Below are 121,044 nucleotides of genomic sequence, written 5' to 3' on the forward strand. Positions count from 1 at the left end.
TATTTTGGCTACCCAAACACTGTGTCGCCGGGGATTGTATTATAGTTTTTTTAATGCACCGAATTGCCGCGGCTACTTTTTTATTATATTACTTAATTAAAACTTCGTTAACGAGGTTAGGCTGGTGAGCGTTAGTCAAGATATCTTTCTAGCGCCCTCAAATGAGTGTCCGTGCTTTCATACTATTTCTATTCAGGAATGGGATCAAACTATCGGAACGTTCTTACTTTCCATGGAAATACCAGATCAGGATACTGTAGCTGAAATAAATTACTGTTGTGCATAGCTGCCAGCTTCATTGACTGATTTTTGGTGATTATTGTAATTTTAGTTCCAAACTAAAGTTTTGTCGTTTTTTTCTATACAGTGAGAAACTTGATTTTAGTCGTTACTACACTTTTATGAACAACATGAGTAAATTTAGATAAATGAAAAATCCCATTTGGTCCCAAAGTATCGCTGATAATGTAAGACTTCATGTAAAAACTGAAAAATTAGTTTTACACTCCAAGCCATTTTGGTATTTGTTTCTTTTAAACCTTTTTGTTAAAATTTGGCAGTTATTTCGGGTCTTCAGTGGAAAGGGCATTGTGGAAATAGCGCTTATAATTTATCATTGCCTAATGTATTCTACGTCAATAGACTATTTCGTGAAGGACTTGTCATTATCAATACAGCTTGCAGCGTTTCAACTTTTTTATTTAAGATCAGAGTAGCAAAGGGTCTTGTTATATTTCCATTATTTCGACTCAAGCTTAAAGCTCCATAAGCTGTATCTTTTGGCTATTTTTTCAGAACTTTTGTTTCGTGGTTTCCCTACACTTTCTGCATTGAATCCCTAAACTGTAATTTAATGCCAAGTATGTAGCATATCACCACAACCTATATGAGTATAATCTCCATTGTTATTGTTGAAAATTGTATTCAAGTCCGGACTAGAATTCATTTGTAAACGATAAACAATGATCACTACACACATACAAGCTGTGTTGACCTAAAGAATACTCGAAGTTTCAGCATGACAAACGGATTAAACGGGTCAGTCACGATAGTTGATATACAGAAGCAGAATACTGAAAAAAATTGCCACAAGTTACAGCTTATGTCCATTTAAAACAACCATACGATCAGTTTACCACAAACTGAAATCGTATTCATATGGTTTTAATTGTACGACGGAAAAACAAAGAAACTCTGGAAGCTTTTGTTCAGAAAGGTGTTTACTTCCAATAATAGTACTCACGTATTTAATAGCAATAGAGAAGCAAGTTTGGAGATCCTGAGCCAGGATTTGAAATAACACCAGACGTGGCATCACCAATCAGTAGGCTCATGCAGTTAGGACCAGTGCTGCATCGTCCAGCGGCAAGATGAACAGCGATGACACCTGTGAGAGGGAAATACATCTTACAGTTACCGCAGCTCTTATCATAGAAAGATAAAACAACGATGGAGGGCAGAATTCATGAGTGACTGAACGTGCGAAAATGTTCTCATGACATGGTCTATAGCACGAATAATGTAACAATTATTCATATTTCCGTCTGTGAATCTTTGCAAACATAGAGTGACCTACAGAATGTTAATATGTGCGACGAACATTGAAATAATAAATCTGCCACTCATATTGTATAGCTAACTTATAAGATACCCACGTTGCATACTTTTCGGGACTTTATCCCTCCCTTTCGCAAGAGACAATAATTTGAACTGACCTGCAACGTGTGGACAAGACATAGAGGTACCGCTCATGGTGGCGTATGCGGTATCGCTAGTATGGTATGAGCTTCTAACACTTGTACCGCCAGCGAAGATATCAACACAGCTACCGAAGTTAGAGAATGATGATCTGCGGTCAGAACTGTCGGTAGACCCAACGGTAACAGCCTGGAAACAAAATGAACATATTTTAATTGAGAAATAACAGGAATTCGATCATTAATATTCAGGTAAGGTCTTCAAAATAAAGTGCGCGACAAAACATGAAAAGTTCTACTGGCCTTCCGAACATATACATTGTTGACGGGCTTCTTGTTCAAATCTGTGGTGATAGAGTCACTTCATACTTGTATGTGTTTCCTGCGTTAACGTACTGCTGCGCATCCTCCGTTTTAAAATCTCTATGTAGCTGACCTAAATTTATCTAACATACCTCTGCAACTCTGGCTGGGGATTGGTTGCAAGCATTGGCATTAGAGTTACCAGCGGAAACAGAGGTTGGGTAGCCAGCGGCGATGACATTTCTGACACCGTTATCCAAGGTTGTACTGGCACCACCTCCCAGAGACATGGAGACAACGCCTGGTTTTGGTCCACTAGCAGCAACGGCGTCCAAACCTGAAATGTTAGTTGTGAAATATAAGACAACGAAAGTCGACACAAAGAGTAGTATAGATACATCGCTAAAATTCAACCCGTCGGTTGTCGTAAGAGCAAGGCAAGTAGGCACACATAACGTTCAGATAATCAACAGTCACCCAGGCATCGTGCCCTACATAGCTAAAACTGCAAAGGAAAAATTGAGCTCATGTGGAAAAGATAGGGCCCACTAACATTTACTGGAACTTGTTCCGATATTCGGATAAATTTACTCAATACATGTAAATGACACTAGAGGCTGGACATATAATTATTCACTGATCACTTTCAAAGCAATTAATGGGAGAACCATAACCCGAAGACGAGACATCAGGATAGATCAGATAGAAATGAAGATGTTCTTGTAATGTGAGAATCTTACCGGCCACGATGTTGGAGGTCAAACCAGATCCCTGGCAGTTGAGGACACGCACAGAGTAGACGTTTGCTTGCACTGCAACACCAACAGAATTACCGACGGCAGTACCTGCGCAATGAGTTCCGTGACCATGGCAATCAGAGCCCTGAAACAGCATTGCACACAAGTCATTTACAATGGTATCCAATTAATTCGGATATCAAAATTTGTGTTCATATCTGTACCTCATCAATGCACAAACAAGACTTTGTGGTGATTCTTTAATTACATGCCTTGAGAGGATAGAAGCTACGAATTTCTCACTTAAAGTCACCCAAGATTTTTACTTAATCTACTTTAAGGTAGAAATGCATAATCGCATTATTTATCAATCGTTGAGGTACAATTGAAGCTTATGGAATAAATATTAAGTTAAGTTTCAATGGCGTATTTGAAATGGAAAATTTAATTTTTCCTCTTTGAGTTAAAATAGGAATGATGGCCATTTTGAATTCGAAGTGGTGGTAAATAACGGGACATTTGTTTCTCTTGTGACAGATTTTGCACAGTGACCCACAAGGGGAACAGATCAAACTTCTTCAGGGAAGGTTTAGCAAATGTTGAAGTCTTTCGATTTCGAGGCGTGAACTACCTTTGTACGACATCCGAAAGGGCATTCTCGAATTGGGAAATGCCTTTACTTTTATCTAACTTAAAATGTACGCCGTTTATAATATGCTTTGCAGGCGACACCGACTGTGATTGTATGGAACATTTAGGCACTGTATTTTGGACACACGGAATAGAATCGCGTATAGTGTAGTTGATGAGGGTGTGTTCCATTTTGCATTATAGGGTGTTAGTTAAGTCACAGTCCCTGGAGGGACTGTGGTTAAGTCGTCTATTTTTCTCGCGCACTCTATTTTGATAAAATATTCAACAGCTATGAAAGCTACGGTTGCCTCCTCTAGTAATTACGGAATTGAAATTAATGAATGATACTTAAATGATAATGGAAAACCTCAAAATTTTGAGCTTTTCAATTATCATTTAAGTATCATTAAATGGAATTAATGATGTAATTAATAGTGAACACCCTCTCATGTATTCGCTAATTAATTTTTTGCTGAGTTATCACAGTGAAAATTCGAGGAAAAGAATAAAAAACATATTGCATATAACATAAACATATTGCAGCACGGGTACACCTACCTACAATAAGTCAGCAAATATACTGTAAAACGTTAATTTACATTATTTTTTTAAATCAGACTTTAACGTTAAATGACTCTACAAAATCCGAACAAGCGAAACCCAAAATACGTTGAGTAGGTGTTAGTGCCACTAATTATAGAATAGTAGGCGAAAGTTTTCGTGCATGTAAAGTAATTTGATACATATGATACTATGATACAATTAATCTTCCAGCCAGGACTAATTACCAAGAAGGAAGGAAATGGGTACCTGTCCTTTTTGTACGCAAAGCTAGGGAATTAGAAAGACTTACATCACGACCACTTTGGAAGTCATAGAAGGGATGGGCACGACCATTGAATTCCACATGGGTGTAGCGGAGACCAGTGTCAGCAATGAAAACATTGGCCCCATTACCGGTACCTGTGTGTGAGATTGAAATTGAAATTGTTTTGCAAAGCAGTATAACAACTATTAACCATATCACAGGAAGAGCAGGTAACATGGTAAATATACATGCATTGCGATATCTGACAATAACGTATCAAGATTTTCCCGTTTGACCATGAAATACATAATAATCGAAGACAATATTTCTCACCATAGATGTCCATTCTTCCATCGAGTGGCAGGTTTCTCTGATCAAGACGATCACATCCCCATTCAACATCAGCTTTCATGATGGAATCGTCCTCAACGTATTCAACGAAGGGCAGACCTCTCAGCTTGATGATTAAACAAGAGAGAGAGAGAGAGAGAGAGAGAGAGAGAGAGAGAGAGAGAGAGAGAGAGAGAGAGAGAGAGAGAGAGTTTTTCACTGCATGATAATTTGATACAAATACCTTTTGAAAAGTAGGTTCGATACTATCATGAACCTGCCCCTAATCTGTTCCTGCAACAACCGATAACTTTTTATCTATCACCGTTATACAAGGCAGCCGTTTGTCCATTTGCTGCAATCCAAATAAATTAAATATTTTCTAAATCCGTTGTGTTTACAATACAGTTTACGCGAAGAGTTTTTACACGGTGGAGTAGAACAAGAAGCGCATTTTTACAAACAAAAGTAATCATTTAAAAGTTAATACAAAGTTACAGCTTGATACAATACAAAATACAACTGTCGACGGCAAGTTAGGGTGTTACAAAATGAACTATGTAGGTGAAGTATTGGGTAACATTTTCTCTAAAGTTACTTACCTGGTTGACAGATCCCAAGTGTTCGACGGCGAAACCATTGAAGACCGTTCCATAAACATTTGTAACGGATGCGCGAGCTGGGAGGCTATCCATAACACTAGCGACGCTAACACCATCCTGAAAATGAAACGCAATGCATATGTATGACAGAGATTCCTCTAATATTATGATTTACTGCTACTGGGCGGGTTGATATCAAAATTTGCGAATAAAATCTTGAGCTCCCATTAGCAATTCCTTAATGCAGCGTAACGATTTTATATTTTGGTGCGCCCAAGAAAATACTTAGCTTTGGGTAATTCTAGATTTAGTAAACGATATTTGTGGCGGTTCCCATAACGAAATGTGTACTTGAGTGTTATTCTGTATAAAATGAAGATTTCAGTTCTAATAATGCTCTCGTTTAATTGAAATCTCCGAAGCTCCTTCAAATGACTCTTGGTAACGTTTGTTTTGATACTTTGTAAATAATATTTTGATATGACGAACCATTATTAATATAATGATCACTGACAAATATTATGCATGAAAGATTGCTCTTACAGAGACACAAGACCAAGTGAAATGAGAAAAATTGTCCTCTGCCAATTTGAACGAAGTAATTTTGTAAAACAGCTGTACGGAATACTCGTATGATAACAAAAACTTTTCTGTACTAATTTCTACCATGTTTTGCCTCCGCACGTCCATTTCTAAACGATTGCAAGGATGCATACTGCTGCAGTCAAATATGTTTGTGCTTTGTGGGAAATTTACGATATGTGACAGTAGCATTGGTATGAAAAGTAACACGTACAGCAGGGTAATTGAATCAATACTTTTTTAACAAAGTGTCATGATATTAAAACACGGACGTTTCGATCCTTGATAGATCCTTTCTGAATGATGTCAAGTTTCTAGACGTATATCGTGCAGAGCCGAACTGCCAGTGTACTCCATTTCAACTTTAGAAAAAGAGCCTATAAATAATATCAATCCTCTGTATAAAACATAAAATAGTGGAATATTTTGTGTGAATATGGGTGTCTTACCTTGACGCCGACCAGGTATCTGTTCTTAACAGAATTCTTGACCTTATAGTAAGGTGCCATACTGGCAGCGCTTGCTGCGGCGACGAAGAGAGCCAGAAGAAGTATACGCATCTTGAAGTTTGTCTGAGAGAGAGAGAGAGAGGGGAGAGAGATAATAGCAGTTGTAGGTATTTCCTCTAGTAAACTGCCAGTTCAATGGAAAACCATGATGTGATTAGAATATCTGTATTCTTACCTCTGTGGCTTGGAAGTCCAAAGTGATGAAGTGTCTCTGAAGAACCGCAATATATAGACGACTTACCGACGGAATATTTAGTCATTAACATCTGGTGCTTATCATATACAGGTCGCACGCGAGGCTGATTGATAGTTTTGTTTTGCAGAATGTGATATTTTTTGCTGATATCATAATACTTCATCACTCTAGTCTGTGTGAAAATAAGGTATGATGTATTTTCACCCAGTTGTTGTCATGATCGTATCGCTATTGTATCAGTACTTCATTGCAAATGTTCTCACGATGGGGACCTGTAGAGGATAATCAAAAAGAGAACCCATGAATGCCTGTATAGTGATCGTCTACTAATGACAATAGTTGATCTAGTCTTCAATAAGGGAAACTTAAGAAACTGTATCTACCCAATGGCGATTGTTTCAGTGGGAGTAACATCAGTACAGTTGAGTAAACGTTCAAGAAATAAAAGATTACAAAGTTCATTAATACAATGATCACTGATCAAACCAGACGAAAGATTGTGTCATCTCCCACGCTCAACACATTGAGAATCTTTATACAAACATAAAATGGAAAACATTGTTAGAAATCATAAAACTTGACCATAAAAAATGAGATTATGAAATATATATATATATATATATATATATATATATATATATATATATATATATATAATATATATATATGAATAGAACAATTCTGTCATTTCAATTTTCGCTGCCTGAAATACGTTGTGTCTTGTGTTATGGGGTCGCCCCGCTTGATGTTGAAACGTATTGTGGGAAAAAATCGACTTATCAGCACAGAAAGATTTTGACATAATGATCTGATAAAAACGTTTAACACAAATGCAATCGTTTGCATGACAAAAAGTGCCATATTATTGTGAAAATATCTAAACTGACGCATCTCTCTAGGCATTTCTGGTGTGAAAATCATTAAACCTTTACTTTGGCTTCAGTAGTCTCATTTATTTTACCTGTAGAAATCCGCCATGACTATCACTCACTTAGGTGGCAAAATCTCTCATCGTCCTACTTTTTCGAAAATCCAAAATTTTATTTTCTACATAGAGTTAACACGGGAAAGGCGGCCGTTTTGAATTTCAAATATTGCTAAATGTTGGGTAATTTGTTTCGCTAGTTCCAAACTTTGCATGATGACCCCAATCTTTATTGTTGGTTTGGTAAGAGAATGGTTGAAAGTTTCATTGAGGAAAGTTTGAGCGAAAGTGTAAGCCTTTCACTTTCGGATCGCATACTACCTTAATACGGAATATCAAAATGAGATACTCAGGGGTAGTTATCAGTCGTTGTCTGCAGCTCACAACCCTCTGCCGTTTAGCGATACATTTCCTGTTCTTCCTAGACGAGACAAGTGTGATTCACGGATATGCTCATTTTAGCGATGGATAATAGCTTTTCAGTAAGAATAATATAAGAATACATAGATTCCCAACCAGATTTTTCAAAATGATAGCGGCGTGTCTTATGTCTGGTCGGTACTGCCGTTCATCAACATTATTTTCTTTATGTGCCAACGTGTGCGCCATGTGGACATCCCTTCACACATTGCAAAACTGACTAATCTATTGCAAATTTATGAGGAAATGCCAAGAAAATACTAAAAGTCACCACAACCCCGCTGGCATTTTTTAAAATTTGCAATTTCATCAACGGGACGTTTTATATCTGATATTCGAAGGTTTTGCATGCTTTAGTAATGCCTACACCAGTCAAACAAGGCATACTATAGGACCAATTTATATAATAACCGCTTTCAGAAGTTGTTTAAAGAACATGGTTCTCGTTTAAAAAATCACCAACTTCTTAGACACATATGCAGTAATGCTTGATTTTTAAGTGTTGTTGGCCTTGGAAGCTTCATTTGGACATTATATTACCATGCCCTGTCCATCGCATTTTGATTGGTCGAGCTGAACCACGTGACTGACCACAAATACACAGTAATGCTTTGTTTACATGCCCGTGAATATGAATAATAAGATTAACAACTCAAAGTATCGTAACTTTACAGCTGAAATGTAAATCATAATCAATCACAAAATAAAATGGAGCACTTGTGGGCCAAGTTGAGAAACGTTTTTCCTGAAATTATCTCCGGATTTGCCAAATTTTTACAGCGCGAGTGACAGTGCGTCGCATATTGCTCAGTTCTGGGGCCCAGTTGCCGTTAGCTTGGGAAATGTTCGCAAATGTTGACGGTTTTCTCGGTTCGTTGATAATATAATGGAAATAACAGACTCCGCCCTGACCATTAACGTTTATTTATGGGCGCGGGCTCGAGGAAAGCCAAAATTAACGGGCTCGGCAAGCCTCGCCCGTCAATTTTTGGCTTTCTCCTTGTCCTTGCCCATAAATAAACATTAATAGTCTGCGTGTCCCCCGTTATTTCTGTAATAGATGTCTGGCATTCTTTCTTCGTCAAATTAATTACATGGTTATCTGCTCTGTCACTGCATATAACCAAGTGTTACGACTCACGTCCCATCCTTCCTTTTTGAGATGACTGAGGTATTGAATACTTTAAACGGGCCATTCTTGACGTTAGATTGCGGTTAAAATCTGAAAATGCGTTAAACATATAAAGTGTGCCACTCGTGTAATAAAAATGGTAATTAATTTATTGGCTGAAGAAAAAATGGGCGATATCATAAGGAGACCTTACAGTTGTTCAAACTTTAGCAGAATTTATAATCTGAAAACACAGAGACAGGCACATTATTTTTTCATAGCACGCAGCATGAATGTTGTGGCAATATAATCCTTTGCCGAAACCCTTGCGATTCAGAAATTATAAGCTGTAAAGGTACCAGGCAATGTCGTTTTGAGCAAACGGGTTTTAAATCTTTTATTTCAAAAGTGTTCTTTTACGGCGCGCCGATTGTTTCAAAATTATTTGAAATATTTGTGAGGATCCAGAAAAAAAAATCGCTGGGATTAAATAAACAAAAGGGGTGGGGTCATGCAAGATAAAAAAAATGCTAGGGGTAAATAAAAAGGGAGAGGGTACTGTAGTAGATAGAGGAAAAAATCGCCAGGGTTATTAATAAAGGGGAGTACATTCAGAAATAAAATGTCGGGTATTGTGAAAAAGGATGAGGGGGATAACATCCAGAGGAATATGGCTCGGGTAAAGAAACAGGGGGAGTACTATCATAGTGGTAGATCCAAATTAAAGAAAATCTGTTTGTGTCATTTAAAAAACGAGGGGGCAGGGGGTTTAGCGCTGGTGTAAATAAAAATGGGTTGGTTAAATATTTTTGCGAATCCAAAAAAGTGAAGGATGAGAGAATAGAGTTTCAAAATTATTTTAGATATATTTGTGGTGATTCGGGAAAGGAATTGGGGGAAAAATTGGGAAGATCCAGAAAAAAGAAACACTGGGGAGAGAAAAAACATGGGTTATCACAATTTACTTTGGAAAGAATGCGAGTGTATCATTATGCAAAACTTCAGTAGCTTTATGAATATCAGAAAAATAGAAGAGATATAAAAGGATACCGGGGGAAAAAACGAGCCGTGCTTGTTGAAAATGTGGAGTACTTGTTTGGTGGGGAAAAATCTAGATTTGGGTCGCTACCACACAAAATTTGTGGAGTGGGTGGACAAAATAAAAATGGTTAGGGGGTCTAGGTATCCGCGAGCATTTCGCGAACTGCAAAAAAAACAAGGGGGGTGGTGATCCCACAGCTCACTCATTGTTTTTTAATATAGAGTCGTTGGTGTTCTTTATAATGACCTAAGAAAGTTGAAAACAAAGTAACCATATGGGAAACAGCTAAATTCCTCATAATTTCACGAGCACTAGGTCGTGTGTTAAGAAGGTGAAGGGTTATCAATCGTTTGTATCCGTATGTTTCTTGTTTTGTTTCCATGCGAATATGACATTTTAAACTGGTCCAATAATCATTTCCATTGAAGGTAACATTACCAGGTCCATGGGGCATTTGAGATTATAAATTTAAGTAGGACCATCCTCGACCACTAATATTTGGTGGTGGTACCAGGTGTCCGGAATAGGTAAGCGTACCCTGCTAGCATGCTACACCCGTCAGGATTGGTCCCAAAATTGTCTAAATACTGAATGAAGTGATACAGTATATAAATCACTGTAATAAGTCAAGCCGGGAATGCTGTCGCTAATCATTTGAGTGACCGAGGTGTCATATTTGGCCAGAATGTCGTCATATCGACAGTGAACTTTTTGAAAGTCCTCACGAGTCTTTTGGATGTGTATCCCTGTCTCACTAGTTTTTTTATACAAATAAACTGTGTCTCATTTGAAAATTGGAGTAGGAATCACAAGCCCTACAATGTCAGAGAAGTTTAGACACGTTCACACCATAGGCAGGTGCAGATGGAATATTATTTGATAAGTGGGGATTATTTATGATTTCAAAATCGAAATCATCCCTTTTGTCATACAGCTTAATGTGTAGCCCATTGGTACCCACTTGTAGGAATAGATGAAGATATTAAGCTGAGTTCTGACCCTAAGTAGTTTCTTTGATTTCCAACTCATCAGGATAAATATGATGTAAGTAGTTTTATATGTGTGGATTGTCTAGACTAATCAGATCATCAATATATCTGTGCGTGTTGTTAAAACGCCTTGCAAGTTTTTTAGACCCTGCTTTGTAGGGAGATTGTATGAACTCTGCATCATATAAATACAGAAATAGGTCAGCAAGAAGTGGTAAACAATTTGTACCACTGGTATGCCAATAGATTGTTGAAACGTCATACCAACAATAACAAATATGTTGTCCATTAGGAAATTAACATCAGTGTACTTGTGCTGGGCATCCATGTTGTTACTAAAATAACCTGACCTATGTTTGATGGTAATATATTGGTACCTTCTACTGCCATTTATGCAGGAGAGCTTGTTTAACAAGAGATGTGGTGTATAGTGTGGAAAAGCCAAATGTTAGGATTGACCTGTACTTGTTTTTCTTGACTCTAAAATCAAGCAATAATTCCTTTGACTTTTTAGTATCCACAATTGATTCAACCCACTCGTTTCATACACTTTGTCAAAATATCGAAAAAGACCATTTTTGATGGTTGTTAAAATTACAGTCAATAATTGTGACAGATGTTTAGTAGTGCATTTGCTTGAGTCTGCAATAAAGCGTTGTTTGTAAGGGTTCTTGTGCAGTTTAGGTATCCAATACAACATAGGCAGTGTTTTGTCCTTCTCTTTCAAAGGAATGCCAAATTCATTGAGCACAGATGAATGGTTTGAAAAAATGTCTTCATCAGAAAAGGAGGAAAGAGTATAGGCTGTATTACTCTTACCTGAATGAAGGTTGAATTCACCTATTATACACTGAATATAATAATTCCTACATACAAAGATAATGTTGTTTGAAGCTTTGTCTGCAGGAACTACAACATATTCTTTGTGTAAAGCATGAGGCATGCTTTGACAGACGGGTCATCTAATACTGAGGAAGTATTTACATCTTTAGTGTGAGAACGGAAATGTAAAATACGTGTTTTAAATTTATCTCTGACTTTGCTCAGCCAGTCAGAGAGGCATTCCACATCAACTTCCTCAACTGCAGCCCACTGTTTTGTATATTTTTCGGCCGCAAACTGTAAGGCATGGGACCATATTAATCACTTAAATCAGTTGTATGCCTTGCTTCAGTGACTAATAGTTCGAGATTGCCAAGATCCGACGATTAGGGATGCTCGTATAGGTTTCTCAACGCCGATGCTTTCCGTATCGAAAGCTGATGTAAGTACGATTCGATCGATGCAAGTCGCATGAACATCGGACTCGATTTGATAAAGTTACGGCATTCGAAGTACATTCTCGCCGCCATATCTTGGTTAAAAACTATAATCAGGCTTTAAGAGTAAACGAACAATTTAACTAAACAAATAATTATATACGCCTGGTCGACTGAAATCATTACCACACTACATAACTTTAAATTGCGTGTAACTAACGTGAATACATCCTTGTTGTAATTTTAATACCGTTTTCATATTGCCATTCTTTCAAACAAATACTTGTGCGTTTACTGATGACTTCTTCTCGAATTGTTTTAAATATAAAGCTGAGTATAGCCTTTCAGAACAGCGTGTCATTTTTTGACACTTTCAGCAAGACAAAGCCTAAGACTAGTTCGGGAATATTGTCACTTTTCTGAATTTTGCATATGGCTTTCGTTTATTTTAATAACAAAAATAAACTGAAAAAGTGGGGGCTACTGTCGTATCATTTGATTTACTAGGTCCTGAAGAATCTCTACCCATGGTATTTCAACCAAAAGCTTACTTTTTTTTTCATTTCTAGGATACATTTCGCAAAACATATTACTAAAACTTGTTAGGTAATATTGTAATTTTTCTGATTTTTTGCATGTTGTATAACGTACAATGAGTAGAAAAGATAAATGATGAGAAAAGTACTGTGTGCATCTTGCGTTTAGAGATATATTTTATAAAAATATGCAATATACCCTTTGATTTTTGTGCAGTTCACACTGTTATACGGCAAAACAAAACATGTAGGAAGGTAATTAATACAAAGGTATTGTTATTTCCTATAGTGAAGAGTTCTAAATCATTCCTCTACAAATAAATTTTGTATTTTACAGGGAAATGGCTGCTTGATGAAGTTATATGATGTTACATATTTATCAAAACCACAAACTGCAGAGTTAGCATTTTTTGCATTTTTTTGAAGAATAAGGAATACTCTTAGCATTATTTCAATATCCAGTTCGGTGTCATCACGTTACAAGTACAATATTCAAAATGTCTTCTCATTTCAAGCCTTTAAGTTTGAATGTTTGAAGAAAATGACATTATTGCAAGGGTGTTGCTTTTGCATTTCTACATGCAAATTAATGGAATTGGCTGATACTGCTCCATCCATTGAAAGTCCTTCACCTTGAAGTGAAAAGCTGGGTTTCAGAGGCTGATGTTAAGCCGACGGTTTCAACTCATCCAAAGTGTGTCCACCTTCTGTGGTATTCTTGCATTGTGCGGATTTTAATTCAGAGACAGTAACTTAGTCATTTCGGCCCGAATATTTCGACTTCAAGTTATTTCTCTCCTAATTACTTCGTTAAATGAATAAGTACTTGCTGGTTTAATCGATGTAGAGAAGAAGGCTGGACGATCCAGCACCGGGATTGGAAATAATACCCAAGATGGCATCTCCAGTCAATTTGCTCTTGTAGGGAGTACCATTGGTTTATTATTCAATGGCAAGATGGGTGACGATGACACCTGTTTTTCAACGGATATTACTTTGTCAGTCCAGGACCTGTATCACCCATGTTCTCTCAACATATATATATATATATATATATATATATATATATATATATATATATATAATATATATATATATATATATATATATATATATATATATATATATATATATATATATATATATATATATATATAATATATATATATATATATATATATATGACCTGTATCACCCATGTTCTCTCAACGCCTATATATATATATATATATATATATATATATATATATATATATATATATATATATTATATATTATATCCTCGTTTTCGAACCAAGATAGTGACTACCAAATATTCATGTAATGTTAGTCGCAAGTGGCTTTACATCAAAAACATCACAGCAAGGCTTGTGTGTTTCCCAAGACCATAGTAGGACCCTAAATAGCCAAGCGTCCGATGCTGTGAGTTCCTGCTGTCATACGGTGGTGGACGGGAGGAGGTAGACGTCTAGTGCCGTTCAGGGAACACACAGTATCGTACTCAGGGCCATAGAGCTAAAAAAGGACCCTGCCTGGCTGAAATAATTGTAGCCCACGGGCCGTGCGCTTGCTTTTCTGACGTGTTGTCTGTGCAGTGCCGGCCGCTACGGGCTGGCGCTGCACAGCCAACACATCAGATAAAAGACATCACATGGCCGCCCTTGACCTGCAATTTTTGCAGCTAGACCCTGGCAAAACTAACGCTAATACACGCATTGTGATTGCGCTTGTGCTTAGTGCATTTGAACTTTCCTGGGTTTTTTGTGCTAGTAAGGTAGCCTCAACAATGATCGTTGTATTGCTATCGGTTGAGATATCAACATTGATTAGGGCTGTTTGTAGAAGAAAGAACAGGCGCTATAGGCGTTGACCATACAACGGTCGTTCACTGAGGCTACTGCAGTCAGCTGTGCAACCAACTTTTGCGGTATGCAGAATTAAGAGAATGAAGACAAAATTTAATACTGAAATTATGGTGCAATAAACCCATGCACAATGATGGATGAAGGTCAATTCTGGTAAAAAGACTCCAGTTCTTGGTCTTGGGCTTTCCTCGGGGCATTCGACGCAAGAAGTATGGAGGTACACAAGAGCATGTTGCTAGGTTGTGTTTACAAGAATAAGAAATGATCAGACATTCCAATTCACCAGTCAGTTAGTGACACTCAGCCGACAGAGTATATGAGATTTATTGACCATGGCATGGAGGTAGAAAAGGATCCCTTGCTACCTCCATGCCATGGTCAATGAATCTCATATACTCTGTCGGCTGAGTGTCACTGATTTACTGGTGAATTTGAATGTCTGATCATTCTTTAATTCTCGTAAACACAACTATTATGCCGAAACAGGCAGGTGCTGCCAACACGTCAAAAAAGCTGGTGCAAGGCACCGTGTGCTACAATTATTGAACCTAGCCTGGGTCCTTCTTAGCCCTGCCATGGTACATTTTTAGCTGCATGGCCGTGCATACGATACTGTGTTTTCCAAGCATGGCGCGAGAGGCCTACTGCCTCCCGTCCGCCACTGTATAAAGCCAGGAACACATAGCATCTTACACTGGGATACTAGGGTCCTTCTATGGTCTTGTAAAGCACACATGCCGAGTCCGAGTCCAAGCTGACTGAAAACGAGTCTGCATTAAAATTTTGCAGTTGTGTTACCAAAGCGAGGCCCTATATATATAAAATTTGTGCAACTATATCAGAACGAGGCCCTATATATAAACTTTTTGCAGCTGTACGAAAACGAGGCCCTATATAAATAAAATTTTGCAGCTGCATGTAATCGAGGCTGAATGCAATGTTTTCATCTGTATGTCTCGAAAGCTAGGCTAAATGTAAATTTCGACCTTCATCCTATCCAAGTCTAGGCACTAAGTATGTATGTATGTATGTGTGTGTGTGTGTGTGTGTGTGTATGTATGTATGTATGTATGTATGTATGTATGTATGTATGTATTCTACATGTATTAATGATTACACTATATGCGTGCACGTATGATTGTGTATGTATAAGTATGCATATATATGTATATGTATATGTATATGTATATATATATATATATATATATATATATATATATATATATATATATATATATATATATATTAAAAATTTTTCTTTTTATATATTTTCCATCTGTTCTGTCTCTGAAATAAGCGTGATTGTGTAATTAATTGTTTCACATTTAGCGCCTGGTAGCCTTCAAAATAAAAAATCCAATCGAAACCTGTGGCTTATATACGTTATGTCGTTGCCTATCTATCACACATTGCTATACGTTTTCCCGATGTAATGCTCCTTCGCTAAGTGATTGGGATGGGCTTTCTCGGATGGACTTAAATAAGCTAAGGATAATGTGTAATCCATTATCTCCTATAAACGTTTATCACTATTGAGGACGAAATTAAGACCGACTCGATTTATAATGTTCTTTGCAAACTTCCTTTTGTGTAATCCATGCAGGGAAAGGATGACAGCTTAGATATGACCTGACCTGCAACGTGTGGACAAGATATGTAGGTATCGCTGTTTAGACTCAAATTTTTCACAGAGCAGTTTATATGTACAATAATGCTGTTCTTAACCAACACTTTACAGATCACCTAGCACAATTTTGAAGTCAAACACATTCCTTCAATTATGTAAAATTATTTTGATAGAGTAGTGGGCGCATATAAGAATTATTTTGGACACTTGAGGTCACGAGACACTTTTGGAGTCATATGTATTCTCTTTAAGTCGGTATTATATGTCGCCGTGGGAGTGTACCATAGTCCTTTATTAACTAACACTTTACAGGTCGCCTGTCACACTTTGAAGTTAAACACATTAGTATCGCAAAAGTACGTGCAAATAGCAGAGGCAGCATACAGTCATCAGAATTATTCGGGGACACCTTTGAGGTCATTGGTACACCTTTGGAGTCAAATGTATTTTTTTAATACTGAATGTTAGAAAAAGCAGTGGAAGTCACCTGGCACACGATTTTAGGTTTTTGAGGTCATTCCTCACAACCTAAGGCTGTAAATACTGACAGCTCCCTTGCAACAATTTTACAACACTGCGGCTTGGTGGGGGCCAGATATTTCCCAAGATTACTATTTTCTCCATAAAGTCTTGAGAGACTTTGTTTAATAGTCTGCTTCCAAATCAAAAATAGTGAAAAGAAAATCAACCAAAGTCGGTCAAACGAGGCATAACAGCATAAGTAGTGCTCACAGCTTGGACATGACTGTCACAGACAGTTCGCAAGAAAAAAGAGGGTTTCTTATCGAAGTACCCCTGGGTTGCAAAAATTCATGAAAGCTTGACTGATTGCATTGTTGACATGGCGACAACACACATCAATGGACAGAGTTGGCAATTTGCACAACGATAAATTGAAATCGGAAATACATGACGTAGTTCGCTACCTTACACACTGAGAGGATAAAATAAAAATGTCACATGCGGCATATCTTTTTGAAACAGTTTGCGGCAGTCTTGGCCAGTTTTGTTTTGGTGCGTTTGAAGGTATGTATACTTTAAGTATGCAAAGCCTATCCATTTTTAGCTCACGTGTTCACACTTGGGCTAATGTCATAGCGACGTCTGTCTGTGTGTTAGTGTGTGTGTGTGTCTGTCTGTCTGTCTGTCTGCCTGTTCACACGATAACTCAAAAACACCTGAACAGATTCAATTCAGATTCGGTACACAGGTACCATATGCTACTTGCAAGAACTGATTAGATTTTGGTTAGTGTGGCTTGCATATTAATGAAGTTAGGCAATATCATTTTTTTCCGTACAATGGTTTCCCTATGGAGACGGTAATGACAGTGTAGACATATATCAAGAAATACTGCACAAAATTCCATGAAACTTTTCACAGATGACAATCTCAGAACATTATAATGGTACTGTGAGTGTCATGTCAATTATCTGCTCATTTGCATATTTAATGAACTTTTGTTATTAGTGACATAACTCTGAAATTCCTGCACCAAACTTGATGATACGTGCAACAAATATTTATCTGATATATATCTAATTATACTTAGAAGCATTGGGCAGTGTCAAGTTAATAAATAGCTCATTTGCATATTTTATGAAGTTTTATAATTAGTCATATAACTCCGATACAACTGCACCAAATTTGATGAATTCTGCTGCAGATACTGATCTGACTGACATCTAATATAGATGCAAAACACTTAGTAGTGTCAAGTTAATTAAGGGTTCATTTGCATATTTAATGAACTTTGTAATTAGGTATATAACTCTGAAATTACGGCACCCAAGTCAGTGAAATCTGGTACAGATATTGATCTGATAAATATCTAATTGTACTGACAAGCATTTGGCAGTGTCAAGTTAACAAATAGCTCATTTGCATATTTTATGAAGTTTTGTAATTAGTCATATAACTGCGAAATAACTGCACCAAATGTGATGAAATCTGCTGCAGATACTGATCTGACAGATATCTAATTGTGGTGTAAAGCATTTAGTTATGTGGAGTTAATCAAGGGTTCATTTGCATATTTAATGAACTTTGTAATTAGTGATATTACTCCAGAATTACAGCATTAAATTTGATGAATTTTTCTACAGATGTTGATCTGATAAATATCCAATTGTACTGAGAAGCATTAAGCAGTGTCAAGTTAATAATTAGCTCATTTACATATTACAAAAACTTTTGTAATTAGTGATTTAACTCTTAGAGTACTGTGCGAAAGTTGATGAAACCTGCTACATATAATGTTATAACAGATATCTGATTGTTCTTATTACCGCCTCACACGAGTGTCGATTATATTGGTATGAATTTGGTTTATTGACAGGAATATTGAAAAACATAATACAATAAATCCTCGTCAGAGATGCTTACTCTGGCAGTAGACCGTATACACGTCTAGTCTTATCAGAAGTCTGTCTTCTACTTCGCGTCGTGTGCTCAATTGAACTGCTGTCAGAATGTCTGTCTTTGTTCTTGTGTTTTGGTTAGTGATTATCCTGAGGTGTGCAAATGTTTCGTAACACCTCCTCGCTCGTTGTTTGTCAGTCACTTTAATATGAGACAGGTCAAAAGGTACAATTGTTTTACACAACTTCATAACAGTCAAAACGTATGCATTAATTCATGTTATACTTTATTATTGCATACGTCCAGTTTTGTCTGATAAATGTCAATACATGTCGAGTCATCAGCAGTCAATTTCAGTGGTAGATAATTAAGTTTGTAATTTTGTCAAACTCGAATTCAATTCTTCCATTCAGGGGTCACATTACTTAAAATGTATGCCGTTTATAATATGCTTTGCAAACGACACCAACTATAATTGTATGGAACATTTAGGTACTGTATTTTGGACACACGGAATGGAATCGTCTATTGTGAAGAATAAAAAACATATTACAGCAAGGGCAAAAGCAAATATACCATTAAAACGTTATTTTACATTATTTTTTCTTTGTAATTAAACTTTAGCGTTAAATGACTGAGCAAAATCTGAACGAGCGAAACCCAAAATACGTTGAGTAGGCGTTAGTGATACTAATTATAGAATAGTAGGCGAAAGTTTCCTTGCATGTAAAAATATTTTGATACATATGGTAATATGATACAATTAATCTTCTAGCCAGGACCAAATTTCCAGGAAGGAAATGGGCACCAGCCCTTTTTGTGCGCAAAGCTAGGGAATGAGAAAGACTTACATCACGACCACTTGAGAAGTCATAGAAGGGATGGGCACGACCATTGAATTCCACATGGGTGTAGCGGATACCAGTGTCAACAATGAAAACATTGGCTCCATTACCGGTACCTTGATGGTTAAACATAAAGAGATATTAAAACTCCGATCGAAATACTAAAAAGCGCGATAAATACGTGTATGAAAAAAAATAAACGAAATTCAAAATTGTATAAATTTAGATTTTTTTGGTTTCTTATTGAAAAATATAATTTTATATTAAAGCGACATTTGATGAATTAATTGATTGACGCACAGAAATCGTGCACATTTATTTACATTCCAAGACAACCTTGTACTGCCATCTTCGCAGTGGGGCAACAATGCTGGACATTATCAGTGATGGCGTCACAAACTTCACTGGGATCGGCAAAAATATAACACAATATTAAACCATGCTTTCGGCCAGACTCTCTCAAGGGACATGCTTTGCAATACTTTATAAATGGATAACTTCCTGATAATTACACCATTCTGTTGTAAAATTTTCTGATTTGATTAGTAGCGGAATAACATTCCAAGGGTTAGACAGGAAACTAATCTTAGGAACATTAAGAATTGATCGTTATAACCAAGCCAAGGAGGAATGCTTAACCCTGAACGATCCGCGAAGTAAAAATAGGAAAGAAAAAACTCGTATTCTTAGAAAGACATACGAGTGGTGCATATAAAATTCCCAAGTTGGACAAGTGCATTTTCTCAATAAACCTTCTTCCAAAGATGGTCTGATGAAGTAAACAGAAACGTATTGTGGGGTCTCGATTACAAAATATTTGAGACAAAAAAAAGAATATAGTTAGCCTTCAGTGGTTTCTCTGTGTTTACAGAACCTTGGTGTCATCGTTTATCTGAAGATCTCAATCAACACATTCATGATAATACTTAAACAAGTCGTCTGTCCCCTTCGTTATTACAAGATGTCCACTGGTCTAGGAATCTTTCCTCTGTTCATGGTTGAATATAGGATTTTCCCAATATCAAATATTTAGATAAAATTAGATTATAGACACAAAAAATTACCTATATTCACTTTTTAAGCTTTTGAAAGAGAACATCCAAAATATTGGCTCAAGTGGGCGTTGTGAATTCCTCATATGAAGTCTGCCATTTTACTAAAACCCGAATTAAAACCCATTAAAAACGAGATTTGCACATCTTACCGTAACAGCTGCACCTCCCATCAAGCGGGAGATTCCTCTGGTTGATTCGGTCGACATTCCACTCGCATTTTGCTCTCATGATAGCGTCCTCTTCGATATACTCTACGAAACCTAGTGCAGATACCTTTGAACAGTAAATTAATAGAAGTTCACCACAACTTAGCGACAAATCGATATGTCAAAATGCTACATCTAAACCATACTAGGTGGAACATTTTGCTTCTAATTGCATTTTCCCGGTCAATACTCCAGAAAGAAAGATATGTAAAATTCGGAAAAACGCGCATCGCATAAGTATTATTCGATGCAAGTGTCATATGTTGAAAATGTACAAGGTCAATCTTGGCAGGCCCCTTGACCTTTCAGTGAAACTTTAAAAGATGGCGGAGTGCGTGCTTCATGAACGTTTTGAGTTCAATCAGAAATTAAGAGACGTTGCTTATGCTAGTTCCCCAGCATGGAAAAGAAATGATGACAAAGTAAATATTTCAATCCTAAATCTCTAGCTAAAGAAATGCATGCCAACTACGTATCGTCTCTTTTGTATTACCAACAAGCTGTCCAACAGGGTTCTTATCAGACATCAGAGGAGAACGAGATGGTTCCGCACATTTGTCGAAAAAAATGTTACAAAATGACACGTAAGCCTGCATAATTCAGTGAGTCACTTACTGAATTATGCATGTTTACGTGACATTTTGTGTGCGTGAATGTGCACTGAAACACCTGTTATGTGGTGCACGGGCCAATTTAGATGACCCTGATACCACATATACCTACAACGTAATGGACAGAGTATCTTTCCATGTAACTAACTATTCCCAGTTCATTCGACGTCAATGTCACCTGCGACTGCATATCTAGTTATACCAATTCAATGTCAGATCTGAAATCCAATATCAATAATTTTTATTTATTAGTACCAACAGGGAATACAGGTGCACATCATTATTGCCATGATTTTAATTTTCTGACATCGGTTTGATAATATCATGCTGAGTTAGAAATTCATCTGCGTAAGCAGCGGCATATGGTGTCGCTTCTCGAGATAAGAGATTGTTTGGTAATGATTTTTTGTATCGTATCACACGACAAAATATTTACATTTCAAATTTTCTGAAAAAATCACCTGTGAAAAAAAAAAAACATTTTTTGATATATTACTGCCGAAAAGGGTGTGCCTAAACAAGACTTATCGAAACCACTTCGTATCTGTGGAGTTAGTCCGTTTCTATGACGTCATATTGTCAACTGAAATATTTTATCCAATAAAACGTTTATGAAGTGTATATTATTTTATCTTTGCCCTAAAAAACTGGTTTTTGCCATTTCAGTAAACAGCATAATATATTCATCAGCACGCCCCCTACATTAATTTAAGGCGCCATTGACTCAAAAGGCATTCTCTGTGTCCTGGGAAAGTTGAGCCAATACACAGACATTTAAAGAAATTCCTGAATTGAAACAAAGAATTAGGAAACGTTAAAAGTTGTTGCTTCTCCATATAGCGCTATTTGCAAGTCAGTGTTGTCTTTACTGCAGTCATGTCACTTTGATGTGTACCACAGTGCTATTTCGCTTGCTTAAGTTATGAACCTTGTTGACAATATCCCAATAGTTTCATAGTTCGTCATACATTCGAAAGCAACTGTTGCTGTAGAAACTGTCACAAATCTTCTCTAGTTTCGTTCAACATAAGATAATTCGGAGAAGCTGTAATCCATTAGCAAGCTCAGTGTATACATGGCAACATGGTAATTCCTAGTACAAAGATACTTTCTTGGAATCTTTCCAGCTAATCGATAAACTTTCGAAAGAAGTAGCTAATTCAATTACTTATATATACTCATAATATTGCCTGTCATTCAGCTTTTGTGACCTGAAAGACGTTGAGTGTACATATCGAAAACAACAGCCAAGACATAGTTGCGCTTCAGTCGCCATGGATGTCAATGCAATTCTATGTTTATTCTTTGATAGCGGTCAAGTTGAAAGCAGAACTTGAAACATTGTATAAATGACAGAATTATGGTAATTTCCAACTAAAAGCATTGCGTAGGCACGCTGCAGTCACGGTGATGATCGATCTCGATCGCAGTGAACCGCTGTCGCTGATTTTCATGGATTTAAACCTCTAAATTCTGACCCATTCGTGTCCAAGGGAACAAATACGCCAAATTCTGAGTCGGGGAAACCTTCGGATGAAATATCGACAGAAGATGGACGGCGGCCGAGCACATCACAAGCTGACAAACATTATATGACGATGGTGCATGAGACATATAGACGAAGAAATTGAACTGGTGACGATCGATCCTAAAGATATTTGGGAAGCGTTTCCTAGGAAAACAAATCAGCATCAACAGTGCCCCCTGAAATGTCACGTCTGCCACCTAATTCTGACGAATGGGGCACAAAGTGCCGCTTTCAATAAAAATGCAGAGAAAAAACTGTATAGATCGAGCGGAGTCTGCTCGTCTGTCCAGAGCTCTCACTAGTACTGAATATTCAAACAAGAATACAAGAACAATATTAACAAGATTTAGTATATTTGCTGTTACGAAGACCTCATTACCCAATTCTCTGTGTGAAATGACATACATCTTAGCACATGTTAGTTCTGACCTCGTGACATGAACCAGTAAACTGCCATATATATTTAAATACTCATTGTCCTGATGAATTCATATCAAGTGTAAACAATGATATCGAGAATTTTGATGATTCGATCATGTTTATGCGCCAGTCAATGTAAACCCCCACCCCACCCCCCACCTCGGGCGATACGGGAAAAATGTGGGGGATTAGACCGTGTGTGCCATGAAACTGTGCCCGAGGGGGTGGGGCAATTGCCTCGTTTTGATCCCCCTATTCCTTTGACGGACAGGCCCAGAATATGTTCGTAAATAACTACGCATGCGCACGTATGCAGGGCCTGAAAATTACCCGAGGTCCCGGACCAGTGTTTTTATCCCGAACCAGTACTAATTACCCCTAAAAAGTCTGCAGACCAATACAAAAAAGGAGCCAATTTATTTTGCAAGGGAATGTCCAGTGCTTTTCCCAGATTGTGTTCTAGTGTCTTTTGACGAAAAATTAGAAACTACGTCCCCCCAAAATACCGAAGTTACTGAAACCATGGAGGTAGCAGAGACGCACTAAAGCCAGTTACACTAAAACCAAGAGCCCATTCCATTGAGAGACTACGTCTTATAGGTACAAAATTACAATAATTATCGCGTCGATCAAACATTTAAAATTTAGTCTATTTCTTTCATCACAACATAAACTCTAAAGGAAAATCAGTTACTCTATTACAGTTTGCGATTCATGATATGAGCCAGGCGATGTGCGTCCACTAGCCACTGCACTGCAAAAATCAAATGACGGGCCACGTACTCATTTTACATGTAAAATTTAATGTGGTAAAAACCAGACCATAGCCTCAGCTAAAAATATCAGCAACCCCAAAATTGTGTGAAAATATTATATCTCTGTCTATTAAGTAGTATTTTGCAGTAAAATTCTCTGGAAGGAGTCTCATTACAACTTTCCGATCGTCCGTGGCAAGCAAGCTTCTGAATTTAGAAGGTCACCATGCTGAATTATTTATATAGTCAAGACCCCCTAGCTCGATTGTAGTTGACCTTAACAAGAACCGCCTAGCTTGTCAAAACAGCGTTATGGCAATTTGCTATTGCTATCAAAGGAAAAAGAAGTCCCTCTCAGATATTTGGTGTTTTCAACCTATTTTTTACAATTTAAATGGAAAAGAATCAACCGCTGGGCAATTATAAAAATGAAGTGAACTTTATAGCAATAGTAAAAAACATGTCAAGTGTGTGTACAAGAACTTGAGAAAACTACCAAGTAAATGTTTATGCAGTGTGTCTGTATTAAAAAGATTGGCAGTTTATGCTGTATGTAAATCCCAAGCAAATCTGATAGAAATGCATATATAACATGAGTATGAGAAATGAATCATTCTTGTATTGTTATGCAAATTTTTGAGGACCAGTGGATTTTACCTTTGGACCAGTGAAAAAAAAACAGGTCACTGGTCCTGGGACCAGTGGGAAAAAACAGAAATTTTCAGGCCCTGGTAATGGATGTTGTTGTTCAGAGCGGTAGCATGGCGAAAGGTGGCTGTCAAGGCCATGTGGGCCGGTAAGCAGCTTTTCAACTGGCTATTGATGAACGCGATGCAGCAATATTCAGAGGTGTGTATGACAGTATATTTGTGATTGATGGCTTAAATATCGATAACTAAATAAACGATTTTCATCCGCCGTGTATTCTTATTTTTTGGAAAACTGAACATACCATACGCAAAATTTCCCGCATTTTCCCACGTGAGCGTGACATTTCGGATGTTCACGATGCCTCATCGACATGGTCCAGCACTAAAAAGACCTCCGGGTCAACTCTATTTTTGATAAAGCTTAAAGGGACAAAGTCAGCCATTTTCATGAATTTTGTTTGATACTACTTATTTTGTTTGACATGTTGAAAGATACTGAATGAATGAGTGACCATACATATATTCGACCCCAGTTTTATACAAATTAAGTAAAACCATCGCGAAAACGAATTAATGGTCATGACCATTAATTCATTTTCGCGATGGTTTGCATGTATCGTGTCTAAAACCGGGGTCGAATATAGCATGGTCAGCCATTCTTTCGGTATCTTTCGACATGTCAAACAATATAAGTAGTATCTCACATCAAACAAAATTCATGAAAAATGGCCGACTTTGTCCCTTTAAATTGCTTGTGTATTTGGAAAACATGTTCGGTCACGACGGGATTCCTTTTTATGTCCGCTTATTATCAAATTTATTCATGATGACCCATATAGCTAGGGAAACAGTTCTGTTTCATCAGTGTGATCATTCTGATCATCTGTTCTGTTGAGTTTTACACAGTATCTTTCTGCCGTGTTTTATGATGAATAAACACGGATCATTATGAATTTTCATTCCTCTGCTTGTTTTAAATCAGTGCATGACTGATGTAGAATGTGTCATTGTGCTTGTAGCATGAGAGCGAGAAGACAAAAAAGCTGCACTTGTGAGATTGACATCATGTATCTTGTTATCAGCTTTAATTAGTTTATTGAGGCGACATGTCTTGTGTGATACATCTGGTGTTTTGATCTAATCAAATCATTTGTTCTAGCCTGAAATATGTTTATGCCTGACAACATACAAGCAAACTAGACTGAAAAATATTGTAAATTTTGCTCCAAAATAGGTGACGTGACTGTGACACCTCAACACTTTATCTGGTCACAGTATAAGTGGCTGAAAAACAAATGCGAAAAGTATGTTATTTTCCTGGATCTATTTGTGTTGATTGTGATAGACATTTGTGAACAGCATAAATGTCACAAAATCCTGTTTTAAATGATAAAAATTGTTCTAAAGTTGAACATGAACTTTTATATTGATGCAGGTTGTTTACGACATGAAATGAAATTCCAAAGAGTGGTTGTGTGTAGGAATTTACAAATTCCCCACCCCCGTATGTGGGGGATTTACTTGGTTTAGGTGGGGATTTTCCGGATTGTCTTGCCCCAGGGGGTGGGGCATTTGGCAGATTTCACAGGACTAATTTCCAAATCCCCCACTAAACCCCGAGGTGGGGGGGTGGGGGTTTACATTGACTGGCGCATTAGCCGGTGTGACGTTTCACTTCAATAGACGATACAATTATATATCAGGAGAAGACATTCCCATAAAAGAAATAGCCAATAACCAAATACTGAGTTTTGTCTAAATTTTCTAATTACTGCCATCGCGATAATTATACTTAGGGAAAGCGCTGGGATATACCTACATCGCAAAGAGATTAGCTGACAGCACTATCGCTATGTGCAGGAAGTTTGGCAGATCATCTTTCAGTCTGTTTATCAAAACACCGTTGGGTGTCTCATAAAGTAGAGGCCGTTCATTTTGCATGACCGATAAATTACTGAAGTAAAGCATTGACTTTCTATGAAGTTAAATTGCTTTTGCCTATGTGTATCACCACGTCTGCGGTAAATTTCATTGATTTCCTATTTTCCTGAAGTTTTCTTGACCGTTTTGCACGAATGACAATTAACTCGCACTTTCTCCAACTTGAACAGCCCAGAATCAACTCGCCCGAGACCAATTCGCCCGTTGTTTGAGATTTACACGTTCTACCGCGTACCTATGCACCCTCCGTTGTCGATTTAGTCTAGTAGAGGGTAGAATCGAGACTGTTTGATTTTATTGGAACAAAAATATTTCGATTGATTGACTAACACAGCCAAATTTTAAGCATTTTCTTCAACTTTAGAAAATAAGTCATCGCCTTTCCTTGACATTTCCATTTTGTTTGAAAATGCTGTGTCCCCATAGTCGGTGTGAACGCTAAGGTTTTCCTCGGCCGTATTGACTGAGAGACGGCTCCTTCTTTAGCTATATTTTCAGAGTTTCGATAAGATGTTGCCAACTATTCCTTTCAGTGCACACTGCAGGTCTGTCTACGTTTGCAGGAAAAGCTATCGTTGCCTTCCCAACAAATTGAATTCGGGCCAGTTGTATCGGGCCAGTTGGAATGAGTTGGGTTCTGAGTCACGAGTGGTTTGAAAAGGTACCCGTTTTGCACTGGGTAGATTAGAAGCGAAAGGAAGGTTATCAACAGCATCGATGAAATGCCTTTTTTTCTCACCGTGTTTTCTCATTTCTCTGTATTTTTTCAGTGATGGCAATTTGAAAATAGTAATTTCGTGTCCGCTGATCGTGACAATTTTATAGCTCTCAGAATTCGAAGTACGAAACGTCACTACCTGGAGGCCGCGGGAGACAAGACAACACATTTTCAAACTTGGGTCATGCCCAGTTTACTTTCTCGATTGGATACGTTGAGGTCAAAATACAAACTTTGCCATCGATTAACGATTAAAAACTATGGCATTTCAGCATTCTTTGAAATTGATGATATGACTGTCCTTTTCCGTTTTACATTTCTTGAGAAAACTCTACTACATGTATGTACCCACTTTGGTCTGATACCCCCTATGAATAATGACATCATCCGTATGACGCACCCAAATAAATGTGACTGAACAGTGAAGTATGTCTGCTTGTGTCCTGTCAAGGCCGAGACTCGTACAAGGTGTACGAGACGACAGCAACTTTGCCTCTAGGCCGAGGTTGTCAGAAATATATCCGAGAAAAAAAGGTCTTCTTCAACACCACGAAAGCCGTCCATGAAAACTGTAGAGGTTATGGCTGACAGTTGAAGAATGTTTGTACGTGACAAATTCCCGCCACGCCGCGGACCAGCAGCAACGACTATCCACACAGTAATTTCAACTTGATAATCAGCTCATACACGGAAACCGTCAGAAACCCAAACTTTGTCTGTATTACTTGTAGTTCTCACAGAATTTCGCTACGACATATCGGATAACAGAACCTCGAAGCCTGGAAGTTTTACAAGTAGTAACTTTTTAGAAACTACATCGGTGCACGGCCGATAAAATACGGGTTATTTACACAACTGTCTATTCTCACTGTCACTCTAAGAATACGCATCTACTTTAAAGCGGTCGGCAAATCGGTTTCTTCGAAACGAGATTATAAATTTAGAGACTTTGAATTTCACTCAAGGAAGCCGTCCGTTTGATGGAAAATTGTCGAAGTACATGCTTGAGGTAAGATGACATATCGCGCGATGGGTGTAAAACGTGAAAAGGTTCATGTTCAACATCATATAGAAAAACTACGCACATTGTAAACCTCGACGTAAACCGATCCCTTTATAAAAATAACAGTTAAAAATACGGATTTCACCTCAATGCCGGACGCAAATTACAGTTTTTGTGAGACAGTGGTAATGACGGCATTTATGATGACAACGCCTGTACAACGAAACGAAGTCAAACGATAGCATTTATACCTTCATGACAGGGAAAGTCTGTCGAATTTGGTTGCTTCAACATGTTCCCTAGGCAATGGAATTTACCACAGCAATTCAACAAAAACTGGCAAAAGCAATGTAACTTTACTTGTACAAGTTAATCCTTTATTGTACCATCCATCGTTCACGCTAAATGAACGGCCTCTGCTATAGTGTTTTGTCTAGGGGACACCGCATACGCACCCCGCAGTGTTTTCGATAAACAAACTGCAAGATGATCTGATGCACTAGCAATACTGTTGGCTAATTAATTTGCGATATAGGGATATTCCCAGCGGTTTCCCTAAGTATATTGGGGCTTGGGTGTACCAACAATTATCGCGATGGCAATAAAATTACATGTTTGTTTTAAAAGCTTTGTAAGCCGAATTAAAACTCTTTTGTGAGATGCGCTTTCCAATAAACAAATACCTAACGTTTACATATTCTACATTAAAACAAAATCGATTAGTTCTGTTATGAAAATATAGGGTTTTAACATTTAAAATAATCAACCAACAAACACCACATTACAGGTGTTTCAGTGCACATTGACGCACACGAATTAACAGGTTAACATGCTACATTCATAAAGTGACTCCTTAATTGGTCCGTCGCGCTTAATATCTATGTGAACATGTCTGTAGTAACATTTGTCCACACCATTGGTCATTTGGAGTTTGCATGTTCAAGTTAAGTTAGCTTAGATACGCACATTACAGACGCAGACAGAATCAATAATTTCCATTTATTGGTACCAACAGAGAATACAGGTGCATATCATTGTCGTTGTGATTTTAATTTTCAGACACAGGTTTGATAATTTCATGCTGAGATAGAAATTCATCTGCCTCAGCACTGACAAATGGTATCCTCGACTCAATGGCGCCTTATATTGACGTAGAGGGCGTGCTGATGAATATATTATGTTGTGTACTGAAATGGCAAAAAAGGCAGTTTTTAGAGCAAAGATAAAGTAATGTACACTTCATAAACATTTTATTGTATAAAATATTTCAGTTGATAATCTGACGTCATAGAAACGAAATGACTCCATAGATATCACGCGGTTTCGACAAGATTGTTCAGGTACATCATTTGTGATATCAAAAATTCGTTTTTTTCCACAAGTGATTTTGTCATAAAATTTGAAATGTAAATTTTTTGTCGTGTGATACGATACAAAACAAATACTAACCTAACAATAACTTATCGCTAGAAGCGATATCATTTGGCAGTGCTGACGCAGATGAATTTCTATCTCAGCATGAAATTACTAAACCTGTGTCTGAAAATTGAAAATTAAAATCAAAACACTACTGATGTGCGCCAGTATTCTTTGTAAGCACAAACGAATGGAAATTATCGATATTGGATTTCACATCTGACACTGAATTGCTATAATAGTATATGCAGTTGCATGGGATATGGACGTAGAGTAAACTAAACATTTACATGGAAGTATATTTTGCCCATTACGTTGTAGGTATAATGGCATCAGGGTCATCTAAATACGCCCATGCGCCACATTGCAGGTGTTTCAGTGCACAATGACGCACACGACTTAACACGCTAACATGCATACATTCATAAAGTGACTCTTTAATTTTCCGTCGCGCTTAATATCTATGTGAACATGCCTACAGTAGCCTAGCATTTATTTACACCATTGGTGATTTGGAGTTTGCGAGTTCAAGTTAAGTTTGACGTGTAGTAAAAGCATTTAGGGTAAGAAGAATTCGACTTACACTGGATTTCCGAACATTCATTTAGTAAAGTTAAGGTTAGAGAAACCTCTAGCAATTCCAATTGCTTTCACGTTTGGCCTGAAAGCACTTCGCTCAGTTGACAATTAAGCCGTTAATTCACCAACGCGGAAATTTTCCGCCTTTCGCGAATTAACGAAGTTGTAGGGTTTGTGGCGGCCAATCTCATCATGGTGATTGGTACGCTATACACGTAGAGGAATAACATCTCAAGCTGCGCTAGGTCTCAGGTCAGACCTGTTACATATTATATCTAACATTCCACGATCTTAAATGTTGATGCGGTAATTTGAAAAACTTAGTACTTTCAAGCCTTACGAAATGTTGCCGAACAGAAAACAAGCTATAGTGGTGCGGCATGGCAAATCCATTGTGCATTTTGTGATAAAAGCACCAAACTTGGCTCAGATGTGTCCTAATATATGTTAAACAAATTTAGATACCGAGCCACTGAAAATCTGTTGAAGCGTTGCCATGGCAGCCATTTTTCAAAATGGCCACCAGAAAAGGTATTTTTCACCTAGTAAACGTCAAGTTCAGAATATTTAAGCAATAATGCACCCCCTCCCGGCTCATAATGGACGAAAGCAAACTTTGCACGACATAATGTACGAGGCGAAGCCGAGTACATTATGGAGTGCAAAGTTTGCTTGAGTCCATTATGAGCCGGGAAGGGGGTGCATTATTGCTATTATTTTATAGTTTTGGCAATGCCAGTGAATTTGCAGATGTAGAAAACGAATGAAAAGGAAATGTAAACTGAGTTTGAAGCCAGTGAGCATCGCCCGGCCAAGATCGGCCCTGAATCTGTATACTGTATACATTTACACAGTCACACACGTACACTCCACATTCACTGCACTGTACACGCACGTTCATCGCACAAAAAATGAGTAGTACATGGTTCGATTTGTACGGTGGCCCCTACACGCCACGGAACTCTACTACTTTTGAATATAAACTCTAATTTTTCTTGACAATATCTTTAATATTTGTAAGAGATTTTATTTCTCCACCGCAGACTTTTAATTTTGTACGGGCAACATTATCTTAACATTATCTTAACTTTAACTTCTCGAAAGTAGTTTTAGTTTTAACAATAAAGAAAATATGTTTCTCAAAAGTATTTTTTATTTTGTAAAACAAACGGAAAATTTTTTCAAGATAACAGACTCCCCTACACGTCATGGAAATTTATTACTTTTGAACATAAACTCATATTTCTTGACAATATATTTAATATTTGTAAGAAATTTTATTTCTCCACAGCAAACTTTTATTTCTGAACGGGAAAACTTTATTTTTGGGGTAAACTGTTTTTAAAAACTTTTAACAAAAACACTTTAACTTTTAAAAGGTAACTTTAACTTTGAACAAAGTATTTGTTTCTCAAAAACGTTTTTTATTTCGAAAAGAAGTAAAAATTGTTCACAGCAAGAGTTGAAGATTTTTGCTGAGCACGAACTGAGTTACTTAAATGACATAACCTTATGTTTTTAAATTCTTAAAGAAAAGTTTTATTTTTCAAGAGTAAAATTAATTTCTTTATGGAAAAAAGATTTTCTCAGAGCAGCAAATTGAAATATAGTGAATAAAACTTTTTTCTCAATGGAGAGAAATTTTTCTGAAGACAACAAAACTAATTCCTTCAAGATATATTTTCTACATATGAGTGTGGTTTAAGAATTTGGTAAAACTGAACTGAGAAAGAACGAAAAGGAAGGATGAAAAAGTCAAACTTACTTTTCTTCAGAGCGAAATTTATTTCTGAGAGGAGAAATATTTCATGTGAGGGCGCAATTACCTATAATGCATAGCAAACTCTTTCTAGCGAGAGTAAACATATTTTGGGGAAGAGTAAAACATTTTTCCGACGAGCAAAACTATTTTAACGGCGGCGGAAGTTAAAGTATCCCAGCATGCAACACCCAAGTTTGATGACCCAGAGTCTCCGAGTTGGTAGCCGGTATCAGACAGTTCGTGTTCGTGTCGGCTACATGGACGATCTGCTGTCCGAGGCAACCATGACTGACTTCATCGGCGATACGGGCACGCCAGCCCGGCCCTACCCTGCCTGCGTACGATGCTGTGTGTTGGGGCCGTATAACGCCGGGAACTCACAACATCGTACACAGGGCTACGGGCACGCGGGTCAGTTGCCACTTGTCTGAGTCCCCGAAGAACGGTTTTATGTTTGAGTGATTCGTCCTGACGGCAGACGGTGTGCGACGGGACCGCATTGGGGTTCTTCATTAGCTCTGTATGGCATAGCCCTGCGTACAGGTCTGTGTGTTCCCGGCGTTATATGAACACACAGACCTGTACGCAGGGCTATGCATGGCAGGGCCGTGTGTTACCGGCGTTATACAGTCTCCCACCACATAACACCGGTAACACACAGCCAATGTGTGTGATATTCATCTTTTCTAAGAGGAGAAGCCAGATTCGTAATTTATAGAAACTGAAACTGAACCGAGCCCGCCAGATTTGACCACAGTCGCGGACTGGTTTTGACTTTCACGTGTGGTTTGCGGGGTCAAAAACGTGAAAGTCAACCAGCCCGTAAAAGGCATATCCCGTCCGAAAACACCACAGCTGTGGACCCACAAATACTGTATTGAACCACGCTCGACTGTGGTCAAATCTGGCGGGCCAGGTTCAGTTTCAGTCGAAGACTCTATCAATTACGAATCTGGCTTATAGAAAAGATGACTATCACACAACATAACATTAACAACACAGCAACTGATGAATGAATAGCTCTGCATGGCAGGGCTGTGTGTTACCGGCGTTATGTGGTGGGAGGCCGTATAACGCCGGTAACACACAGCCCATGCAGAGCTAATGAAGGAACCCAATGCAGTCCATCCCATCGCACAACGTCTGCAGTCAGGACGAATCACTCAAACACAAAACCGTTCTTCGGGGACTCAGACATGTGGCAACTGTTGAACTGACTCGTTTGCGTGCCCGTGCCCATAGCCCTGCGTACGATGCTGTGTGTTCCTGGCGTTATACGGCCCAGCAGGCAGGGTAGGGCCTAGCTGTGGGTCCATAGCTGTGGTGTTTTCAGACGGGATTCATGCCTTTTACGGGCTGGTTTTGACTTTACGATTTTAACCCGCCACCACAGCTATGGATATTCCATAGACTAGCGTCCAAATCCGCCGCAAGCACCCTTTGCGCAAGTTTGCTCGACGATATTTCGAAAGATTTTCCGTCCAAATTACAAATTGCCAACACTCATCGACAGCTTGGTTATTAGGGACTCACCAGACCAGAAATCCGCTCAAAATTCACTGAAATATCGCCTTTTTTCTAAGTTTGCGCGACATGACTACACGTAGACCGCCATTTTGCTAGCGTAAAACTGTTGGTCGAGGATCCCTGCAGTACGTCACTACAGTGACGTAGGGCCGTGACCTCTCAACTTCTAAACACAAACTGAGAGATTCATCGTGTGATATCGATGACCATCGTTCGTCTTATGGACATTCCCAGTCTCACAAAACTGAAACCAAACTTTTACTTGGGGGAAAAAAGTTCAGTCCTAGGATCTATAATTATTCGTGGCGCGCCGCGCGGATGCTGGCCGTAAGTTAGTTTGTGTTCAGAAGTTGAGAGGTCACGGTCAGTCATGGTTGTCTCGGACACTATGGGTCATCAAACTTGGATGTTGCATGGTGGGATACTTTAACTTCCGCCGCCGTTAAAATAAAGTTTTACTCGTCGGAAAATGTTTTACTCTTCCCCAAAATATGTTTACTCTCGCTAGAAAGAGTTTGCTATGCATTATAGGTAATTGCGCCCTCACATGAAATATTTCTCCTCTCAGAAATAAATTTCGCTCTGAAGAAAAGTAAGTTTGACTTTTTCATCCTTCCTTTTTCGTTCTTTCTCAGTTCAGTTTTACCAAATTCTTAAACCACACTCATATGTAGAAAATATATCTTGAAAGAATTAGTTTTGTTGTCTTCAGAAATAATTTCTCTCCATTGAGAAAAAAGTTTTATTCTCTGTATTTCAATTTGCTGCTCTGAGAAAATCTTTTTTCCATAAGAAATTAATTTTACTCTTGGAAAAATAAACTTTTCTTTAAGAATTTAAGTTTTCTGCTCTAAAGACATAAGGTTATGTCATTTAAGATAACTCAGTTCGCACTTAGCAAAAATCTTAAACTCTTGCTGTGAACAATTTTTACTTCTTTTCGAATAAAAAATGCTTTTGAGAAACAAATATTTTGTCAAAGTTAAAGTTATTTTTAAAAGTTAAAGTTTTTTTTGTTAAAAGTTTTTAAAAACAGTTTACCCAAAAATAAAGTTTCCCCGTTCAGAAATAAAAGTTTGCTGTGGAGAATAAAATTTCTTACAAATATTAAATATATTGTCAAGAAATATGAGTTTATGTTCAAAAGTAATAAATTTCCATGACGTGTAGGAGTTTGTTATCTTGAAAAAATTTTACTTTTGTCTTACAAAATAAAAATACTTTTCAGAAACATATTTTGTTTATGGTTAAAACTAAAAATACTTCGAGAAGTTAAAGTTAAGATAATGTTAAGATAATGTTGCCCGTACAAAATTAAAAGTTTGCGGTGGAGAAATAAAATCTCTTACAAATATTAAAGATATTGTCAAGAAAAATTAGAGTTTATATTCAAAAGTAATAGAGTTCCGTGGCGTGTAGGGGCCACTGTAGATTTGGAAATAAAAACACGATGTATTTCGAAGGAAATGAAAAGTGATTACATCCCTACCGTCTAAATCCAGCTTGAAATACCAACTTTCAACATCATGACGTTCAAAGAGCTCAAAACACGTGAAATGCAAGAAGGGAATATTTCATCGATACGAACATCAACACCAACGCCTGTTGTACCGAGCTTCCATGTTATCAGCTGATCGATACGATCAGTATCACAGACAAAAAGACAGTATATTCGCTACTAGCACAACATTCAATTAAACCAATATCAACAGAGTTCAACAATTTCGGTTAAATGTTTAAATTTCATTAATAATTGCGTCAATAAATTTAATTTTCGATGGCTTCTTGAGGAGAACGATTGAATTTTGGCGAGCGGGAAAACTCGACGTACACGGGTGCTTGAAAGGTGCAGTTGACAAACATACTGGAGAGGCTTTGCCGGGAACTCGTGGAAACTGATGATGAAATTTGTCGCCTATTTACAAGCGATTGATCAGAAACAGGTAGCTGAGATGATAGATCAACGGAGAGCGTACGGTCGTCATGATTGTTGGCCGTAGCTGACCTTGGACCGAGACCTTGAATGGCTACAGAGTCATTTCCGTAGACGCTGCCGGACAAGGTTGATGACAGCTGCCGTTGTTGGCCCGTTGATGGCTGGTTCGAGTAGCTTTTCACGCTTGCCTCGTTTACATGGCCACTGATGTACATGATATGCCGTGTGTCAAACCCAGCATCGTCTAGAAGTTTACAAGCCGTGGCTCGGATACAGTGGTTAGTATAGATTTTCGATAGTTTGGCCTCTGTGCTCAAAGTTTTCATCATGGCCCCCAATGTACTCTCTCCAACAGGCGCGTTCACGTACCAACACGGTTCTTCCGAATTGAACGGAGCCTTTGGTCGCTGGAACAAGGATGTATTGCCAGGGTGAAGTAAACTGACATATTTTTCAAACGATGCCACTGGACAACGGTCTGTGCTTGTGTCATACATCCGTGCATGACAAATGTAGTTGTCGTCTGCATTGCCGGCGTGGTTTTTGACTTTCTCGTTGAAAGTGTACTTGACGTATCGTTGACCGATGTCGTCCCTTTCGATAGCGAATGATGATTTGGTCAAACTTCTCAGACCTTCGCGACCTCTTCTCCCAAAGTGTAACATCAAGTCAAACCACACCTTTCGCTGTAGACCGACGTTGTGTGCAATTGAAAGCACAGGCGACATCGATAGTGTTTTCAGGTCTCCACAGCTGATAGGCGCTTTGTGTGTTGTTGTGTCTTTGCCGTCTTTTTCATGGTCTTGACCACACCACGAAATACGTAGTTTGCCACTTGAAATTCCCTGTCATGCATGATATTTATTTTCCGATGGTAAGGGGGGCCTGTAATGTGGCGATGGATAGATGCCCGCAGGCCAGACAAGGAAGATTTGCCGTATGATTCGCCGTCTTGTTTTCGAGCTGAAGCGTAAAATTCTCTGAGTAACTCTGCCAGTTGATCGATTGGGAGGTCTTCAAAATTTAATGGGTAATGCTTGTAATCAAGCCATTCTACAACAAAGAAACAAGAAAAAAACCTTAAAAAATGATCCTAAAGTCGAACAATCTGTTTCGTTTTGGTTTTGTTTTATTCCTGCTTGTCAACTTGTTGGGAACAGCTGATTAATTTGCATAAATTGACGCAAAAAAAAAATATGTAAACATCGGCAGTCATAACTCACTGACATGTCGCGTCTCAGTGACAAGCTGTATTTTCCACTTGTTTTCGTCGCCGAAGAATAGGGGAAAAAATAAAGAAATTTACCTCTCAATACTCGCACTCCCCATTTGGTTTGTTGCGATGTATTCTTTTCGTTTCTTGCATTTTCAAGCGTACTGAGTTCTGTTTCACCTACATCCACGAAGCGAGCCATGTTGCACACTGGTCACTGTACACTTGTATGGGACGGGACTGCTGAGCGCGAGCCAGAGCAGACGACAAGTGCAGCCGGGAGGGGGCTCAAAATTTTGATAAATCGTACAGAAAGGCATTATTATCGATATTGTGCACCACAATCAGGATTTGTCTTTTAATGTATGCATGCTTTATCCCATAATTTTCCTCCTTTTTAAATGCCCACTCCTTTATTCGTTTACGAAGCAAAAAACCTTGTATTTTTGCTTGTTGTGGGGCCACCATGCTGAATAATCTGATACATTATCAGTAATAATGTATGGGTATGACGTCACAAAATTCACTGGTATTGACAAAGCTATAATATAATTTTGAACAATTTTGAGTAATTTTGGTTGCATATTTTCAGTTAGAAACTATGGGAGAGTGATTTGCAACTTTTTTCAACTTCTCTTCATCACCTGACTTGTTTAACGGGTATATACATACAAAAACACAATTCTTGTGCATAAACTGCACGGTATTTGATCCTATCAAAGGATGACACTATGTCAGCAGTCAAGGAATATTATTCCGTAGGCTAAATGGATCTACATGCACCTCTAGGATAACAAAGCTGTATTTATAGAAGCTGGGATCCCTAGAATGCGAAATAAAAGTTTAACAGAAAAACTAAAGGGATGCAATAACTGTTCCAGTCGGGTTTGAAGAGTACTGCAAAATAACCATTTTGCGCATACCCACGTGCATTTTCCTAGTAGTACTTGTAAGTCATCTGCTAAGCTTTTTTTTAACATAACCTGACTAATTGGGTATCATAAGAATGAAAATTTATTCCTCTTTAAAATGACATATGTAATATGCATTATCTTCCATAGATTATTTTATTAAATAGGACCAAAACTTACCCGATACCCCAGAGTTTAAAATGCAAATTATAGGAATCTCAATTCTACCAATGTTTTACCTTGGCATAATACAAAAGGCAATGCCTTGTATGATATCTGTTTTATTTGCTACAGGGACATGTTAATCATGTGAAATAGACTTTTGACATAACAAAATATTGGGATGCTATAGCTCTACCGATCATATTTTGAAGGGTACCGCAAAATCACAGTATTGCCAACTCGAATGCGTTTTCGATAACCTGTCTTCTTTTCAGTCACCTGCTGAGCTTATTTTTTAATATCACAAAGCTTATAGGGTAACATTAGAAAGTACTTTTTATTCTTTCAGATGAATTATTGGATTGTGCAATATCTTCCATAGTTTTCATAAAACATGACCAAAACTTACCCCATACCCCAAACTTTATTCAAAATTAATGTCACTGCTTATCTCAAATTCTACGACCCTTTTACCTAGAAATATAATAAAAGTCCATGCCTTGTATGAAAACTCTTTTATTTACTACTGGAATAGACTTTTAACAGAAAAAAAATAAGTCATGTTTAGAAGGGTGTTGTAAATTCACGATTTTGAGACTCACTAAAATATTTTTGTTAAACCAGTCTTCGTTTAAGTCATCTGCCGAGCCTAACTTCTACATAACCTGCTTTATGGGGTTTCATTAGTAAACCGATTTATTCTTCTTTAAGATGATATCCTTCAGAGTTTTTATGAAATAGGACCAAGACTTGCCAATACCCAAAAACATTAAATCGAAAATTACGGCTTCTCTTACATTCTACCATTTTCGCTACACATAATACAGAAGGCAATATAATGCTTATATGAAATCTGTTTTGTTTGTAACAGACGTATGTGAAAAATATGAAATGAACATGAACCTTTAAAGGGAAGATAATATGATTTAGTAGCCATTGGGATCATATTTTTGGGAGTACCAAGATATGGCAAATTTCCTGAAGTATATATTTTTTATCAAACGCACCTTTATGAAAGAAGTAAGCCAAAATCATAGTCTCGGATGATCTAAAAATATTATCAACATTGCATATTAAAGTAATTTGTTTCAAGTTTGCTTTGTAAGATTGGACCTAAACAGTTCTTATCCGACAATCTAATTTAGTGTTTTTTGGTAGAGCAATTTTTTGAAAACTAAATCATGGTGTGCGTTCACTACTCTGTTTCAATGTATACTATAATCCGATCATCATGACCAATACCCGTGTCCTGCTTGCCAACACAGCCTGTGTATGTGAAATGACCATTGTTATTGTTGATAAATGTATTCTAATCCGGACCTGAATACAAAATTTAAACAATAACAATGCAGATCATATTGATATACGGTATATTTATGAACTAAATATTAGGAATTTCTCCATGGTTCACGGATTCAAACCAGAAACTGCAGATGATAGAACAAACAAAATTTAAAAATAACGAAAGTTACAGCTAATGGATCTTTAACTGCTCCAATGATAGTTTCTAAACTCCACACATAAGCAGAAGTTTAGTTAGCCTTCTTAAATACTTTTTCCTAGATATATCTGATATTTAGTCGATCTAACTATCGTTTCTAAACTTTATAAATTAGCTCAGTTTTAGCTGGGCATTCTTCAGTAAAATACTTTCAGGATATATACGATGTTGAGCAGATCTAATTATCGCTTATGATCTTTAAGAATTAACTCAAGTTTAAAAAAGATTTTCTATAGTTTAAAAGCATGTATCCGATACGCAGTCGATCTAATTATTGCCTCTAACCTTCATAAAGCAGCTCAAATTTAGCTTGGTTGACATGTTCAAAACGTTCAAAATTAATTTGGGAATAACTTTGCTGTAATTGTATATCACTGAATATGCAATTTGTTTATTGTGAATACTGAACTACGTAAACTCCCTGACGTTTATGTTCTCTCTCAGAATTGTCGTTTAAACTTGTCTTAGCCTATGTAAACACCATGGAAAGGAATAAATATTCGCCAGGTGACAAGCCATGCAAAAGCAAGCACAAGTCCGAGAAGTGCCAAGCACGGACATCACTGACAAAAGTGTTGGATTGTGTTTAAGCTTTGCTTTCCCTACCTTTCATATTTGTTAAAACGAAAGAAGTTGAGTAATACCATTTAATGACTATGGTACCCCGTTTTTGCATTTTAATAACAAATTATGTACTATCAAGAAATTAGTACCAAAATATACGATGTTCAAATAGGATGGGCATGAATCTATATTTATGCAATAGACCATTGACGTGACGTTAAAATAACTCTTAAACTTATTTGAAATCATGAAATTTATATCAAATTACACAAGATCAGTTTTATGTTAAATGAATTACGAAAAGTGCTGTATAAAACATAATATATTAGCCAAAAAATAATATAAAAATATGTTTGTGTTCTCCACGTGGTCAAATTTAAACGGCGCCACTAATTTACTAATTGTAGTTTACATGATATATCTCTAACATTGACAATTATGGGGATATATAAGAGATTTTTCCAAAAGTTTTGAAACTTTGAGATTTGTTATACAGTAAATGTTATCATGTTTTTGTATGTAGGCCTACGTATGAATGATGATGAACAAGAGTGAGAGATTGGGTTAAATCCCCTGCACAATTTTCCATGTTAGGAATTATGATCAAGAACGCTCTGCAAACCTCGTCAATGGCTAATTATAAAGTTTAGAAACGATAATTAGAATGTCAAAATATTGCACATGTTCAATGTTGTACTCAAGAACACCCAATCCATCGGCAGAACATAAGACAGGCTGTTCTTACACTTGGACGCTTCATACCCTCCCCACCACAGCCATGGGCCGATCTCAGTTGGCCAATAGCTTGCAGAACCTAGTGAGTGACGCACGTGTGATGCACACGTACCAGCTACAACCCTTAAACTGGTCAAAACTGGAGCATCATTGATTATAAATAAGAATTAAAATAAAATAAAAAACACTGAACAGTACCTACTGATAGTCTACTTACACAGAACAGCTAACAGCTGCTCATCGTAAAAAACATTAAATTTTGCAATTTTGAATCTTCCATTTAGGCCTTGTGGCAGCCATATTGTCAATAATTTTATTAAGAAAACCCGCTTTTCTGAGAAAATGAAATAATGAAACAATAAAAAATGCAAATAGAAATCTTAATATGCATTTATGATGGTAATACATTCACTATTCACCACAGAATCATCCGTAAAAAAGCACCTATGGAATTTTACAGTAATTGATGATCGCTCTGTTTAAAAATGGCCGCCACACCAGATAGAGGCTGTATGCTTAAGGGCTTGGTATCCAAATTGATTTTAAAACAATAAAATATGCAAATAGTAATCTTAATGGGCATTTATGATGGAAATACGTCCACTATTCTCAAGAGAATCATCCGTAGAGCAGCAACTATGGGATTTTATAGTGACTGATGGTCGCCATATTTAAAAATGGCCGCCACACCAGAACGAGGCTCAACCTGTGGTGGCTCGGTATCCAAATTGATTTATATTATAATAATCTACATTCCTACCAAATTTCATGCTTTTATCAGAAAATGCACAATTGTTATGAAAATTTTGGTTATGCCGCGCCACTACTACAAACATAAAATACACGTGACAGGTAACAATAGCAAAATACCAAAATGAACAACACAAGGGGAGAAAGGGCAACATAAACGGGCCAAGCATACAACCAAAAAAGCAAACAAACAAAAACGTTAGAATTCATCCTTGATGCTTACATGTTGACAACCACAAAAATAGATATTAACTTAAAATGATCACCTGTTTCATTTTATATTGCAGTTGGCGAATTGACGGCTTAATTGTCATCTGAGCGAAGTGCTTTCCATTCAATGTCAGACCTCAAACCAATATCCGTAATTTCGATTCATTTGTGCACACTGAGAAAACAGGCGCACATCATTGTGTTGTAATTTTAATTTTCAGACATCGTTTTGATAATTTCCCGCTGAAATAGAAATCCATCTGCGTCAGTACTGACAAATGATATCGCTTCTAGCGATAAGTTATTGTTAGGTAATTATTTGTTTTATATCGTATCACAAGACAAAAAATTTACATTTCAAATTTTCTGACAAAATCACCTGTGGAGAAAAAACCGAATTTTGATGTCAAAAATGATGCGCTAAACATGACTTGTCGAAACCAATTCGTATCTATGGAGTTAGTCCGTTTCTATGACGATAGATTGTCAACTGAAATATTTATCCAATATAACGTTTACGAAATGTACATTATTTTATCTTTGCAAAAACTGCTTCTTGCCATGTCAGTACGCAGCATAATATATTCATCAGCACGCCTTCTACATAAATTTAAGGCGCCATTGACTCAAAGGCATTCTCTGTGTACTGAGGAAGTTGAGCTAATACAAAGACATTTTAAGAAATTCCTGAATTGACACAAAAAGTAAGGAAACGTTAAAGTTGTTGCCTCTCCATATAGCGCTATTTGCTAGTCAGTGTTGTCTTTACTGTAGCCATATTACTTAATGTGTACCTATATTGCTATTTCGCATGCTTAAGTTATGAACCTTGTTTGCAATATCCAAATAAATTTATAGTTCGTCATACATTCGAAAGCAACTGTTGCTGTAGAAACTGTCACAAATCTTCTCTAGTTTCGTTCAACATAAGATAATTCGGAGAAGCTGTAATCCATTAGCAAGCTCAGTGTATACATGGCAACATGGTAATTCCTAGTACAAAGATATTTTCTTGGAATCTTCCCAGCTAATCTATAAACTTTCGAAAGAAGCAGCTTATTCAATTACTTATGTGAATACCGTTAGACAGAAAAAGTCCAAATATGATATATTTGGAAATTTAATTTTTATTCTAAATATAAGTTTTTATTTAGTCGATGACTTAGTAAAGTAACTGTGCATTGAAGACGTAAGAATGTAGCACGAGCACTACCAAAAGTAATGAGAAATTTGGGAAACCAAATACTTTGAGCACAGTGTCGGGGCATGTGCGATTGAAGGTTTACAACGATTCTGATGGCACTATGACGACAGCTTGAATAGAGTGATGGGTTGAGCGCCCTCATGTGGACAATACAATGTAGGCCAACCTGAGGGTATGAGATTCAATATGTGTGTGGTCTTAATTTGTTGAATATTGTTTGAAACGGTCGCGATCACAATACAACGCATGCTATAATCAAGTGTGATGAAAGATAGTAGGAGACTGTAGGTATCCTGAGTGATAAAAATTTATTATTCTCTTGAGTAGTCGGAGGCAATGCCAGGGTGAAAAAGGGCCACATAAATATATCGGCCTAATGAAAATTACAGATAATAATTATCATTATTTCAAATCATTATTACGGCTCTTTTTGGACATGACAAACTAAAATAAGTTTTGCATTACATGCAATCTGCATGCAAGCTGTAAGTTTGAGAAAGAATGCCCGTTCGACAAAGCTCCACCCAGAATCCATTCTGTATGACACAATTCATAACCTCCTGAACAGACATCAATATATTTGATTTAACATTTGGAGAGTAAATTTAAATTTCAAACAAAGTCCAGTGGCCATTGGTTGGGGGAAAATCGCACACGAACACACCAAGCAAAGATGTCCGTTTACATGATGGCGACCAAAGCGCATAGTGTAGTGACCTACGAATTTGCCGTTGTTTCTTGTCACAATACTCCTCGGAAAAGACAAAATATCGCCTGTCATTCAGCTTTTGTGACGTGAATGACGTTGAGTGTTACAGATCGAAAAGAACAGCTAAGGGAGCCGTCATACGGCCTGGGGGGTCGGAGGAATCTGAGGGGGGTCACTCAAAAAATCGAAAGCTACTAGGTGGGTTGCTCAAAGTGGAGAACAAGAAGGGGGGCTACTCAATTTTGTTGATGTGTACTGAAGCATTTAGTGAAGTTAGGAATTAATACAACAATAATAGTAAAGAACAGCAATATGTATGCTTGAGATATGTATGTTCATACGTATCATGTTCATACGTATATGTACACACACACATTGATTGATATATATATATATATATATATATATATATATATATATATATCATAATACAGGTGGTTTCAAGTAGAAACTAAAATCTCATTACACTATATGTTTCACGTTATTGTGACTTCAGACGAGAATGATCAGCTATTCAACGTGGCAAGCCTTATGTTAGAGGCTAGTACTAAGTACATTTTTCAGTATTTCATGATTAAAGATTGATATACTTGCCTGATCATTCATGAGAAACGTTTGCTTTCTATATTCTACATTGTATAGGTTACCGATAGGGGAAATGTGTAAAGCAAGCTAATTCTGATTCTGTAAAGTCTAAAATCAGTGGAATGCCTTGACAACAAACCCATCTTTTATTGCAGGAAAATAATAATAAATAATATATGTGAATAAATGTATGTCTGTCGCTATCGTTTTCAAAAACTTAATCTTCATTCAAATCAGTAAACTGGAATATAAGTTTTGGAATACTGTCTCAGATTTCTGTTCCTTTGAGTTTTTAACACGAAAAAAATCTGAAAAAATACTCCCCAAGTGTCATCAATAACACCATTTTAATCTCTATTTTTCAAAAGCTCAAACAGCTTTCGCACCACACACCTTCGCTCTATTGTAAAAAATTCCTACGGAGAACATGTCATCAGAGCACTGGATACAGACCTGTACATCAGCCTCTGTCACAGCAATGGAACCTCTGTCACAGCAATGGAACCTCTTTCCGACACAGACCTGTACCACAGGGTTTAATCAGGGTCTGTCGCAGCAGCAATCCATTTTACTGTTAGATATTTAACTTTCCTATTTTTTGAGGGGGGTCACTCAAAATTTCTGCAGCAGAGAGGGGGTTACTCAAACACGTCATGGTTGGCAGGGGGTTACTCGAAATTTTGGAGTTTCTAGAGCAATTCCTCCGACCCCCAGGCCGTAAATAATGACGGCTCCCTAAGACGTACTTGCGGTTCAGTCGCCATGGATGCTAGTGCAATTTATGTTCATTCTTTGATAGCGGTAAAGTTTGAAAGCAGAACTTGATACACTGTATCAATGATGGAATTATGGAAAATTCTAGCTAAAAGCATTGCGTAGGCACACTGCAGTCACGGTGACGATCGATCTCGATCGCAGTGAACCGCAGTCTTTTGATCACCGCTTATTTTCATGGATTAAAACCCTAAATTCGGACTAATTTGTGTCCAAGAGAACAAATACGTCAAATTCTGAGTCGGGAAAACCTTAGGGTGAAATATCGACAGAAGATGGACAGCGGCCGAGCACATCACAAGCTGACAAACATTATATGACGATGCTGCATGAGACATGTAGACGACGAAATTGAACTGGTGACGATCGATCCTAATGATATTTAGGAAGCGTTTCTTAGGAAAACAAATCAACATCAACATTACCCCCTGAAATGTCACGTCTGCCCCCTTATTTCGATGAATGGGGCACGAAGTGTCCCTTTCAATGAGCATGCAGAGAAAACACTGTATAGATCGATCGAGCTCTTGCTAGTACTGGATATTCAAACAAGAATAACAAAAACAATGTTAACAAGATTTAGTATTTTTGCTGTTACGAAGACCTCATCACCCAATTCTCTGTGTCAAATAACATACATCTTATCACATGTTAGTTCTGACCTCGCAACATGAACTGGTAAACTGCCATAAATATTTAAAGGGAAGTGGTCGTCGGAACTGCGCATGTGCAACTTTCTTGTTCACAAACAATGTATTTCATGCACTATATAAGAGATACACCATGTCAAAACAGCTGCAACATTTAAATTTTACGACGTACATTAAGACAACATGCTTTAACTTACATCAATCGTCAACGTAGCTTGGATACAGTGTTTATATTGGTCGTAGGGATCTCTAGCGACCTTTGAGCGCCGTTCCGATGACCACCGCCCCTTTAAAATACTCATTCTCCTGATGAATTCATATCAAGTATAATCAATGATATCGAGACTTTTGATGCTTTTTTCATGTTTAAAGGGTTAGATGTATCACTTCAATAGATATTCAAAGTGCCCATGTGACGGCGCTGTTTTTTAATAAGCAGCCACCCGCTTAAAATTTGTGATTGGTTAGATTTTCTCTTTCCATGGTAACTGTGGCAAAATTGGAACAGGTGACACTATACCTTTTATTTAAGGACATATGAAAAAGATCATTAAACAAAGGATTTAAAATAGTTTCACTAAATGTTGTCGCATGCTCCATAATTTGAGTATAGTTTATATTTCATTCGGTATAGTATGTCTTCACGGTTAGGGCAAGTTGTTTGAAATGTTACCCCTAAGGTTTCGCTGACTCAGGATTTGATGTATATCTTCCCTGGGACACGAATTTGTCAGAATTTGGGGGTTTAAAACCATGAAAATATGCGCTGATCAAACGGTTCCTAACCTCCTGATCCATACATAAAAGTGTGTATATTTTTGTTTCTGTTCAGTTAGATATCAGTTTTGTTGAACTGTTTCTTGACATATCAGCCTAATTACGAAAATTCATTACATATGCAAATAAGCAATTAATGGACAAGTAATTAATGGATTAATGGACAATTAATGGACAAGAAACTGCTACATATCTTTGCAAGCCATTACGCTACTGGAAGAACAAGATCTGTGCCATGTTTCATCAAATTTGATGCAGCATTACTTTACATATAACACTGATTATAAAGTTCATACCGGTATATATGCAAATCAAAGTGAGACTTGAGTAGACACCGTGGGTCATCAGTATGTATTAGGGAGATGGTGCAGTGGCAAAGAATGTGAAATTTTCAGAAGAGTTACTTTCAGAATGTGCTTAGGAATACAATTCAGAATAACATTCAGACACTCACTATGTGAGATAATATTCTGTATATTCCAGAAGAGTCCTTTCAGAATGTGCTTAGGAATACAATTCAGAATAACATTCAGACACTCACTATGTGAGATAATATTCTGTATATTCCAGAAGAGTCCTTTCAGAATGTGCTTTGGAATACAATTCAGAATAATATTCAGACACTCACTATGTGAGATAATATTCTGTATAGAAGTAACAAGTCATTGACATTGACATAGTCCCCACTTGTAATAGGAGTATTAGTCTTGATGGGGCAGGGAAATGAGGTCATTAAGAAGTATCACTGGAGTGTATATGTTCAGATCTATGGACACATAGGTCGATGTCATTGTTCCCATTTTGAAACAAGAGGCATGTCTAAGTTATGGTTCTAAATCGGGAAAAAGATCAGACCTCTAGCTGTATTGGCCAGCCAAGAAATACATATGTGCATAATAAATGAGGTACAAGATGTGACATCTTCAGGTCTACTATCCTATCAAAATTGAAGCGTAAAGAACTTGTGGTTACTGAGTTATGCATATATATGCATATTCAAGGTCAAAGGTCATCAAGGTCACGTGACATTTTGAAGAAAAAAACCATTGTATTGCTAATTAATCCATATATGCCAAAATTCAGACCTCTAGCTCTATTGGCTTGCCGACAATTATATATGGGCATAATTAAGGAGGTAAAGCATGTGTTGTCATAAGGTCTCCCATCCTACTAAATATAAAGGACATAGCACTTGCGGTTACTTATTTATTGACATAATTGTGTATTTTACGTAAAAGGTTATCGAGGTCACATGACATTTTGTCAAAAAATTTCTATCCTATAGTCTGTCCCTATATACTAAAAATCATACATTTACCTCTATTGGCTTGCTCAAAATTAGATATGCACATAATTAATGAGGTACAATATGTGGCGTCATAAGGTGTCCCATCATACCAAATATGAAGGGTGTAGCACTTGTGGTTCCTGAGTTATGGACAAATATGTATATTTGAGGTCAAAGGTCATTGAGGTCACGTGACATTTTGTCAAAATAATTGTATTGCTAAGTTATCCCTATATACCAAAAATCAGACCTCTTGCTCTATGGCTCGCTCAAAATTAGATATGTGCATAATTAATGAGGTACAATATGTGGCCGTCATAAGGTGTCCCATCATACCAAATATGAAGGGTGTAGCACTTGTGGTTACTGAGTTATGGACAAATATGTATATTTGAGGTCAAAGGTCACTGAGGTCACATGACATTTTGTCAAAAAAATTGTATTGCTAAGTTATCCCTATATACCAAAAATCAGACCTCTAGCTCTATTGGCTCGCTCAAAATTAGATATGTGCATAATTAATGAGGTACAATATGTGGCGTCATAAGGTGTCCCATCATACCAAATATGAAGGGTGTAGCATTAGTGATTACTGAGTTATGGACAAATATGTATATTTGAGGTCAAAGGTCACCAAAGTCACATGACATTTTGTCAAAAAAATAGCATTGCTAAGTTATCCGTACATACCAAAAATCAGACCTCTGGCTCTATTGGCTCGCTCAAAATTAGATATGCACATAATTAATGAGGAACAATATGTGGCGTCATAAGGTGTCCCATCATACCAATATGAAGGGTGTAGCATTAGTGGTTACTGAGTTATGGACAAATATGTATATTTGAGGTCAAAGGTCACCAAGTCACATGACATTTTGTCAAAAAAATTGTATTGCTAAGTTATCCCTATATACCAAAAATCAGACCTCTAGCTCTATTGGCTTGCTCAAAATTAGATATGCACATAATTAATGAGGTACAATATGTGGCATCATAGGGTGTCCCATCATACCATATATGAAAGGTTTAGCACTTGTGGTTACCAAGTTATGGACAAATATGTATATTTGAGGTCAAAAAAAGGTCACGTGACATTTTGTCAAAGCGTCTGAGATATCTGCGTGAACGGATGGACTCACATGGATGGACTGACTGACTGACATGACCCAATCTATGACCCCCTGGACTTTATCAGTGGGGACTAAAAACTGTGTCACTGCATCCTTTTTGCAATATGAATACGATGAGAAACTAAATTTTTATTTTTCTTGGCCTTATACATGGGAGTCTATGGACTACCTTATACATAGGAGTCTATGGACTGCCTTATACATGGGAGTCTATGGACTGCCTTATACATGGGAGTCTATGGACTGCCTTATACATGGGAGTCTATGGACTTCCTTATACATGGGAGTCTATGGACTGCCTTATACATGGGAGTCTATGGACTGCCTTAAACATGGGAGTCTATGGATTGCCTTATACATGGGAGTCTATGGACTTCCTTATACATGGGAGTCTATGGACTGCCTTATACAGGGATCTATGGACTGCCTTAAACATGGAGTCTATGGATTGCCTTATACATGGGAGTCTATGGATTGCCTTATACAGGGGAGTCTATGGATTGCCTTATACAGGGGAGTCTATGGAGGCGAAAACTAAAAGTCCTCTAACACGGCCAAATTTGATCACATTGTGAAACAAATCAACGTGCATCTGTATGAGGTAGAGTACTATCCTTTTACCAAGTTTGAACGAAATCGCTCCAGGCGTCTCTGAGATATCTGCGTGAACGAAAAAGTCATAAAATATGCAAATGAGCAATTAATTAATAAGCCACACCCACCAAAATCTAATCAGATCTAAGTCTCATCATGATAATACCAAATATCAAATTGCATGACATTGGACCTAAGGGTTCTTAGTTATGAGTGGAACAAAATCTGTCTACGGACGGACGGACGGACGGACGGACGGACAGACGGACACACACACAGACATTGTGGCGACATAGGACACCTTTGGTGCTTCGCACCACGGTGTCCAATTAGCAAATATTTGACATGATACTCCTTAATGTCTTCATATAGTATTAATACTGACAGACTAACATCTGCACCATGTTTAATAAAATTCCAAGGAGTATTTCAGGAGATAGTCCACTCACTAGGAAAGTCATGAAATGTGCAAATTAGCAATTAATTAACATGATGCTGCTCACCTGTGACTGATACTAATGCCATTAATAAGGAAATGTTAGAGTTTTATAACGGTTTATATGCATCAAAAATTGACCTGGTAATCTCATCACCACCACAGAAAAACAGGATCTGTTTTTGAACAATCCAAGTATTCCAAGACTTTCTCAGGAAGAGTCTGATCTCTGTGAAGGTTTGATTACTTTAGACGATGCATGGACAGATTTGAAAGAAATGGCCAACAATTAAACTGAAACTGAAATATTATTTTGAAGTGGATTTACTACCATTGAAAATCACAGGTTTCTTTTACAGCGTGTTAAAAGCATGGGAAGAGTTGATTTTGAAAATACCTCTCAGTGAAAATGATTTGAATTACAGAAAAACTCTTCTATGGAACAATAAGGACATTTTGATTGGCAAATGTTCTGTGTTTTACCAGGAATATTTGAAAGCAGGAATTCTATACTTGGAACAACTGTACAATAAAAACGGTCACACGCTGGACCGGGATCCTGTAAATAGTATCACTCAATCATCCATGTTGAAATGGTTTGGACTAAAAACTGTTATACCAGCCATATATTGGCTGCCAATATACAAGTAAATCAGTAAAGTGCAGCTGATGATGATGAAGTAAAAATTGTCTTGGAAAATAACAGGTCTATTAGTGTGGAACTGTGTAATACAACAGTAATCATACAGATAATCAATTACATTAATTTTATACAACCTACATCAGAACTGTACTTTGAACATGAATTTAAAATGAATATTGATAACGAAAACCAAATTTATCAACTTCCATTTAAAATGACTATAGACTCTAAATTGAGAGTTTCAGTTTTGAAATATTACACAATATCCTATATACAAATGCTGGACTGAGTAAAATGAATCTTCCCATGGTTGATAATGCTCTATGTTCTTTCTGCAAAAACAACGAAGAAAGTTTGCTTCATATTTTTCACGATTGTCAACATGTGCAGTTATTTTTGGAATAATTTTGTGTAATATGGGTACAAAAATTAAAATTGAGAAAAAGAAAAAATATGGCAGATCATACTGGGTGATCCCAAATTTTCTGTTATTGTGAATTTCCTTTTTTTGTTGGTAAAAGGTACATTTATATCTGTCGTAGTAAAAAGGAGCTACCCAGCTTTATAGCATACAAAAGATTTGTAAACTCTGTACATAAAACGGAGTTTCACATTGCCTTCAGAAAAGAGATGTTTGCACATAATAAAAAATAGAGCATTTACAGTTGTAATATCCACTGACACCCATGCACAACAGACATGACATATGATAATGACAATGTATGATTAGTGTTCAATGCTTTATTGGCTTCTGTAATGTAAAAAAAAAATTTCTCAGATTTAATAAGACCTGATTAACATCTTTTTGATAACTCCAATAAAAAAAGTGAGCTATCTGATTATCGCATCATAAGAAACAAGTGATTTTTAGAGATATGAAGACAAAATGCAGACTTCTCAGCAATGTCTTCAAAATTAACAAGTCATCATTGATGACACAGTCCCAACTTGTTTAATGGGTACTTTGACTACTAGTCCTTGGAGAGGATAGAGTTCTGTTCATTAATTGGGTATGTAATTGAAGATGAGTTCCATGGTGGTGAAAACATTAAAACAATGTGGGCTGCCACCCTGGTTACAATAGGTCATTAAATAAGTCAACTAATAATAAATCGACTTGATGTTACCTAATATTTTTGCATTCTATTACGACACTTACAGATTATCACGTGTACCACATTTCATATACAATACCATAAGGTGTTAATGAATTGTATTACAGCACTGTAAGATCAACGTCTGTACAAATTTGATGAGGTGTTTCTGGACATATCAGTGTAATTGGGAAAGTTCAGTAAATAAGTAAATTAACAATTAATTAACAGACTATGCATAGAGACTTTGTTCAATGTTAAAGCAATGTGAGCTCATTATCTGTACAAAGTTTCATGAAATTTGATGAACTGTTTCTTGACATATCAGCCTAATTACAAAATTTCATTAAATATGCAAATCAGAAATTAATTGACATGATACTACTACATATCTTTGCATGCCATAACACTACTGGAAGATCAATATCTGTACCATGTTTCATCAAATTTGATACAGCATTTCTAGACATATCATACTAATTATGAAAGTTCATCAAATATGCAAATCAATAGCAATCAATTGACATGATACTGCCTAATGTCTTCGCACAGTATTACAGTACTGAAAGATCAAAATCTGTATCAAGTTTCGCAAAATTTGATGCAGTATTTCTGGACATAGCCCACTAATTAGGAACATTCATTAAATATGCAAATTAGTATAAATTTGAATGGCACTGATAAATGTCTTCATTCAAAGTTTCATGACATTTGATGAACCATTTATCAATGTTCAGTCAGACCTTTATCAGTGTTGCAGCCAGGAATTTTAAGTCAGGGGACACTGTGTCTCACTACAGTTTAGTTTGGGGGACATTCTTCACATTTTTGGGACAACAAGCGTCAGTTATCAATCAAATTCTGTATTATTTTACAACAAATTGGTTTCACTGAACAAATTTCAAGGTACTAGGACTGCGTCACTATGCTTGAATTTCAGGCGATTGTAACAGTCTACCGTATCTCCGTATCTGTCGCCAATCAGAACTCAGACGGACTACGGTCAAGCAAATTATGATATCAAGTGCAACGTTTTAATTACTTTTAACCATGGCTAGCTCCGAAAGTACGTATTTAAAGTGCAAGCATGGAAATAATTATGCAAAACAAAGGTCATCGTTTAGTAACAGATATTACTTATAGACTACATCCAACACAGTCGACACACGAGTCCGCCCGAGGTGACCCGCAGTACCCAAGAATGCGGGACAACCGGTTCTGTTTTGGGGACATTGTTGCAAGGGTCCTGGCGGCGACACTGATTTATTGATAAATCAGCCTAAATAAGAAAATTCATTAAATATGCAAATGAGCAGTTGATTGACATGATACCTCTACATATGCATGCACACTATTAGATCACCGAAAGGTCAACATCTATGCTACATTTCATTAAATTTGATACAGTATTTCTAGACATGTTATATTAATTTGAAAGTTCATCAAATATGCAAATTAGCAATTAATTGACATGATACTGCTTAATGTCTTTACATGGTATTACTGTACTGAGAGATCAACATCTGTACCATGTTTCATCAAATTTGACACAGTGGTTCTGGAGATAGCCCACTAATTAGGAAAGTTCATTAAATATGCCAATCAGCAATTATTTCCCATGACACTGCTAAGTGTCTTTGTACACCATTATGAGACAGTGTGCTTAAGATATGTACCAAGTTTCATCAAATTTGCCGCAGTATTTCTGGACATATCACTCCAATTACACAAATTCATCAAATATGCAAATTAGCAATTAACTGATGCAATACTGACATTGTGTACTATCAGAGATCTGTGCAACAAACAACTTTACAAAGTTTAATGAAATTTTGTGCAGTTGTTCTATATATAAAGCTTTTTTTCAAACAGTCATTGTCAATGACATACCGTTGTCCCTGCTTTTTGAATAAAATTGCCATAACACAGCTATTTTGGATCGGATTACAAAACAAATCGACGTGCATATGTATGACATAAGGAGTAATCCTTGTACCAAGTTTGAATGAAACCGCTCCAGGCATCTCTGAGATATCTGCGTGAACGGACGGACATATGGACGGACGGATGCACGCATGGACATGACCAAACCTATAAGTCCCCCTGGACGGTGTCCGGCCGTGGGGACTAATAACTGTAGACTGCCCAAGGCATTTTCTACACTTCCCTACACTTAAACTCCAAAAACTAATAAAATCTTGCTTTCTGATGAAAATTTTCCAACCATTATTCCTAAATATATATTACGTCAGATCTCAACTGAGCAACATTGCAGCTGAATACAGTATGTCAAAGGTATCTGTCAACAAAATATGAAAATAACATGGTAAATTATTGATGAACCATTGACTTTTGACTGATACCTCGCATTTTTACCCCTGCCTCAACATATATATATATATATATATATATATATATATATATATATATATATATATATATATATATATATATATATATATATAGATATATAGATAGATAGATAGATAGATAGATAGATAGAAAGATAGATATTTATTTATGTACTTGTATCACATCTAACATTTTATTTATACTTAGGAATTTTTTCATTAGCAACTTTTATTAAAGATGAGAAGGCCACATATAGCACTTGGAAACACAGGAAAGGTGCGCTTTTTACATCAAATTCCATTGCGCATACATATGAAGTATCTAATTTGTCACCTGATGGCATCTCACATTCACCTTTCATTGCCTGTAGAGTACTCTTGGCAACGAGAGTCCGGTAAACTACAATACGCGACGAGCTTGCCCACGAAACATGGTAGACTATCTTGTAATTATCTGTTTGAAATGGTGACTCATCAGCAACACTAAGACTCTGTAAAACTACTTGTGGCAGGCTCTGTGGCGAGATGAACTCTCGGGGAATAACAAATTTTCTGGTAAAAGTTGTTTGGGTTGGTGCAGGAGGCCCACTTCTGGTTCCAGTGCCTGTTGACGTTGGCTCTCCTGCTAATTCAGTCCCATTAGTTCTCATGGAGCTTGCAGGAACATTTCGTTTTCCTCGTAACACATTTGGGCGAACTGTACAGGAACGGACTGTGCTTCTATGCTAATTTAGATAGACAGTTAAAAACAAATTGTCAGAGATTCCTGCAAAACATACACTCTGCCACATTTCAGCGGGGGCACTCATATGCATGTTCGCATTAGTATAATTAATTTTTGGTCATTTCTTTAATCAAAAGCCTCTGTCCTGCAACACAAGTAAATTCACAGTAACACAAGGAATCAAGGTTTTTTTGTTTAGTTGCTACTTAAAGGTACACTGTCACCCGTTCCAATTTTGCCACAGTTACCATGGAAAGAGAAAATCTAGCCAATCACAGATATCAGGCAGGTGGCCGCTTTTTAAAAACAGCGCCCTCGCATGGGCATTTTGAATACCAAGGAACACCCCTTTGACCATATATGGGCATATTTAGATTACAGGTGACCGTATACCTTGAAAGTTTTGTCGAGCATTTGAATAGTAAACAAACAATTTCTTTCACAGCAACATACATGTACTGTATAGTCAAATATGCAACTGGACAATTGATAAACATGATACAAGCTGAATTCTCACTGATATATTCAAAACTTTAGGTATTATGTCACTAAAGGCACTGGTATACAGCAATTTCTTGATAACAAACTAGAGCTGTTCTGATTTTACTTTAATTATATTAAACATTACTATTGAAAATGCCCATTACAAAGTACTGTACCCCTATATAAAAACTAAACTTTCAGTACATACCTCACTTAACACAATGGGAACTTTGGTTTGTAACACAAGAGTATTGGTTTGAGATGTCACACATTCCCCGCATACACTAAATTGTTGCCTTGTCTCTGAACGTATCCTGAAAAGAAAATGCATGCCGTAAATGTCAAATTGGGATAGATAATCAAGAAAATAGCGCCAATGACACTTTGCTCACATTTGGTTACATGTAGAGATTGAGTGTTATACATGATATTTAATAGATTCTATGGACCTTAGCTTGTGATATTCATAGTCAAGTGCATTTGAACTAATTTTGATGGACTGTCCATTGAAGTATGAAATGGCTGGCAACTGTGTGTGGCTAACAAAATGTATAACTGATTTGCCACGGGAGGAATCTGTGGCTAACAACTTTGAAATCCTGGCTACCCCTGATACATACTGGCTGTGATATTGCAGCGGTACTTGTGGCATATATCAAACGTGCTTGGGTCAAGGATTCAGCAGGTGCTCCCTGTTTCCTGATGTTGCTGAGTGAGTGTTGGAATACCTACATTAGCAATAAAATTCACTGAAACAGCTTTAGACAAGATATATCATTTTGCGATATAAGAATGTATCACACTACCCTAATTCTTACCTGTAAACCAGTGTAGCTACACATACATGTACACTGAACAATAGATGTGTTATATGATGCAAAATGTAGGCTTATAGAAAATTAACACTGGTCAGAAAAGTACCGTATACCCTTCAAGAATGAAGACAATTTCAAATGAAAAACTACAAACATATCCCACTATCACAATATACATTTAGGAAATTGTCCTTACCGGATACGGTAATATCCAACAAGACATTCCTTGTTTACTATCAACTGGATCATACTTCTTATCGCTTCATCCTTATGCGTTTCTGTGGCACCATTTATGTATACATTGTTGATCAACGTCATTGACTGTATAAAATATCCCATTAAGTATTCAGGAATTGTGTCTGTATAATCAGCAGCTGTATCTGTCATACATTGCTTTGTATTAAAAAATAGAAAATGGTCCATGGTCAGATACGGAGATATTAAAAAATAGGTTACAGGTCATAAACCTCTTACTCAGATGTGTGGACTATTTCAGTTACTGCCACCACTCCTGCACATTTGCAGGATATCCCCTTTTTCTTACCTCATTTGCATATTTTTGAAAATGACATGTTCATTTCAACAAAGTCACATCTCAACCCCTGGATCTACCTGTACATCAAATACCAAGATGGTAGGTGTGGCAGTTTGGGAGCTTTTGCGTGTGACGGACATACCACCACACATACATACATACATACATACATACATACATACATACATACAGACACCACCGACTCACCATATAAGCTCTTTTTGGTATGTATATATCTGTGTTCGCTCTGCCCATTCTCCACGTTTGCAAATGCTAATTAAAATCAGAAGTGGCAAAAAATTTTATCATAATTCGCCACAGTGGCGAAAGTGATTTTTGTTTAAAAACTATGGCAAAATAAGAAAAAACGTGGTTTTTTTTAGTCTTTTGTTGATCTGCGCTTCTCTTTCGGCGATTCGCGAAAAAACTATATCTACTTCTGTACTATTCCCTACGACGTACGCAATTACAATCGAGCCAAGTCTCGCGAGAGATTTGACGTCAATTTGTATAGTGTAAAGCATGCATGTAAATGACTATCACGAGAATTGAAAATTTAGACAGATGCAATCGAGCCCCTAGTCTCGCGATACATTTGACGTCATTTTGTTTAGTGTACAGCAAATAAAGTGAACACTCGTGAGAATTGAAACTTTTGCTACAGCAGACACGCATTTTAATCGCGGTCACAATGTTCCGTGTTGAAATTTATTTGCATCGCGGTCTAGATGTTCCGTGTCGCGCATTTTAATCGCGGTCTTATTTTAATGGTGGTCGATTTGCATCAATTTCTATGGGAACACATGGATTTATCATTTTTTGTACACACATGCACATTTTACTTGCCATTTCAAGCAAAGTCCATGTACATAAATAACAAAACACATATAAATGTACAGATATAGCTGTTTTATCAGAAAAATGTTAACAGTTTGGCTCATAGACTGTCATCCATTGCGATTTGATTTGTTCTGAGAGGCACTATATCCACAACACTTAGCCTTTCTTTGAGAGGGGAATTTCACAATTATAGCGATGCAGAAGGGGGATTTAAATGCATTGTGAGCTTGTTAGGGGGGCGATTGACAAAGAACTATTTTCGGAATCTCCAAACCCCCCTGAGGGATTTGTGAATGCAGCCTAAGTATCAAGAACGAAGAAGTCAATCTCACATATTTACAACACAAATGCCTCACACTAAGTCTGTGGATCTTGCAGTAACTCTTCTACATTGTTGAGACTATAAAACGTTGTGTTCACAAAAACAGTAGCAAAGAAACTCTTAGTAAAGAACTGCAAGTATAGTGCATTCAGAACAGTAAATAATTCTTCTCAATGACTTGTACATGTACTAAGTTTAACCCTTTCACCCCCAGTTCCCTGTATACAGGTCCAACTTTACCATAGAAAACAATGGATTTGGGACAAACCATGGTGGTGAAAGGGGTTAACACAGGAACAAATAAATGTGTACCTACCATGAGTGTGTCCTCATCTACCAGTGTTCGACAGGTTGAAAGCCTCAGGTTTTTATAAACAGCCTCAAGATACCTCATAATACAATCATCAGCTGAAAATTCAATAAAGAATAAAATGTGAGAATTTTTTTCTTCCATCTTTGGTAGTTAAACATGCAAGCTTGTGACCAATACAGCTCAGCTATTATGTGTAGCTGAAACATAATGACACTGCTTGGTCACCTGTGCGCTTACAAATGAAAAAAAGACCTGAAATATATAACACTTTTATTTCTACATTATATATTAGACCATTTGCTCCAAGAATTATACAGAGTACCTCAAATCCCAAGTTTCCAAGCACGGGGGAGCAAGGGGTTTAACGGGAGGTAGTGGGCACACATTAGGGGGAGTTCTGATGATGCCGCCATTTGCAAACACTGGGCATGAGTTTTGAATTCTCACGGCATCCCTTTGACCGTATGATAAATTTGAATAATTCTGATGGGAACTTTCGTGACACATGCAAAGAGAGGTCAAATGGTCATACAGGGAACACATTTTGATACATACTGTTATGCGTTCTCAGACATAAAACAACTTTTTTCAGTTTATTTTTGACTCAAGTTTAGTCCCTATGTATTCACAGACATCATATGCAAGATTTAATGACAATGAACGCCTGGCACACGGCAAAAGTATATGATTCTGGGACCAAACACGGCACGTCCAATCAGCAGCATTGCTTTTTTACATTTGCATTGATTTGAAATAATCCGGCTTTTGTAAGGGAAGCTCCTGTTTAAGAGAAAACTTTTTACCAAAAGTAAGGAACAGAACAGAAAAATTCATGAAAAATAGAAAATTCTAACCATCTGTACTAAGTGATCAAAACTATACCGGCTTAAAGACACGTGTCCCCTATAAAAGGGGGCAACGCAATGGCGGCATTAATTGTATAAGAGGACGAGGAAGCAGTTACACACAGGCTCACGCTCAAGTAAATGCGGCTTTTTTTGCCTTTATCTTTTAAGAAATCTTTAATCTGGCAAATACTGGCAATATGTCAGCAGGATTAGCAGAGGTGGCAAACGGTTGTGATAAATTGTGTAACTAATGTTAGGGCAAATTAAACATAAACATTGCATTTCTGGGAGCCACCATTACCAACTTCCAGAAATGGCAGCTCCAAGACACACGCTCAGTGTTTCTGGAACACGATCAATGTGTTTGTACAAATACAAAACCCCATAAACGACAAGGTTAGTGTAGTATAGTGTTTAGTCTTCAGGAGTAATAAATCGGTACAACCAAATGCAGTAAATACCGGTATGTGAGATTTCACATCAAAATGCCACATCATGTGCGACATGCTTATTTTGAATGCTATTGGGTCTTCAGCATTGTAGCGCTACTGGTGAGCGAGGTCACAAAAACCAAAACTGACCGACCACCTCACCATAGAGCTACAAATAGAATAATTTCTCAGCTACATGTATGCACACCCCAAAAGCAGGCTGCATTAAGAAGAAGCATAGTAAAATCCAGCTACGGTTCCGTAGCCCTGCCTCTCCCTGGCTGTTTGTGTGGGGGGAAAATAGCCAGGAAGTGGCAAGGGCTACGGATCCACAGCAAGGTAAAATCTAGCTCTGCATGGCAGGGCTGTGTGTTACCGGCGTTATACGGCCTCCCACCACAGCCCTGCTGACTGCCATCTATAGACAGAACCGCTGGTAGCACCTCGGAAATACGGCGCGCAGTTTCTCCGCTGAAAACAGGCTGAAAAGTAGGCTTTGCATAAGTTTACAAGCGCGGCTGAGCACATTGTGTACCTAGGCGAGGTGGGTGTGCTCGAAAAATCAATGCAAGTTTTGGATTCAAAATCAGCTGTTTTCGGCGGAGAAACTGCGCGCCGCATTTCCAAGGCACTATTAGCGGTTCTGTCTATGGCAGTCAGCAGGGCTGCGGTGGGAGGCCGTATGACGCCTGTAACACACAGCATCGTAAGCAGGGCTAGGTAAAATCATGGCAGTACGATTTTGCATGATACGCATTAACAGTAAAATACCAGTTTGGAAATGTATTGCAGTGCCCATATGCTCACAGGTTTGTGCCGCTAGATTTCCAGAATCAATTTTAAATTGGCAACAGAGGGCGGTCAAAAAATGAATGCAATAAAATAACTCATGCTTTACCTACCTGCAAAATTGTAGCTCTACAGTGATGCGGTCGGTGAGTTTTGGTTTTTGCGACCTCGCTCACTGCAAAAGGCTCTGTAGCGTTCAAGTGCGCCACACATGGCACGGCATTTTGATGTGAAATCCTACATATTTACTGCATTTGGTCGTACCAATTTATTACTACTGAAGACTTAACTGTAAACACTATAAGCTTACTACACTAACTTTGTCGTTTTGGGGGTTTGGTATTTGTTCAAGCATGTCGATCGCGTTCCATAAACACTGAGCGTGTTTCTGGGAGCCACCATTACCGGAAGTTGGTAATGGCGGCACCCAGAAATGTTTTTGGACGGCAATTGACGTGTTTGAATAAATACCATACCCCATAAAAGACAAGGTTAGTGCAGTATGTAGCTGCAAAATTGTAGATCTACGGTGAGGCGGTCGGTGAGTTTTGGTTTTTGCGACCTCGCTCACCAGTAGAGCTACAATGCCGAAGGCCCTGTAGCATACAAAATAAGCGCGCCACACATGGCGCGGCATTTTCATGTAAAATCCCACATATTTACTGCATTTGGTCGTACCGATTTATCACTACTGAAGACTAAACACTATATTACACTAACCTTGTCGTTTATGGGGTTTGGTATTAGCACAGACACGTCAATCGCGTTCCATAAACATTGAGCGTGTTTCTGGGAGCCGCCATTACCGGAAGTTGGTAATGGCGGCTCCAAGAAATGTTTTTGGAACGCGATCGACGTATTTGAACAAATACCAAACCCCATACACGACAAGGTTAGTGTAGTATAGTGTTTAATCTTCAGTAGTGATAAATCAGTATGACCAAATGCAGTAAATATATGGGATTTTACATCAAAATGCCGTGCCATGTGCAGCGTGCATATTTTGTATGCTTCAGGGCCTTCGGCATTGTAGCTCTACTGGTGAGCGATGTCGCAAAAACCAAAACTCACCGACCGCCTCACCGTAGAGCTACAATTTTGCAGCTAGTGCAGTATGGTGTTTAGTCTTCAGGCTCAGTGGTGATAAATCGGTACACTCAGTGTGACAGTTTTCGGACAGGGTAGTGAATTTCGCCCAAAGTCGTTTCGTAAATGACCAGCCATACAAAATCTTATTACCATACCTGTCAAAACTTTATTGTGGTTATCCTCAAACTCAGTTGACACGACGGGAGTGATATTTCGGGTCAAAGTTGCCAAAGTTTTGACCCCATGTTGAAGGCGTAATAATCGGACTGCAATCCCAGAAATCGGACGTCGTGTTTGGAATGTGATTAGGAGCTAAGTATTGATAATTTGAAACTTCAAACCACCGATTTTTAATTTCGATGTGTTTAGAAAACTGTATATAAGAATGATGATAATTAGTTATGTTTAATCCATGGACGACTCAACTATATTTCGACGTGTATAGCGCTTAGATATCGGACACGGGCTGTCTCTGTGTGTGTTGCTTTCGGCACCTTGTATCGTACGGTGTGGCTAACTTCGCTAAGTTTGTTCAGTGAGTATTAATTATAATTGTTTCCATTGCATATTTTGTTTGTATTAGAATCGCACAGGCATTATTTAATAAAAATAGCGAGTATATTTCATCGTATGGAATTATTTACCTGTCAAGTTTTTACGCGGTAAGTCACTTACTACATTTACACAATTATGCTAAATATTGTCTGTCCGAAAACTTGTACACTTCTTACGTTCATTAAATGTACTTTTTTTCTCGAAACAACTGCGCAGTTTTCGTTAAAACTACATGCAATCGTAGCGAACAATGGAAAGAATATTTTCAAAATCATTATTCTCCCCCACATTCAAAATTCAATGCTAAATCAGGACTTTAGTCAAAATTTCAGTTACTTTGACCTGACGGCAGTATGTTGACAGTATCACTGACGCGGTGTCAGACGACAATTTGTGACCGCCGCTCGTAGCGAACTCAATAGCTTCTACCAAAAAAAACTATCGAAAACGGGACAACAGTGTCACCTGACTTAATATGAGGTCACATGACCTGTAAAACGCTATCGATACGGAGCGAAGTGTGTGTAACTAACAGCATGTCACTAAATGTCCGAAAACTGAGGTCGTCCGAAAACTGTCACACTGAGTGTACTTAAACGTGACCAAATGCAGTAGATATGTGGGATTTCACATCAAAAATGCCGTGCCATGTATGGTGCGCTTATTTTGAACGCTACAGGGCCTTCGGCATTGTAGCTCTACTGGTGAGTGAGGTCGCAAAAGCCATTGATAACTCACCGACCGCCTCACCGTAGTCTAGAGCTACAGTTTTACAGCTAGTGCCTTTATACCGTAATTTTGGGTACGAAGACTTTCAATGAGGTCGTCGTCTACAACATCAGGGCGTGCAAGTACGATGTCATCACGCAGATCCTCGAATAAAATCTTGATTAGCGGGTTCTTTACACAAAAATCAAAACAGGAAGCGTATTCAGTTGGGGAAACGAACACATATTTCGGTACGTCAATGAAGTCAAAATTCAGTCGCCTCAAATGTTCCATCGTCCACTTGCTTGTCGTTGGGCCGGAACGGGAGTTACTGGATGCGTTGCTACTGGTCGACATGAGTCCCCTGCGAAAGAGGCAGCGTGGTGACGGACTGTGTAGCAGCCGTCGTCGTCGGAACTTTTTGTGTGATGGTGAGGTACGGTCACTGTCGTCGTCAGCATCAGAAGCATTCGGCGATTCATACCTTTTCCGCTTCGCGCTTTCCGTAGCCATGTCCCTGTCAGCCATGTTTTCTTAAGCGCGAGCCCCACGCATTGCCTCTCCAGAGGGCGCCTTCTACAATTGTGGGGGTTCATTTTAAAGCTCTTGGTGTAAGAAAACTTTTCACCTGTTTAGTTTTTCGAAAATCAAAAATTTTGTTTAGAGTTAACACGATGGATGGCGGCCATTATGAATTTTAAATATCCATAAATCTTGGGTTATTTGTTGCTCTAGTATCAACATTTGCAGAGTGATTCGATTTTTATTCCTGATTTAGTAAGAGAATGGCTGAAAGTTTCATTGAGGAAAGTTTGAGCAAAAGTTTAAGTCTTTCACTTAAGAGGCGCAAACTACCTTAAGGGCAGTCTCATTAGTTTATATGGACATTGGTGACTTATTGGTATGTACATATACCTGCCTGCCGCTAGTAACGGTAGTTGGGTTGTTCTTCCAAGCGAAAGTTGAAAACGTTAAGGTAGAACGCGCCCAGGGAACAGATAGTCAGGCTCTCAAATTTTTAAAATTCTTTTCTGATCTACTAATTGTGGGGCTCGTTTTAAAGCTCTTGGAGAAAGTTCCACGGGCTTGGTTTTTCGAAAATCGAAAATTAAATTTTCTCTACAGAGACAACCAAGGAATGGCGGCCATTTTGATTTTCAAATATCGCAGAATGTTGGGTAATTTGTTTCGTTAGTTACAAACTTTGCACGGTGACTACCAATTGTTGCTGTTGATTTGAAAAAATAATCATTGAAAGTTTCATTCAGAAAAGTTAGAGAAAAAGTTAAAGTCTTTAACTTTCGAGGCCCATGCAACCTTTAGTCATTGCCACTGAAATTTAGCCGTGCAAGTGCATATGTCTATCAGACGTGATATTAACGAGGCAGGATCGAGAGGGAGTACTCCAATAGAAAAGGTATCCGCTACAAGAATGTGTTGCCCGAATGGGTCCCTCCCTAAACATGGGTCGACTTTTCACCTAAAAAGTGGTCTATAACAAAGTAAATGTACTACCATGCAAAGAAATGTGCATGTAGATTGTGTACCTTCTTTGATGACAAGCCAACGCGAAAAGTTTCCGCGTTGGCGAATTAATGTACGGGTGAATTATGATTAAATAGTCTAGGCCTACCGATCAAGTTGAACAAAAGCTGACAAGACGCGATGTCGCCTACATGGTTGACAGTCCAAGTCGAAGACGTGATTGACATCTTCCATCAGTTTTTAGGGAGCTGTCATTATTTACGGCCTGGGTGTGGGATGAATGTGAGGGGGGGGTCACTCCAAAAATTGAAAACTACAAGGTTGGGTTCCTCAAACTGTGGAGAGAAAGAAGGGGGTACTCAATTTTTGGTGCAAAATGAATTGAAACCCCTCTCATATTGCACCAGATCACACATAAATTTCTCAAAATTTTCGATGCAAGAGGGGGACATCCCCTCTCGCGCCCTCCCCCTTGGGATACGTGTGCTTACAGTTTTACTTAGCAAAATTACATAATTGAAAACACCTCTCATATTGCACCAGACTTTCTCATTTTTTTCACACAGGACAGAGAGTACAACCTCCCCTGACACTTTCCCCCTCAGCCCCGCGTGTTCTCCCTGCTGTACTTTCAAATTCTACCTTGTCAGATATCTTAGTGAAAACCTTGTCATGATACCCATCCAAATTAAACAATACTATATGTTGGATACTGGTCATAGCGTGAGCTTTTATATCTGTATTTTGTTGTCACTCAGAATTTCAATTTGTTGGTTTCACCTTTTTCAACTATCATGAGATAACCGATGATAATCTAGCAGGGTACATCAGGATTTGAAAGGTCTTTACTATTGCTGTATTTTTGTAAATTGTACAAATACATGTATTGATATTTAACTTTTCCAAATTGGGGGGGGGGGGTTCAGTCAAAATTTTGAGTTAGAGAGGGGGTTACTCAAATACATCATGGTTGGTAGGGGATACTCGAAATTTCGGAGTTTCCGATGAAATTGCTCCGAGCCTTCCCCCCTTCCCCCCCCCAGGGCAGTAACTACTGATGGCTCCCTAAGTACAGTGTGAACTGGCCCTACGAGTACTGCAAGAGTGTCCACCTCTTTGGCTATGCTACCTTAATTAATTAATTAATTTTCGCGATGGTTTCATTTAATTTGTCTAAAACCGGGGTCGAATATATGCATGGTCACCCATTCACTCAGTATCTTTCAACATGTCAAACAATTTAAGTAGTATCTCGTATCAAACAAACTTCATGAAAAATGGCCGACTTTGTCCCTTTAAGTCATTGTCACTGAAATTTAGCCGTGCAAGTGAATATGTCTGTCAGACGCGATGTTAACGACGCAGGATCGAGAGGGGGTACTTCCATAGAAAAAGATATCTCCTACAAGTATGTGTTGCCCGAATGGGTCCCTAAACCATGGGTCGATTTTTCACCCGAAAACAACCTATAACAAAGCTACCATGCAAAGAAATGTGCATGTAGATTGTGTACCTTATTTAATTATACGCCAATGCCAAAAAATTCCGCGTCGGCTACTTAACGTACGGATCAATTATGGTTATCATCCTATGATTAAAGCCCCTAAAGCTGGAACTTTAGCATTAATTTTTCCCTGGCAAATTGTTCTAATCTTCTAATTGTCTAATTATCTTTATCTATTTTTAAGGAAGCCACTGCAAAAAATAGAAATTCAAAGATACAAGTCCGACATGGCTATATACTTCTGTCGGTTCAACCCAGTTTGAACTTGTCCTTTGTGGGTCGGACTTGTATTAATTTCCAAAAACATTATCTCGATAATATGTCATGAGAGTTTGGTTGTCCTAATGAGTTGGAAAGGGTAAAAAATCGACTTGCAACCAATGCTTACCAACCCACTGCTAATAAGACTGAAAATATGTGATTTCGGGGTAGGAATCATGGGATCGGGTGAGATATAAGGGTGCACTCGGCTCAGATACAGATTTTCAGGCAGAATTTCGGAATCACTTCGGCGTTTACTTTAAGACTATTTAAGACTATTTTGGACCTTCACTCTAACGCTGGACTTGTTCTGTGAACTCTGCAAGCCTTACCCATCAATGTTCATGTTTTACTCAACTCTTAAGACTAATAAGGGAGTTTATGCCATCCTAATTGAGACAACCATCCTGTAAACTTTTACAGTTTCTATTTTATCACTTCACTTAGTGAGTGATTCGTTTTCATAAATTTTGTTGCTGACAACATAGCGGTTTTTCTGTCGTAACAATATATATATATATATATATATATATATATATATATATATATATATATATATATATATATATATATATATATATATATATATATATATATATATATATATATATATATATGATATGATTTATTTCACCTAGAAAAGGTATGATCACAAATCAAACAAATGTGTGTTTTGATTGTATACAATCAAACAGTGTTTACATAACTAGGTGAAAGGCTAGAAAATAGTCCAAAACGGACTAATCTAGTCTAGCCAATCAGAACACTAGTTTAATAACATAGAAGAATTTGACAGCTGCAGTTAACAATAAACAAATACATCAAATGGAGTGTGAAGAGAAAAATTCAAATATTTGCATAACAAAAAACCGTTCTCAAGTAAGGCCACAACTCAGGAAAGTCTAAACGAGACAGTCCGTGTCTAACTAAAACAAAAGCTACCAGAATAAATAATAATATTCATCTTACAAATTAAAGTCTTTCTGTAAAAGAAATTTTCTGTATTCTTTTTTAAATTTATTTCTCCCTCGAATATCACGTAAAGTGTTGGGTAAATCATTCCAAATTTCGCCCCAGCAAACATGATTGACGACTGACCAATGCTACTATCATATTTCGGTACATGAAGATCTCCTTTAGCTTTACATCTTGTTTGATAGCCGTGATTTACATAAGTGAAATAGTTACTGAAATGAGATGGTAGCCTGTTACAAAGTGTGTCATGTACAAAAGTGCCAACTTGATAATCGTACTGTTTGAAGATATCAAGGATACCTAATTTCTTGAACAGTGGTGCGGTGTGCGCATCAAACTTACTACCTGTCATGGCACGAACAATTTTTTTTTTTGCACCAAGAAGATATCCACTAAGTAAGTCCTGTACGCACTACCCCAAACATCAAGCCCATATGAGATATGAGGTAAGACTAAAGTATTATATAGCATGATAAGTATTGAACATGGTAAAATAGCATGTAACCTGTACAAAATTCCAACATAATGGCATATCTTTTTTCTGATTTTAAGAATGTGTTGCTTCCATAAAGACTGCTATCAAGGCAGGTCCCTACAAAGATGAACTGTCTGTTTCTTTCACTCGCTGGTTATTCACACTAATATGATCTTGGACCATTTTGCGATTGTGTCTACTGCTGATCACCATGTAATTTGTTTTGTCAATATTGATCGTCAGCTTGTTAACATAACACCACTCAGTCACATTTTCAAACTCTATATTCGCTTGACGGAGGGAAACATTTCCTTGGTTTGACTGAATTGTACGAAACAGATTCGAGTCGTCTGCATAGAGTCTGAAATTGAAATAACTGGAAGACTTAGGAATATCATTAATGTAAAACAAAAACAATATTGGTCCTAGAATGGAACCTTGTGGAACACCACAAGTGATATTTAAAAGATGTGAGTCTGTATCCTTGATCCTGACAAACTGCTTCTGTGATGTAAATAACTACTGAACCACTTCAGAGGCAGGCCCCTGATTCCATAATGTTCCAGTTTAGCAAGTAAAATATCATGATTGACAGTGTCAAACGCCTTTGAAAAATCTATGAACAAGCCAAGTATTGAGTTTCCCTTGTCCATTGCGTCCAGTAAAGACTGTGCCAAACTGACAATAGAAAGTTTACAGCTGTGTTTTTCTCTAAATCCATACTGGTGCTCGTATAAAATATGATGTTTTTCAAGAAAGCGCAATAAAAAACTATTCATGATTTTTTCAAAAATTTTACTGATGACAGGGAGAATCGAAATTGGTCTGTAATTACCTAATTCTTCGATACTACCTTTTTTATAAATGGGCATTACTCTCGCAATTTTTAGGTTATCTGGAAACTGACCTATTGAAAAAGACAAATTAATTAATGTGCAAGTGGGACTGAAATTTCAGCCTTGCCCTCGTGCATTAAAGTTGTAGAAATATTGTCCCATCCTGCAGCTTTACGAACATTAATATGTGAGATAACATTTTCAACATCACTTGGTGTAACAGGAGATACAAAAAAACAATATGATACTCTGTCACCTAAAAACTTATGAAAAGAATCAGTAAGTGTTGCTGGAATTTTGTTTGCCAAATTTTCACCAACGTGGACGAAGAAATCGTTAAAATCTTCAGCAATGTCGTGAGGCTGTGTATGGATAACATCCTCGCCATTTATGTTGGTTTTCACTTGACCTGGCACAATTGCTTCTTTCTGCTTTACACCTGCCAGTCAAATCGTTGATAACATCCAAGTCCTTTTTGTGTTACCCCTATTACTCAGTAGAAGGTTCCCATAATAATGACTTTTTACTTTCCTCAGTATTTTCGTAAGAATATTTCTAAAACTCTTGTAACAGTACCGGTTGTAGAGCTGTGCGTCGAAATTCCTAGCTACAACTTTTTGTAGAGTTTGTGCTTTGTCCGCACAGACTTTCGTATGCCAGGAGTCAACCATGGCTTATCTTTTATATATATATACATTTGATCTCCGCATAATTATCCAAGCAAATATCAAGACCACTAACTTCCTTGACGTAACATTCAACCTGGAAAATGCTTCTTACCAACCATACAGCAAACCAAACAACCAGCTTCTCTACGTCGATAGACGATCCAACCACCCCCCGCCAATCCTGGAACAAATACCTATCTCAGTCAACAGCAGAATATCAAACATCTCAGATTGTGAAACAACATTCAAGAAAGCAGCCCCCGACTTCGAAAAGGCGCTGAAACAAAGTGGATACACATACAAAATGAAGCACGAGCCCCCGTCACCAAGCAACGAAAACAAAAGAAAACGCAGCAGACGAATCATTTGGTACAATCCCCCGTTCAACAAGGCAGTGAAAACCAACATCGGCAGAACATTCCTGAACTTGATTAAGACCCACTTCCCAGAAGGCCACCGTCTACACAAGCTCTTCAATAAAAACAACGTGAAAGTAAGCTACAGTTGCTCCAGAAACATGGGAAGTATAATCAAAGCCCACAACAACCAAATACTACATAAAGACAAGGAGCAAGAGAAGTGGTGCAACTGCCGCAAAAAAGACGATTGTCCACTTTCAGGAAACTGCCTCACCTCTTCAGTAATATACAAAGCCACTGTCACCACAAGCAACGATCAGAAACACTACATTGGACTCACGGACTCAACCTTCAAACAAAGATACACGTATCACAAGTACACTTTCAAAACTCCCAAGCACAGAAATAGCACAGAGCTCTCAAAATTCATATGGAAACTCAAAGACAACAACACAAACTACGATATCAAATGGTCAATTATCGACAGAGCTCCCCCTATTCAAATAAAACCAAACGCTGCAACCTTTGCATAACAGAAAAACTCCATATAATTTATTCAGATAGCAAATCAACCCTCAACAAACGTGCTGAATTCCTCTCAAATGCAGACACCGCAGCAAATTCCTCCTCTGTAATAACTGACTTGCCATTGGCCACAACCGCTTATTTGAATATGCATGCCCACCTGCAACACAATATAAACAGTTCAATTGCCGCCAAACCTTCACTCCTGATGATTGCTTAGCGCATGAAACAGCCTGTAGAGTGACAACTACAAGTTCCTAGATTCTCAGTATTACCGCCCTGCAGAAATGCATTGAGCACTATACTTTGCCTGCATTGACAAGCAAACCATTTTCGTATATATATATATATATATATATCACAGATTTTGTTACCTTTGGCTTTGGGTTAGCCTGTTTTCAAAAGTTGAAATGAAGGGGTCAGTCTGTTTTCCTTTTTTCCGGGGGGATCAGCGAATTTTAGGTGTCCGCAAAACATCACTCACTCCAAACTGAACAGATTGACCGGTTTCTAAGGACAGCACCTTATGGCGTACATGGGCACGTCGATTTATTTAATGACAAGACCCAACATGGTCGCCAGATGACCATTTGCACGCGAAGAATAAAGATTTACACAGGCTTTGCACTTTTGAAGATGATTTTAATTTTTTTTAGAGTGGGAATCTAACAATGCCATGGAAAATATACAGCACAATGAGAACCTGTAGTAACTTGATTGCATATGGAAATCAGCGCTAGACCGTTGTTGTCACCACCGTTGAAATGATACTTTTAAAATCAGTAATCTAATTTCAATCTCGGCTATCCATTGGAATTGTTCCTCTGCAGAAAATTCGTCATTATTTTTCGATGTATGTTTCAGGTTGGTAGTCTATGCAGTAGTATAGGAACTGGTCATCGAGATGGGTATGGGTGCAGTAAGCCACATCGGTAGACCATGTAACCTCTCCCGAAGGTTTCCACCAAACTTCTCCAGCCAATCGCTCAGGGCACTCCTTGAATACGGTAAAGTGGAACACAAGATGTCAGAAATTCAATTTGATCGTTTGTCTTTGTCATTATAGTCTGACTACGAGGATGTGGATAAGATGTCTTGTTCTCTATTTACAGATCCGACATAGTGACATTAACTGTAACTAATTATGAATTAGTCACTGTCTTTGTCAAAAATTTCAACTATATTTTGTCTAAGACTACACAAAGTATGTTTAGACGCACAGTATTCAGCCTGTACATGTGTAAACCACATCGTTTTATTCAGGGACAATCAACACTAATATGATAAAAACCAAATAAGTTTCGCTGTCTACAAGTGTTCGTTGTCTACAGGTTTTCTTCTTCTTTCTTACCTATACTCTCTGCTCGCTTGAGACATGGAGGACTGCGCACTATGTCAGATATGCGTAGTAAAATGCGCCCTCTCTCGGTGAACTGCATCCGTTGTGGGATTATCATGCGTGATATATCAGACTCGATAATCCTGCAGACTCGATAATCCTGCAAAATATTCAGGTCACACCCGGAAGCGCAACTTACTACTCAGGCACTTACACACACACATCTCAAGTGAGCAGAGCGTATAGGTAAGAGAAAGGCAGACAGAACAACAGACAGACAGACAACGAAACTTATTTGGTTTTTATCATATTAGTATTTAGGCCTATTGTCCCTGAATAAAACCCCGTGTGTAAACTGCAAATGTCATTGTTGGCGAGTTATTCTTGTCCATTCGACAGTTCAAAATTATAACAACAGTGCATACTACTGGGATAGAAACTGCGTTTGCAAGCTAAATAGTGCACACATGCATATTTTACCATACTTTGCGAATAGAACTTGAATATACAAATATGGTGGGAGGAAATCTCAATAGAAGTAACGCCTACTTGGCACCTTTAGTGAACGGTAGTTTGAAAATATTCCCATAAGTGTTTTCTAGAAAGTCAGCATATGGTCTTCTTGAATGCAAAAATAAATCCTTGCAATGTGTAAAAAATACAGTAGCATTGTTGACAAAGTATTTTAATTTTAAGTAGAAATCAGGTGTTAACAATAGCATTGTTCATTACATAAAACTCATTTTATGAACAGAAACAAATAATAAGAAACACATTAAGGTGGTTGGAAAGGCTAGAGCGTCAGTTATAAATTTCAACAAAACTATTAAAATATAAAAGTTGTCAACATTCTCTGTGGAATAAAAAAAACTAGACATTTGGGCACAAAGGCATTGCAGAGTTATAGCCTGTTAAAACTTCTGAAAAACTGACCAAATAAGAAGAAGTTGGGGAGTCCTTAGTGTATTAACTATGGTAGAGGTCCCCTAGCTTTTAATAAAATGTTTGAAAAGGGAAAGTCATTATTTGCTGTTTTTCAGGAAAGTTTGACAAGGCGGTGCTGGCATTCAGAGTGAGTGACTGCTATTGTAAATGCATTTTTAGATTCTTTGAGTGTCAAAGAGGTGTCAAAAGTGAGATTAACCAAAAAAACTGCTCTATGACTTCAAAAGAGGGATGCAAATATGGCTTGTTTTCAACATTTTGACAGAATAACAGTTTTCCTACATAATTTTATACCAATTTAATCCAACTTTGAAATGAGATATGGACATGGAATTTTTACAGCCTATTAACAAGGTTACAGATAAGATTTGTACGGCACAATTTTCCTGTATTTGAAGTACTTTTTGAAAAATCACATTTTGAAATTTGAAAGAATTTTTAATAATTTTTTGATATATAAACCCATGTAAAATCATGAAAACAAATTTTATTTACAAATCCTGCCGTAAAAATCTTACAATAAATAGTGTCAACATATTTATAACTAATTTGGTAATATTAATACTATCCAATTATTATTAAATTCAAATATGTAAAAAAATATGAAAAATTAAATTTTAATATTTACTGGTGTCATATTTCAAAATCACGGGTGCAAATATACAATTTTTATATTCTTTGGAGAAAATATTAACAAGGGAGTTATCCTGAAAATTTGAACTAAATATCTTGATTCTAACACTTGAAACTTGACATTAACTCTGAGAAAAGAATTGGTGCAAAAATAGCCTTTCCAACCACCTTAAAAGTTACCGCTTGTTATGTCTTAAATTACATGCCCTAGAGGGACAAAAACTATTCTAATTACGTATGAATAATTGATTTCGTCAAAGATTTTTTACCGGGGGCATTCTTTCATACAGCTTTCTTTGCTTAAAAAGACAGTAATTTTTTATGGTTTTTCATTATGTATGTTTTAATAATATCTTTTCCTTCGCCTCAAACATATCAATACAGTTACTATATTTTGTAGCTTGTAAGCATAACATATGTACACGCACAATGCACGTATTATTTACATTTGAGTTCCAGTTCTGATCAGTATGTCTACAAACGCAATGCAGTTTATGGATGTTCAGACTGAGTTGACGGACGTTTTACTGAGCGTTTCACCTTTCTTTGGGGGCGGGGATGGAACAACAAGAAATTAGAGCCGACGTTGATAACAAAAATTATGATGGTAAAAAATATCCAGGCAAATCGACATGATGAGGAGAGTAGAAGAGAAAATGTATAGTAAAAACATGATACAAATACTAGAAATAACAAACGATTACAGGAAACTGAGTCGCTGCTTACTTACGTCCATTTTGGTACTCCTTGCCCTCAGCTTGTGTCCAGCATAGAAGTCCAGCGTTCCATTCAAACACATGACCACTTCCTCCCCAGGAATCCTAGATCCCTGAAAGATGAAAGAATTATAAATTGCTAAATATGGAGAAGTAACGTACACAAAACATAATTAAGTGTATTACATGAAAAATATAAAACATGTACAAGACGCAGTGAGGATAACCACAACTGTATTTGTTACATTATATATCATAGAGAGAAACAGGTGTCTTTTAACTTTATGCATTTCAAATGCGAAACGAAATCTGTCGGTACCAACCTCATTCTTTGAAAACGAAAAACACAGCGCAGATCTCAACTGCACGATAATTAAAATGCAGAAATATTAAAAACTATGTAATTTCTTCTGTCGCCCTGTCTATCAGCCCGCATCAGTCTCTGTCGTGGCACAGTCTGTGGTCTCGGCAACATGTGAATCACACGATGCAAAACAAGCAAAACAAACAAGAAACAAGCAAACAATTCATGCACACAAAACATAGATTACTGCCAGAACTATGTCTTCTATTTACCAGATCCGCAGTATCCAGTTTGTCTTGTATCACGTTTACGAGTCGATAGGTTTTAGTTCCCTCAATGAACGGACCAACTGCTTTGTAAATGGACTTGGTCTTGAATGGTTCACTCTGTTCAATTTGGTTACGTAAATTCCACATCTTATCCGTGCATTCTACTTCCTGCATGAGGTACGAGTTTATCACAATGCCATCATACTCAGTCAATGTAGCATGGGTGCACTTCCATTCCTCATACACGTATGGTTCAGCAGGGTGACAAAGAACAGTTGACAATAGGGCAGCAAACAGGAACACCAACAGCATGCCTATAAAAGGGAAAAAAGTGCACAAATACAGAGCAAAATAAAATTCCCCTTTGACAGGCCCTGTACAGACCCTGACACAACCCTGTGGTACAGGTATGTGTTAACAAAGATGTCACATTGCTGTGACAGGGGCTGATGTACAGGTCTGTGGCCAGTGCTGTAATAACATGGTATAATTGGATGGTGAAGTAATGCCGATTTAATCTACAAATGTTATCTCATCTGCTTTTCTTTTTACACACTTCTTTTTATGAGTAATTTGCGATATTGCAACATTCAGCTATACGACACCTAACACTTTCGAGAAATTTGCAAAACATGAAAATCCAATTATCCCAAATTAGTTCCAATCATGTGATCTGTGGTTGCCCGGCAAAGTCCCCGAAGAGAAACAAATTACTTAATTTGAAATTCAAAATGGCCACTGTGACCTGCGTAAAGTCTGTTGGGAAATCAAAATTATCGATTTTACGAAACTTCACCGAAAATACTTATTACCTCACATGTCTCATGCGACCACACATAGCAGACCACACGAGTATTGTAAAATATGTGCGTTCCTTAAGTCTACCTAAATGGAAAACCATCAAGTACGCACTGAATTCTCATCCATTGCGGCATAGGTGGCTTTTGAACTCCTAAACATATTGAGCGCCGAAGTCAATTTTTGTCACCTTTATAAAATATACCCAAGCCATTTTTTCAGAGTTTTGTCAAAATTTTGATAAAAAACTGAAGCTAATGAAATGTGATATCCATTTGGTCCACAATTATAAAAGAATTACAGAAAAATTCATAAAAATTGGTAAAATGTTGCACTAAAATTTTGGTGGGAAAAATAACAGCACTCAAAGGGTCAATAGATAAAATGTTTCAAGAAAACAGAAAACTAGCAATGTCCTCAAGGATTTATGCAAATATCAAGGACGGAGGACTACCACTTTAACACCTCGAACAATGAAAAAGCATATGATTTAAGTACGTGGATTTCTTTGGGTGGATTCATAGAAATTTAACTCGATGGCCTTTGGATAATATGGCAAGGGGAAATGGTAAAATGGGCGCTATTTGACCAACATGATTTCAGGCACAATATAAGAGTAGAAGAAACCAAGACGCTGCGCAATATAGCAATAAGTGTAGAGTACTCACTGAAACCCTGGTACTGTTTGCGGTTTTATGCACTGCACAGCGAAATGCCGATATCTGCGTAATGTTTAAAACTCGCAAGCTTATATTCCTGAAAACGTTGTCGTTTTATAATTTTTAGAATGTTTGACTTTGATATACTACATTTAGCAAACGTCTCCAAAATTGCATATGTTGCATTATTTATTGCCGACGAATATTTATACATTTGTTTGTTCGCGATATTTTAGTCTCATTTTTCTCGTTGCTTAGATAATGCCCCGTAGTTTCCCACCTGTTTTTGAAGATTTTCCCAAGTCATGAGGAACCAAAATTAGTGTGACAAAGATGCTGTCATTCATGGCATAACAATAATGTAGTGTGAAGGGGAAGTAGGTGTCTAATTTGTGACTTTTTCATAGCATTTGTTTTTAATTATAAACAATAACTCTTTTTATACACCCATGATATTTAGATACACAGTATTTAACTTGGTAACTCAGCCTGTACATTTGTAGACTGCATATTTATTGTTTACTGTTGAATTCTGGTCCGGACTAGCGTTCAAACATAAACAATAACTCAGCATTTTACACGTATGACGCTGTGTTGATAAGGTAAATAGCATGAAATAGATTCCATTGTCTATATTGAAAAAAGGCAAAAAATGTGAGTTACCAACAGCAAAGTATTATTTTAAGGGTAATGAAATATATAGTGTATTGAATGTAATATTTATGGAGGACTTTAAAGGTTTTGACAGACCGTATCATGACGAGTTGCCGAACCATATCGGTAAAACGGTTGAAATTCAAAAATGGTTATATAGAATTTTATATAGATACTATGCTGGCGTTTATATCGGTTTCTATTGGCGATGGTTCCAGCAAATTGACCTGATAAAATGATATTTGAACAATACAGCTAAATAAAGGCATGTATTTCAAGTATTAAATGGGGTAAATATGGGCAAATATAGAACAATATGCGGGAACTACAAATAACACGATTGGAACTAATTTAGGAGAATTGGATCTTCACATTGCTCAAAATTCTCAAAAGTGGTAGGTGCCCTATAGTTAAATGTTGCAATATTATAAATTACTCATAAAAATAAGTGTTTAACGTAAAAAGAAAAGCAGAGGAGCTTACATTTGCGGATTGAAGAGATATAACTTCACAATCCAATTATCCCAAATTACTTTATAGTTCGTAATTCCAATGGTGTTCAATCGTGTTCTGTAGCGTGCCTATTATGTACAGGGTACATGTAACGGAAATGTATTTTTAATTTTGAATAGGTAACTGAAGTTTTAGTGCGTCGCGCATCTGACTTATCACAAAGACATCAGTGAAGCTATTAATTCGGTATTTCATTTGTCAGAAAATACCCATCGACAAGTGATTATTTTACAGATGAAAGTGACATGGAATAGAGACATTCAGTGCCGTTTCAGTCATTGCAGTCCTGATAAAGACATCGTGCACACTATAGCTTGTACATTCTCGGTATGAATTCCCAGGGATTATCGTATCTACTGTAGTGGGATTTTGCGAATGTACTTAAACTTCACGGAACGCTATGGCTTTTCAGAGTCGCTGTACGAATCGGTCAGATAAAGGCACCTTCCCTGTAGTGTATTATCTATATTCATGTCTTTTTGTGTCTAATTGATAATAATTTTCAGTGAAATTTGGCTTTTTTGGTACTAGAACTTGTCATCAAGCAACCGAGCGTTCGGCTATTCTACAACAACAACAACAACAACAACAACAACAACAACAACAACAACTCACTCACTCACTCACACATAGATAGATACTATGATGTATCAGCCGGGCAATGAGGCCTACAAATGGCTTCGTATTAAGTAAACTCTTACCAGTTCAATGTACTTCTCGTCAGTTCTAGCACAGTTTTTCTTCTCTTTTACTGAATTTTAACCTGTGAAATTGTACAAAATAAAGCCGAGAAAGGGAAACTTAATATACGAGCGATAAGACTGACTTGACTTTGGTTGAATTGCACGAGAACTTGAGCTTACAACACCGTGTCACGTATTCAGTAGTTTTGATGCCCAGATTCTCCATCATGTAACATTTGACAATAAATACTTAGTAAAAAAATTACATGGAGGTGAAGTTACGTGGGGCATTTGTGTATGCCTACTTTCAATTTGACCATGTAGCTATTTGGTACAGCGTTCTTGACTCGGCCAACGGCACACGTTGTGTTGCAGGGACAAAGAAGATGAAAAGCAGAAGATAATTGCAATACATTTGGCGAGAAAAATTATTTGCACTCAAAGTGTTGTGATGTCAATCTTCATCTGGAAAAGTAATGACCTTATCGTATTTCAATAACTAAAACAGCGTATGTATATATCCCGTATGAGTGGTTCTCTTCAATTTAAAGTAATTTCAAAGCACGCTATATATTAGAAAGCCGAGGTTGCTGTGACAAACGCTCCCCAGTACGGTGCAAAAATATTTCTGAAAAGCTGTAATCAATTCGCAAGTGCCGTTGGTACATGGCAGCATCGTACTTCCTGGTACAAAGATATTTGATTGAAATCTTTTCAGCTAATCGACAAAACATCAAAACGAAGCAGTAAGTTGAACTACTATTGTGAATACCGTTAGATAGACGAAAGCCCTGAAATGATGTATTTGGGAGCCTATTTTAATTCTGGAAATAATTGCTGATTTAGTCGATGACGTAGGAAAATGACTGTCCGATGAAGAACGTAGCACGAGCACAGTCTAAAGTAATGAGAAGTTTGGGAAACAAAATACTTTGCGCACAGTGTTAATTCACACATCAGGCGGGGTATGCTTAATCGAAGCTTGACGATGGTTCCGATAGCACAGTGATGATAGTTTGAATGAATGAATGAATATGGCGCCCTCTTGAGGACAATTCAATGTCAGACTTACAAACAAGTATAGTATTCAATAATTATGTATTTATTGGGTGCAGGGCAAAGAACAACATATCACATCGAACCTCTGTCATCTCGTGCATATAACATTAAACCGTTGTCTTCTCGTCAACTCTCTCTCTCTCTCTCTCTCTCTCTCTCTCTCTCTCTCATTTTATCTACGTCTTACTTATACACTGGTAATCTTCAACAGTGTCAGCAATGTTATGTACTATATTTCTCTTCAAAGTTATGGTCACATGGTATGCAACGTAGCACAATATTACTTCGTAATTTAAAACTTCGAAAGGCAGTGTGGATCAGCATGTTAGGAGGTAATGATCAGTGTTGCAAAGTCCTGTCAAAAGGAATTCATTCGGAGTGATATACTTCTATTGTAGAAGTGACAGTTGACAAGGCAAGAATATTTGACCAATAAATTATGATTTAAATTCATTATGTCTCATCATTAAAGAGACACCTTTTTAGTCTTAATGCATATATTTTATCAGAATAATCTACTATGAGAGTTAAGTTTTAGTGTTTTTGTAATTTACTTAGTTTATTTATTTCACTTTGTTTCGGTCTAAACTTGTCCACAGATTTCTGATTTCATGTGTATGATAAATCACTTAGAACATTACAAAAATAATAATTTCTTCTCTATAAATATTGTCTTGATAGAGAAAACAAAATAAAGGTACGGGAAATCAGTCCAATCTTTACAAACGTAGGAGATGAAATACAGACGATCATGTACCAGCCTTGCAATCATTTACATTTCACGATAAAAGATGTCATTAAAAACATACATTTGTTTTCTACGAAGTGGCATCGAAGTTGTACAAATTAATGGTAACAACATTACACTGGCACTGTAACGGAGATATTTTATCTCAGACAAAGGTTAATGAACCTAGCGGTCATCCATACCAGTAAAAATATCAATTAAAACAACAAGATCTCAATAATAACTCGATATGCATGCAAAGATGCTTACGGAAGTCTTGACGAAAACAAGAATATGTGTGAATTATATTAAGAAGCATGAAGGTAGTCAATTTCACGTGATGGTTTTGCAACGTGTCACAGTGACATTTGCATATTAATGGTAACATGTCAATTTAAGATCAAGACCTGTATTGATGTTTATGATCGGATGTATCATTTTATCTTTAGTTCATGCCGATCGCATGATCAAAGCCACGCATTAGAGATAACGTTTAAAATAATAAGAACATTGAGAGAAGAGAGGGAGAGAGGAAAACAGCGGACCCAATACATTTAGACTATGGGAGAAGCGTATCTTAGGCGATGGCAACTGTCAAGCTTGTCTATGGAGAAATAAAGTCTATGTAGTACCAACGAACTCTGAACGTCTCGTGTAGTCAATACTTTGGAGATCCCCAGGTACCTCTCAGTAGGCCAAGGCGGGTCTACGAGACAAACAACTTTCCGAAAAAAAAGAACGTATGGTAACAGCACTACTCCATTTGTCAAATCCTATCAGGGCCCCATTATTGTAGGCGCCCCTAAGACATTATCAGATCACAGGCAGTATGGTATAGGAAGGTAAGATAAGATACCGATTTGTTAAACTGTCCCCAACGTAAACGCATTTACAAGGGAACAATGAATTTCAGTTCACAGTGTGCACTTTAATATTTATCCTATAAAATAGTATATGTAGTACGAAAAGCATAATCGTAGCCTGCTTAAGGGAGAATGCGTTACGGTGAAAGATATTCGGACTCGAATTTTTTACATTATTGCAAGGTCTACCCAAGGTGAGGTCTCATTTTGAAACTCACTGAGAGGGTAAAGTTTTCAATGGCTTATTTTTGTCTGGATGGAAACTTTACTTTTTCCCTAAAGACTTAGCACAGGGACGGCAGCAAGTTTAAATTTCGTCAGTTAATATTTGGCAATTTGTTTCTGTATTACCATATTTTGTTTGATTGTTATCCTTTATTTTTAAAGGTATTAGTTAAAAGTTTTCTTATTAAAAAATTTGAACAAAAAGGTTAATTTCCAGGTGCGTACTACCTCGAATATGAGAATTGTGAACACAATGCTCGTCCACAACAATTTCTGATGTTTCTTTGATAAGAACGTCATGGGTTTACAGTTTGATCTTCCAACAACGATATGTTAAGATTGGTGCATTGTTGCATCACAAGCTGTACGTACATTGACACGAGAGTATGTTTAATCTGCAGGTGAGCAGAGTCACAGTGAATGGAAACCTGTTTGACATTGGATGACCTTTGACCGCAACGGTCACATTCCTCATTCAACCTGACAGTCTCACAACAGCTTATTTGTCTGTTTTTCAATCGCTATCAAATCAAACGATGTTTTGGAATGAGAACACGGGGAATCGAACTATTTCTTCTGAGAATTTGAACTCCCATAGGGCATTGCGATAGGTAGATTTTATTTCTCGCACAAACACACCGTAATCTAAATCTAATCAACAATTTTTAACAAATCATGGGAAAGAACCTGCCATATTCTTTTCACTGTATTTACGAAGACAAAAAGCTATTGCTTCTAACAGTAAATTGTTTGCTTATTTATTTTTACAGAATTTCATCCCACATTGGGCATGTGCACTGAGATATTGTACGCTGTTTTGCATATGAGGGTTAAATATATTATGTTAGACTGCTATTGAGTACGCTGAAATTGCGCTCATCTCACTCAGTGACTGTAACTTATGAATTTTCGTTTACTTCGTTTATATTCTTTCTGGACATGATGGTACCATGTGTATAAGGTGAACATGTGGATAGAAATTGGCGTTACCGTTCTTTGCCTACAAAAGTCAGGTATACGATAAATTCAGAGAAATACAGTAATCAACCAGTCCAAACACTTGATCGTGCCGTTCAGTAAAATTACAGTTAACCATAATCGCCTTTGCATAAAAACGATTCGAATTCGTGTTTCAAGGTACATTTGACTCAACTTGACAGTGATGTCATTTGCAATGTCTGTGTTCAGAGAACGGCAGTATGTTTCCATGCGCCGGAAAAAAACTGATATCTCACTTAACGTAGAACGCACCTCGGGGACAGACATTCGGACTCATAAACTTTTACAATTCTTTTCTGATATACCATTTGTGGGGGTTCATTTCAAAGCTCTTGGTGAAAGGAAACTTTTCACTTGCTTAGTTTTTCGAAATTCGAAAATATTTATTTTTCTCCATAGAGTTAACACAGGGATGGCGGCCATTTTGAATTTCAAATATCGGTAAATCTTGGGTAATTTGTTTCTCTAGTACCAAAATTAGCACGGTGACCCCCTATTTTTATTCTTGAATTTGAAAGACAATGGTTGAAAGATTCCTTGATTAAAGTTTCAGCAAAAGTTTAAGTCTTTCACTTTCGAGGTGCATACTACCTTAAAGTAGAATGCACCTATAGGGGTTAGATATTCGGACTCCAACTTTTACAATTGTCTTTGTGGAGGCTCGTTATGAAGCTTGTGGAATGAACGAAGTTTTTACCGGCTTAGTTTTGTGAAAATCGGAAATTTTATTTAATACCCCTACAGTGATCGCACAGGAAGTGCGACCATTTTGAATTTCTAATATCGTTGAACATTGGGAATTTTGAATATTGGGAATTTTTTTCTGTAGTACCACAATTTTCAAGGTTAGCCCCGATTTTCATTCTTGATTTTGAATGAGAAAATGGTTGAAAGCTTGCCTGAGAAAAGATTGAGCAAAAGTTGAAGTCTTTCATTCTCGACGCGGGCTCTACCTTAACTACCAATCATCGTGTCATTCACAGCTTCTATCTAGCCGTTCGGTCTTTGTTTTTATCTCTTTATCTGTCTCTCTAGCTCTTTCTGTCTATGTCACGCTGTTGCTATTTTGCTTCCTTTGTCTCTGGCCTTCGATATCGCCATATCACCCGTTCTTTTTGTCGCGATACGCCTTTCAAAAAGGACGCCTCCACGCATGTCACAGATTACAGTGCTTGATTGACAGTTTATGTTGACTTTCCAAAAATAAAATCACAAACAAGCGTTATCGCTTCACTATCGCCTGGATCACAATGTCCGTACATCAGCAATCTAGGCCAAATCAGATTTTGTGTGTTAGGTAAATACCGGGCATTTATTAATAATACACCGGTGGCCAGAAATAGCATGCGGTGACCGCGCCGGACAATCGGTCATCATTTATGAGTTGTCCACTGTGACTTAAAATAGACGACAAGTCAGTAAACATACTTGTTGCCAGATATTCTTAGCTAACACACTCGTCTGATACAGATGTTGATAAAAAGCTTACATGCTTGGAACATGTCTCGAGTTCAGCTTGTGCTCGAAAACGTAACCGCTCCCTCCCCTCTCTCTCTCTCTCTCTCTCTCTCTCTCTCTCTCTCTCTCTCTCTCTCTCTCTCTCTCTCTCTCTCTCTCTCTCTCTCTCGTTTTAATGCATTTTAAGAATGATGTAAATCAAAATTCTAATTTAGTCCTAAAAATTAACAACTATGCTGGCATACAGACAAGCGTATAATTTTTGAAATGACATCAAATCTCAACTTGAATTTTCTTTTTCGGAAATGAACAAGATTAATTCTCATGTAAGAACGGCTCCGGATATACCATTCTAAAATTCTTCAAACAAAGTTGATAAAGAACCGTGGTATATTGGCGATATACCACGGCTGGCATACGCGCGAGCTCTCAGCTTGAGCAAAAATCAGTTTATGACGTTTAACGCCAGAATTTCAATATACTGTTATGATATAATAGCAATAAATCACATCAATACTATCAATGATGGTAGTATTGAGAAAGAGTATCATTTCCTTTTGCAATGTAAACTTTATAACGTTTTAAGATCAAAATATTTCCCACCTCCAATACACCACAAACCCAAATATAGATAAATTTATAATTTTGTTGTCTTCATAAAACAACGAAACACTAAGAAAGTTGAGTACTTGCCTATTTCTTGCATTTGAAACGAGAAAGAAATACCTTGAGCAACACTAGATTTTGATTATTTGTATTTTTTTTTCATTGCCAGTTTGATGTCGTGACTTAAGTTCTTAATTATTTCCAAGGTCACTGTTTATGTTATTGTAAAGTATTTTGGCACCAAAGGCTGGAGGCCTACAGTGCATTCTGAATAAATTATTAATAAATCACACCCAGCGACGGTACATCACTCGATTTGACCTGTTCACTTCATATATGCACTCGCTATCGCTCGTGTATATATATATTATAAATTAAAATTGAATATATATACATGTATACACAATCTATATCTGATTCGATAGAATTTATTGTATAGTTAGATTTTGCCTTCACTTGCACTGTACCTAACAGTTTTATCTCAATGAGACAAATGTGGTATGACCAGTATTTCTTTAAACATGATCATTCCTTTTTTTCAAACCCTGTGTCTAAATTTCTGATGAGAATTATTCCAGCGACAGAAAATACTGCGATACATCATGACAAGTCGAACTATTTAGGGTGGAACTCGCTTCGGGGAGAAATATTCAGACTTTCATATTTTTACAATTCTCCTCTGTTCTACCTCTTGTTGGGATTCATTTTGAAGCCCTTGGAATAAGGGAAGTTCTCACCAGTATAGTTTTGTGGAAATCAGACAGTTCTCCCTTTAAGTTTAACACAAAGATGGCGGCCATTTTGAATTTCAGCTATCGGTAACAATAGGTAATTTCTTTCTTTAGTGCCAACTTCGCACGGTCCTTGATTTTTTTATTTTTGATTTGTTCAGAGAATGGTTGAAAGTTACGTTAAATTTGAGAAAATTTAAATCTTTCGAGGCACGTGCTGTCATAAAGCTACGTTTACTCCAAATTCATTGAATTAAACATTTTAACAGTAACTCTTTGTGACTCGGCGGAAAGATAAGTTTACCCCCAAGATATGTTTTTTTTGTAATACAACACATGGGCATCAAATCCTTGATAAGTACCATCCTGTTGACAATGCCGTTCACGAGGGCAACACGTGGCTTTGGCGTGATCAGTGTTTTGACGTCAAAGTTTCGTTTTCAAGTCGTTGGGAAACGCTTTAACTGTTTGCGCTGTTTTTAATATTTAAGAATTTCTTGATTTAACATTTTCGCTCTCTCGTTAAATTTTTGCATGCTTTTATTCGAAGAACGATGTTTTGTATGATATCATACCAGTGTATTGGTGGGGCAAATACTGTGATCTCATTGGTCGGGAGGTGAACATAAACGTGCTATATTCGCAATATAGCACGGGTGGAAGGGGCATGAGCTGTCAGCTAGAGAAAAAATTCCCTTTTTGACGTTTCACGCCAGAATTTCATTTCAATATTATGATACAATAGCGATAAACCATCTAAGCAAAGGGTATATCACTCAATTTTGACCAGCTCACTCCATAAAATGATATGCACTCTCTATAGCGCTTGCACAACATGAGGATAACTGGTGGTGGCATACCGTCGCCGGGAGTGTGTTGTTGCCTAAATAACCGACATATCAGTTCGATATGGAAACATTTCATGAGAAACCAAGGCCAGATCCGTCTACAATATACTAGCCCTTTGAGTGCCGTAGTATTTTCCGACCAAAATTTGAGTACATCATTTTACCAGTTTTTGCGAATTTTTCTGTACTTTTCTTGATACTTTTGGACCAAACAGACATCATGTTTTATTTGCTACAGATTTTTTTATCAAAATTTTGGCAAAAATCTGGAAAAAATTTACTACAGTATATTTTATAAAGGTGACAAAACTGACTTAGGCGCTCAAAGAGTTAAGCATTATTGGTCGTGCACATTATTTATGAACACAGAGTATAGACATGTGTGAAAGTAAACCCCAAAGAGTTTCTATAACAATACATTTTACAGAACAAGTAGCAATACATTACGGAACACCGAGTACTACATGTCAATATACAAATGTGAGGTCGAGTCCTCGAAAGGGTAAGGCAAATGTGATTTTCACACAATCTAGACTCGCTGAAAATGATAGTTTTCAATGCGTTCGTGCAGCTTGATTTATTTTTTACCCATCGATATGACAGTGACATTGAAGTAACACCCGCGTGTCACTTTATAAGATACTTATTTTATCCCAGTCTGCTTCCGTTCGGTCAAAAAAAAAGGATGGATGGATTCGAATGCAGGCATTTTGAAATATGATTTCCACGTGGAGGAAGTTTTAAAATATTCGTCACCACTACCATGGTTTACTAACTTATTTTCGATCAGTTGTACAAAACTTGCACAGAACTATAAGTTTTGAAGAAAGAGACACCAGATTGCTTTGAAAAAGTCATCGTTAGAAATCTTAAACATTCTTCGACAATTACCGATAATTATTGGCAGAATATCATTGTGACAAAAGATTTGTGTTCTCTGTGTCGAAGTGTTCAGACACGCATGCGTATGGATATAGAATACACCTCGTTGACGAATATTTAGACTCTAACACATTTCAAAATATTTTTCTGGTCCACCACTCGTGTTTTACCCCCTGGAGGAAATGAAGCTTTCACCGTCTTATTCTGCGAACCTCGAACTTCCACAGCAAGACAACACGGGATACTTGCACAGGGGTGGCGGCCATTTTTAGTTCAAGTATCGGTACACGTTAGGCAATATTTTGTATCGTCGGTGCCAAAAATTTTGCATGTTGATCCTCTATTTTTATTCTTTCTATCTTTTGAAAAGGAACGGTTCAGGGATTCCATGAAGAGGAGAATTTGAGCGAAGTTTGGATCTTTGAATTCGTGGGCGTTTACTGCGTTAACGAAAAGCAAAAACAACAAAAAACTGCAAGCCCTGCAGGTTTTAATGTGGTTTCATCGTGTCCTTTCACGCCCAAGGTTTGACCGTGGGTGGGTGTCGTGTGATTTAATGATGTAGACGGTACTAATGTCAATCACACGAGATTCATGTTGACACGATAATCGATGAAGTGTTTTCTGTCGGCTGATAAAAATTGTCCTTTCTTAATCATCGTTTGGGCGTAGTCCGACTGTCAGAAAGAAATTTTGATTGAAAGTTTGATTTGAAAGAAAGTTGATTGGAAGAGGTGACTTAAAAATTGTGTGTGAGCATTTTCAAGTTCGTACTAACTAATTAAACATTGACGGGCAAACAGCACAAATTTTAAGGTCAGACACATCAATTTTGATAACTAACTATCTGATTTCAAGGACGACTGTCTCGAAAGCGTTCAGTTTAAGGACATTGGGGAAAGACAGCTGTGGATGCATTTGGAATGTTAATATTGACATTGGGTTAGGAAACGCTGCATTTATATAACCTTTTTTGATTGTGGCGGCCAGCAACAGTCCAGCGTGGATTTATTAAATAAAGTGTAGGCGTATGGAGATGAGGTGTTCAATTTTGTCTTGAAGTGGAGCCTTGATTGGCGCGGCAAGTTCGAATAGAACGGCAGCACAGGCAGAGATAAAAGGGGAGATTTGCTGTGGGTCCTTAACATTGTAAAAAAGAGATGCAATCTTCTTTTATCTTCACCCCTACCCCCACCCCCACCCCGTCGTATCGGTACGAAAGTAGCTAAAAGGCATTGCTTTTCTCTCTGACTGCCAAATCCTTTCGTATGCTATTTAGGGTTTTACGGCTGTATAGGGAAGGCAGCTCAATTTGTACACAGTCTAAACTTATCCATTTTTACTTTTACAGTGCTGTGAATCATTTACTTTGTGTCTTTAGCTGTGCATATTTGACACTATTGTGAAAATTATGTCGAACACAGCGAGAAGGAAATGACAGACAAGACGAGCAGGTTTCGCAATGAAATACATGACTTACAGATTTTGGAGTGGTACTAGTTATGACAAGGAACTCCTCTATTTCTCCGTCAAAGGCAAAACAACAACAAAAAAGACAGTGTTTCTTTCTCACGCCAGTCCTTTTTCGTCCACGTTCGTTTGAAAAATGTACTTATGAGAAATAGCAGTGCGCTCTATGCCACGGAAGGGTACGCAAAGCATGATAGGTACGCATTGTGCAGTCCTAATTGAATAGCAGTGAACATTTTCTAATCTGAATTATGATCATACCTGAAATATTTGAATGAAGCATTGGGAATTCTTTCTCGCAGAGAGATTTCAAAGAAAACTCGAAGTCCCCTGAATATTAAGAACTGGCAAATGCCTACATGTATGTCACTGTAATCCTATGGACATGGAAAATTTTCTAAGCGTAGCGCGATTCCACTTTTTGATTTTTGAGTGAAGGCAAATGGCCTGGAACACGCCGTCTGGGCGCGAAAGTGAGACAATCCATGTTTTTGGTAACGGTTTTTTCTTTTTCTCGGTCTTAAGAGTAGATTTTCCCCAAAACATAGCAATTTTACTGAGGATCATCCAATATTGGCCACGGCAGAATGTTCTTATTTTATTGTTTTTGCTTTTAAAGGGACAAAGTCGCTTTTTCTACTTTTTTGTAATATCACGAAAACACGGTATACTTGCATTAGGACATCCACTGTAAAAATGACTACGGTACATAACTTAAACGTGTCAAAAATTACCCACTTGCTTAATACAGAGGTTTGAGCTCTGGACAAAGTGGATCTTTACAATGACAAATGAACATTACCATACACTAAATTTGTTGGTACAGACTGTAAAACTTTTCACCAAATATTTATTCTTGTCTGGCTGCATGCAGAGTTGAGGATGTGCATAGTTGACCAGTATTTCAGCATGTTTTCAAGAAGTCAAACAACACAAACAACTTTTAATATCAAACACAAATCATGAAGAAAGCTCAAAAAATAGCGACAATGATGGTCTAGTTTCTTACAAAAAGAACATGTCTTTATCAAAATTATATACTCTAGGGTTGGTAGCACTCTAACTAAATGTTACAGGAGTATAAAGCTTTCAAAGACGTGTAGTCTCCTTCATACAAAGATGGAATGAAGCATTGAAGCAGAAAGCGACAGAAAATTCGGAGTGGAAAATGTCCGCTCAATATTTCTGAATTTTCTGAAATTTTCACTCTGAATTCTCTGTCGCTTTAAAAGTTTATGCTCCAGATTCAGTTGATCATAGCATGCTACCAGATCTTTGATTATTTTGTATTGAAGACCAACACGGCTACATTGTCTTTTCACCAACAATTAATTTTCCTTATTTTGCCTATTATAAATGTTCATACTGTAATTAACAAATTTTACTAGGGGGCCGGGGAGATAAGTAAAACCCGCATACTGCAAAGAAAACTCACAGCGTTGAAGGGAGGGTAGATATAGCTGTGTACGTATTTCGATTAAGTACGATTGGAAATAATTTGGGATAATTGGATGGTGAAGTAATGTTGGTTTAATCTACAAATGTGAGCTCAACTGCTTTTTTTCTTTTTAAGTTATACACTTGTTTTTATGAGTAATTTGTAATATTGCAACATTCAGCTAAGGCACCTAACACTTTTAAGACATTTGAAAAATGTGAAGATCCGATTAATTATCCGAAATTAGTTTCAATCGAGTTATTATAGTTTGCAAATTTGCACGAACTCCATGCCACTAGTACGCCTTACAATATCGGTGTATAGCGTGATACACTGAGTTATCGTTTGCACTTAAGTTTAGATTTAATTTAGTTTGTTCTTCAATATTTTGTCAGCAGCTTTATCTTTCAAAACCAGTTTTCACAGTTGATTGTGTTTTGGGCGTTTCACGTCATTCTTTCGTCGTCATATTTTTGCGCTTCAAATTTTCTTGTAAGGGAAGCGCAGTTACTTTGAGGGCGTTCATTAGTAACCTTAGGGAAAGCGCTCCCTGCAAAGGAAGCGTTTTTAACATTTTGCCGAAATTTTCCTCCAGGAAACTAAACACAATTCTCTATCATGATTAAGAATGAAAATTAGTGGTCGCTGTATAAATTTTGGATTAGAGAATGAATTACCTGTATTTTATCGATATTCGAAATGGCTGTTTACGCTGCATTAACTCCCAAACTTTAATAATCACTTTTTACAAAATTAACGCCCTTAACTTCACAAGCTTCAGCAAGAGATCACACAAGTTGTAAACAGACAAAGTACTGTAGAAACAATTAAATGATTTTCAGAAAAGATGACCCGCGTGTTCTGCCTTACTATCAACGTTATCAGGGCGAGGTCTTTCACATCTGCCGACATGTACAGTTTGCTAGGGTCAACCATTTGACAAAAACAGCGAGTCAAGGACAGGCAAAGTTATCTTAGTCAAGGTTATGAAGAGACGTGAACATGTCGAAAACAGGGACACCAATCATTGTCACGGTCGGCCAACGTCACAGATTCTAGATGGTGGGTCGCCAAACTTTATAAGGGTTACAATGAGAACATCTCGAGTGTAGATATTTGAGGTATTTTGTACTGCATGAACGCTGGAATTGTCAATTTAAGGAAATGACAAATACAATATGATAAATAAAAAGACCAATTCAAACAAATTCATTCAAAATGTTCTCATACTTTATCACGTAAAGTATTGGGGTAATTTTACCAAGAGATTTGGTGTTGGTCGATGTTGATCTGTTTCATGTCTGTGCACTACACTGTATCATTTAGAAATGGCGTATACAAAATTGACGAATCGAAGACAGAGTTGTTGCGATAGATTAAAATTCTCTTACTGAGATATGGGTTACAGTTTTTTCCCCGAAAGAGCGAAATAAGAAGCCCATACCTGTAACTGCAAAATTTTAGTTATTTTTTACTTGGAGGTAAGCAACGCTTTACGAGCATCAAAGTAAATCAATAGCGCTCTTAATTTTCAAATGTTATTTTCGACGATGGTGTATATCGGGTCGAACAGGGAAATAGTGAAAAATTCCATATTTTCCACATCCGGTCAAAATTTTACAATCATCAACTGAGATTTATCGGCTTTTAGATCGTAATTAGTTGAAAATCCGCTACGCTATCTACCTTGACGATCACGTTTGTATGTATGTATGTATGTATGTATGTATGTATGTATGTATGTATGTATGTATGTATGTATGTATGTATGTATGTATGTATGTATGTATGTATGTGTGTGTGTGTGTATGTGTGTACGTATGTATGTATGTATGTAATGTATTGTTGAAAAGTTTACTGAGCGAATGGTTTGTTACATTGTTTTCCAGTGGTGGCACTCTCAGGAGAAGTGGGTAAGATGTGTTCCAAAAATACCCCTTTTAAACCTAGTAAATTATTTTCTTATATGTACAGCCATGTCGGGGTTAAATCAAAAATGTAATTGTTTCAGATAATGACGTCATCTTGGACACTGTTTTTCCAAAACTTATCATGTTGTTTCAGACTGGAATGAAGGTAAGCTGTAATAATCGACAATGTTAGACTACACTGATGTGTTAAAACACCTCATTCTTCTACACAACATTGATAAGGCTGTGATTGTAAGATTCAGTTTCCTAGATTATAGGGTGTTTTTGGTCAAATTTTCCTCCACATTTCTCAAAGTAAGGGTGTCTTTTTCGTTGAAAAGTTCTGGATGAGTTGTGATTTGAAAGTTTGCGGAACATGGGGAACAATCACCCAGTAAGTGCCACCGCCGGGCATCGCTTTACATTAATCTAGTTCCCTATAAGCAATGATACGAATCTAGTTTAACACCATTATCGATACAGCACGTGTTGTTGAGAAAGAAAAAGAATTCAGTTTGGACTAATAAACTCACTTTGAAGTGAAAACCTGAGCGATCTCGCTAGAAAGGTAAATTTTCAAAGCAAGAGTGAGTCGGCACCTTCACATCAATAAATGAAAAGATCTCAATAAATTCCGTTTCTAGATATCCAGAAGGCCTTTTCATCAAACTACTTCAGATTGTCGTCTTCTTTGAGTAAAATTGTGCGAAATAACTTAACGTAGAAAGTTCTTTAAGACAGATATTCGGACTCAGGACTTTTACTCTACTTGTCTGCTCTACCACTTGTGGGAACTCATTTCAAAGCTCTTGGAGGAGAGAAAATTTCCACCGGCTTGTTTTTGTGAAAATCGAAAATTTTATTTTACTCAGTAGCGATAACAAAGGGATGGCGGCCATTTTGAATTTCAAGTTTTAGTAGATATCGGGGTGTTCTTCTTGTACCAAATTTTGCATGGTAACCCCTGTTTGTTTTCTTGACTCCAAACGGGAATGAATTAACTTTTCCTTACCGAAAATTTCAGCAAAAGTTTAAGTCGTTAAATTTCGAAGCGCATACTACCTCAACCTGAAATGACTCAAATGAAACAGTGTTGATAGGGAAAACTTAATCTACAAACATTTTCTGTATTATAAGTTTTGATAAAATGCCTCAAGCAGAAGGAAAACACCAACGTTATGATAATTGCATTCGTACATTCAGTGCGTTCCCTTCAAACACAGAAAAATTCTGATACTGGTGACTATGTTACAGAGACTCACGTGAAATCATACACACACGTCCACGCACAATTAAACTATTGTAGAAATCTCTTTGTGCATTGGTCTATGAGGTTGAGTTAACCAAAGACGTCGACTTGCATGAATCAAGTTTACTGGAAACAATTGAAAAGTCAAGTTCCGTGTCGGTGAAATACCGCTATAATGTGATCCTAACTGTATTATGCTCAGGAACATAAAGTTGTGTGTTAGAAAAAATATCTGAGCAAAGACAGTTGGGATCGCAATATCTCTCCGAATAAAGCTGGCATTCATTTGAATTATTCAACACTGAGAGGTGACCAAAAGGTGAAACCTACAGCTTCGGCCTGGCTGTACCCACAATGCACCATCGCTGCTCCAGCACTGAAAACAGTTTATTTCAACCAGACTGACCGGACGAGTAAACTTTAAAAGATTTCATGCGGTGGCAATTTTGTTCTTCCTTGACGTAAATCTGTGTAACATTCACAGGACGAAGCCGTGTCTGTTCTGACGTTCTGTAAATGAATGTCTTGAAACATCATATGCTATGATTATTGTGTACGGCCGACTGAAGTAAACCGTCAATAGGCTGAGTCAAAAGCAATCGCGCATATATACTACGACACCAAAGCATGCGATATTGTGAAATGTCTAGTTATAATCATGTAAATTATATCTTACGTACTCATGAATACGAGGAAGCGAACTTAAATTTGTTGCGAGATTTCGATTGCAGAACGATCTTTTCTTAAATGATACCAATATACTGGTAGACACAACATTTCCCACCTTTTTATAGATTTCTGACGATTCTGTTTGCGGCAAACGCTGCAATTAGCACATAACTTTTTTTGTTCATTTTATTTTGCAAGACATATCGGAATCTTTCTGATGCCAGAGTTTTAGTCAATGACGATGGCGAACTTTGTTAAATCGCTGAAACTTTGGTTTCAGGTCATGTGATTGGAGAACAATGAAGTTAAAATTGTGTCATGCTGCGCGCATGCGTATAAACAGAAAAGGACGCTGACATCTGTTGCAACATCGAGTGCCATGAGGATGAAAATAGCACGGCAGACAAACTGATTTCGAAATCAGAACTTGTTATCAATCTAGCTCGCTATATGAATACTGACACGAGAATTCGGTCGTGTCATAGACCGAAAAAGGTGATGATGCCCGGATCAAATTAGATCGCATAATAAAACTGATTTCAAACATTAATTTTGGAAATGGAGACACTGAAAACTATTGCTACTTTCACAAATATAAAAGTATGTATTTGGATACACAGGTAGAATCGTCATATAGAGTAACTTTGGCTTGACGTGTCAAACGACTGTGTTTCATTCTGAGGGCCTGGCCATGCCACGGTTGCATGATTATGACTCATAGGGGACGGTGAAACCTGAGCATAGCATAAAATATTTTAATGTTGTGAAATCGTGACTGAAAGTCTTCTAAGTTGTCACCTGGTGATCTTTCTTATGATACGCTGAATGGGTGCAGATAACAATAGAATGAAAGAAAGTAATAAAAGTATGGTAGTGTGATAGATCACACAATTCCTTTTAGCAATGCAGTCGAGTTAAACTTTCTTAACTATTATTTTTCGCGATCTTTTTCTTCGTAAAGGAAGAAAATTGATCTAAGCGTAGTACGATGTATGTACATAGATCGTCCTGGCAAAATAAAAGCATCTTTAAGTGAGCAATTACCCATCATGTGTGCTGGATATTGCCACAGAAATAACAGTTTTGGGCTGCCCGTCCCCATAAATCCCTGCCCTTCTCTGTCTACTTTCGCCTCCTTGTCTGGTTGTTCTCTCTCTCTCTCTCTCTCTCTCTCTCTCTCTCTCTCTCTCTCTCTCTCTCTCTCTCTCTCTCTCTCTCTCTCTCTCTCTCTCTCTCTCTGCATGTCTTTGTCCTTGGAGATGTCTATATTTATTTGTGTCTGTGTCAGGTACATACTGACTACAGTATAAAATTTATTTCGTCTGTGTTTGTATATAGGATTATGAATAACAAAATGTTGGACATTAGAAAACTCAGCGGCGTTCAGTGATTACTGCAGGACAAAAGAGTAGAAAAGTGAGACATAATAAAATAAAGGGCCTACCTCATCAGCCAGTCGGTCTTCATGACCATGGCGGTGGTGGAGTCACATTCTTGTAATCGTGGAAGTAACGTTGAACTTGTCATGCCGTCATACAACACTAGCAGGTAAACTGCTACTAATATAACAAAATAAATATATACTGACACATATTTTACAGATTTTAGCGAGGAAATATGAAAATACTCCAACAAGAGCTGAAATACTTGGTGTAAGGTTCCTTTCCACACAAAACAGAAACGAGGAAACATCCCGATTTGTAGTTTGATAAAAATTCAACTTAACATGTTTTTATGACAATTGTTTGTCCTCCTCTTCACACCTTGTAAACAAGCACACACCGTGTTATTGACAAACAATTTAGATCGACACAAGTCACGTTGGCACGCATTGCCACCGCATTGTAAACCTCAAATTTAAACAGAAAAAATTTAAAATGCCTTTCACTAACAATTTACAAATAATTATAGTCTATATGCCATCGTGATTTCAATGTAGTGCGCGCTATCGTTGGAGCGTTCATTTCGTATTCTTGTTGTGTGTGCTTAAATCATTTCCATTCCTTTAAAATTCGTCAAAAATCAACAAGTGCGACATAATTATTCCGCGTTTCTCTATTTTAAGAATAAACCCACTTTAAATTTCAACTTAGCAACGCTACAACGGTTTTGCAGTAATGTAAGAGCCCAATGCAGGCAAGGAGCGGACAAAGTTTGGGTATAACATTTTGAAATGAATTTGTTCGACGGATTTTTATTCATGAACAAACGCTAGTTCACATTCGCAAATAACCTGTCACGGATGTGTTTTGTTTGAATGCTGAAAAGTGCACAGCGGGAACTGGTCAAGTTTTGACCTCTGTCGCCCCTGGTCGTGTGCGTCCACTCGGCGCGTTGTCGCCAAGATGCGGTTGTCCCGCCGTCACGTGAAGTGTCCCAAAACAGTCCGTCGTCTGATTAACCTCATCACGTGCAAACAGAAGGCGGGATTTTCTATATATATGGAGCGATTTCACCGAATCTTCACGCTTTCGCCTTGGTCATCGCTCTGAGTGAGGCTCGTAGGAAGACTGGTCCAGACTCCCAAGCTATCGTCTTCGTAGACTTTGAATTTCACAAGTAGTGCGAGATGATTGCGACGGCGCATGCTCAGGTCGTCGCCCAGAGCGTCTTCTCCGTGGTCGACCCAATCACTCTGCTGTTGGCCGCCATCGTGCTGATCGCCACATCATGGGTGATGGCGAACTACGGACCCACGTCCAACTACCGCAACGGCAAGAAGCTGCCGCCACGCCCGCCGGTGCTGCCCATCATCGGCAACCTGCACATGATCTGGAGCAGGACGCCCTGGACTGATATGGTGAACATCGCCAAGAAGTACGGCAACGTCTATCGGATGCAGCTCGGCACGAAAGAGGTTATTGTCCTCAACGGCTATGACGAAATCAAACAGGCTCTCCTCCGTCAGCAGGAACACTTCAGCGAAAGACCAGTGAACATCCAAACAGAAATATTGGAACACACCGGCAGAGGTATTAGCTCGCTCGCTCTCTCTCTCTCTCTCTCTCTCTCTCTCTCTCTCTCTCTCTCTCTCTCTCTCTCTCTCTCTCTCTCTCTCTCTCTCTCTCTCTCTGCAAGAAATGTTAAAGACGTTAATGTTTTCTTAATATTTATTTGAACACTTTCCGTTGCTATGGCAGAACAAATCGAAATAGCGGTATAACTTCATCGCCGATAAAAACAGTTTAATGTGCATGTTGCGATTAACAACTACGCGATAAGGTTTATCCGTGGTCAACGTCTATCAGGCGCGATAAATTTGCGATAAAATCGAGAATTTATCAACTAACGTGTATATTGTGCAGTACATCGCATATGCAAAGTTAATGCTCTGCTTTAAATATCCCCCTTTGCAAGCTGAATAAGTTAACTATTTTATGGAACAAAGTGATAAATACATTGTCAAAAGTTCCACCAAGTAGCTCCTTGAGCGTAAATAGATTAAAATTAACCCTTTGAGTGCTGTATTTTTTCCCATCAAAATTTTTGTGCAACATCTCACCAATTTCTATGAACTTTTCTGTATTTTTTTGTTGTTGATAATTTTGGACCAAAAGCACACAACATTTCATTGGCCACAGTTTTTTATCAAAATTTTGGCAAAAATCTGACAAAAATTTTCAGAGGTATATTATACAAGGGCAACGAAAATTGACTTTGGCGCTCAAAGGGTTAAGGCGCACAGTTTACATTTCGGTTGAGCTGTTACGGAACCATTACAACCATAAGTAAGAATGACAACGAATCCAGAGTTCTCAATCAATATAAAGATAACTGCAGTACATAAGGTGTTATAAGATAATGAAGGAAAAATCCGACTGTAAGATTGCATGTGTTGTAACCCTGGGACACGTTTGCCGTTTCTTCAGGTACTCTGCACTCCAAGGGCGCTCGATGGCACGAGCAGCGGAAATTCACACAGAAACTGGTGAGGGATTTCGGCTGGGGCAAGACGGAAGAATTCCAGAAGGTCATCGAATCGGAAATCCAGATCGTCATGAAGGAGTTGATCGATGGCAGGAGGGGCACTCCCGTGGATCCAAACACGTTGTTCCAGCATGCCGTCTGCAACATTCAGTGTACATTCGTGTACGGCCAAAGATTCGAGTACACTGACAAGGCCGCTGTCGACTACTTCGAAGCGTTGAATGGCTTCTCAACTGACACCAATCCAGCCGGCGTGATGACCCTCCTCCCCTACCTCACCAGGATTCCATGGGGTCCCACCAGGAGGGTGCTGGACCACATCTTCAACGCACGGAAGTTCGCCGGGAATCAGATCGACAAGAAGCGCGCCCTCAGGAAGCAGCTCGGCAGTAAATACAAGCCAGCACTGAAGAGTTACATCGACTGCTACCTGGATGAAATCCAAAAGAAAGCGGAGAGACCAGAATTGGATTTCAACGACGAATCAGTCATCATTTCCGTGCTAGATATCTTCTTCGGGAACCAGACGGTGGGCGACGTGTTGGCTTGGACCATACTGATGATGGTGAAACACCCGGATGTCCAGAAGAAAGTCCAAGGCGAGCTTGATCGCATCGTAGGCCGGGACAGAGAACCAACCGTCGCTGATAGAGCCAGCTTGCACTACATCGAAGCCGTGCTGCTCGAGTGCATCCGAATTCGTCCCATCTCTCCCTTCGGCATCCCGCACATGACCAGCGAAGACACCAGTCTCTTTGGCTACCACATCCCCGGCCAAACGTACATCTTGACTAACTTCTGGTCCGTCCAGGGCGATCCCAAGTTCTGGCCCAACCCCAAAGACTTCAGACCGGAGAGAAACATCGATGAGAATGGCATATTCGAGCAACAGTCCCATGTCTATTTGCCGTTTGGAATTGGTGAGTAAAATACTCTTCACTGCTTGTAAAGCTTAGGGACAGACCATTAGATCTTGGGAGGGGACGGTCAAAAAAAATTAGAGCAAGAATTAGGGAAAAAATCTTCAGACTAGTTTGCAAATTAAAAAAAATAAAATCAGAACTCAAAAAAATGTAAATCTGGCTTTTTACTTAGAAAAAAAATTAGCACACCATGGCTCACTTGGAAATTTTGTTTTCAAAAAGTTACAATTGTGAACCCCAACTCCCAAGATCAAATGGTCCGTCCCTTATGATTATTTGTTGCAGCGGTTGTGTTTGTAGCATAAGTTTTTGTTCCAGTGGAAAATTACGGTTGCATTGTTCTACTCCCTGGAACGTGTCGAAATGTCAACTGCTCAACTTGAAAACAAAGATTTGTTTACTTTGTTTCCAGGAACAAAAACAAATAAAAATAAATAAACAAGTATTGCCGATAGTCAGACTATAGGCCTAGTCCCTTTAATATGTAAACAATTTCACTCTCGCCTTTTCATTCTTTTTTCTGCGTCTATAGTGATCAAGTATCATTGTTTTTAAAGCGGAAATCGTTGTTTTATTTCCCTTGAACATGTGTTCATTTACCTGTTTGTGGATAATTGCACATTAAGTATAATAATGATTTTAGTTCGGTGAGAATGTTGGTTTGTCGAAAAAAAAGGTGATGATTGGGGTTTAAGGTAATACGCGCCTCGAAAGTGAAAGACTTAAACTTTTGACCAAACTTTCCTCAATGAAACTTTCAATCATCCTCTCACCGAATCAAGAATAAGAATCTGGGGGGGGGGGGTCATCGTGCAAAGTTCGGTACGAAATAACCGAACATTTGACGATAATTGACATTCAAAATGGCCGTCATTCCTGTGTTTACTCTATGGAGAAAAAGAAAATTTTCGAAGCACCAAGGAGGTGCAAATTTTTTGTACTCCAAGTGGTAGAAAAGAATTGTAAAAAATTGAGAGTCTGAGTATCTGTCCTCGAGGCTTGACGCGTTTTACCTTAATTGTTATTTTTGGATGACCATCGAGAAGATAATAGTCAGCGTTATTTTGTCATCAACTATTTATTGCAAAAATACTTCGTTGGTTGACGCTGTTGAATAAGACATGTGTAAGATGGCATGGTAGTAAGGAATATTTGACCTCCAGGACAAAATAAGAATTTTACACCCATTTTATTCATTTATCTACATGGAGCGAAGGAAAATTTAACCATCCATGTAACTAAAGTGTGACCCTGACCTATATACGAACTCACGCATGCGCAACAGGGGTTTGGCGCAGCCTGAACTAAGCGGGGAAATTCCCTGCTGAGCATGTTTAAACATGTACGGGAAATTCCGTGTGAGTCATCACCATCAAACTAGCCTATATAAAGGAGCTTTTTTTTTTTACCTGTGTTGTCAGTCCGGCCGGCCGGTTGCGGAGTCTAGCTGATGTTGAACACGAAGTTCCTATCGGGGCGAACTTGTTCACCCGATAGATAAAATTTTAGTAATTTCCTCTGAACTTAAAATATGACGGAAGACCATTACTTCAAATAATATGAGACGTTTCAGATGAATGGTACTGATATCTAAAGTGTTCACTCTTTTATCTCTACGTACAAATGTAGTTCCTAAGTCGTTCTCTATTCTATTCCCACCAACAAAACATTCAATACTCATTTCCCCTCCCCGATCTTTATCGATACTTATGATAATATCACAAGTTGTTCTGTTATCTGTTTTCATAGCATAATATCCAACCAAATCGTCAAATTCATCTCCAGTAGCTAACTTTACACATCTAATGAGAACTGTACCATGTTGAAGTATTTTCATATTATCAGTCATCTGTTGATTTACAGTCTGTAAAGTTAATTCAGCTGCCTCATCACCGACACTTTTAGACCCAGTTTCTTTAAAGTTGTGTCCCAAAATAATCTAACTGGAACTCCGCTAGCTGTATACGAGCAATAATTCTCCCCTCGTTTATCCACCTTCTTAGTGTATTATCTGCCTCATTATTGTATTAAGAGGACTAATTTTAAGGTGAATCGGTATACCAAGAAGTGCAATGTATGGATTTGTAGGAGTAAGCCAACTACGAAAATCTAACATTTATATTTGTTTACATTGCTATCAAAATAAATCACATTCGGAGTTCCTGGTGGTTCAGCAACACCTCCTGCAATTTCACTATCCAATATATCTAAGATGTTACGCGGCACATTATAAGGCATGAATTTCTGACTATCCCATCCCATGTCAGAGCAAAAGGAGTAGAATCATTCGAAGCCTTTGTGGCGTCAATTACAGTTTCATCAATGTCTTTAAGTTCGGAAAATTCTACAGCATGCTCATGGGATTGCACCGCGGCATTGGCTAAAACGAAATATTTTTCGCGGTCTTTATAACGAAGGACGTAATCCTTATTATGATTAGCAGCCATCTTAGTATTATTGTTAACTTTAACATCACTCAGATCTTCAAGCTCAAGATTTTGCATACGAATTGTACCTAGACCGAAGCCACTTGGATCAGACATACTCCGTAGGGACCTATATACAGTGAAATTAAAATAATACCTTGTAATATACAATACACAGTCATGGCTTCAGCTATAGGAATGACAGTTCTCGGTGCTGTATTAAATGCAACGGCATTCACAGGAGGAAATATTATCGGACAAAAGCTTTCTGGGAATGGTGAGGCTCTTATTGAAGAGAAAGTCCGACATGATAAAGCATTAGAAAAATTTGAACATGATCGCAACGTCTGGTCAGAAAAAGATTACTACAGGCTGACTGGGAAAGAGAAAATCAGGCAAAGGACGCACATGCTGCGGCAGAATTAAGAGATACAGATGCAGAATCCTGGAAGAAGCAGAAGCGGTGCAAAGCAACTCTACGTCAAGTCCAGCGCAAGCGTTAGCGCAATTCTCAGATTATTATCAACCCAGTCCTGAGCAAAAGAAATATGAGATGATCTATATTGCTGGAGGATTGGTCGTGGGATGGTTTATCTTCCGATAGGCGGAACGCACCGGTAGGGGCCCCGCTTCGGGACTACAGCAATTCAATACAAAAGCTAATTGGCCAGTTATTGAAATCGATCATGTTCCCATCCTGATCTGTTATCCAGATACGCATTGAATTCATGTAATCTCCCCCTTTTCTCAATGGCATAGAAATTGCTCCGTTTTTAAAATCGTAAGTAACCTTTTCACTTATTTCTCTCGTATCCCGGATGGGAAGTATTTGTAAACAGTTCGATACTTTCCCCTGTATGTATCCTCCGGAGCCAAATGAAACATAATTTCCAGTAACATCGACTACATCTGAATGAACTATATATTTAGTGACTGTTAAGAAATCCACTTTCTTCGGACTCATAGTACTTTTTATAACTGGTTGTCCTCAGGTTTATCTGAAAAGCCGACGACGTTGGCGAAGCTACCTGTGGCATTGAAATAGACTTTAATATCTTTAGCCAAAGTTAGATAAACATGGTTTGTCGGCAGATGTTTTTCAAAATTAATTTTTTGCTTCAACCCGATTGCTTTGTTTAACGTATCGATATTGTAGTTACCTGGACGTATTGATTTAGTCTTCTTCGGTTGGTCACCTTCTTGATATTTTATTACATTATTCGTCGATGTTATGTTATGCCATGAATTATATAGTCCGCACTCTAGCAGTCTTATCTTCGTAAACTGTGTCGTGTCAATACAAGGGTAAAAATTAACAGTAACAGGTTCACCTGTTTTGCTTTCAATCCAAATGATCATTGTTGTACGTTGTATATATTACTAAGTATAAGTGTTCGATGAATATTATTATTACGAAGTATAAGGTTCTGCAGGAATAATATTTTTCTGTTCAAGGAGATCTTTGGTCGCAACCGCGGCAGCAGTCGCCCCACCTAATTTTGCCAAGCGAGTTAAATTTGGTCGACTTGGATCGCCCATATCAATTTTTAGAAATTTGCTGGAGATCATAAGATATCCCATCGCAAGTCCTGCGATTACAATACCATCGTACATTGTGTTTACAACTGTTTTAATATCCATGATTGCTGACTAGTATATAAAATAAAAAATAAAAATAAAAAATATGGGGAGTTAATCCATCTCATACAATGTAGAGGAGCTGGGAACACCCCCCTCTCCCTCCCCCTCCCCCTCCCCTCCCCTCGGAACTGTTCTGGAGGGAGCCGCTACTGGCTCTGTTTTTTCCGCTTTCTTATTTTGGGGAGCAGCCCCTTTCCGATCTGGACTCGATCGATTAACGGGACAGGGGTATGCCGAGCACGCCCCCAATATAGCCCTAATGCAGTCAATGAAACTCCCACAATTCCTAAAACAAGATAACATTTATTATACCAGTGTGAGCTATCGCGTGAATTATTATCACACTGTTCTTTCATTGTAGGCGGTAGGCTTATACAGTTTGTCGCTACCGCATCACTCCCCTCCCCCCCCTCCCCCTTCATTGCTTTTAGTTTCTTCTCCTTGTTTTGCCTGTTCCATTCCGCTAATTTCTTCCCTGCAGCAACTCTCCCTGGATGCTTCGGCGGTAACGTCACTTTCTCTATGTTGCGCTGTGGCGTAGGAGGTGGGACGGTCGTCCCTGACGGAGTCGTTTGCGGTGTGGGCTCCGTCGGCGGGGCCGGAGCCGTTTGCTGAGTCGTCGAAGTTGAATCCATTTATTTCAGGTACTATATTAAACCCGATTTTTTTAAAATTTAAATGTTTACCCGTAATTAAACCGGTGGAAATTAGAGCAATCAGGGGCCCCCACGTGTACCCTATCCGTCCTGATAATCGTTTTATTTCACTGTTTAGAATAAAATCCTTTTTAAGATCAGTGGCATAGTTATCTCGGTCATCGATTGGAACTACCTGACTTATTGCGCGGGCTCCTAGATCTATGAAACTTGAGTGATGGTATCACTTATAAGAGAACTGTATTTCGCTTCATAGACTTTAAAGGCTCGTGTTATGAATTCATCTTTCCAAGTTTCCACTTCTCTAACTGTAAACTCCTTACCAAAAAATAACTTACTTTGACCACTTGCGATGACACAGAGTATTTTTTCACGTTTTGTCTCTATTATGGATCGATTATTGTCCGAAGGCGCCGAAGCCCCTTCCGTTCCGATAGGGGAACCGTTCCGGTAGGGCGCTGCCATATTTGCCGCTGCCGATGACTTTATTAAATTCTCCATTGTTTGCAGTATGTTATCTATTCTTAGTAAAAAATAAAAATTCGTTTAAACCTGAATCCGAAATAAAGTATTAACATAGTCTGGAATGTTAGTACCCCTAACAGAACCGTACCGACAGGGATTCCGACAGGGATTTCGGGAAAATTCTCCTCCATTTAAATCTATATGTATATAGAAACACGAATAATGAGTACAGACTTATTCCCAGTTGCTTTTCAATTGAATAAGACGAGCATACCAACAGTACAGCATGCTGATACCCCCCCTTCCAAACGGACGGGGGAATAAAACCTATTCTCATGGACTTAGAAATATATGTAACGCCGACAGAAAAATTTACTTTTCATCCTCGGGATGTGTTCAAAGATAACGTAATCACTCATCGATCAGCGAAAGAAAGTAATGTCTGGCTGGGCAGCCCAAAGATGAAATACTGGGACCAGCAACTGAATTTCGCTGTATGGTGCAGCACTACTGGTTGTGGTATATCATTCGCCATCTCTTCGGTTCTGAAGGGAAATTTCCTCCGCAAATACGATCATTCTGCCGTTTTCATGTATACTTTACAATACGTCGGATACTTCATGAAATGGACATTGCACTTCCAGACGATACCCCACCTTCAAAGCCGGTGACAATCCGTACAATCTCGTCCAATATGAACTTCTCTGTACAGAATTTGGAAATATAAGTCCAACGAAGTCCGACTTTCGTTATCGAAAAGGTCAAAATAAAGGTCTTGGTTATGGTTATGAATATTACACTAATCGTGGTCCCGTTCGACAGCCAAAAGCGATATACAACGGTCGGGACTTTTTCCTCTCCGCCGACGGAGGCGTTTTCTATACACATACCATTTTTGGAAAGAAAAAACATAAATTGTCCGACAAAGACCGACCGCACTACTATTTCTTCCGAAATGATGGATCGGAGGGACAATATAATAGTTTCATTCCTCTGAAGGGAGACTCGGGACTAACAAAGGCCGGTCTCGCCCGCCTCAATGAAAGCCTTGAAGCCTACGTATATTGCATACTCGGCGCACAAGCAAATATTCGCAGTACCATTGTGGGCGATACTGGCAGTGCAGTGCAAGTAAGAAAAGAATTCGGCGTTCTCCTCGAAGATGAAATTCGTAATACCGACAAAGTAATTAGTTATAGGCGATATCAAGACACAATAATGAATACTGGTGTAAAACTTGATATGGCAGTTTCACCCAATTTACTTCTCTTACCGTCTGAGATGGTCATTCTTTCGGGCCCGGCAATCTCAGGTTATAATAATGAATTGCAATACGCTACAGAATCTATGTCCTTCGGGGTGAACGGTGATATAAACACGGAAGTTCGAGAAAGTGCTGTACACGAGATGGAGGGGGGAGATCCTGTGAAGTGGCAGGACGAGCCCGGAGAGTCACCTCACAATGACACGACTCGGTCCCCGAAGGCCCTTCGGAACCGTTCCGGCAGGGCTTCGGAACGGGCAGCAGCAGTGACCGGCGCAGACCCTATTCATGAATATGGTAAAATTGGTTTGTTATCTTTAGCAATATTCATTACATTTATGTACAGTATATAGATCCGATGTATGCAACTGTACCATTCAACATGATTATAACTGGACCGACAAATTCTGGCAAAACGGAATATGTAATGGATCTCCTCACCGGTCCGTACCTAGGAAAATTCGAATATATAGTTTTCATTTGTCCGACATTCATGAACAATAAAACGTATAATAAAAGATTCATTTTCACTGATGACAATGTGTTTGTGTTTCCAGTCGGACTCGATGCTGTGGATGATACACTAGCCTTCGTACGTAACGAATGGGTCGGTACAAACACTTTAATAGTACTCGACGACTGCGCCGCGTCCAAAGATATGAAGAAGCGCAGTGACGTTTTAGTCAAACTTGGTTTCAGCGCAAGACACGACGGACTATCTGTCTGGGTTCTGACTCAACAATATACTAGTATTAGTAAACCATTTAGGGAAAACATACAGATGTTAGTACTATTTTACACACCGAGCAAGACAGACAACAAAACTATTATTAAAGAATATGGAATGGAGGTGTCAGAACGGGAGGCCACGGACCTGGTCAGACAATTGAAAAGTAGGCCATTCAGTAAACTAGTATTTCATTTACAGCATCCGTACGACATAAATTTTTCGTATAATATAGCAATTATGGAAGCTGAAGCCGAAGGTGACAACACCGAAGGTACTCTTAGAGAATTATATTACAACCCGAAAACTGGTTTTGGAGGTGTACAAAAATTGTATGACGCAGCACGGGCCAGCGGACTACACGTTACTAAGAAAGAGGTGCAGGACTGGTTAAAAACTCAGCTAACTTATAATCTACATAAACCGGTCCCTCGTACTCGTGGCGCGTTCCGAAGGGGCCGGCGCGTTTTCGTAACATCGATAGACGCCCAGTGGGAAGCGGATCTCGTGGAATTCCCTTCATCATTCGCAAAAGAGAATAAAAACATTCGATACATGCTAACAGTAATCGATGTGCTCAGTAAATACGCATGGGCCAGGCCGATACAGTCAAAAACGGCTGATGATACGTTACAGGCGCTACAAGACGTGATTAAGAAATCCGGGAGAAGGCCCGACAAACTTCAGACAGATGAGGGGCGGGAATTTACTAATCGAAAAATGCAGGGGTGGTTGGAGGAGGCGGGAATTCACTGGTTTCACACCTACAGTGACAAAAAAGCTAGTGTTGTTGAACGTTTTAATCGGACTCTTAAGACGATGATGTGGAAATACTTTACATATAAACAGACACGTTCCTGGCTCCCCATTCTACCACAACTTCTTGAGAATTACAACAACACCGTTCACGGAAGTATCAAAATGAAACCCAGGGACGTAACAGAGGAGAACGATTGGCAGGCATTTTATACACTATTCGGTCCTGAGTTGGCAGCCGGGGGAGCCAACCCTGAATTCAAGCCGGGAGAACGGGTCCGAATTACAAAATACAAGACCACTTTCAAGAAAGGATATTTACCAAATTGGACAGAGGAGATTTTCGTAGTTTCAAAAGTTGTGTACGCAGCTGGCTTGGGAACACCACCAGTTTACAAAATAAAAGATCTGAATGGAGAGGAAATACTCGGCACTTTCTATTCTGATGAACTTCAGAGCGCCCTTTCGGAACGCGACGAGCTGTACAGAGTAGAACGAATTTTGAAGACGAAAAAAATTAGAGGAAAGAAATATTATCTGATAAAATGGAAAGGTTATCCAGAAAGTTTCAATAGTTGGGAGCCGGAGGAAAATGTTATTAGAACTTCGTAAGTTCCTGTGCTGGTACTACGTAAGTACTTCGTAAGTTCCTGTCCATGGTACTTGTCAAGTACTAACGTAAGTATTTACGAAAGTTATTCAATAAGTACCATGGAAAAAGTCTTAATTTCTTGAAAGAAGAAAGTGACAACTTACCATTATTCTTCCAACCACCTGGCCAAGTATTTATCATGTACTGTCGTAAGTAATGTTCACTTATTGCATCTTTTTCGGCAGTATGTGGATGAGGTGGTACAGGGGAGGTTCCTGAACATATTAAGTTTGCAAGATCTTCAAAACGACTGTGCATGTTACCACAGTCCGTTCTTTCGAGTCCCCCTTTTTCAGCTTTATATATAAGTTCTGGTTGAAGTATAATGTACACAACTGACATGAGCCATAGACAAGTAACTTCAAAGTCCGGTGTTACAGAACCGTAGGGTTCCTTCGGCATAATGTCAAGTGCTCGTAAGTCAAACGGAGCATTATAAGCACACACTGTTTCACAAGCATTAAGAAGTTTGTGTAGGTTCTTGAGTGAGACTCGACGTTGTTCTAGTTGTTCTTGACCAGGTGGATAATAAGCTTTTTCAAGTTCCTCCTCCTCGAAACCGTCTATTAAAAATCCCTGGCTGCCGCTATCGCGTGAGCTGCCCCATGCAATTCCAAAGTCAAAAGCTCGTGGATATTCTACTGGTCCGACTGTCTCTGTATCAATTGTTGGATTAAGTATATTCTTGAGAACGAGGGGGGTAAGAGCGTTCCGAATTACCAACATGGAAGTCTGTGTAGTCGTGGCAAATTTCTAAGAAAGTCTGTTTGAACTTGTTGTGAATCTCTTCTAGTTCTTCTAAGGCGGTGATTTCGTACGACCTGGCTCGAGTCAACACATTCCGCCTGCAATAATCCCAAGGCATATCTTTGAATATGATAATGAAACTGGGTAAATGGTCAAATGCTCTAGAAACAATCTTTTTTTCTTCCGACTCCGTGGAAACGCCCCGGATTCGAGAAAAAGTCAGATGTTGAATTATGGAAGAGTCACAAATAATGTATTGTTCCTCCCTCCTCCTCCCAGCCCGACATTGTAAACTAAGAGTATGTTCTATAAACTGATTCTGAAAATCGGCAATCGAAACGGGGGTGACACGCCCATTATAAAAGTCGGCAATGTTGCTGGAAAAACTAGTGTCAAATTCTGGTACGTGATACACCTCCGGTCCCTCCGCCAAATTTATTGCATCGTAACTCTTACCACTTCCAGTTGGTCCATTTATGAATATGTATGACATTTTGGGGATACTATATCATAGAAAAAATTTTTTAAATTATTTTTATTAAGATATATACGATAAGACAATGACAATCCTTTCTATTTCAGATGCAATAAAAATACTTGAAACCGGAGAAAACATCAAAATTGATGATGGAGGCAAATTAGTATTTGGTGAATATGTAGATCCTTTCATATACGTAGACAGTGAGCTAGAAGTAGTTTTCAACATCGGACCTAAATATGGTTCTAGAGATCCTGCTACATGCGATGGGGTGTGTGTCCGTTGGCAACCGAGTCTTCAAAGTTTACTGATTTAATAATATTCCGTACCCTAGGTGAAAGTTTTGATGCAAGCACTGCTAAAAGTTATGCTGCAAGCCTGGCCGCTCACTCCAAGAATACTATCGGAACCGTCGCCGAAGGGTGCAGATTTTACAATCCATCTAAAGTGTATCAGAAGCGAGGGAGCGAGGGGCCTCAGCCGAGCATGAGGTATTTTAAATTTCAGTTTAAAAGAGGGAGAAACACTTCCAATTTCGCTACATGTATTGATATGGTTCAAGAAATTGACTGTGCTTTTAAAGCAGTGAGCCCATTGCCAGTCCGAGAAAATCCTGCTATTGTACCTCGTAATATCAGGAAAGGTAGTAAGATAGAATTCTTAGCATTTAAACCGCGATTAAGTAAGCGTGCTCTTTCTTTCACTGTTGAGAGATTAATATTTTGTGCTGCACCTAATAAACCAGAAATTCAAGATGCGGAAGAACTAGTCGACTTAGAAAGATTAGGCGAGATATATAAACAAATAAATGCTGCCAAAAATATTATAGTGGATTTTGATGAATTAGAATAGATATTTCTTTTAAGAAAATTTTTTATGATATATATAGGACAGTACAATGGATCCAATCGTGAATGAATATAAGATAAACCAATTGGTCGATATACTTGACCTCGATTTAAATAGAGGGCTAGACACTCAGAATTATCTGTATACCATGACTCACACAGATTTAACAGATTCTTCAGGTAAAGGTTTTACTCTAGAAAATCCCTTCGGTAAAAAACCATGGATAGATTTCAATGATCTTAGAGAAGAATTGGTGAAGAAATGGGAGAAGGTGCCGCCGCAGTTTATTCCAAGGAGACTTACTGTGCATTACAGCATAAAAAAACGTCGCTTACGGAGAGCATTCAAAGATGTAGTTATAGAAAAAGATTTTTCCTACGAAGTCAAGCGAGTCGAGGATATCGCGCAGATTGATATCGAAGGTATGGTCAAAGGGACCCGAAAGATGTACCGTGTTTATACAGAAATGGAAGTCAAATTCAAAAATCCAAAAGATCAAAGTGTGCAAAATCGTACACACTATGTTAACTATAAGGGGGTATATACACAAAAGATAAGGGAGGGGCGGCAGTGAAAGAACAATTAGTAAAAGACTACAAAGAATGGCTTGATAAAACTGAAGCTGTTGAGGGTTCTGGTCTAGTTCTCGAGGAGATACTTAATTTTAAAGTAAGACTGGTAGAATTACTACTTGGGGCTGGCCCCGGCCCCCAACTGCCGGAATGGTTGAAAAATAAGAAATGTGTGAGCGATCTTGTGCTACTCAGAGGCGCCGAGAACTGCTTCCAGTATGCCGTCGTAGCAAGTTTAAAGTTAGCCGACCCCGAGTTTCGTAAAAAGAAGGCTGGTAATACCAGAAAAAATTGGAATACGTACTCTCCATTTATAGCCGATTACTGTTGGGACGGCATTCCATTTCCAACACCCGCCGATGATACTATTTTCGAGCGTTTTGAGCGACAAAATCCGAGCATCAGACTCAAAGTATTTCAGATCTGCGAGTCCGATCCCGATCCGTCCGGTATAACTGTGTTTTACGGAGCCCCTAACAGAACGGTTCCGGGACGGGTTCCCGGAACCGTCCAGACAGCGAAGATTTTACTAATAGTCGGCGCCGATGGCAACCCTTCGAGTCACTATGTGCCAATTACTGCGGAAAATCGCCTTCTTAATTCTAATAAAAATCGTAAGAATGTGCACAGACGGAAGTGTATTTGCCTGGTTTGTGGAAAAGGATTTGCGTCAACAGGAGAGTTGGAAGACATGAGAATTATTGTGGAACAGACACTGCCCAGCCAGGTTTCCTAAGGAAGTATGTCAATTCGAAGGACATCGGAAGAAGGTCCCCGCCCCCTACGTCGTCTATGCAGATACTGAGGCAATTATTGAGAAGGGGACCGGTCGACATATTCCAATTTGTCTTTCGTATGTTATGGTGGAACGGGGCGGACCTCTTCGGAACGGGGCCCAGGCCGACCCACTGTTTATGGTAAAAGAACATTCACGGGGCTCTCCTGTGTTACAGACTTTCTAAAGGATATGAAAGAACGGGCTGAGAATTATTCGAAATCGTATTATTTGAAAATAAAACCAATGAAAGATCCTTCTAATTACGACAATCCAGTCTGTATTGCATGTGGAGAGCCGGCAGGATACCTAGACGGTGATGATACTTTTTATTGTGAAAAGTGCCGTCCGTTGAGAACCATTCCTATCTACTTTCACAACCTCAAGGATACGATGGTTCTTTTATTTTGAAAAAGTTACATGAAATCGACGTCGGAGGGGGACCAGAGCCTAAAATCATAGCTAAGACGGGCAATGGTGGAATTATGGGTCTCTCGAAAACATTTATTTTTCACGCCTCAATTGTTGTCGATGGGGAGATGGAGATAAAGAGACGCCACTTTTCTATAAAGTTTATGGACAGTGCTCAGTTGATGTCTGGGTCATTGGCGAAGTTGGCAACGACTGTGCCGGACCACGGATGGACGGCAGTACCACTTACGTACCCAGACATTCAAAGGGCGAAAGGTTTCTTCCCCTACGAATATTTAGACTCGGTTGACAGACTGGGAGAGGGGGAGCTCCCGGAGAGGGAGGAATTTTATAGTGAATTGACGGAAGAGGGGATTTGGAGTCTGATTATGAGCATGCATTGAAGGTGTGGGATGAAGTGGGATGTAAGACGATTAAAGATTATATGGAATTCTATTGTGAGACTGACGTTCTACTTCTTGCAAATATATTCGAAAATTTCCGCGACACATGTTTAGAAGCGTACAAGTTAGATCCAGCCCACTATATGTCAGCGCCCGGCTTGACATGGGATGCTATGTTACTTTACACAGGTAATAAATTTGGGCTCATTCAAGATGCTGAGCAGATGACTTTCGTACAGAGGGGGATTCGAGGCGGTATCAGCCAGTGTAATATTCATTATTTACAGACAAATCATCCTGCTTACGCCGCCGGCGGGAATTACGATCCAGAGAAGCCGGTGACCGAAATAAAATATCTCGATGCAAACAATCTCTACGGCTGGGCAATGAGTCAGATATGCCTACGGGCGGACTTCATTGGATGAAGATAGAATGGGAAGAAGGGGGCGGAGCCGGAGCCGAGGGCGGAGGGGTGGAACCATGTCCCACCTTTCCACCAAGTTTTCTAGAAGTAGACTTAGAATACCCAGCCGAATTACATCTAGAACACAGCGATTTGCCATTAGCACCGCATCACTATGAATTTCCGAGGCAGGGTGGTCGACTGATTACAAGTGTGATGGATAGAGAGAGAGAGTCCTATGTCTTACACTACAAGTTGCTGGAATTCTATCTTCGGATGGGAATGAGATTGAAAAATATTCATCGGTGCTTGCTTTCGATGAAGCTCCATGTCTCAAACAATATATTGACTTTAACACTGAAATGAGGACAAAGGGGACGACAGATTTTGAAAAGAATTTCTATAAGCTGATGAATAATGCAATGTTCGGTAAGACAATAGAAGATGTTCGAAAGTACAGAGACTTTAAATTTGTTTCGGACTGGAACCGTTCCGATAGTGGACGTAAAAAGATTCAGAAGTATAATCCAAAGATGAAACATATAACTTTCATAACTTCCGAAGAGGATGGCGATTCCTGCGACAGTGCCCTACTGGAACTGAAAACGGATGAGCATAGATATGTAAAACCAGTTTTCATCGGCGCCGCAGTACTGGAACTTTCTAAGCTGCTTATGTATGAGACGCATTACAATTACTTTCGAGCCCAGTTCCCTGGAATACGATTAGCCTACATGGATACTGACAGTTTTGTTTACAGTGTACCAATACCCTCCCCGGACGGCTCACGCGTCAGCACTTTCAATGATAGTCCGAGAAGATGTTGAAAAGAATGGTGAGAAGTCTATATATGATACTAGTGGGATGAGCGGACCCATGGTAGCCCCCGATTTTCCGAAGATTAATAAAAAAGTGATAGGTAAATTTAAAGATGAGTTGAATGGTGTACCTATTCTTGATTTTGTCGGCATACGCTCGAAAGTGTATGCTTTTCGAACTCCCGTTCGGAGACGAAAAAAATAAAGGGGTGAAAGATGTTTGTGTTAGAAAACATTTGAACTTTGAAGATTATAAAGATCTATTTGAAACTGGGAAGGAGCCCGAGCCGGCACAATTTACACAGTTTGTACGGAAAAGGCTGGAGAAATCCGTAGTGAAAAGCGTAGTAAAATCATGATGGCGCCAAATGATATCAAACGTGTGCAGTTATACAATCCAGACACGGGCGAATGGCTGGCAGAAACATGGCCGATAGGACGGACGACGGGTTTAAAATTGTAAAGACTTTAATCTACTATTTTCAATAGAGACCAGGGCATCACTGATAACATAAATGTGGGCAAATATATTGACATCGTGAGTGTCATCGCCAACCTTAATTGAGGTGTCTTTCTTCAGAATTTCAAGTTGAATTCCGTCCTTTGTGTTCATTACTTTTAAACCATTTCCATGAAACTCAATATCTTTAAAGCTACGCAGATCGATAAACAGACAGAATTTATTCTTCAAATAATCGACCTCATCTATATCAATTTCACACCAATCTTTATCTTCAGCAAAATACCGTCGTGTTTCTTTCAAAATTGTCTTGGTATCATCTTCTGAGCGTACACTTTATTTGCAATGCCTTCGATTGATACAGACACAGATTCAATGGAGGGGTTAAGGAAAAATTCAGTGTTCAGTTCTTCATTATACAGTTTTTTAGTGAAGAGTATTGCAATACCTCTAATGCTACGTCGTGGTACATTTATATTTTCATTGATAACCGTGTCCGATTCTTTGAATGGGATTGTTCTAAAATAATGTATATGCTCGTAAAGGTAACTTTTTCCACCGTTGTAATAACCAGCAGTTGACCTCGCGAGATCGAGGTCAGAAATTGTCTCGTATTCCATTTGAATGTTTTTTAATTTATAATTGGCTGTAAAAATATTATTATACATGATAAGTAATTGGAAGATGGGTGCAAGCGTAATTTCCCATTCAATATGACTCCCTAACGCTGATGGATATGCAACTCCATGGCCTGTTATGAGGGGGTGAGTGAGACGAATAGCATATTTGTTTTATATGTGTCGAAAAGTAAATTATCACCCACGACGGTGGCATCTGCATCTTTCGCACCGCTTCTTAATTTTCTTAGATTTTCGTTCTGAATTCCGTACAGTGTCATGTTCGATCTCTCCTTTTTATGTTTGAAGAGATCACGATAACATTCAATAAGGTTATATTTATTCAAATCGAAAAGTGTCTGACCCTCAAATGTGAGTTTCATACGCTCCACCAAATTTTTTGCAACATTTTGTACTACTCGGTTATTTTCATCTCCCATTACTTCGAGATCAAAAACCAGGTTGAAAGTATCTGGAACTAAGAGTACTCCGCTTTCTAACTTCGGACATCGTATGATAAGTGTCTGGCCTGGATCTGCCTCACTTGGATTATGAGCAATCACGTGATGAGTTCTTTCTGACTTTGTTCCATTCGGTATTCGGTTGGTGAAATTCGGTAATAATGTTCTATCGTACCCCATTTTTCGTGTAATGTATATAGTAGAAGAAAAAAGAAATAAATCACATCTTACATTTCACTTCGTGTATATAATAACTTAGAAGAAAAAATCACATCTTTACATAAATATTTCCGTCTGACTGAAAGATAAATCGATTGCCTGTGTCGCGAATCAATCGAAGAACCCATATTCTTGGAGATGATGAGCCTCTTGGTCATCCTCAGTATCCTGGAATACAGCTATGAATTCTAGTCGCTTAAAGAAGTTAGTCTTTTGACATTCCTTCACGAAAGCTAATATGTTATGATATAGATTATCATCTTTGAGTCGGACACCTGGATTTGCTCGAAGTATATGACGATTTACTCGTCGGAGTTTGCACCATTCCAATTCGACAGAGAAACCAAACAGGTCTTTATTTTTAGAAAGAAACTTTGCAATATTCTTTTCACCAAACATGTCAACTCCGTAAGACCATATATTAATACATAATTTTATTTATAATGACTAATGTTAATCCAGTCAAAAATATCCATAGCTGTTCTCCGACAAATCCGACCACCGATCCTGCTGTTTTTAAAAGAAAACTGACAAGGGAGCCGATTAAACCTGGTATTGCAGCAGCACTTTTTGCGGCCAATGTTTTTAACCATTCACCAAATTGCTTTACAATTTCTTTCGCTTTTGTATATACTTTGGGCGGACCTGAACCTCCTGCGTTTGCTCCAGTTCCTGCTCCTCCTCCCCTGCTCCCCCTACTCCCCCTCCTCTAGTCACAGCCAGGGCAATTGTTGATATTGTCATTCCAAGGGCAGTCAGTATTGCAGCTATTGTAATACCATTTCGTTTAAATAACTCTGTCAGCTTCAGCCTGAGTGACAATTCTGGATCGGAAATTACATCACGAAGAGACCTAGTCGACGCCAGACTTTCATGTGCCTCACTGATCTTATCACGTTCATATTTAATTCGATTGTCAATTTTAGCTTCTCTTGTTATGAGTTCAGCTAGTAGTTTTTCGGCTTTTCCTTTTCCTTGGGTGCTCGTTTCAGGATCCTTTAACTGTTTTTCAACTTCTCTTTTCTCTAGCCTTATTTTAACTTTTTCATTGTTAAGGTCGCTAATACGCATATTCGCAATCCTTAATTCATCATTAATAGCTCTATATTCTGGGTTTAGATTGTTCCATTGTTCGATTTTATTTTCAAAAGCTTGTATTTTATCTGCATTGCCAGAAGCATCTTGTCGTAAGAATGTCAGTTTATCTTTGTATACACCCATGTCTTCTGGCGTCATCTTCTCAGCCGGTATTTTATCGTTTTCCACATCTACAGAATACAATGTACGACTCACATATTTAGGCTCACTATATTCATATACTTTATTTACAAATTCAGAACCTCCTTTTAAACTTTTTAATGTGGATTTCTCTAAAAATCTACTTCCTTTATCTGTTGTAACTCTGATTTTTTTATAATACAGATCATTACCAATAATCTTAGCATTTATAATCAATTCGTTTCGTGCATACTGATTAGTAATATTATATTTGTCTAAGAGTTGTTCAGCCATATCTTGTGTAAGTTCTCTTCTCTGTCCAATCAAACGATCAACCTGTGGGCTAGCCAGAAAGGATCAGCTTCTGCAAGGGCATTATCATCATAGGAAAAAGTTGTTTCAGCAGTAGCATCATCATCATCATTTACATTTGCATCATTGATATCCTGGAGTGCTATATTTTCTTCTCCTCCTTCTGCCATATTGTATTTCTATATTACTACAATTATTTTTTATCCCCCCTTACATATACAGTAAAAATGCACATCTCAGTTGTTGAAAGCGTTGAACAATTGGCTGATTACATAGAAAGAACAAGTGCTGCATATCGACGAAGTTACAAATTAATGGGTCGAATTGATATGGCTCTCAATATTACTAAGGGAATTCTTGTAAGCTCTGCTGTAATAGCAGCAATTCCAACAGTTCCGGTACTGTTAGCCTTAACTCCTATACCTGGTGTCGTTATTGATGTAATACAAGGGAAAACTGGTGTAGCAAAGAGACGAGAGAAATATAAACATTATTATGTTCAATATAAACAGCTGCTTACACAAATACAAGAAAAAGGTGCAACCCTTCGGAACGAGGAGGCCCCGGGGTCAGAACTTATTCAGGACATATTTCATCAGGCGCTAGAAATACAAAAACAAGAAGGATTTAGTCCACCGCTGGAGCGATATCTACGATATTATGGATTGAATGGATATGAAAGTTAGTTAACTTCAGCTAGACTCCGCGACTGACAACACAGCTCCTTTATATAGGCTAGTTTGATGACCCGGTTGACTCACACGGAAATTCCCGTACATGTATAAACATGCTCAGCAGGGAATTTCCCCGCTTAGTTCAGGCTGCGCCAAACCCCTGTTGCGCGTGAGTGAGTTCGTATATAGGTCAGGGTCACACTTTAGTTACATGGATGGTTAAATTTTCCTTCGCTCCATGTAGATAAATGAATAAAATGGGTGTAAAATTCTTATTTTGTCCTGGAGGTCAAATATTCCTTACTACTGGCATGGTAGGCGCTCTGAAGAAAACACTGAATTTAAAATTTCGAATCCCTTTTATCCAGTAAGTTATTTGACTTCGTGGAGTTACGATAAAACGGTGGATTGCCAATGAAATACTCGTACTCGTCGGCCGTAATGGATAAAAATACCAGGTTTAGCATGTCCCCTGTCTCTATATGACAATTTAAGAACTTAAATTATAAAGGTCGTCGAGTTGACGTCTATTTGCACCTCTTCCTACTATTTCTGAGTGATAAAACATGCGACTTATTTGACCAATAAAGGAATGGCTTACTTTGTTTCTTGCAGGTCCACGTTCGTGTCTCGGACAGCAATTGGCTAGAATGGAACTCTTCTTGTTCTTCACCACGCTGCTCCATCACTACACCTTCACCTCCAGTGGAGACACCAAGGACCTGAACCAGCCCATCTGTATGACCCAGATCATGCCATTCTACGTCAACGCTGAAAAACGAAAAGATTAAAGCTCCGCTCAACACATAAAAATAATAAGGCGCGCACCACCGACGCTATTCCTTAGCGACGAGAAGAGTCGCATCCAACAACCAATATGGAGGGAGGTGACGGTAGCCAACCGGAAGTGACGTTGAATAAAAAACAAGAGACATCGATGATATCCGTATGAACTGTTACACCATTATTAACTTTCATCATCACCCCTTGTTCGACGGGTGTACTACGCATGCGCGGCTGCGCATCAACGCGTCAGTCTGATGAACTAAATTCGTTGTGATGTGCAGGCGATTTGACAATTTTATAGTGGGTGTTCTTCGCCGAAGTAGGTGTTCTTTCCTTTGGAAATGTGATCAAGGCTAAAAATGACTTGCCTGTGTATAATTTGCCAAGTTTGTATTCTTCCGAGGCTATTTTAATAACGGAACTAGCTAATTTTAAGTTTTAAAATCCACTGTAGTGAACCAAATTGACCAGTTCAGACTGGAATCGAAGCGACCATATTAAATAAACGCCAACCATGTTGCGAAATGTTGAGAAAGATTTTAAATGTGTAAAACTACATGCCGTGGTCATGCACATCTAAATAATATCGATAATCAGACATTCTTGTGTTCTTCAGAACAGACAGTTACTTTCACGACCAGTATTTTAGCTCCAGATTCTCAAAGTAACAGAACCATACATTTTCAATTGTTTTCACTTTATCCCGTGATTTGATTTGATAAGATTTGACTTGCTATTTACGTTAGCTACATTTACAATCTGAAATTTAGTTGGAAATGTCGACTGCATTTTGATTTTTCTGCCCATATTTTAGGAAAAGTCTGTCACTAAACACGCACATTATAGCTTTGTGTTAATATTTTTCAGATTTCAGCAATTTGATATTTTAAGCTGGTTCTTTGAGTAAAATTCTAGAGAATCGAGTGTATTTCGTTGGAGTTGTAAAATAACAGGTGAAATTTTGTTGTTTTTCATAGAAATAAAAACGTTAATTTTTATCAAATGACTGTTGTCCTTCAGTGATTCATACCAAGTTGAAGTTTAGTCAGTCCATATGTCTGAGAGTAGACGGTTAACCCTTTGAGTGCTGTAATTGTTCCCACCAAAATTTTTGCGCAACATTTTTACCAAATTTTATGAATTTTTCTGTAATTTTTTGATAATTTAGGACCAAATGGATATCACATTTTATTGGGTACAGTTTGCTATCAAAACTTTGACAAAAATCTGAAAAATATTGACTGGAGTATATTTTCTAAAGGAGACAAAAATTGACTTTGGCACTCAAAGGGTTAAACCAATTATCCATGCCCCAATAACATCTGACTCTATAGCGATTGTCGGCTGTAATCGCCCTTCAGCTGACAGGATTTGTTCCATGATGGCCACATAAATCTCATTTTGAAAACAAAATCCAAAATAAGAGATAACAGATTTGAATTGATCATACGAGGGTCTAGGCAAGCTGTAATGAAAACTATTTTAACTCTCTGGCAAACACATTTTCCGAATCGATAAAATGATCCGACGCAACTGAGAGGGATCTTGAGAATAATGTAATAAACGTTTTGTTCTCACATGGAGGTGGAAAGTGACCTCGTTTCGCATTGGTGTCCTAACCCTGCAACAAGTCATTTACCAAAGTTACGTGTCACGTGATGTGAAGACTCCCGTAATGTGTTTATCTAAAGTTTCATTCTTGCTTTTTAGCCAAGTTCAATCCAATGGAAAGAAACAATCCCTCTCTAGCATGATAGAAAAAAACAGACAGTCTCTCCCTCTCTTTCCCGCACCAACATATATTAAACCGTCGTCGCCCTCGACCTCCATTCTCCTCACGATATGCTGTCGAAAAACATAAACGATGTTTGGGAAAGATATTTGGACGCTCAAATATGTACAATACTTTTTGGTTCACCGCTTGAGTGTGGCTTCATTTTGAAACTCTTGGAGTAAAGAAAGTTTTCGCCGTCTTATTTTTTTTTGAAATATTAATCGAAAATTTTGTTTTTCCCTGTGAAGTTAACACAGGTATGGCGGCCATTTTGAATTTCAAATATCGGTAGATTTGAGGTAATTTGTTTCGCTGGTAGCAAAATGTCCACCTTGACCCCCGATTTTTATTCCGATTTTGAAAGAGAATGGTTGGAAGCATCTTTGAGGAAAGATTTTGATAGATCACTTTTCACATTCCTCTCGTTAAGTGTCAACCATATAAACTCGCATGGAATTACCGCTGTGCTGAAATCACCAAGTTTGGCGCTAAGGCGGCCGCTTTTCTGAAACCAATCCACCATCATCTTCTTCTTCTCTGTAGGTTCTTCCGTTGTCTTCTAGTCAATCCAGACCTTAAAAAGATAAATCTATTCCAACAAAATGGCAAATAAAACAAATCTACATAACTCTGAATGAGTCGAGCGAACGAACAAAATAACAAATCAACTTATCCGAAAAAAATTGTCCTTTAACTACAAAGAAAAAAAGTAAAATATCCAAAAATTAATCACACTATCATATGAATGCGTTCAGGATGCATTCTTCTCCTTCAATTCTTACAAGCTTTGAAAACACTGTGATCAAATCCTCAGCGTTGTTCATCATCTTATAAGTGAAATATAATGTATTCATCCATGAGGAGAGATAACATTTTAATAACATAACATAGGATTGAAGGGAAACTTTATAACACATATAATCCTCACTCAAATAAGATGTGTTCCAGTGTGTCTTCTTGGCCACAAATATGCCATTTCCCAAAAGTTTTGGTCAAGCTTCCTGTGACTAGCCCTCTGTGATATATCGTTCAATTTAAATTATTCACTGAATTGCTAACTATTCCTGTTGAATTAAGACGACTGAATAAAGTAGCTTTGTAATTGTTGGTGAGAGTAAGATTCTCAGCCCCTTTATGACCAATTTGACCTTTGACCTCATGCCGTTTCTTATCAAATAAATTCCAATAAAATGACTTGGTTTTGACATCACTCTTTATCAGATCATAGTTCTCAAAGTCTAGAATACCATAGATTTCTTAATTTGTAATGTTTGAAGTGATGATTTGTTTCCAGGAATCTGGAACTGAATTAAGGAGTGCTTCATACTCTGTCTTAATTTCCTCTTGCACACATCTATTCGTACCTCCTCTAATCTTTGCAATTATCTCCCATTGTTCAAGCCGGTCATTTCCGTTATCATCCCAGATATCTTTAAGCCTTAGGATCTTATTCTTTTACCATTTTTTTCATAGAAGAAGACACTTCTTTCATTCTTTATGTTATCATTGTTCAAACAAAGGAGATTGTGTTTCGGGTAGATTCACTTTTGTAAGTATGGAATATAACAAAGAGGATCAGGGATTGTTACAGACAAGAAGGGCATGAAGAGATCGCAAACTCATCGAAATTAACACTGTATTGTAAATTTACGTCTATACTTGAACCTGAAAGATACCTGAATATTCTGAGCCAGATGTATTTGTACTGTCAAACTTTCGTTGTGCCGGCAACAAACTCAATGTTGAAACAGGAAGACATTTAAAGATTCGACAGGAAGGTTATGTATTCATTGCAAAAATGTTAAAAGATGTTCGAGCTGTAGAAGATGAATTCCATTTTGTATTTATCTGTCCACTTTATGAAGATACTAGAGAAGAGTAGGCCTACATACGTATGAGATTGAAGCTATCAATTGACAAGTTGATTGACACGATTGGAAGTAATTTGGGATAATTGGATGGTGAAGTAATGTAAGTTTAATCTGCAAATGTAACCTCATCTGATTTTCTTTTTAAGTGATACACTTGTTTTTATTAGTAATTTGTCATATTACAACATTCAGCATAGGGAATCTAAAACGTTTAAGACATTTAAAAAATATGGAGACCCAATTATCCCAAATTCGTTCCAATCGTGTTACTAGAATTTTATCATCTCAAAATCCATACATAAGTTTTCAAAATTCTTAAGTATTTATTGTCATCCTTAACCTTCGAGATGATATACTGTCCGGACCTAAGTGGAATGTGATTTTCATTATATTAGAATAGTTTATTGTACCACTGTAATAGACTCCTGTTAAAAGGAATAATCTCCCCTTTTCTATGCTTCAAATTATAGTTCACCGACTATCGCTTACGATTACATTCTTTGTAAATGCCCTCTGTACGATGGACCGAGGCCCTGTATTGAAATAAATAAACTCAAACTGAAATTGAAACTTTTGTAAGTCTTATGACTTCAAGTTATTCAACACATCCCCTTGCACCATTAAGATTCGGTTGTTATTGACACTGACATTAAAGTGACACTCCCACTTCGGGGAATTTCGGGTCAATCAGCACAAGAACAAACCTTCGGGGGATTTCGCGTCATAATCAGAAACGATCGTAAAACTTCGGGATGTGAAAAATACGCTCGGGAAATGACATGTTTTTATCGATATCTCGCGATCCGCGCGCAGTCGCCACGTCAAATATAGACCGTTGGCATTAAAAAAATGTCTTTTAAAATGCTACCAAGTGGGAGTGCCTCTTTAAGATGGAGATTTTGATATAATCGCTATTCAGTTGTAATAAGCTGGGACATTTAGGGGTCTCCTTATCTGGATTTTTCTAAAATAATTTAAAAAGCCACTTCGATTGCAGCGATATTTTCATCAATGTGGACAACTATCTTGCCACAATCGTTATATCTTTGAATGAAAATGTCCCCTTCCTGATTTCCGTTTTTTCCTCTCCAAATCGAATTCCATAATTTCCAATTTACTCTATTAAGTACGTCTTTAGGTACGTGATCAAATGATGCCAGGTACCATAATTTTGATGCAGCCAGCATATTAGCTGTTATTGCCCTGCCTTTAAAGGACAGATTTCTAGTATTCCAGATATTAAGGCAATTTTCGAGTTTTCTGCAATTGCAGTTCTGTTTCCAAACCCGACCCGAAAGATTGGCAAAACCTTGTCTGAAAAATAGATCCCTTCCAAAAGAAAATATTGTAAATACAAACATTACAAAGATTGGTCCCCTTGAAATGAAAATGTTTATAATTTTTTCCCTCCTCAGGAATGTTAAGTCAGCTGAACCTATGAGATGCAGATATTGACATACTTCAAAACTTTGGACAGAGATCGCTGATTTTTATTCTTGATTTGGTAAGAGGATAGTTGAAAGATTCCTTTAGGAGTTTGAACGAAGGTTTCAGTCTTTCCCTTTAAAGGTGCACGCTGCCTGAATTCATAGTTGACTGCAGGCAATCATGTAGTGTGAGCTTCTCTGAAGATAGTAAGAATACATGGTTGAACTTGTTTGTTCTCAGAAATATATTTCCAATACAAAATGAAAATAACTGCTAACATAGAGCTTTGTTAAAGGTTTGTGTAACCATATACTTCAAGTAATTTTATCATCAGCGTTGAGGCAGTGTCTCTGAAACACGATTGGAACTAATTTAGGA

The 121,044-nt window shown here is 38.0% G+C and overlaps 4 protein-coding genes across 6 annotated transcripts in view; 1 reads left to right on the forward strand and 3 right to left on the reverse strand.

The window, feature by feature from the left end:
- LOC139124731 (aqualysin-1-like) overlaps nucleotides 1–6,201 on the reverse strand; it is a 6,401-nt gene extending 200 nt beyond the window's left edge. The window contains exons 1-8 of the mRNA XM_070690847.1: nucleotides 6,142–6,201; nucleotides 5,111–5,227; nucleotides 4,512–4,635; nucleotides 4,224–4,333; nucleotides 2,741–2,882; nucleotides 2,153–2,337; nucleotides 1,716–1,887; nucleotides 1,244–1,387 (exon numbers count right to left, since the gene is read on the reverse strand). Coding sequence (XP_070546948.1) covers nucleotides 1,248–1,387; nucleotides 1,716–1,887; nucleotides 2,153–2,337; nucleotides 2,741–2,882; nucleotides 4,224–4,333; nucleotides 4,512–4,635; nucleotides 5,111–5,227; nucleotides 6,142–6,201 — 1,050 coding nt within the window. The 3' untranslated portion in view covers nucleotides 1,244–1,247. The remainder of the gene's footprint in view (nucleotides 1–1,243; nucleotides 1,388–1,715; nucleotides 1,888–2,152; nucleotides 2,338–2,740; nucleotides 2,883–4,223; nucleotides 4,334–4,511; nucleotides 4,636–5,110; nucleotides 5,228–6,141) is intronic.
- A 47,700-nt stretch (nucleotides 6,202–53,901) lies between these two features.
- LOC139125034 (uncharacterized) lies at nucleotides 53,902–62,758 on the reverse strand. The gene is made up of 5 exons (XM_070691146.1): nucleotides 62,301–62,758; nucleotides 57,801–57,892; nucleotides 55,984–56,180; nucleotides 55,181–55,286; nucleotides 53,902–54,490 (listed from the first exon to the last, which is right to left on the reverse strand). The coding sequence occupies exons 1-5, from the start codon at nucleotides 62,743–62,745 to the stop codon at nucleotides 53,960–53,962; spliced, it is 1,371 nt and encodes a 456-aa protein (XP_070547247.1). The 5' UTR covers nucleotides 62,746–62,758; the 3' UTR covers nucleotides 53,902–53,959.
- A 7,153-nt stretch (nucleotides 62,759–69,911) lies between these two features.
- LOC139124555 (uncharacterized) lies at nucleotides 69,912–93,715 on the reverse strand. 2 transcript variants are annotated; one of them, XM_070690690.1, is made up of 4 exons: nucleotides 93,397–93,715; nucleotides 73,515–73,825; nucleotides 72,953–73,051; nucleotides 69,912–70,302 (listed from the first exon to the last, which is right to left on the reverse strand). In XM_070690690.1, the coding sequence occupies exons 2-4, from the start codon at nucleotides 73,821–73,823 to the stop codon at nucleotides 70,147–70,149; spliced, it is 564 nt and encodes a 187-aa protein (XP_070546791.1). In that variant the 5' UTR covers nucleotides 73,824–73,825; nucleotides 93,397–93,715; the 3' UTR covers nucleotides 69,912–70,146. The 2 variants fall into 2 exon arrangements, with proteins under 2 accessions (XP_070546791.1, XP_070546790.1); XM_070690689.1 differs by lacking the exon at nucleotides 93,397–93,715 and adding an exon at nucleotides 74,978–75,067.
- A 524-nt stretch (nucleotides 93,716–94,239) lies between these two features.
- Nucleotides 94,240–116,596, forward strand: LOC139124557 (cytochrome P450 2J2-like). Of its 2 annotated transcripts, none has more exons than XM_070690691.1 (3): nucleotides 94,240–94,924; nucleotides 95,822–96,799; nucleotides 115,423–116,596. In XM_070690691.1, exons 1-3 carry the CDS (start codon nucleotides 94,522–94,524, stop codon nucleotides 115,596–115,598), a joined length of 1,557 nt encoding a protein of 518 aa, XP_070546792.1. In that variant the 5' UTR covers nucleotides 94,240–94,521; the 3' UTR covers nucleotides 115,599–116,596. The 2 variants fall into 2 exon arrangements, 1 of the variants encoding a protein (XP_070546792.1); XR_011549958.1 differs by having other exon boundaries at nucleotides 94,418–94,924; nucleotides 95,822–97,449; nucleotides 115,266–116,596.
- Nucleotides 116,597–121,044: the final 4,448 nt, after the last annotated feature.

Source organism: Ptychodera flava, assembly GCF_041260155.1.
Source record: "Ptychodera flava strain L36383 chromosome 23 unlocalized genomic scaffold, AS_Pfla_20210202 Scaffold_24__1_contigs__length_23054250_pilon, whole genome shotgun sequence".
Classification (NCBI taxonomy): Eukaryota; Metazoa; Hemichordata; class Enteropneusta; family Ptychoderidae; genus Ptychodera; species Ptychodera flava.

Bases quoted from the DNA above. Each gene is read 5' to 3' on its own strand.
- LOC139125034 (XM_070691146.1), bottom strand. From the start codon at position 62,745: ATGGCTGACAGGGACATGGCTACGGAAAGCGCGAAGCGGAAAAGGTAT. The intron at 56,181-57,800 runs GTAGGTACACAT...TTTAATACAAAG, and splicing joins TAGATGAGGACACACTCATG to CAATGTATGACAGATACAGC. The intron at 54,491-55,180 runs GTATGTACTGAA...TATCTAAATTAG, and splicing joins TTCCCATTGTGTTAAGTGAG to CATAGAAGCACAGTCCGTTC.
- LOC139124555 (XM_070690690.1), bottom strand. From the start codon at position 73,823: ATGCTGTTGGTGTTCCTGTTTGCTGCCCTATTGTCAACTGTTCTTTGT. The intron at 73,052-73,514 runs GTAAATAGAAGA...TTCATCTTTCAG, and splicing joins AACTGGATACTGCGGATCTG to GGATCTAGGATTCCTGGGGA. The intron at 70,303-72,952 runs GTAAGTAAGCAG...ACCGTATTCAAG, and splicing joins CAAGGAGTACCAAAATGGAC to GAGTGCCCTGAGCGATTGGC.
- LOC139124557 (XM_070690691.1), top strand. From the start codon at position 94,522: ATGATTGCGACGGCGCATGCTCAGGTCGTCGCCCAGAGCGTCTTCTCC. The intron at 94,925-95,821 runs GTATTAGCTCGC...CCGTTTCTTCAG, and splicing joins ATTGGAACACACCGGCAGAG to GTACTCTGCACTCCAAGGGC. The intron at 96,800-115,422 runs GTGAGTAAAATA...TGTTTCTTGCAG, and splicing joins CTATTTGCCGTTTGGAATTG to GTCCACGTTCGTGTCTCGGA.